General features: G+C 45.3%; 4 protein-coding genes across 6 annotated transcripts in view; 2 read left to right on the forward strand and 2 right to left on the reverse strand.

The window, feature by feature from the left end:
• The first annotated feature begins 8,765 nt into the window (after positions 1 to 8,765).
• LOC129835577 (polyadenylate-binding protein-interacting protein 2B-like) lies at positions 8,766 to 18,396 on the forward strand. 2 transcript variants are annotated; one of them, XM_055901279.1, is made up of 4 exons: positions 8,766 to 8,997; positions 12,860 to 13,032; positions 14,517 to 14,693; positions 14,869 to 18,396. In XM_055901279.1, the coding sequence occupies exons 2-4, from the start codon at positions 12,871 to 12,873 to the stop codon at positions 14,923 to 14,925; spliced, it is 396 nt and encodes a 131-aa protein (XP_055757254.1). In that variant the 5' UTR covers positions 8,766 to 8,997; positions 12,860 to 12,870; the 3' UTR covers positions 14,926 to 18,396. The 2 variants fall into 2 exon arrangements, with proteins under 2 accessions (XP_055757254.1, XP_055757253.1); XM_055901278.1 differs by lacking the exon at positions 8,766 to 8,997 and adding an exon at positions 9,398 to 9,546.
• A 7,761-nt stretch (positions 18,397 to 26,157) lies between these two features.
• nagk (N-acetylglucosamine kinase) lies at positions 26,158 to 44,703 on the reverse strand. Of its 2 annotated transcripts, XM_055901273.1 has the most exons (10): positions 44,553 to 44,703; positions 44,174 to 44,258; positions 43,605 to 43,703; positions 32,198 to 32,339; positions 31,860 to 31,970; positions 31,561 to 31,673; positions 30,043 to 30,130; positions 29,802 to 29,899; positions 27,832 to 27,910; positions 26,158 to 26,750 (listed from the first exon to the last, which is right to left on the reverse strand). In XM_055901273.1, the coding sequence occupies exons 1-10, from the start codon at positions 44,579 to 44,581 to the stop codon at positions 26,542 to 26,544; spliced, it is 1,053 nt and encodes a 350-aa protein (XP_055757248.1). In that variant the 5' UTR covers positions 44,582 to 44,703; the 3' UTR covers positions 26,158 to 26,541. The 2 variants fall into 2 exon arrangements, with proteins under 2 accessions (XP_055757248.1, XP_055757249.1); XM_055901274.1 differs by lacking the exons at positions 44,174 to 44,258; positions 44,553 to 44,703 and adding an exon at positions 44,059 to 44,073.
• A 1,018-nt stretch (positions 44,704 to 45,721) lies between these two features.
• dok1b (docking protein 1b) lies at positions 45,722 to 69,684 on the forward strand. Its single transcript, XM_055901272.1, has 7 exons — positions 45,722 to 46,153; positions 54,296 to 54,421; positions 56,567 to 56,737; positions 57,991 to 58,084; positions 58,912 to 59,084; positions 67,061 to 67,502; positions 67,764 to 69,684. The coding sequence occupies exons 1-7, from the start codon at positions 46,097 to 46,099 to the stop codon at positions 68,687 to 68,689; spliced, it is 1,989 nt and encodes a 662-aa protein (XP_055757247.1). The 5' UTR covers positions 45,722 to 46,096; the 3' UTR covers positions 68,690 to 69,684.
• A 10,067-nt stretch (positions 69,685 to 79,751) lies between these two features.
• m1ap (meiosis 1 associated protein) overlaps positions 79,752 to 125,000 on the reverse strand; it is a 77,539-nt gene continuing 32,290 nt past the window's right edge. The window contains exons 6-13 of the mRNA XM_055901280.1: positions 97,723 to 97,908; positions 96,955 to 97,114; positions 91,805 to 91,864; positions 91,580 to 91,661; positions 88,824 to 89,027; positions 88,300 to 88,415; positions 85,725 to 85,803; positions 79,752 to 81,509 (exon numbers count right to left, since the gene is read on the reverse strand). Of these exons, the coding sequence (XP_055757255.1) occupies positions 81,330 to 81,509; positions 85,725 to 85,803; positions 88,300 to 88,415; positions 88,824 to 89,027; positions 91,580 to 91,661; positions 91,805 to 91,864; positions 96,955 to 97,114; positions 97,723 to 97,908 (1,067 nt within the window). The 3' untranslated portion in view covers positions 79,752 to 81,329. The remainder of the gene's footprint in view (positions 81,510 to 85,724; positions 85,804 to 88,299; positions 88,416 to 88,823; positions 89,028 to 91,579; positions 91,662 to 91,804; positions 91,865 to 96,954; positions 97,115 to 97,722; positions 97,909 to 125,000) is intronic.

Consider the following 125,000-nt stretch of genomic DNA (forward strand, 5'->3'; position numbering starts at 1 on the left):
GGGATCAGATTTCTTCCCAACAGGGACATGAAAGCATACATCACCCCCCTGCTCTCTACACACACGCACGCACGCACGCACACGCACACACACACAAACACACACACACACACACACACGCTCTCTCCACACATACTTTAAATACACACACACACACACACACACACACACACACACACACACACACACACACACACACACACACACACACACACACACACACACACACACACACACACACGCTCTCTCCACACATACTTTAAATACACACACACACACACACACACACACACACACACACACACACACACACACACACACACTCTCCAGGTCCTGTCATATTTTCAAATTAAATTAGCTGTGAGGGGAGTCTGGAGGTCATTAGGGTAGCATCCCAAATAGCACCCTATTCACCCTATACCTTACTTAGTGAACTACTTCTGACCAGGGACCATAGGGAATAGGTTGCCATTTGAGATGCAGCCTAGGTCTATATGGCAATCAAGGAGAGGGCCCCATATGGACCCGATTCTAGTTCTTAACCCTCCATCACTCTCCTTTTCTTTGCTCTTCTTGTTCTCTCACTCCGATTGGTAGCCTAGCATTCCATCTCTCTCTCTCTCCATCTCACTCTTTCCATCTTTCCATCTCTCTCTCTCCATCTCTCCATCTTTCCGTCTCTCTCTCTCTCCATCTCTATTTTCCATCTCTCTCTTTCTGGACCAATGAATGGCTTTGTTCCTCTACGTCTCTCTTTATGGACCAATGAATATATTTGTTCCTCTACCTCTCTCTTTATGGACCAATGAATGGCTTTCTCAGGACGACAGGTTGTGTGACTGAACCAGGCATGTTGGGAGTAGAACAAAACTATTTGGTTTATTTAAAGAATACGTATCCTTGTTGAGGGCAAGGAGGGCTTGTTACCTAAGAGCAGTGATTTAGTGGAACCCAAAAAATAAATAGGTAAACTGATTGCTGGTTGTGGTGAGTAAAGTATTTTCAATGCATTTTTCCACAAAAGGTGAGTAAACTGTCACGTAAAAGTAAAAAAGGTGTGTAAACTGTGTTTACCCTAACAACCCAGCCTAGCCCATCCAAGCCCCCTAACAACCCTTCACTACACCACTGGAGACAAGGACACACACCACCTGGGGAAGGGAGGACGGCTCATAGTAACGGCCGGAAGGGAGTGAATGGAATAGCATGGAAACCATGGAAACCATGTGTGTGATGTGTTTGATACCATTCCAGCCATTGCTATCTAGATTTTTTTATTTAAAAAAATAAATGTAACGTTTATTTAACTAGGCAAGTCAGTTAAGAACAAATTCTTATTTACAATGATGGCCTACCGGGGAACAGTGGGTTAACTGCCTTGTTCAGGGGCAGAAGGACAGATTTTTACCTTGTCAGCTCAGGGATTTGATCCAGCAACCTTTTGGTTACTGGACCAACGCACGAGGCTACCTGCCGCTACAATGTAGTCTGGGTACCAGTCGACAGGAGTGGCAAGGAGTGGAATATTAGCTAAAGAAGACTGGTATCCCTCCCTAATTAAGGTGCCACCAGCCACGTGGAACACACACACTCTTAGGTCCAGTCTTGGTCCAGATGTCCAACATTGTCCTTGTCCCCTCAGCGAGACAGGAAGTGATTAGTCAGGTGACAGGGAGGAACCCTGGGACATTCCTTGTGGACGCTTCATCGTTATCTCTGGAATTCTGGTATCCTGGACAGACACACCCTTCAACATCCCATCCCCCGTCTCCTTCCCCTCACACACACAGCCATGTTTCCATTACTTCTCAGGACTTTTTGGGAAGTAAAAATGTATTCCCATTCAAAATCCTATTTTCCCAAAACCCTAACTATAACCCTAACCTTAACCCCAAACCCTGAACATAACACTTAAACCTAAAATAGCATTTTTACTTTTCAGGACATGCAAAATATCCTGACTTTTGAGAACACATAAGTCCACACACAATAATTGCCCACTGTGCCCATTCAAATATTTGTCCAATTCTGTCTAGTGACCATGACAGCTCTTTGAAATTTCTGTTTACTGTGTGTGTAAGCGTGTTTTTTTGTTTTAGTGCTGTTGTGTTGTGAGTTCTGTTGTGTTTTGAGTGCTGTTGTGTTTTAGTGCTGTTGTGTTTTGAGTGCTGTTGTGTTTTAGTACTGTTGTGTTTTAGTGTTGTTGTGTTGTGAGTGCTGTTGTGTTTTAGTGCTGTTGTGTTGTGAGTTCTGTTGTGTTTTAGTGCTGTTGTGTTTTAGTGCTGTTGTGTTTTAGTGCTGTTGTGTTTTGAGTGCTGTTGTGTTTTAGTACTGTTGTGTTTTCAGTGCTGTTGTGTTTTGAGTGCTGTTGTGTTTTAGTACTGTTGTGTTTTAGTGCTGTTGTGTTGTGAGTTCTGTTGTGTTTTAGTGCTGTTGTGTTTTAGTGCTGTTGTGTTTTCAGTGCTGTTGTGTTTTGAGTGCTGTTGTGTTTTAGTACTGTTGTGTTTTCAGTGCTGTTGTGTTTTGAGTGCTGTTGTGTTTTAGTGCTGTTGTGTTTTAGTGCTGTTGTGTTTTAGTACTGTTGTGTTTTAGTGCTGTTGTGTTTTCAGTGCTGTTGTGTTTTAGTGTTGTTGTGTTGTGAGTGCTGTTGTGTTTTAGTGCTGTTGTGTTGTGAGTTCTGTTGTGTTTTAGTGCTGTTGTGTTTTCAGTGCTGTTGTGTTTTAGTGTTGTTGTGTTTTAGTGCTGTTGTGTTGTGAGTTCTGTTGTGTTTTTAGTGCTGTTGTGTTTTAGTGCTGTTGTGTTTTAGTGCTGTTGTGTTTTGAGTTCTGTTGTGTTTTCAGTGCTGTTGTGTTTTGAGTTCTGTTGTGTTTTAGTGCTGTTGTGTTTTGAGTTCTGTTGTGTTTTCAGTGCTGTTGTGTTTTGAGTGCTGGTGTGTTTTAGTACTGTTGTGTTTTGAGTTCTGTTGTGTTTTCAGTGCTGTTGTGTTTTGAGTTCTGTTGTGTTTTAGTACTGTTGTGTTTTGAGTTCTGTTGTGTTTTCAGTGCTGTTGTGTTTTGAGTGCTGGTGTGTTTATGAGTTTTTAATCATGTTTGTACAAATAGAAGGAGTGCTTTGACTCTCACTACCTGTGTGTGTATTAATGTGTGGCATCCTTTCCACATGTGTGTGTGTGTGTGTGTGTGTGTGTGTGTGTGTGTGTGTGTGTGTGTGTGTGTGTGTGTGTGTGTGTGTGTGTGTGTGTGTGTGTGTGTGTGTGTGTGTGTGTGTGTGTGTGTGTGTGTGTGTGCGTGCGTGCGTGCGTGTGTGTGTGTGTGTGTGTGTGTGTTGTATAAACAAGTGTGTGTGCCTTTCCTGTAGCTATGGGTCCCCACCCCAGGTAGTGTTGGTGAGAATGAAGCCCCCCCCCCGCCAACAAACCACTGCCCTCTAACAGAGAGAGAGAGAGAGAGAGAGAGAGAGAGAGAGAGAGAGAGAGAGAGAGAGAGAGAGAGAGAGAGAGAGAGAGAGAGAGAGAGAGAGAGAGAGAGAGAGAGAGAGAGAGAGAGAGAGAGAGAGAGAGAGAGAGAGAGAGAGAGAGAGAGAGAGAGAGAGAGAGAGAGAGAGAGAGAGAGAGTTTATGAGTAACAGACTGCAAGTGTTTTATGTGAGGTCAACAGAGTCTGTATAATCTCACACTCTTGGGAACATCTGGCGCTCTACAACTTTACTACTCATTTTAATGTCTCTCACACACACATCTCTCTCTCTCTCTCTCACACACATCTCATGCTCTCTCTCTGTCTCTCTCTCTCTCCCTCTCTGTCTCTCTCTCTCTCTCCCCTCTCTCCCTCTCTCTCTCTCTCCTCTCTCCCCTCTCTCTCTCTCATGCTCTCTCTCTCTCTCTCTCTCTTTCTCTCTCTCTCTCTCAATTCAAGGGGCTTTATTGGCATGAGAAACATATGTTTACATCTCCAAAGCAAGTGAAGTAGATAATAAACAAAAGTGAAATAAACAATACAAAATGAACAGTAAACATTACACAAGTTTCAAAGGAAGAGAGACATATCAAATGTCATATTGTGGCTATGTACAGTGTTAAAACAACGCGCAGATAGTTAAAGTACAAAAGGGAAAATAAAAACATAAATAAACATGGGTTGTATTTACAATTGTGTTTGTCCCTTTTCTTGTGGCAACAAGTCACAAATCTTGCTACCTGTGATGGCACACTGTGGTATTTCACCCAGTAGATAGGGGAGTTTATCAAATTTGGGTTTGTTTTCAAATTCTTTGTGGATCTGTGTAATCTGAGGGAAATATGTGTCTCTAATATGGTCACACATTTGGCAGGAGGTTAGGAAGCGCAGCTCAGTTTCCACCTCATTTTGTGGGCAGTGAGCACATAGCCTGTCTTCTCTTGAGAGCCAGGTCTGCCTACAGCGGCCTCTCTCAATAGCAAGGCCATGCTCACTGAGTCTATACATAGTCAATGCTATCCTTAAGTTTGGGTCAGTCACAGTGGTCAGGTATTCTGCCACTGTGTACTCTCTGTTTAGGGCCAAATAACATTTACGTTTTCTCAGTTTTTTGTTAATTCTTTCCAATGTGTCAAGTAATTATCTTTTTGTTTTCTCATGATTTGGTTGGGTTTAATTGTGTTGCTGTCCTGGGACTCTGTGGGGTCTGTTTGTGTTTGTGAACAGAGCCCCAGGACCAGCTTGCTTAGGGGACTCTTCTCCAGGTTAATTTCTCTGCAGGTGATGGCTTTGTTATGTAAGGTTTGGGAATCGCTTCCTTTTAGGTAGTTGTAGAATTTAACTGCACTTTTCTGGATTTTGATAATTAGCGGGTGTCGGCCTAATTCTGCTCTGTGTGCATTATTTGGTGTTGTACGTTGTACTCAGGGGATATTTTTTCAGAATTCTGCATGCAGAGTCTCAATTTGGTGTTTGTCCCATTTTGTGAATTTTTGGTTGTTGAACGGACCCCAGACCTCACAACCATAAAGGTCAATGGGTTCTATAACTGATTCAAGTATTTTTTAGACAGATCCTAATTGGGATGTAAAATTTTATGTTCCTTTTGATGACATAGAAGGCCCTTCTTGCCTTGTCTCTCAGCTCGTTCACAGCTTTGTGGAAGTTACCTGTGGCGCTGATGTTTAGGCCGAGGTATGTATAGTTTTTTGTGTGCTCGAGGGCAACGGTGTCTAGATGGAATTTGTATTTGTGGTTCTGGCAACTGGACCTTTTTTGGAACATCATTATTTTTGTCTTACTGAGATTTACTGTCAGGGCCCAGGTCTGGCAGAATCTGTGCAGAAGATCTAGGTGCTGCTGTAGGCCCTCCTTGGTTGGGGACAGAAATACCAGATCATTAGCAAACAGTACAAATGTACAAATTACCTCTAACCTGTACCTCCGCACACTGACTCGGTACCAACCCCCTGTATATAACCTCATTATTATTATGTTATTGTGTTACTTTTTTAATTTTTTTTACTTTAGTTCATTTAGCTAATATTTTCTTAACTCTTCTTTATATTTCACCTTTATTTAACCAGGTAAACCAGGTAGGAACAAGTTCTCATTTACAACTGCGACCTGGCCAAGATAAAGCAAAGCAGTGCGACACAAACAACAACACAGAGTTACACATGGAATAAACAAACGTACAGTCAATAACACAATAGAAAAAGTCTATATACAGTGTGTGCAAATGGCGTGAGGAGGTAAGGCAATAAATAGGCCATAGTAGCAAAGTAATTACAATATAGCAGAATAACACTGTAGTGATAGATGTGCAGATGATGATGTGCAAGTAGTGATACTGGTGTGTAAAAGAGCAAAAAAGTAAATAAAAACAATATGGGGATGAGGTAGTTGGTTGGATGGGCTATTTACAGATGGGCTGTGTACAGCTGCATCAATCGGTAAACTGCTCTGACAGCTGATGCTTAAAGTTAGTGAGGGGGATGTAAATCTCCAACTTCAGCGATTTTTGCAATTTGTTCCAGTCATTGAATTGCACTGTTGGTTAAGGGGTTGTAAAGTAAGCATTTCACAGTAAGGTCTACACTTGATGTATTCGGTGCATGTGATAAAGTTTGATTTGATTTGACATTTAACTTCAGATTCTGGTAGGGTGAGGCCGGGTTCTGCTGACATTTCTAGTAACCTCACCAATTCGTTGATACATTTTATGCTGAAGAGGGTGGGGGTTAATCTGCATCCTTGTCTCACACCAAGGGCCTGTGCAACGAAACGTGTGTGTTTTTGCCGATTTTAGCCGCACACTTGTTGTTTGTGTACATGGATTTTATACTGTTGTATGTTTTTCCCCCAACACCACTTTCCATCAATTTGTATAGCAGACCCTCATGCCAAATTGAGTAAAAATGAAATCAAGAAAGCATGAGAAGACTTTACCTTTGTTTTGTTTTGTTTGTTAATTAGGGTGTGCAGGGTGAATATGTAGTCTGTCGTACAGTCATTTGGTTAAAAGCCAATTTGACATTTGCTCAGTACATTGTTTTCACTGAGGGAATGTACGAGTCTGCTGTTAATGATAATGCAGAGGATTTTCCCAAGGTTGCTGTTGATGCATATCCCACGGTAGTTATTGGTGTCAAATTTGCATCCACATTTGTGGACTGAGGTGATCAGTCCTTGGTTCCAAATATTTGGGAAGATGCCAGCGCTGAGGATGATGTTAAAGAGTTTAAGTATAGTCAATTGGAATTTGTAGTCTGTATATTTTATCATTTCATTTAGGATACCATGAACCCCACAGGCCTTCTGGGTTTGAGGGTTTGTATTCTGTCCTGTAGTTCGGGTCAATGTAATTGGAAAATCCAGTGGGTTCTGGTAGTCTTTAATAGCTGATTCTAAGATTTGTATTTGATCATGTATATGTTTTTGCTGTTTGTTCTCTATTATAGAGCCAAAAAGATTGGAGAAGTGGATTATCCATACATTTCTGTTTTGGATAGATAACTATTTGTGTTGTTGTTTGTTTAGTGTTTTCCAATTTACCCAGAAGTGTTTAGATTCTATGGATTCTTCAATTACATTGAGCTGATTTCTGACTTGCTGTTCTTCCTTTTTCCGTAGTGTATTTCTGTATTGTTTTAGTGATTCACCATAGTGAAGGTGAAGGTTTTCTGGGTCTCTATGTTTTTGGTTGGACAGGTTTCACAATGTATGTCTTAGGGTGTAGCATTTTTTCATCAAACCACTTGTCATTGTTGTTAATTTTCTTCGGTTGTCTGCTTGACATTTTGATAGGGAAGCTGAGAGGTCAAATATACTGCCAAGTTTACACCTTCAATATTACAGTGAAATGTTTTGTCCAGGAAGTTGTGTAAAAGGGATTGAATATGTTGTTGCCTAATAGTTTTTCGGTATGTTTCCACACTACTTTCCTTCCATCTATAGCATTTCTTAATATTATTCAGTTTATTTTGCTGTGATGCCTCATGATTGAGTACGGCTCTGTTCAGGTAGACTGTGATTTTGCTGTGATCTGATCGGGGTGTCAGTGGGCTGACTCTGAGAGACTCTGGATTGAGGTCAGTGATAAAGTAATCTACAGTACTACTGCCAAGAGATGAGCTATAGGTGTACCTACCATAGGAGTCCACTCAAAGCTTACCATTGACTATGTATAGACCCAGTGTGTTACAGAGCTGCAGGAGTTGTGACACATTTTGTTGGTTGTTTTGTCATAGTTGTGTCTAGGGGGGCATATTTGGGAGGGAATGCTGTCACCTTCAGGTAGGTGTTTGTCCCCCTGTGTGCTGAGTGTGTCAGGTTCTTGTCCAGTTGTGGCATTTAGGTTGCCACAGACTAGTACATGTCCCTGGGCCTGGAAATGATCGATTTCCCCCTCCAGTATGGAGAAGCTGTCTTTATTAAAGTATGGGGATTCTAGTGGGGGGGATATAGGTAGCACACAGGAGGACATTTTTCTCTTTTGTGGTAATTTCCTTTTGAATTTCTAACCAAATGTAAATTTTTCCTGTATTGATTAATTTAATAGAGTGGGTTAGGTCTGCTCTATACCAAATTAGTATACCCCCTGAGTCCCTTCCCTGTTTCACACCTGGTAGTTTGGTGGATGGGATTACCAGCTCTCTGTAACCTAGAGGGCAACCAGTGGGTCCCCATGTTTCTTGTAGGATGACAATGTCTGTATTTCTGATTTCTTTGGTGAAGTCTGGGTTCCCTGCTCTTTTAGGCCAAAGGCAGAGGACCCCAAAGCCTTGGATATTCCAGGATGAGATAGTGAAGGCTTTGTGTTCCATAAAGTGTTATCTCTCTCACAAACACCTCCCATGCTCTCAAAATATCTATTTGTGGCGCCCTCTGCTGACTGTTAAAGATAATGCATTTCAACCATTGCCATTAGCAGAATCTCAATAGTCTTGAATTGACTTTTTTCCTCTCCTCTCTTGGACAATCACATCTGAAAGGATTAGTAATGACCGTACTTGTTGATATGGTATTCGTCACAGTTTAGACCAGGACCATGAAATAATTAACTTGACACATATTATAAAGGCACCAGGAATACTATTAGGGAAAGGAAGAAATAATGTGTAGCCTGTCCAATGACTGTATATATGCCCTACTTTACTAGATTGCACTTTGTGTTTTTTACTCCGTCTGTGAATGAAAAGGGGGCTGTTTCTTGTTTTACTCGATACCAGTGATGTCAGTAAAAGGAGTTGACTGATTTCCGTTCCCACCAATAGTCGGTGTGTACAGTTGGACAATCGGTACCACGTGACCATTTTCCTGGCTCGCGGTTGTGGCACAAATCGTGATTTTCGAGGCTCTTTCTCTATGGATTATAACGGGGAAAAACGGACAAAGACGCATATTTACGAATCTTAAAAATTGGATGTGTTAAATTGTTTTGTTCTGGGTGTTCTTTCGGCAATTGAGGAGCCGCTTTCATATGAGCTGCCGTTTAGTTTTTACTACGGGGTTTGTTTACCACATTTCAACTTGGTTGGTGAGTAACGTTACCTATTTATAGGCTAGCGGCTATCGTAGGTTGCTAACAGCTGTGGCTGTGTTATCAATCTTAACTTGGCAAGCCCATATCGTTCGCTTTACTTGACTGTTGAATATCTAAACAAAGCTAACTAGTTAGCTAACGATAAAGGATGTAGGTAGTTGGCGAGTATCTCAAAACACTCGCACTTGTCTGTTAAGCATTATTTACTCTGCTACTAGCTAGCTATAAACTGTTTATCACCATTAAACGTTTAATAGTGTCCGCTATACCGTAATATTTATATTTAATGTTCAACATATACCTCCCGCTGACTTTGTCTCCCATACCACTCCACTAGTTTTAATGTTAGCCACGCAAGTGTGTGTTTTGGTGAGAGGCAGGGGAGGGCGCTTGTTGGCTGTTTGTTCAAGCCTAGACCACATGACCACCGTGTTCCTAATGTATTTAGCTAACTAACGTTAGCTAGCCTACGAGTGTGTTGGAAATACGTTTTTTTATTTTGTCTTTTTTTAAAAGAGGAAACACTAAAGCAGGGGATGCCAGGTATGACTTTAGAACACCCGTCATTTTTTTTACGTGGATTTCACAGCCAAATATTTGAAAACTGAATATTGCGTCTTGGCCCGATTCCGTGCGAAATGCCATGCACTGACCTAGCTAACAAATGCTAGCCTAGCTAGCTAATTGCGTCTCTGACGCATCAATCCAGATGGGAATGGAACTCAAACCTATTGTTAGCCTTGCGTTCTGCCATTCTAAGATCTGACATTGCGATTGTTACGTGTGTTTGTGGGGAATACGTTCTACTACCAGCTGTTTCAAAATATGTTCACCGTTAAACTTTGTTTTTGTGACCGTTAGCTAGCTAACTCCTTTAGCTAAGTGTTTCGTTATTGTTTTCCATGTAGGCCCATCCCATGATGGTGGTAGCATGTTGTACCTAGCATTGCCTAGTTAAGACCTCACAATTATTTTAACAGCTAGCGCGCTAATTTCATGTATATTTGTCGTTTTTGGTCATCACTTCATGTGCGGCCTGTTACAACCAACCTTGATGATGTTAGCCACCATTTGTTTTCGATTCTTAGCTAGGAAGGTGTTTTGCTAAGGTGTGAGACTGGTTTATTAGCCAGATAGCAATGGAAGGCAGGTTGATGTAGCATCGTTAGGTTTGTGGTGATGGATTTAACGATACCTATCGCCCCCCATAAGACGTGTCTTAGCAGAATTAAGTTAAGCTTTTAACGAGGCCGAAAATAACCAATGGTTAATAACTTGTTTACATTTCTCAGAGTATACATACACGAGCAAGCCCCTCCCTGCATGCAGCGTGGTTAATAAGTTACACAACAACACGTTGACCCAATACAAATAGCATCAGACTAGCTATATTTACCAGTGATGGCTAACCAGCTAGAAATACACAGTAGCTATTCCATACACAGGTGTGCTGCTTGGCATTGTTGATCGCTAAAGAAAACACGTGGCTTCATGTGAAGTTAGCAAATTGTCCTACACTGCAGTAGCAAGGACTGGCAATGTAGCTAGCAGTCCACGTTAGGGTTGCTGTGTCGAAGAGCAGCTAGCTATTGTAGCTTACTGCGTAACGTTCAGATATAGCTAGCTATAACATTCACACAGGCAGTGCAATCCTCTGCAATGTCACGCAGGTCTCTGACTAGCTGTATTACATAAGCACCGGTCCATGGCCGTACACGTTTTGTTGACATCAAATGTGGTGTTTTCCCCTCAAGTAGAGGCGTCGCTGCCTCATTCACAGTGTTTTATTTTGGTCTCCTCCCTCTGAATGACAGGGAATGAGTGTAACGTAGTAGAAGTGTGTGTATATATAATACAGGAAACGGTTCGATAAATTGCTTCTCAGCGTGGACTTTGTGGTGGTGGCTGATGGAAAGTCTAGTAGAAGCTCCATCAGCCACCAGAACTGTATTCTGACGACACTGGTCCAAATTCTTTAAAATATATATCCGTTGTATTTAATTGAGAAAGGAAAGGTAGCCATGTAGTCAGAAGTCAAAGGTCCGAGTCACTAACCAATGGACTACACAGGCCAGGCGTTGGTCCAATTTCCGGGTGCAGGTGTAGAAGCACGGTGGCTAGGAAAAACTCCCTAGAAAGGCCGAAACCTAGAGAGGAACCAGGCTATGAGGGGTGGCCAGTCCTCTTCTGGCTGTGCCGGGTGGAGATTATAACAGAACATGGCCAATTTACAATCCCCAATCCGATCATACCTCATACGATTCCTATTACCATCAATGGATGCAAAGTATAATGACGCTTTGCTTTTTTTCCTTTCTTTATTATAAGTGCTTATCTCAATGTTACATTCAGCCTTATTTAACTATAACTGAAATCAGTATGGAGCTTGAACCACTGTTCTACCATTCTAGACATGACTAAGGGATTGATATTAAGCCCTATTGCCAGACATGAGCAGTCAATCATCAGCCTGCTCTGTGGTTGCCCCATTGGGCAGGTGATTTTCTTCTGATGACAACCAAAATACAAATAGTTCAACTAGTCTGTTCTTTCTGGTTCTTCCCCGATGTGCAGGTGAAAATAGTTACTTGGGTAAGGGATCGTAATCATTAGGCAACCAAAACAATACTCCTGATTTACCCAGAGGGCGAGTGCCTTTTCAGACCTTAAAGGGAATATTGTATAATTAGGTTGCTTTAATAAAAATAATCATTGGTTTCATCCTTCCAACTAAAAGTCCCAATACGACATATCACTTTACATTTTGTATTTTGGGGCCTGTAAGCATTTCACTGTTAGTCTACACCTGTTTGTTTACCAAGCATGTGACGAATAAAATTAGATTTGATCTTCATTATCTACTAGCCATAAAACGTGGGCACTTTAGTACCTACTTCAAATTGCAATAATTAGAAGTGTAGTAGTGAAAAAAAATTGATAAGCTTTTGTGTTTTTAGATTGATTATATTCCTTCTACGTTATATTTGTGGAATATATATATATATATATCAGTGCCACCATTCCTTTTTTTATGTGTCAATCCCTGGCCTGGCTACTTCATTCCTCGATCTACCAGACAGTTTGTCTGATGTGCTTTAGTTAGTCAATGATCTATAGTTTGTACAGTCCTGGTGTCATTTAGGACCGTTCTAGAGATAACAGAAGGCCTGTGAATTATGTTATGGTGCTCTATTGTATGTGTTTGTTGCAGTATTCTACTATTTTTATGGATGCTGTTTGTCTACAATGTTGTTTTTGGAAACTCCTGCAGAACTCCCTCCCTGTGTTTCTCAGGCTGGTTGTCAATGTGATGTTTAATGAATTGGCCAATTTTTAGGTTTTAAAAGTGGAGGTAGACTGTAGGGCTCAGTGTTTCCTCCAGGAAAAATGTTAAGCAGTTGTGGGGGGGGGGGTGTTAGTGAGGGGGTTTGGGGGGGATTACCCCTCACCCTGATATATATATATATATATATATATACTAAAAAAAAGTAGAATGATTAGTTCTGGGGACTTTTTAAAAGGATGTTGTACTCAAATGAAATGGGGGGAAATTTGCCCAATAACATATTAGTACAATTATTTGTTTAAATTGTTTTAACAGATTGGACAATGCATATAGCCAAACATAAAAAAACTGCTTCCAAATGCTCTGTGACCACCAGCCAATGACATCTACAAGCATTTAGCTGGTGTTAATTTCCCACCCTGTGCGCAGCGACACAGCTAAATGACTGCAGTGGAAACACTGGTAGGGTTGTCACAATGCCAGTATTACTCAGAAATACCAAGGAAATCAAACAAGAAGCGTTGTGTGTGTGTGTGTAACCATGCTTCTTCATCTCTCCGGTCCCATCAGAGCCGTCGGAGATGAGTGGTCCCGAGGTAGTGAAGACGCCGGGGGGTGGGGCTCCGGGGAAGGAAGGCAAGGAGCCTGTAGCAAATGGGCATCCAGGAGAGGGCGATCAGGGAGGAGACGATCCCTTTGCTGAGTACATGTGGATGGAGAATGAGGATGTTTACAACAGACAGGTTGGTGTACACACACCCAGACAGTCCTAGATGTGTCTGTTTTATCAAGAGGAAACCCTTCAGAGGTGGAATCCAACCACACACCATTCTCTCTCTGTGTGTTGTGTAATGTTTTTTTTTTTGTGTAATGAGGATCTCATTACAGTAAGATGAGCCTTCATCCTTCGTCTATCCCGCTCTCTCCCTCCCTTTCTATACTGGGCACTGAGAACATTTCATTTCAGCCTGGCTCACTGATAAACTACTACTAGTGTCTGAAGAGGAGTTCCTGGAGCATTGTCTCACTCCATCCCTCTCCCTCCGTGTACACTACATGACCAAAAGTATGTGGACACTTGCTTGTTGAACATCTCTTTCCAAAAACATGAGCATTAATATAGAGTTGGTCCCCCCCCCCCCCTTTGCTGTTATAACAACCTCCACTCTTCTGGGAAGGTTTTCCACTAGATGTTGGCACATTGCTGTGGGGACTTGCTTCCATTCAGCCACAAGAGCATTAGTGCGGTCAGGCACTGATGTTGAGCAATTAGGGCTGGCTCGCAGTCGGCGTTCCAATTTCTCCAAAGGATCGATGGGGTTGAGGTCAGGGCTCTGCAGGTCAGTCAAGTTCTTCCACACCGATCTCGACAAAACCATTTCTGTATGGACATCACTTTGTGCACGGGGGCATTGTCATGCTGAAACAGGAAAGGGCCTTCCCCAAACTGTTGCCACAAAGTTGGAAGCACAGAATTGTCTAGAATGTCATTGTAGCGTTAAGATTTCCCTTCACTGGAACTAAGGGGCCCTAACCATGAAAAACAGGCCCAGACCATTATTCCTCCTCCACCAAACTTTACAGTTGGCACTATGCATTGGGGCAGGTAGCGTTCTCCTGGCATCCGCCAAACCCAGATTTGTTTGTCCGGACTGCCAGATGGTGAAGTGTGATCATCACTCCAGAGAACGCATTTCCACCTCTCCAGAGTCCAATGGAGGCGTGTTTTACACCACTCCAGCCGACGATTGGCATTGTGCATGGTGATCTTAGGCTTGTGTGTGGCTGCTCGGCCATGGAAAACCATTTCATGACGCTCCTGACGAACAGTTCTTGTGCTGACGTTGCTTCCAGAGGCAGTTTGGAACTCAGTAGTGAATGTTGCAACCGAGTACAGACGATTTTTCGGTGCTTCAGCACTCAGCGGTCCCGTTCTGTGAGCTTGTGTGGCCTACCACTTTGTGCCTTGAGCTGTTGTTGCTCCTAGACGTTTCCACTTCACAATAACGGCACTTACAGTTGACCTAGCAGGGCAGAAATTTGACCAACTGACTTGTCGGAAAGGTGGCATCCTATGACGGTGCCATGTTGAAAGTCACTGAGCTCTTCAATAAGGCCATTCTACTGCCGGTGTGTGTATGGAGATTGCATGGTAGTGTGCTCAATTTTTATACACCTGTCAGCAACGGTTGTGGCTGAAATAGCCGTGTCTCTCTCTCTCTGTCAGGTTGAAGAGGAGTTGTTGGAGCAGGAGTTCTTGGAGCGTTGTTTCCAGGAAATGTTGGATGAGGAGGACCAGGATTGGTTCATCCCGGCCAGGGACCTCCCCTCGGGGGTGGGTCAGATCCAGCAGCAGCTTAACGGCCTGTCAGTCAGCGACGGAGGAAACGCAGAGGAGATGGCGGTGAGGAGACACAGCGGAACACACGCACGCGCGTCAGAGAACACATCCACCAGATACAACAATAGGCCGCCATCTTGTAATGTGTGTGTGTGTGTAAAGTGAGTTTTGTACAATTTGAATGGTTCTCACTTTCTTTTTTCCTTTATTCCTGCCATCACCCCATCTCTCCCTGCAGAGGAAGAGCAACTTGAACCCCGATGCGAAGGAGTTCGTTCCAGGAGTGAAATACTAGGAGTCCCCCTCACCCCCAGGGAGCGCCCACGCGCACACACAAGCACGATCTCACACACCCTCGCAGAGACTCTGGCGGCCTCGACCGGAACACACACACACACACACAGAACAACACACACAGGTCCAGGGCGTGTAGATAGAAACCCATAGGAGGGTGGGGGGGACTTTTATTTAGATTTTCTGTTTGTTTGATGGTTAACTAAGGGACAGGGTGGGGGGTGTCAGTATGAATAAGTCCCTATAGAGGAAGCTGCTGCTCCATGTACACTGTAAAGGTAGTGTCTCAAATTGCACGCTATTCCCTATGTAGTGCACTACTTTTGACCAGGGCCCATGTGCTTGAGTCCATAGGGAACAGGGTACCTTTTCGGACGCACATCGAGACGTACATATACAGAGAAACTCTGAGATTTTCCGACCTTTTTCATGGTTGCCATGTTGGCACCTAAAAGCTCCATGATATTGCAACAGGCAAATCGCAAATGACACCCCGTTCCACCTTCATTGTGCACTACATAGGGAATAGGGTGCCATTTTGAGATTTGCATTTATACTTTTCATGGCTGCCATGTTTGTGCCGGAATGTTCCACAACATTACCATTCTAATTGGAATCCAACTAAGAATGTTCTTGTTGCTATAGAATGACCCTGTGCCAACATGGATGACAGACAGTTGTCCGTTCTAGAACTCTGTACATCTACGTACCTCTGGTTACAACATGACATCATAATGACTCTGTTCAATAGGTCGTTATCTATAAAACGTCACAATACGGTGCAGAGGTTTTGAATTTTCTGCTGAGGGGGCAAGGAGACTCCTAGATCCACTAAAACCGTTGACAACTGCGTGCCGTTTTTCAAGGGATTGTTAAATAAATGTTAACTATTTGGTTGTAATATCATCTCCTCTCGAAGCCCAGAGTCAAAAATACAAACGTCAGATTATTCCACATTTGTCTCTATCATCAGTTATAAAGTAACTGCATGCTTTCCATGATCAGTAAACATCAATTGCTCATGGGATTTCAGATACGAGGGTAGCCTCATGATAAATCTCAATATTGACCACCATTTGATTGGATATTTGAGTGGTAGAAAGGAGAGCTATACCTGACAAGTATGAGTGGTTTAGGTTAATTTCGCATCAGTTGTGGTCTCTGCCTGTCAAGCAGCAGAAGGGCGCATTTGCAGTTGTACTGTTAGCTGATAATGTTTACTTCGCTAGCTACTGGTAGAAACGTTGTACATTTGGCTAAACATATAGTGGTAAGTAGACCTAACGTACTTTTTTCTCTCCAACCAACGTAGGCATAGCTAGCAACGTTAGCTAACATTATCCCCTTTACAACATTGTTTCTAAGAATGTTTTGATCCCTATTGCTGCTGACAGACGTGATAGAGAATACATTGATTGATGTATCGCGTCAGTGGCTAGCTAACGGCAGATTGCGTCGGTGCGGCTAACGGCAGATTTCGTCGGTGCGGCTAGCTAACGGCAGATTGCGTCGGTGCGGCTAGCTAACGGCAGATTGCGTCGATGCGGCTAGCTAACGGCAGATTGCGTCGGTGCGGCTAGCTAACGGCAGATTGCGTCGGTGCGGCTAGCTAACGGCAGATTGCGTCGGTGCGGCTTGCTAACGGCAGATTGCGTCGGTGCGGCTAGCTAACGGCAGATTGCGTCGGTGCGGCTAGCTAACGGCAGATTGCGTCGGTGCGGCTAGCTAACGGCAGATTGCGTCGGTGCGGCTAGCTAACGGCAGATTGCGTCGGTGCGGCTAGCTAACGGCAGATTGCGTCGGTGCGGCTAGCTAACGGCAGATTGCGTCGGTGCGGCTAGCTAACGGCAGATTGCGTCGATGCGGCTAGCTAACGGCAGATTGCGTCGATGCGGCTAGCTAACGGCAGATTTCGTCGGTGCGGCTAGCTAACGGCAGATTGCGTCGGTGCGGCTAGCTAACGGCAGATTGCGTCGGTGCGGCTAGCTAACGGCAGATTGCGTCGGTGCGGCTAGCTAACGGCAGATTGCGTCGGTGCGGCTAGCTAACGGCAGATTGCGTCGGTGCGGCTAGCTAACGGCAGATTGCGTCGGTGCGGCTAGCTAACGGCAGATTGCGTCGGTGCGGCTAGCTAACGGCAGATTGCGTCGGTGCGGCTAGCTAACTTTCAGGGGATAAACTAAACTAGATGGCTATATCCAGATATTGTTTGATTTGCTTGTCCTCTAGTGGTGGTGACCGTAGTTCAATTTACCAAGATGAGGACTTGTTTATGTCAAGCTCTTTCCACAAGCCTAATCTCTGATGAAGCAAGCTAAATTATGTTGTCTGGAAGTCTATTTTGCTACATGCCAAATTAATAGGCTACTCTTACGTATCTAAAAATACATGATCAATTGATGTTTATTGATCATGAAAGGATGCAGTTACTTGCTGTATAACTCTTGACTGTGCTCTTCAAGAGTTGATAAACAATCCCTAAATTGGCACATGGTTTTGGCGGAGCTCGGGGTCTCCTTGCCCCCCCCTAGCAGCCGACTCGAACACTGCACTGTATTGTGACGTTTTTATTGATACCCACCTACAGACCTGCCTAAATGTCCTCTTATTACATCATAAACACTCTCTGTGTTTCTCATGGGCCTGGTTCCAAACCAGTTACTCCTCTCCCCTAACCCCTTGTGGGTGAAAAGATTGAGGTTCTATCCCCCATATCAGAAAGGTAGGGCTGTATGGGGAGCATTTGAGTTGTCACCCTTTTGATGGTTCTAAGTGAACAAGGGTGTAGGGGTTAGGGTATTTAGTGTTTGGAACAAGGCTGTTCTCTCTGGCTTGCATCTCAAATGGCACCCTGTTCCCCGTACAGTGTTCTACTTTTACCCAGAACCCTACGGGCTCAGGTCAAAAGTAGTGCACTAAATAAGGAATAGGGTTCAGTTTGGGATGCGACCTCTCAGTACTGAAAGAATGGAAGCATCATGTATAACTCTGTTGGTTCAATCGTGTTTATATAAACACCTGATCAGGCTCTGTTTTAAAATTTAAATCTCATTTTGTCTTTCGAGGAGCAAAGTTGTTTTGTCTCTCTTGGGTTGCCGTAGCCTGTGGTCAAAACGGGAATTGGAAATGAATTCCAAATGGCACCCATATTCCCTCATAGTGCCCTACTTTTGATCAGGGCCCATGGGGCTCCCAGTGGTAGTGCACTACATGGGCAATAGGGTGCCGTTTTGGGGTTCATACTAGTTTGTCTAGCTCAGTGTCTAGGGGAGGTTCTAATGAATGGGCGGGACTTGAGGTCAGGTTGACTAATCACAGGCCAAGTGCACGCTGGGTCAACCAATAAGAATTGTCCGCCGAGTGGATTTACATAAATCATTTTTTTTGTTGTGATTTGAGTTGGAAAGTCCTGACAACACAAAGTATGAATTTCAATAAAAAAAAAAAAGATTAATAAAGATGAAAAACTGCAGGTAAACGTCTGGTTGTCTTTTTCCACTTGTTTAGGAGTTATTTCTCAACTTTAGGAGGAAGGAAAGATTGTCATGTTAAAGTTGATGAGCACAAACAGAAAGGGAAAGTTTCTCTTGGAAGTCTTCCAGGGAGATTGGTTTATAACCGAGGCACTGCATGCTGCTCTGCCCTGAGGGAAGACTTTTCTGCTCTGCTCTACACCACCGCTAAGTACATGGCTCTACCTTCCCTCCATAACCTGCTCAAAGACAACGGCGATGGGTTTAGGTGCTATTCCAAAGGTGTAAGGAGAAATGTGTTGAGGAACAGCCATGGTTCTTTTGTATTGCATGTGTAACTTCTGGAAAGTAACGGAATTTCAAACAGACAAAGAGATGTTTTTCCTGACTGTTTATATAGTTAGGTTTGTTTCCTACATCAAATTAACTATATGAAGGTGAGGAGGATGAAGTCTGATGGTCAGTGGCTGGTATTCTGGACAGGTCCTGAGGAGGGACATGGGAGTCTGGTGGTCAGTGGCTAGTATTCTGGACAGGTCCTGAGGAGGGACATGGGAGTCTGGTGGTCCTGAGGGACATGGGAGTCTGGTGGTCAGTGGCTGGTATTCTGGACAGGTCCTGAGGTGGAACATGGGAGTCTGGTGAGGAGGATGAAACTGATGTGTTGCATCTGAAAATGGCACCTTATTCACTACATCGGGCACTACTGGTCCAAAGTAGTAGTTCACTATGTAGGGAATAGGTACCATTTGGGACCCAATCATGGTGTGTTAATGGGAATAGTATAATGATGTTGCTACTTCAGTGTTCAGCATAATGACTTGCAGTACAGCATGTGACCTTTTGTTGGCTTAAATATCACACACACTCGTACCATAGTTAGCCTCGTACACATCTTTCTTTTTTATTTAACTAGGCAAGTTAAGAACAAATTCTTATTTACAATGACGGCCTACCAAAAGGTCTCCTACCGGGACGGGGGCCTGGGATTAAAAATACAAAATAAATATAGGACAATGCACAACAAGAGAGACAACACTGCATAAAGAGAGACCTAAGACAATATAGCAAGGCAGCAACACATGACAACACAGCATGGTAGCAACATTATTGGACACAGACAACAGCACAAATGGCAAAAAGGTTGAGACAACACATCACACAAAGCAGCCACAACTGTCAGTAAGAGTGTCCATGACTGAGTCTTTGAATAAAGAGATTGATAAAACTGTCCAGTTTGAGTGTTTGTTGCAGCTCGTTCCAGTCACTAGCTGCAGCGAACTAAAAAGAGTGACCCAGGGATGTTTGCTTTGGGATCTTTAACAGAATGTGACTGGTAGACCGGGTGTTGTATGTGGAGGATGAGGGCTGCAGTTGATATCTCAGATAGGTGCCCCCCCCAAGAGGGTTTTATAAATAAGCATTAACCAGTGGGTCTTGTGATGGGTATACAGAGATGACCAGTTTACAGAGGAGTATAGAGTGATGTCATATAAGTAGCATTGGTGGCAAATCTAATGGCCGAATGGTAAAGAACATCTAGCCGCTCGAGAGCACCCTTACCTGCCGATCTAGAAATGATGTCTCCGTAATCTAGCATGGGTAGGACGATCAAGGTTAGTTTGGCAGCTGGGGTGAAAAAGGAGCGATTACGATAGAGGAAACCAAGTCTAAAAATAACTTTAGCCTGCAGCTTTGATATGTGCTGAGAGGACAGTGCACCATCTAGCCATACTCCCAAGTACTTGTATGAGGTGACTACCTCACGCTCTAAACCCTCAGAGGTAGTAATCACACCTTTGGGGAGAAGAGCATTCTTCTTACCAAACCACATGACCTTTGTTTTGGAGGTGTTCAGAACAAGGTTAAGGGTAGAGAAAGCTTGTTGGACACTAAGAAAGCTTTGTTGTAGAGCATTTAACACAAAATCCAGGGAGGGGCCAGCTGAGTATCAGACTGTATCATCTGCATATAAATGGATGAGAGAGCTTCCTACTGCCTGACACTATGTTGTTGATGTAAATTGAGAAGAACGTGGGGCCTAGGATCGAGACTTGGGGTACTCCCTTGCCGAGAGGCAGTGGCTGAGACAGCAGATTTTCTGACTTTACACATTGCACTCTTTGAGAGAGGTAGTTAGCAAACCAGCCCAAAGACCCCTCAGAGATCAGGGTCGTACACACACACACTCATACCATAGTTAGCCTCGTACACAGTATCCAGGTCCTACACACACACACAATAGTTAGCCTCGTACACAGTATCCAGGTCCCACACACACACACAATAGTTAGCCTCGTACACAGTATCCAGGTCCCACACACACACACAATAGTTAGCCTCGTACACAGTATCCAGGTCCCACACACACACAATAGTTAGCCTCGTACACAGTATCCAGGTCCTACACACACACACACAATAGTTAGCCTAGTACACAGTATCCAGGTCCTACACACACACAATAGTTAGCCTCGTAGACAGTATCCAGGTCCTACACACACACACACAATAGTTAGCCTCGTAGACAGTATCCAGGTCCTACACACACACACACAATAGTTAGCCTCGTAGACAGTATCCAGGTCCTACACACACACACACACACACACAATAGTTAGCCTCGTAGACAGTATCCAGGTCCTACACACACACAATAGTTAGCCTCGTACACAGTATCCAGGTCCTACACACACACACAATAGTTAGCCTCATACACAGTATCAGGGTCCTACACACACACACAATAGTTAGCCTCATACACAGTATCAGGGTCCTACACACACACAATAGTTAGCCTCGTACACAGTATCAGGGTCCTACACACACACACAATAGTTAGCCTCGTACACAGTATCCAGGTCCCACACACACACAATAGTTAGCCTCGTACACAGTATCCAGGTTCTACACACACACACACAATAGTTAGCCTCGTACAAAGTATCCAGGTCCTACACACACACAATAGTTAGCCTCGTACACAGTATCCAGGTCCTACACACACACACACACACACACACACAATAGTTAGCCTCGTACAAAGTATCCAGGTCCTACACACACACACACACACACACACAATAGTAAGCCTCGTAGACAGTATCCAGGTCCTACACACACACACACACAATAGTTAGCCTCGTAGACAGTATCCAGGTCCTACACACTCCCTATAGTATCTTATTTCTGTGACTGGTAGTCCTAGCAAAATAATGGACTGAAAGGAGCCCACCGTTACTCCATGTTCTGTTTAAAGGTGAATTGGCTCTGGAAGCCGTGTGGCTCAGTTAGCACTTGCAATGCTAAGGTTGTGGGAAAGAGAAAAAAAATGTCTGCACCTGCTACTTAAATGGCTCAATTGTAAATTAAGCCAAAATACTCCATCTCAACATGAATTGATTCTCCATTACGGTACGGTTCTGGAAACAGGAATCACACTGCCTCGACACAGTTGCAGCCGACCAGTCTTTTTCAATTGCAACACGTTTGTGGCGTCCATCTTCCGTTTTACACACCGGTTTTTGGGAGATGCAGAGTGCTAATTATCCCAGGTAGTCCAGTCATCAGCCGGTCTTCTGTAAACACGCGCTGTGACATGGAGTTATGGCCTTGTGGGAACTCTAACCCTATAAAATGTGTCTATCAATTTAACATTTTGTTTTTTTTGACAATTATTTCTCGATATGAAAGATAAAGTCCTTATGCGTTCAAAAACCGTACAGCAAGAGATGAGTGTTAATGTTCAGACCGAGCGTCGGGGCTCTTAACTAAACTCCACTCCCTCCCATACAGAAGACACCTTCCAATGACTCTTGGAAATGACATGGTACTGAGTCATGGTCAAGGGCTACAGTACTCCATGCAAGTCTCTCACTCTCTCAAAGTTTATTATAAACAGTATATGAATAAAACAGGTGTGTACAGCAGTAGTTTTTATATGGCAAGTCAGTTAAGAACATATTCTTTTTTACAATGTTGGGTCTAGGAACAGCGGGTTAACTGCCTTGTTCAGGAGCAGAACGACAGATTCTTACCTTTTCCGCTCAGGGATTCGATCCCAGCAACCTTTCGGTTACTGGCCCAACTCTCTAACCACTAGTCTATCTTCCCTTATGTAGAATGAGCCATGACTAGAATACAGTATATACATATGAAGTGGGCAAAACAGTATGTAAACACTATTAAAGTGACCAGTGTTCATTGACTATGTACATAGGGCAGCAGTCTCGAAGGTACCGGGTGGCAGCCGGATAGTAACATTGACTAAGGATGCTTTCACATTTTTCACAAACAGCATTCTTACATAGGTTTTCCTCTTGTCCAGATGGGATAAGGCATTGTGTAGTGCGATGGCGTTGCCTGTGTGGCGGGTATGTGAAATGCAGTGGGTTTAGGGTCTCAGGTAAGATGATAGGGTCCTTAACTAGCCTCTGAAAGCACTTCATGATGAGAGAAGTGAGTCCTACGGGGCGATGGTAACTGAACTAAATGACTTTAACTAGGGACCATATGTCTCACTCACACCCTGTGTTTTCACACTAGGAACCATGTAGTATATGGAGGGCTGGGTTCCTCTGAAGGCCCGGGTCAGAAAAGCAAACTTATCAGCATAATCTGTCACCCTGGGACAGGGGAATAAATATGATGGGAGAGAGTGATGGAGGGGAAGAAGGATGATGGGAGAGAGTGATGGAGGGGAAGAAGGATGATGGGAGAGAGTGATGTAGGGGAAGAAGGATGATGGGAGAGAGTGATGTAGGGGAAGAAGGATGATGGGAGAGAGTGATGTAGGGGAAGAAGGATGATGGGAGAGAGTGATGGAGGGGAAGAAGGATGACGGGAGAGAGTGATGGAGGGGAAGAAGGATGACGGGAGAGAGTGATGGAGGGGAAGAAAGATGACGGGAGAGAGTGATGGAGGGGAAGAAAGATGACGGGAGAGAGTGATGGAGGGGAATAAAGATGGGAGAGAGTGATGGAGGGGAAGAAAGGTGATGGGAGAGAGTGATGGAGGGGAAGAAAGGTGATGGGAGAGAGTGATGGAGGGGAAGAAAGATGATGGGAGAGTGATGGAGGGGAAGAAAAATGATGGGAGGGGAAGAAAGATGGGAGAGAGTGATGGAGGGGAGAAAGCTGATGGGAGAGAGTGATGGAGGGGAAGAAAGATGATGGGAGAGAGTGATGGAGGGGAAGAAAGATGATGGGAGAGAGTGATGGAGGGGAAGAAAGATGATGGGAGAGGGTGATGGAGAGGAAGAAAGCTGATGGGAGAGAGTGATGGAGGGGAAGAAAGATGATGGGAGAGAGTGATGGAGGGGAAGAAAGATGATGGGAGAGAGTGATGGAGGGGAAGAAAGATGATGGGAGAGAGTGATGGAGGGGAAGAAAGATGATGGGAGAGAGTGATGGAGGGGAAGAAAGATGGGGCAAAAGGATATATAGGTCAAATATTTTGTCTTGAGGATGTGTTGTCTATCTTAAAGCACAAATCTGAATACTTACACAAATCTGAAATGTAAAAAAGATGTGAAGACAAGTTCTAGTGGCTAGAATGAATCCCCAGCGCTGAAGATCCACTTTATAGCGCGAGTTAAATTTAAAGGTATTCTCCAATTGAGCCGACATACGCAGCATTTACTGTGTATGCAATCTCTGTGAACGTGGAAACATTTCCTTTAAAGTTCAATCGTACTATTGCGCAGATTAAGGGCAGCAGGTAGCCTAGCAGGTAACCGCCGAAAGGACGCTGGTTTGAATCCCCGAGCTGGCAAGGTGGAAAAATCTGACGTTCTTCCCTTGAGCAAGGCAGTTAAACCCCAACAACAATGGCAGCCACCCGTACCACTCTGATTCAGAGTTTTGGTTAAATGCGTTAGACACATTTCGGTTGAAAGCATATCCTTTCCCTCTTCCCTTAAATCTATGCCTGACTATAGATGGCCTCTTTGCAGGAATTATAGAGCAGCAGTGAGAGTGTTAGGCAAAAGGTGAGTAAGTAAGCCTCGTCCGAGCCAGAACAACAATATAGCCTTTTTTAAAATAGCCTTTTTCCTTGTGGGGACTAGTGAAATGTTTCTTGTTTAAAACATAGTCAAAACACACATACATGGGTCAAGTGTAAGGTGGACTTACGGTCTAGGTTGGTCTAGTTAATAGTGTCAGTTGTGTTAGATAATTTGGTCTAGGTTGGTCTAGTTAATAGTGTCAGTTGTGTTAGATAATTTGGTCTAGGTTGGTCTAGTTAATAGTGTCAGTTGTGTTAGATAATTTGGTCTAGGTTGGTCTAGTTAATAGTGTCAGTTGTGTTAGATAATTTGGTCTAGGTTGGTCAGTGGTCGCCCCCCAGTGGTCAGACTAAGATAAGACAGAAATATGAGAGGAGCCATCACATCTGTCCTTTCCTGTTTGAAAGTTATGCTGGTAGAGCAGAGATGCAAAACACAATTCGTACAGCAGAGAGGTTGTCTTTGAGTCACCAGTATAGACACATCCATTAAAGTATTGTCAGGTCTGGTACAGGTCTGGTGTACTTACATCTATGACTGGTGGTGGTGTGTGTGTACCTACCACAGGAGGCTGGTGGCACCTTAATTAGGGGAGGACAGGCTCATGGTAATGGCTGGAGCGGAATGAGTGGAATTCATATCAAAGACATCAAACACATGGTTTCCATGTGTTGCTAAACATCAACCCAGTCTTTGGCATATGACACGGACTACAAGGAGTGGAATGTCAGTGAAGTAGGCGGGTACCCAGGTGACTAAAGCGCTACACGTCAACTAAAGCCGACCCAACCGCCTAATGCAACGGTCGTTTAAAGAATCAGCCTTGTGTGTAGCCTCAGTTGGTCACCATAGTTACTTTTTAAGTCCCCAACATGTAGAATCAGCCATGGACCAGCATTGGGCTGAGTTGGGGAAAACTACCCACCGCATCAAGTTAGTTAGCTGATGTTGTTGGATAGATTTGTAGAAGTCTTACCACTCACACAGACACTTTCTCTCACACACACACACACACTTCAAAGCTCATCCCACTCACCTTGGGTGGGGTGATGAGTGCGGGGCGTGGAAGTTTGCGGCGCACCTGTAGAGGCTCAATTAAGACAGTCCTGTAGGTCTGAAGAGGCCCTTGGGGGTCCGGGATTAAAACTGTTTCTCTCTCAATGTCTTCCTCTTTCATTCTGTCGCTCATAGACAGTGGAGACAAAATAGACTTTCTTACATGACACATCAGGGCTCAATGTCATTCCTTTCAACAGTATATATAAGAGTACAGGCAAATCTGTCGTATGTGAACAGCACAATAGCTGAACCATTGACTTGAACTAGTTTGGTGGTATTGAATTAGGTAGGTCTACCTCACAAAAACAAACTGATTTTACCTTACCTTCTGGCTTGTCATAATACTCATCTGGTTTTTACATTCTATCTATCACTTTACCAGAGTGAGAAAGCAGCCAGTGTGTGGACACAGCTGATGTGAACTTCTACAGGGGAATGTTCCTTTACACTCTCTGGATTAGAAACGGAATGTTAGAACTATGATGTCACACTGGTTAGAACTTGCTCTCTGCTGTGTCCTTTGGAGTAGAATGTTGTGACTCATAGAATGTCATATCACAACAATCCATAACCACGATGTCACAATGGCTGGGCTGTTCTGACCAATCCAAGCCATGGTTATGTAGCTTGCAGCAGCCTTGTGTCAGCAAGTGAGAGAAGAAGAATCGGTAAAAATAACAAGACAGCGACCGAATGCTTTCACAAATGTTTACTACAAAACAGATTACAAAATGTTGTGTATATTTCATAATTGCATTACAGTTATTGGGAAAACAAATACCTCAGAGACTATATTCTCTTATTATGATTAAACATACAAATCTTTCCTGCTGATATATTAGATTTACAGTACAATGATGGACAGATGCAGTGTGCTTGATAGCTAAAGATCACCCTCTTGTGGAGCGTTATTAGAAGTACAAGAAATCAGAGCTAAACAAATCAAGGCCATATTATTGGTCAAATAAATCCCAAGCACTTAATTATTGGTTCAATCCCAAACGTTGCCCTACTTATAGCTGCGTCCTGATTGGTCAAGCTTGTGAGGCTTCGTTTGAATTGGTTCAGAGGCGATTCCTCATTGACTGCTTTGAAAGGAGTGTTTGTAGAAGACTTGTGTGTTGTCGGCGTAGTTGAGTGTTACCGTGGCGCCCACGCTCTTCGCGCCGAGAACCGCGCCGCCTAGCGCCGACCCTGATGACTGCCTCAGGGTCAGCAGGTTGTAACCGTAGAAACGACCCTTGAAGGCAGGCGTGGACTCCAACTCCGCCAGGACCTTTGTGAAACCTGCCGACGAGACGGTTAGAGCTTAGCTGAACCCAATTATTTATATATACACTAGATGGCTGACAGGGGGCGCTGTTTGGAAGCCATTGCTCCTCCATCTTGGTACTCCCCCACATTTAAAACAAATATTTTAGAAGCTATAGAAATGCATGTATTAATGTCTACATTTGTTTTAGCCACATTTGTTCTATTAAACACTTTAATGCATAATGTTAAATTATATTATGTGAGCTAAACAAATTAAAAAACACACTACATGACCAAAAGTATGTGGACGCCTGCTCGTCAAAAATCTCATTCCAAAATCATGGGCATTAATATAGTGTTGGTTCCCCCTTTGCTGCTATAACAGCCTCCACTCTTCTGGGAAGGCTTTCCACTAGATGTTGGCACATTGCTGCGGGGACTTGCTTCCATTCAGCCACAAGAGCATTATTGAGGTTGGGCACTGATGTTGGGCGATTAGGCCTGGCTCATTGTCATGCTGAAGTAGGAAAGGGCCTTCCCTAAACTGTTGCCACGAAGTTGGAACCACAGAATGATCTAGAATGTCACTGTATGCTGTAGTGTTAAGATTTCCCTTCAATGGAACTAAGGGGCCCGAACCATGAAAAACAGCCCCAGACCATTATTCCTCCTCCACCAAACTTTACAGTTGGCACTATGCATTGGGGCAGGTAGCGTTCTCCTGGCATCCGCCAAACCCAGATTAGTCAGTCGGACTGCCAGATGGTTAAGTGTGATTCATCACTTCAGAGAACGCGTTTCCACTGCTCCAGAGTCCAATGGAGGCGCGCTTTACACCACTCCAGCCGACGCTTGGCATTGTGCACGGTGATCTTAGTGTCATTTTGACATCCAAGTGTGGACTGTTGGCTTGAAAAAGCAAATCTTTATGTTGACCTGGGAAATCCTTAGCCTGGTCCCAGATCTTTTTGTGCCATCATCCCATTCCAAACATGTTTAACAAGGAGTGGGATGTTAGCACAAACAGACTAGTACCCAGGCTAGGAAATCCTGCCATAAGAGGACATTTTGACAACAGACTGGACTGATCCAACAACAGTCAGTTTTAACCCACCTGGCTTCAGCAGGTCCCAGCTCTTCCACACGGATCCAACACACAAGATGGGTAGACACTGTTCACCTGTCAACAGAGGCTGATGTAGAGAGACAGACAGAGAGAGAGAGAGGGAGACAGAGAGAGACAGAGATATAAGGGGGATACAATATCAGTGTAATCTGTTGAACCAACTTATATACACGACATCATATAAAAGGATGAAAGTACAGTGCATTTTGAAAGTATTAAGACCCCTTGACCTTTTCCCACATTTTGTTACGTTAAAGCCTTATTCTAAAATGGATGAGGAAAAAAATCATTCAATCTACACACATTACCCCATAATGACATCACAATACCCCATAATGACATCACAATACCCCATAATGACATCACATTACCCCATTATGACATCACAATACCCCATAATGACATCACAATACCCCATAATGACAAATCGAACAGAGGTTTGTAGAAATGTTTGCACATTTATTAAAAATAAACTGAAACCTTATTCAGACCCTTTGCTATGAGACTTGGAATTGATCTCAGGTGCTTCCTGTTTCCATTGATCATCCTTGAGATGTTTCTACAACTTGATTGGAGTCTACCTGTGGTAAATTCAATTGATTGGACATGATTTGGAAAGGTACACACCTGTCTATATAAGGTCCCACAGTTGGCAGAGGATGTCAGAGCAAAAACCAAGCCATGAGGTCGAAGGAATTGTACGTAGAGCTCCGAGTCAGGACTGTGTTGAGGCACAGATCTGGGGAAGGGTAGCAAAAACTTTCTGCACCATTGAAGGTCCCCAAGAACACAGTGGCCTCCATCATTCTTAAATGGAAGAAGTTTGGAATCACCAAGACTCTTCCTAGAGCTGGCTTCCTGGCCAAACTGAGCAATCGGGGGAGAAGGGCCTTGGTCAGGGAGGTGACCAAGAACCCGATGGTCACTCTGACAGAACTCTAGAGTTCCTTTGTGGAGATGGGAGAACCTTCCAGAAGGACCATCTCTGCAGCACTCCAACAATCCAACAAGCACTCCAACAATCAACCATCTCTGCAGCACTCCAACAATCAGGCCTTCATGGTAGAGTTGTCAGACGGAAGCCACTCCTCAATAAAAGACAGCCACAGCCCGCTTGGAGTTTGTCAAAAAAGCACCTAAAGACTCTCAGACCATGAGAAAAAAGATTCTCTGGATTTAACTTTGGCCTGAATGCCAAGCGTCATGTCTGGAGGAAACCTGGCACCATCCCTACGATGAAGCATGGTGGTGGCAGTATCATGCTGTGGGGATGTTTCTCAGCAGCAGGGACTGGGAGACTAGTCTGAATTGAGGCAAAGATGAACGGAGCAAAGTACAGAGAGATCCTTGATGAAAACCTGCTCCAGAGTGCTCAGGACCTCAGACTGGGGTGAAGGTTCACCTTCCAACAGCACAACGACCCTAAGCACACAGCCAAGACAACACAGGAGTGGATTCAGGACAACTCTCTGAATGTCCTTGAGCGGCCCTGCCAGAGCCCGGACTTGAGCCTGATTGAACAGCTCTGGAGAGACCTGAAAATAGCCGTGCAGCTATGAAAACAGCTCCCCATCCAACCTGACAGAGCTTGAGAAGATCTGCAGAGAAGAATGGGAGAAACCCCCCAAATACAGGTGTGCCAAGCTTGTAGCGTCATACCCAAGAAGACTTGAGGCTGTAATCGCTGCCAAAGGTGCTTCAACAAAGTAAAGGGTCTGAATACTTATGAAATTGTGATTTCAGTTTTTATTTATTTGCCCCCAAAAATCCTAAAATCTGTTTTTGCTTTGTCATTGTAGGGTATTGTGATGTCATTGTAGGGTATTGTGATGTCATTGTAGGGTATTGTGTGTAGATTGATGGAAAACAACATGTAATCCATTTTAGAATAAGGCTGTAACATAATGTGTAAAAAGTCAAATTTTGCACTGTATGTGGGTAAAATGTGTGTGTCTCACCTGTTGTGCTTTAGGTAGTACAGCCACTATGTGTTGGGCCAGGATCCTGCCTGCCAGGGTGAACAGATACTGACATAGAGCATCACCAGCTTTAGCCCCTGTAACTCACAATAACACACATTTATAGATCAATACAAAATATGTAATATGGTATCTGAGGTTGGTTAAAACCATGCACCACATGAGTTCAGTCCAAACACACTTATGCTGTTGGGAGAGTGAAAGTAGGAGGAAAACTAACCTTCAGCTAATTTCTGGCAGAGTCCAGCAAATTGAGACTTCTGGAAGTTTCTATAGAGATGAGGGAGCATCCCCATCAAGTCTGATACCTGGAAGAACAGAGAGAGGGGGGGGGGGGGAGGGGAGGGGAGAGAGAGGGGGTAAAATATGTAAAATATGTTGTTTACTTGATGAATTAAAAGTGGCAAGACATTTACACCTGATTAAATCAGGAAGGCTGGTCTGAATGACTTGGCACTTTTAATTCATCGGGGAAACGCATAAAGGCATTTATGGGGTAGTGTTTATAACGTCACCTCATCAGCATAACGTCATGTCTTTCTTCCTCCTTCACTATTAGCAAGGGGAATGTCCTCCACCTATTAACTTCAGTCTATGAGCAAGGCACACCAAGGCAATTCCACCCCGCTTGCTGATTAACCTATGGGCTCACTGGGTGCAATAATCACTTTCCTTCCTTTCAACCAATGGGTATAAATCTACATTGTGTTTCCCACTTGCTGTTTTGCAGCAGCAGACTTCCAACGACCTTCCACCTCCAAACGACCTTCCACCACCAAACGACCTTCCACCTCCACACGACCTTCCACCTCCACACGACCTTCCACCTCCACACGACCTTCCACCTCCACACGACCTTCCACCTCCACCACCACACGACCTTCCACCTCCACCACCACACGACCTTCCACCTCCACCACCACACGACCTTCCACCTCCACCACCACACGACCTTCCACCTCCACACGACCTTCCACCTCCACACGACCTTCCACCTCCACACGACCTTCCACCACCACACGACCTTCCACCACCACACGACCTTCCACCTCCACCACCACACGACCTTCCACCTCCACCACCACACGACCTTCCACCTCCACCACCACACGACCTTCCACCTCCACCACCACACGACCTTCCACCTCCACCACCACACGACCTTCCACCTCCACCACCACACGACCTTCCACCTCCACCACCACACGACCTTCCACCTCCACCACCACACGACCTTCCACCTCCACCACCAAACGACCTTCCACCTCCACCACCACACGACCTTCCACCTCCACCACCACACGACCTTCCACCTCCACCACCACACGACCTTCCACCTCCACCACCAAACGACCTTCCACCTCCATCACCAAACGACCTTCCACTCCCCCACCAAACGACCTTCCACCTCCCCACCAAACGACCTTCCACCTCCCCACCAAACGACCTTCCACCTCCCCACCACACGACCTTCCACCTCCCCACCACACGACCTTCCACCTCCCCACCACACGACCTTCCACCTCCCCACCACACGACCTTCCACCTCCCCACCAAACAACCTTCCACCTCCCCATCAAACAACCTTCCACCTCCCCACCAAACAACCTTCCACCTCCAAACGAAACCCATCATCAGAACCTCGTTTAGGGCAACGGATTGCATTCTGTCTCGGTTGTCATTCAGTTAAGCCTGTACTCGATTTAATTTCCTGTTGTACTTTCGGTTGACCTCTCACCTGGAAGTAGTCCTCAATGACCTTCTTGACGTGAGCGACATCATAAGGGGGCTTGGCCAGGTTGTCTTTGGCATCGAACACCGTCTTCACTGCCAGGTGGGAGATCCAGAACGCTGATGGAGAGAGGAAAGGGGGGGGAGAGAGGGGGAGAAGAGTGGGGAGAGGGAAGGGGGGGGGGGAGAAAGAGAGAAACAGTAGGATGAAAAAAGGAATGACTGGAGGAAAAGAGAGGTGATCATAAGAGAAGACAAGTTTATCGGACTTCTTCTGTTTATGTTGATTGTTGTCGTCATGGCTACCTGATCCCTCGTCCCCCATCATATGACCCCAGCCTCCACAGCCGACCTGGCTTCCATCTGGGTTCACCAGCTTACAGTTAGAACCAGTCCCACTGATTAACACTATACCTCCTATATAGAGTGTGAGAGGGGCAGAGAGAGATGGAGGGATGAGTGAAGTCATACTACACAGTTGTATGATGACAGTGAACATTCCTTTCAACAATTAAGTTGAAGGACACAAAACGCAGATTAACGATCCATTTCTGATACTGGCTATTGATCATATTAAATCATTCTTTAAAATCCTAACTTATCACTTTCAATAAAAAGTTACGTTAAAAAGACGGTTCCGTTACCCCGGTCGCTGGCTGTTGCCATGGCGCCGATGGCATCGGTGGTGATGTAATAATTGATGCTGAGTTTAGGAAACCTCTTCTTCATCTCCTGGATGATCTTATCAATAGCATCCTTCTGTTCCCCTCCGCTTAGAGACATTCCCTGGGACAGCGAGATATTACAAGTTATCATAATAGTTAGCCTACTTAGTAAAAAGGGGCAATTACACGCTAACGGATTTGCGCTGGGACTCAGATTCTTCACTTAAAATGTATGCCAAACAAAAACCATTGATTTCAAATTTTAACAAACCATATAACTCTATGGACAAGGACTACTTTAAACAATTTACACCGAATATTTTACAAAAACACATTTACTGAAAGAACAGTGTAGATGCAAAGTTCGGTAACACAATTTTGGTAAAATCTCCCTCAGTTTTTTTAATGTGAAAACCATCTGAATAAAGGTTCCCAGACGTCTGCAGAAAGAATGTGGTGTCAGCGATGACATCACACCTTGAGTTTTGAAAAAATCTCTTTAGAACTACAATAAAGTGGATTTACTTCCTGTAACGGAATGACATCATGGGTCCCTGATCTGTACTACACAGTAATACATCATTATGGATATTAATGTCATTCTCTTCATGGTGATGTATCCTAAATAGGTACACAAAAGGTAGAAATATCCAATATCTTCCTTTCCATATTTGGGTATTATTCTACACACTGGCTATTATTTTAATGAGCTCTGCCCCCAAACAAAACCAAATTTGGTTGGACCAGACTGGACCAAATCTGAACCAATCATAGATGTCTGTTTCACAAGTTTGGACATAACAGTAGAGTAGAGCAGAGCTCAGTAGAGTACAGTAGAGTACAGTACAGCAGAGCTCAGTAGAGTACAGTAGAGTACAGTATAGCAGAGCTCAGTAGAGTACAGCAGAGCTCAGTAGAGTACAGTAGAGTAGAGTACAGCAGAGCTCAGTAGAGTACAGCAGAGCTCAGTAGAGTACAGCAGAGCTCAGTAGAGTACAGTACAGCAGAGCTCAGTAGAGTATAGTAGAGTACAGTACAGCAGAGCTCAGTAGAGTATAGTATAGCAGAGCTCAGTAGAGTACAGTAGAGTACAGTACAGCAGAGCTCAGTAGAGTATAGTAGAGTACAGTAGAGTACAGCAGAGCTCAGTAGAGTACAGTAGAGTACAGTACAGCAGAGCTCAGTAGAGGATAGTAGAGTACAGTACAGCAGAGCTCAGTAGAGTATAGTAGAGTACAGTACAGTACAGCAGAGCTCAGTAGAGTATAGTATAGCAGAGCTCAGTAGAGTACAGCAGAGCTCAGTAGAGTATAGCAGAGCTCAGTAGAGTACAGTACAGCAGAGCTCAGTAGAGTACAGTAGAGTACAGTACAGCTCGGTAGAGTATAGTAGAGTACAGTACAGCAGAGCTCAGTAGAGTATAGTAGAGTACAGTACAGCAGAGCTCAGTAGAGTATAGTAGAGTACAGTTCAGCAGAGCTCAGTAGAGTATAGTAGAGTACAGTACAGCAGAGCTCAGTAGAGTACAGCAGAGCTCAGTAGAGTACAGTACAGCAGAGCTCAGTAGAGTATAGTAGAGTACAGTTCAGCAGAGCTCAGTAGAGTATAGTAGAGTACAGTACAGCAGAGCTCAGTAGAGTACAGCAGAGCTCAGTAGAGTACAGTACAGCAGAGCTCAGTAGAGTATAGTAGAGTACAGTAGAGTAGAGTACAGCAGAGCTCAGTAGAGTACAGTAGAGTACAGTACAGCAGAGCTCAGTAGAGTATAGCAGAGCTCAGTAGAGTATAGTACAGTAGAGCTCAGTAGAGTATAGTAGAGTACAGTAGAGTACAGTAGAGCTCGGTAGAGTACAGCAGAGCTCAGTAGAGTACAGCAGAGCTCAGTAGAGTAGAGTACAGCAGAGCTCAGTAGAGTAGAGTACAGCAGAGCTCAGTAGAGTACAGTACAGCAGAGCTCAGTAGAGTAGAGTACAGCAGAGCTCAGTAGAGTAGAGTACAGCAGAGCTCAGTAGAGTACAGTACAGCAGAGCTCAGTAGAGTAGAGTATAGCAGAGCTCAGTAGAGTACAGCAGAGCTCAGTAGAGTATAGCAGAGTACAGTAGAGTATAGTATAGCAGAGCTCAGTAGAGTACAGTAGAGTACAGTACAGCAGAGCTCAGTAGAGTAGAGTACAGCAGAGCTCAGTAGAGTAGAGTATAGCAGAGCTCAGTAGAGTAGAGCAGAGCTCGTAGAGCAGAGCTCAGTAGAGTACAGCAGAGCTCAGTAGAGTACAGCAGAGCTCAGTACAGCAGAGCTCAGTAGAGTAGAGTACAGCAGAGCTCAGTAGAGTAGAGCAGAGCTCAGTAGAGTAGAGCAGAGCTCAGTAAAGTACAGCAGAGCTCAGTAGAGTACAGCAGAGCTCAGTAGAGTAGAGTATAGCAGAGCTCAGTAGAGTACAGCAGAGCTCAGTAGAGTACAGCAGAGCTCAGTAGAGTAGAGCAGAGCTCAGTAAAGTACAGCAGAGCTCAGTAAAGTACAGCAGAGCTCAGTAGAGTATAGTACAGCAGAGCTCAGTAGAGTAGAGTACTCAATTTTAGTGCCCTACTGAACTATAATCTACTATTCTACTCTACTGTACTGTCCTCTACTCTACTGTACACTACTGTACTGTCCTCTACTCTACTGTACACTACTGTACTGTCCTCTACTGTACACTACTGTACTGTCCTCTACTGTACACTACTGTACTGTCCTCTACTGTACACTACTGTACTGTCCTCTACTGTACACTACTGTACACTACTGTACTGTCCTCTACTGTACACTACTGTACTGTCCTCTACTCTAATGTACACTACTGTACTGTCCTCAACTCTACTGTACTCTACTGTACTGTCCTCTACTCTACTGTACTCTACTGTACTGTCCTCTACTGTACTGTCCTCTACTCTACTGTCCTCTACTCTACTGTCCTCTACTCTACTGTCCTCTACTCTACTGTCCTCTACTCTACTGTCCTCTACTCTACTGTCCTCTACTGTACTGTCTACTGTACTGTCCTCTACTGTACTGTCTACTGTACTGTCCTCTACTCTACTGTCCTCTACTCTACTGTCCTCTACTGTCCTCTACTGTACACTACTGTCCTCTACTGTACACTACTGTCCTCTACTGTACACTACTGTCCTCTACTGTACACTACTGTACACTACTGTCCTCTCCTCTACTGTACACTACTGTCCTCTCCTCTACTGTACACTACTGTCCTCTCCTCTACTGTCCACTACTGTCCTCTCCTCTACTGTCCACTACTGTCCTCTCCTCTACTGTCCACTACTGTCCTCTACTCTACTGTCCACTACTGTCCTCTACTCTACTGTCCACTACTGTACTGTCCTCTACTCTACTGTCCACTACTGTACTGTCCTCTACTCTACTGTCCACTACTGTACTGTCCTCTACTCTACTGTCCACTACTGTACTGTCCTCTACTCTACTGTCCACTACTGTACTGTCCTCTACTCTACTGTCCACTACTGTACTGTCCTCTACTGTCCACTACTGTACTGTCCTCTACTGTCCACTACTGTACTGTCCTCTACTGTCCACTACTGTACTGTCCTCTACTGTCCACTACTGTACTGTCCTCTACTGTCCACTACTGTACTGTCCTCTACTGTCCACTACTGTACTGTCCTCTACTGTCCACTACTGTACTGTCCTCTACTGTCCACTACTGTACTGTCCTCTACTGTCCACTACTGTACTGTCCTCTACTGTCCACTACTGTACTGTCCTCTACTGTCCACTACTGTACTGTCCTCTACTGTCCACTACTGTACTGTCCTCTACTGTCCACTACTGTACTGTCCTCTACTGTCCACTACTGTACTGTCCTCTACTGTCCACTACTGTACTGTCCTCTACTCTACTGTCCACTACTGTACTGTCCTCTACTCTACTGTCCACTACTGTACTGTCCACTACTGTACTGTCCACTACTGTACTGTCCACTACTGTACTGTCCACTACTGTACTGTCCACTACTGTACTGTCCTCTACTTTACTGTCCACTACTGTACTGTCCTCTACTTTACTGTCCTCTACTGTACTGTCCTCTACTGTACTGTCCTCTACTCTACTGTCCACTACTGTACTGTCCTCTACTCTACTGTCCACTACTGTACTGTCCTCTACTCTACTGTCCACTACTGTACTGTCCTCTACTGTCCACTACTGTACTGTCCTCTACTGTCCACTACTGTACTGTCCTCTACTGTCCACTACTGTACTGTCCTCTACTGTCCACTACTGTACTGTCCTCTACAGTACACTACTGTACTGTCCTCTACAGTACACTACTGTCCTGTCCTCTACTGTACACTACTGTCCTGTCCTCTACTGTACACTACTGTCCTGTCCTCTACTGTACACTACTGTCCTGTCCTCTACTGTACACTACTGTCCTGTCCTCTACTGTACACTACTGTCCTGTCCTCTACTGTACACTACTGTCCTGTCCTCTACTGTACACTACTGTCCTGTCCTCTACTGTACACTACTGTCCTCTCCTCTACTGTACACTACTGTCCTCTCCTCTACTGTACACTACTGTACTGTCCTCTACTCTACTGTACTGTCCTCTACTCTACTGTACTGTCCTCTACTCTACTGTACTGTCCTCTACTCTACTGTACTGTCCTCTACTGTACTGTCCTCTACTGTCCTCTACTGTACTGTCCTCTACTGTACTCTACTGTACTGTCCTCTACTGTACTCTACTGTACTGTCCTCTACTGTACACTACTGTACTGTCCTCTACTCTACACTACTGTACTGTCCTCTACTCTACACTACTGTACTGTCCTCTACTCTCCACTACTGTACTGTCCTCTACTCTCCACTACTGTACTGTCCTCTACTCTCCACTACTGTACTGTCCTCTACTCTCCACTACTGTACTGTCCTCTACTCTCCACTACTGTACTGTCCTCTACTCTCCACTACTGTACTGTCCTCTACTCTCCACTACTGTACTGTCCTCTACTCTCCACTACTGTACTGTCCTCTACTCTCCACTACTGTACTGTCCTCTACTCTACACTACTGTACTGTCCTCTACTCTCCACTACTGTACTGTCCTCTACTCTCCACTACTGTACTGTCCTCTACTCTCCACTACTGTACTGTCCTCTACTCTCCACTACTGTACTGTCCTCTACTCTCCACTACTGTACTGTCCTCTACTCTCCACTACTGTACTGTCCTCTACTCTCCACTACTGTACTGTCCTCTACTCTCCACTACTGTACTGTCCTCTACTCTCCACTACTGTACTGTCCTCTACTCTCCACTACTGTACTGTCCTCTACTCTCCACTACTGTACTGTCCTCTACTGTCCACTACTGTACTGTCCTCTACTGTCCACTACTGTACTGTCCTCTACTGTCCACTACTGTACTGTCCTCTACTGTCCACTACTGTACTGTCCTCTACTGTCCACTACTGTACTGTCCTCTACTGTCCACTACTGTACTGTCCTCTACTGTCCACTACTGTACTGTCCTCTACTGTCCACTACTGTACTGTCCTCTACTGTCCACTACTGTACTGTCCTCTACTGTCCACTACTGTACTGTCCTCTACTGTCCACTACTGTACTGTCCTCTACTGTCCACTACTGTACTGTCCTCTACTGTCCACTACTGTACTGTCCTCTACTGTCCACTACTGTACTGTCCTCTACTGTCCACTACTGTACTGTCCTCTACTGTCCACTACTGTACTGTCCTCTACTGTCCACTACTGTACTGTCCTCTACTGTCCACTACTGTACTGTCCTCTACTGTCCACTACTGTACTGTCCTCTACTGTCCACTACTGTACTGTCCTCTACTCTACTGTCCACTACTGTACTGTCCTCTACTCTACTGTCCACTACTGTACTGTCCTCTACTGTCCACTACTGTACTGTCCTCTACTGTCCACTACTGTACTGTCCTCTACTGTCCACTACTGTACTGTCCTCTACTGTCCACTACTGTACTGTCCTCTACTGTCCACTACTGTACTGTCCTCTACTGTCCACTACTGTACTGTCCTCTACTGTCCACTACTGTACTGTCCTCTACTGTCCACTACTGTACTGTCCTCTACTGTCCACTACTGTACTGTCCTCTACTGTCCACTACTGTACTGTCCTCTACTGTCCACTACTGTACTGTCCTCTACTGTCCACTACTGTACTGTCCTCTACTCTACTGTCCACTACTGTACTGTCCTCTACTCTACTGTCCACTACTGTACTGTCCTCTGCTCTACTGTCCACTACTGTACTGTCCTCTACTCTACTGTCCACTACTCTACTGTCCACTACTGTACTGTCCTCTACTCTACTGTCCACTACTGTACTGTCCTCTACTCTACTGTCCACTACTGTACTGTCCACTACTGTACTGTCCTCTACTGTCCACTACTGTACTGTCCTCTACTGTCCACTACTGTACTGTCCTCTACTGTCCACTACTGTACTGTCCTCTACTGTCCACTACTGTACTGTCCTCTACTGTCCACTACTGTACTGTCCTCTACTGTCCACTACTGTACTGTCCTCTACTGTCCACTACTGTACTGTCCTCTACTGTCCACTACTGTACTGTCCTCTACTGTCCACTACTGTACTGTCCTCTACTGTCCACTACTGTACTGTCCTCTACTGTCCACTACTGTACTGTCCACTACTGTACTGTCCACTACTGTACTGTCCTCTACTCTACTGTCCTCTACTCTACTGTCCTCTACTCTACTGTCCTCTACTCTACTGTCCTCTACTCTACTGTCCTCTACTCTACTGTCCACTACTGTACTGTCCTCTACTCTACTGTCCACTACTGTACTGTCCTCTACTCTACTGTCCACTACTGTACTGTCCTCTACTCTACTGTCCACTACTGTACTGTCCTCTACTCTACTGTCCACTACTGTACTGTCCTCTACTTTACTGTCCACTACTGTACTGTCCACTACTGTACTGTCCACTACTGTACTGTCCACTACTGTACTGTCCTCTACTGTACTGTCCACTACTGTACTGTCCTCTACTTTACTGTCCTCTACTTTACTGTCCTCTACTTTACTGTCCTCTACTCTACTGTCCACTACTGTACTGTCCTCTACTCTACTGTCCACTACTGTACTGTCCTCTACTCTACTGTCCACTACTGTACTGTCCTCTACTGTCCACTACTGTACTGTCCTCTACTGTCCACTACTGTACTGTCCTCTACTGTCCACTACTGTACTGTCCTCTACTGTCCACTACTGTACTGTCCTCTACTGTCCACTACTGTACTGTCCTCTACTGTCCACTACTGTACTGTCCTCTACTGTACACTACTGTACTGTCCTCTACAGTACACTACTGTACTGTCCTCTACAGTACACTACTGTACTGTCCTCTACTGTACACTACTGTACTGTCCTCTACTGTACACTACTGTCCTGTCCTCTACTGTACACTACTGTCCTGTCCTCTACTGTACACTACTGTCCTGTCCTCTACTGTACACTACTGTCCTGTCCTCTACTGTACACTACTGTCCTGTCCTCTACTGTACACTACTGTCCTGTCCTCTACTGTACACTACTGTCCTGTCCTCTACTGTACACTACTGTCCTGTCCTCTACTGTACACTACTGTCCTGTCCTCTACTGTACACTACTGTCCTGTCCTCTACTGTACACTACTGTCCTCTCCTCTACTGTACACTACTGTACTGTCCTCTACTGTACACTACTGTCCTCTCCTCTACTGTACACTACTGTACTGTCCTCTACTGTACACTACTGTACTGTCCTCTACTGTACACTACTGTACTGTCCTCTACTCTACTGTACTGTCCTCTACTCTACTGTACTGTCCTCTACTGTACTCTACTGTACTGTCCTCTACTGTACACTACTGTACTGTCCTCTACTGTACACTACTGTACTGTCCTCTACTCTACTGTACTGTCCTCTACTCTACTGTACTGTCCTCTACTCTACTGTACTGTCCTCTACTCTACTGTACTGTCCTCTACTCTACTGTACTGTCCTCTACTCTACTGTACTGTCCTCTACTCTACTGTACTGTCCTCTACTCTACTGTACTGTCCTCTACTCTACTGTACTGTCCTCTACTCTACACTACTGTACTGTCCTCTACTCTACACTACTGTACTGTCCTCTACTCTACACTACTGTACTGTCCTCTACAGTACACTACTGTACTGTCCTCTACAGTACACTACTGTACTGTCCTCTACAGTACACTACTGTACTGTCCTCTACAGTACACTACTGTACTGTCCTCTACAGTACACTACTGTACTGTCCTCTACAGTACACTACTGTACTGTCCTCTACAGTACACTACTGTACTGTCCTCTACAGTACACTACTGTACTGTCCTCTACTTTACTGTACACTACTGTACTGTCCTCTACTTTACACTACTGTACTGTCCTCTACTTTACACTACTGTACTGTCCTCTACTGTACACTACTGTACTGTCCTCTACTCTACTGTACACTACTGTACTGTCCTCTACTCTACTGTACACTACTGTACTGTCCTCTACTCTACTGTACACTACTGTACTGTCCTCTACTCTACTGTACACTACTGTACTGTCCTCTACTCTACTGTACACTACTGTACTGTCCTCTACTGTACACTACTGTACTGTCCTCTACTGTACACTACTGTACTGTCCTCTACTTTACTGTACACTACTGTACTGTCCTCTACTTTACTGTACACTACTGTACTGTCCTCTACTTTACTGTACACTACTGTACTGTCCTCTACTTTACTGTACACTACTGTACTGTCCTCTACTTTACTGTACACTACTGTACTGTCCTCTACTTTACTGTACACTACTGTACTGTCCTCTACTTTACTGTACACTACTGTACTGTCCTCTACTTTACTGTACACTACTGTACTGTCCTCTACTTTACTGTACACTACTGTACTGTCCTCTACTTTACTGTACACTACTGTACTGTCCTCTACTTTACTGTACACTACTGTACTGTCCTCTACTCTACTGTACACTACTGTACTGTCCTCTACTCTACTGTACACTACTGTACTGTACACTACTGTACTGTACACTACTGTACTGTACACTACTGTACTGTCCTCTACTCTACTGTACACTACTGTACTGTCCTCTACTCTACTGTACACTACTGTACTGTCCTCTACTCTACTGTACACTACTGTACTGTCCTCTACTCTACTGTACACTACTGTACTGTCCTCTACTCTACTGTACACTACTGTACTGTCCTCTACTCTACTGTACACTACTGTACTGTACTCTACTTTACTGTACACTACTGTACTGTACTCTACTTTACTGTACACTACTGTACTCTACTCTACTGTACACTACTCTACTTTACTGTACACTACAGATTTGTTCCGATCTGGATGTCTATCTTTGGGAAAGAGAAAGTGAAAGGAAACCGTTGTCACCTGAACAGAAGAGAAACAGGTGACCTAACTGGGGTTTGTGACTACTATCATTTCACATTGTAGCCAATTCATTTGCAGAAATTCCATTACTGATTATTAGGACATTCAATTAACGATTTGGTAACAGAATTTAGTTTGAATCATTTAATAATTCATACACAAAATGTTTATCAGTAAAAACACTAACTAATTGGTAGGTCTACCTTTACTTGCTAACTGTTCCAAATGTCCGAACTGAATTTGGTAAAAGGTCTTTTATGTACTCTGCGCCATCGTCTTGGAACACCTTACAAAATAATTTTAAACTGGAAGAACTTGTCCCGATAGGCGTTTTTAAATCACTGATGAAGGATTTTGAGGCTGATTCCTTGACCTGTCAATGTTTTTAATTTGCTGTTTTTGATTTTGTGTCACGTTCCTGACCTATTTCTGTTAGTTTGTTGTATGTGTTAGTTGGTCAGGATGTGAGTTTGGGTGGGCATTCCATGTTTTCTGTTTCTATGTTGGTTTAAGGGTTGCCTGGTATGGCTCTTAATTAGAGGCAGGTGTTTGGCGTTTTCCTCTAATTGAGAGTCATATTTAGGTAGGTTGTTTCACAGTGTTCGGTGTGGGTGGTTGTCTCCTGTGTCAGTGTTTGTCGCACCATACGGGACTGTTCGGTTTGTTTTGTACATCGTCATTTTGTGTAGTCTATTTTCCCTGTTCGTGCGTTCTTCGTGTTTAATGTAAGTTCGTCGTCCAGATCTGTCTACTCCGTTTGTTGTTTTGTTAGGTTATAGTGAAGTTCGTGTTTTCGTCTTTTCTGTAAATAAATGTCAACTTCAGAAGCTGCGTTTTGGTTCAATCCATGCTCCTTCTCTTCGGATGAAGAGGAGGAGGACAACCGTTACATTTTGTTATACTCTTGTGAATTCTATGGTTTTTACTAGATTACTTGTAGTTTTTCATGTTGTCTGTCTGTAATTTTTGTAATGACTTGGTGCTGCCTATCTTGGCCAGGACGCTCTTGAATTTTTTTTTTTAAATCTCAATGAGCCCTTCCTGGTTAAATAAATAAAAATAAATAAACTTGTTACTTCTGTGAACTTTCATTATCCTCCCTCCCTTCTCATGAGGGAGAGAAATGAGAAAATGTCTTAAAAATATCTGGGTTTTTGGTAACGGAATTTCAAGGCACAAGGCAATGATTCTGAAAATGTTACAGAAGGGGAAATGATTCTGAAAATGTTACAGAAGGGGAAATGTTTCTTAAAGTTACAGAAGGCAGAAAAAAATGATCCAACAGTAAATATAGGTGTTGATATTAGATGTCGCGGGTCTTCAACAGTATTGTGTTTCCATGCATTTCTAATGCTTTTAATAGTTTTTCTGGTAAAAAAAAAAGATCCCTTTTCCATCTGCTTGACAAGAAATCAAAGCCTTTGATTTTTCCCAATTTTTAGGATGAAAAATGTATATATATAAATATATATTCCTTAATTTGTAAAACATATAGACTTTCATTTGGCCCCAATTTGACATGCTCCTATGAATTGTTCGTTGGTGCTCATGGGTCCTTTTTTTTTTTTAAATATTTTTTTTTTACATGGAATTGACCTTAAGACTTAGTAACTATTAGCCTACACAATACACAACCCAAGAACTACAATTAGCTACACAAAAAAAGGTGATTCTGTGTAGATGCGTCTCAAATTATAGACTCAATGCAAGTGCTCAGGAACGCCATTTTGAGTAGCTAACAGAGCTGGTAAATAGTATATCAAAATCTAATCAAATCTAATTTGATTGTCACATACACATATTTAGCAGATGTAGCGAAATGCTTGTATATTAGGCTTTAGATTAGATTTTTGCATTAAAATCATGAATTGAATCACCAGAGAGTGGAGAGGTGTGTCTGGTTCTAGCCCCGCTTCTATTTTGGCTTTCTGGACCATGTCGTTGATGGCCTCGATACACTTGTCAACACCCACCAACTGAAAGACAACACACACAGTCATCACTCATGAAACGTTTCATAATGTAGAAGAACCACGACTTTAATAGAAGCTTAACGTCCTCTTTCTTCACACGTCTATGCACAGATCTAAGACCAGCTTACCCTCTCTAAATCCTGATCTTAACCATTAGGAGGGAAAACACAAATCTGACTTCAGATCAGCACTTACAAGTGGTTGGACTGAAATAGATGCCGATTATGTTTTTTTAAATTTAGATGCCGGATAATATTTCTAAGACAATAATCTACAAGAGGTGCAGGAACTCATTTCCTGTACATTGGAATCTACTCGCTGTCATAATAAAAGTGTACTGGCAGTTCTGTGGTCTCATCCAGTGGTTGGTTGAGGGGCCTTCGACTGATCTGAGGTCAGCTTTACTTTAACCACCTAACGGTTAACATCAGGCTAGGGAATATGGTAAACTAATCCTAGATCTGTCATCTCACCCAGTGGTTGGTTGAGGGGCCGTCTGTCTCTGCAAGGATTTCCCCATTCTCAGAGACCAACACCGCCTTGGAGTGGGTCCCACCACTGTTACAGTAGAGGAGACAGACAGACAGGAGCGCACACACACAAACAAATTAAATGAATAGGAAGCTTTTCCTTAAGAATATTGATAGTGTTAACTGACTAAACTCCACTCCCCGGTGAAAGGAAGTTTCTGATGAATCGTTGGTGTAGAGTTTAGTCAGACAGGTTTATTTTCGATGTGACAATCAAACAACAGCACAGCCTTTGGCCCTAATCAGTTCTGCACTACATCTGTCTGATAACACGTTTTCATTCAAATTATTACCGGATAAAAACGGTTTATTAGAGACTCACCCTTCAACACCACCGAACACTGCAGCCATTACTTCTCTCTTTTCCTGTTACGATCATGTGACACGTCACTTCAGTTTCCGATCCAATCAGATCACATTATACAGTTTAGACTTCGACATTTTTTAAATAACTTTTATATAATCAGTTTTATTGTGGGAGGATCTTATGATGTCCATGCCTTGTAAATAATTACATTCAACGCCCAGCTTTACTCAGGAGCTATTCTAGTATCTACTCTGTGTCGCAGTATTTCCTAATAACCAGCAGGGGGCGGAATTACACAAGTTGAAATTGAATTGATACATGTTTCCCATGCCAATGAAGAATTGGGGGGGGGGGGGGGGCAACGGGTATTTTAGGCTTAGGGGTTAGGTTTAGAGTTTGAGAAAATAGGGTTTTGAATGGAAATCAATTTTAGGTTACCACAAGAATAGTACAAAATATGCTGTGTATTTGTGTGTGTGTGTGAGAGAAAGAGAGAGAGAGAGAGAGAGAGAGAGAGAGAGAGAGAGAGTTAGTTATAAAGATTGTGTGGCTGTTATTTTGAAGATAAAGATCTGGGGGCAAGGTGTGTTGAGTCAGCCAGAGAGGTCAAGGAGAGATATTATGTAACTTCACAAAGAATACAAACACACATAATTCCTGTGTGACATCTTGGCAAAAGGCACAAGCATTGTCTATATGTTGAGCAAACCTGGGCACAACCAAGTCAACACATGAAGGATCAATGCAGGCCTATTATTTGGATTCCAATTAATTATATAAATGGACTCTGAATTCAAATGCCTTATGCACAAAATGTTGCAATGCTATTTTTCTTTTGAAAGAATGCCCGGTATGAACTTGTCCTTTCCCTTTGTAATTATTCTGAAGAAGGCTATTGAACGTTGAAACGTCAATCTTTTAAATGTATCTAATAAAACGAACTATTTTTCATGGTGAGCGAGGATTGCGCCTTATCCTGTCCAATGACGTCTACACGTTTTTAGGTTGCACCTTTACTCACGTTGGTTGAGCACATTCTACTTATTTCCGAAATAATTAATTAACAAATAAACATAAGTCAAAGGTGTGTGTGTGTGTGGCATTGCGAGCTGTTGAATTATGCTGCTCTGCTGTTGTCCTCATACTGTCAGACTGAGTGCAAAACGAGGAGGTGGGAGGAGGAGAGAGAGGAGAAGAACAGAGAGGAGAGAGCGGTGCAGCGCACTCATCATGCACGCCAGAGACTGCGTGGACACACTGCACGCGGGGCACAAGGAGGAAGAGGGAGCGGCGGGTGGCGACAAGCGACGGACAATAACATAACCGTCAGGTTTTCAGGACGTTAGATAACAACTTTTTCAAGACCACCGGGTACCTTTTCTCCCGTTTCAAACATGTCTTAATTGTATTAAAATACTTTAAATGCCTCGGGACGTTGAGAAAAGCGCGTTGTTTGCGGAAGTAAGTAAAGTTGAGTTGAAGGAAGTTCAGACAGAGAAGGAAAAGTAACCGAAAAGTGGTGTCAAATTCGAGAGTATTCCTAGTTCTTCACTTTAGAGATGGATACCCACGTAAAAGAGGGACAACTTTACGTTCAACATCAGAAGTTTGGCAAGGTAAGACAATAAAATATCATACAACTACGCAATTCTAACTTGTCATAGCCCACTAAAACTGTTTTCAAGTTGAAGAGGAAAAATACAGAAAGCCCCTATCTGGTTAACCGTCGCGGACTGGACTTGGGACCGTTCTTCTACGTCATAGAGCACACATTGATCCAATTAAAGTAAGCTATTGTATCCAGTCAAGTTCAGACGCCGGGTCCGACCATCCCGCAAATCATTATAGCCTAATTTACATCCCATGTCAAAGATTTAGTTTTGATATCATGCAAAATCGTATTGCCGAACGAGTTCCACAACAAGGGGAAGTAGAGAAGGCACCAGTCTACCTCTCTATTGCAACTCAGCATCAATGTTTTGACATGATATTGCCCTATAGTCATCAACTAGTTTCAACTGTTGCTGACGGATAGGTCTAGGTTTAGAGCAGTCCAAACTTGAATGTATAGTAGCCTATACTGTCAGTGTTTTATTTAATCTGTTTGAGCTTCAATATTGGACTAGTTGTTTTTTCTCTGCACTGTCAGCTGCAACTTAGTAGGCCTATTACTGTGTGTGTGTGTAATGTGTATGCATGTGCGTTTTTATTAATTAAGAAGCCATAACACAATCTTATCAAGTATCACTATTACTAAGTATTTAATAAGAGTCAATAGAGGACCTTCATGTTATATCTTTCAGTCTGCATATAGCTACGTTCCCCTATAAGCCCCCGGGCCTGTATATAGCTATGTTCCCCTATAAGCCCCCGGGCCTGTATATAGCTACCTTGCCCTATAGCCCCCAGGCCTGTATATAGCTACCTTGCCCTATAGCCCGCAAGCCTGTATATGAACATTAATAGTAACACACCGTCATTGGTCTGTAAGAGGCCTCTTTTTACTTTTTCTTTCAATTCTCTCTCCCTCTCTCTCTCGCTCTCTTTTTCTCTGTTTCTCTCTCTCTCAATTCAATTCAAGGGACTTTATTGGCATGGGAAACATATGTTTACATTGCTAAAGCAAGTGAAATGGATAAACAAAAGTGAAATAAACAAGAAAAGTGAACAGTAAATATTACACTCACAAAGGTTCCAAAAGAATAAAGACATTTCAAATGTTTTATTATGTCTATATACAGTGTTGTAACGATTTGTAAATAGTCAAAGTGCAAAAGGGAAAATAAATGTATTTACAATGGTGTTTGTTCTTCACTGGTTGCCCTTTTCTTGTGGCAACAAGTCACAAATCTTGCTGCTGTGATGGCACACTGTGGTATTTCACCCAGTAGATATGGGAGTTTATCAAAATTGGATTTGTTTTCAAAATCTTTGTGGGTCTGTGTAGTCTGAGAGAAATATGTGTCTCTAATATGGTCATACATTTGGCAGGAGGTTAGGAAGTGCAGCTCAGTTTCCACCTCATTTTGTTGGCAGTGTGCACATAGCCTGTCTTCTCTTGAGAGCCAGGTCTGCCTACAGCGACCTTTTGCAATAGCAAGGCTATGCCCGCTGAGTCTGTACATAGTCAAAGCTTTCTCTGTATCTCTCTCTCTCCTGTTTCTCTCTCTTTCTGGTGGGCCCATCAGTGTACCATGGTCTATTATTATGTGTGGTTATGACTGACGGTGTCAGATGGCGTTAAATGGTGTCAGATGGCGGTAGACAGTGTCAGATGGCGGTAGACGGTGTCAGATGGTGTTAAATGGTGTTAGATGGTGGTAGACAGTGTCAGATGGTGGTAGATGTGTCAGATGGTGGTAGATGTGTCAGATGGCGGTAGACGGTGTCAGATGGTGTTAAATGGTGTCAGATGGTGGTAGACGTGTCAGACGGTGTTAAATGGTGTCAGATGGTGGTAGACGTTAAACAGGGAGGATTGTGTAAGCATCCGTTCTGTTGGTGAGAACACACACTTTGATACAACCACGTCTTGAGGTCGGAAAATGTGACACAACTGTGTACTACTAATAAGTCTGAAAGGTTTCATAAGTACATTTATAGCTGAGCACTGCTCAATTCACATTTTTAAATCATACAGATATGCATACTATAGATCTTAACTGTACCCTACTTCATTTGAATTATTATTGTGTTTTTGTCTTGTCAGCTAGGCATCTATGCATGTATGATTGTTGAAACTAATGCAGTCAGAGGAGGATGCTATGTTTTGACTTTCTGATAAGCAAGGAGGATGGGCTCATTGTAATGACTCAAATGGAATAAACGGAACGGTATCAAACAGGGCCTCCCGAGTGGCGCAGCGGTCTAAGGCACTGCGTCGAGGTGCTTGAGGCGTCACTTCGATCCCAGGCTGTGTCGCCGCCGGCTGTGACTGGGAATCACATGAGGCGGCGCACAATTGGCCCTGCCCCGTCCGGGTTCGGAGAGGGTTTGGCTGGCCGGGATGTCCTTGTCCCATCGCGCTATAGGGACTCCTTGTGGCGGGCCGGGCGCCTGCACGCTGACTTCGGTCGCCAGTTGTACGGAAAGCAGTTCGTACGGGAATATCACGAAATTGTGGAGAGAAAAAAAACAGATGAAACATGGAAACCAGATGTTTGACTCTGTTCCATTTGTACCTTTCTAGACATTACAATGAGCCCGTCCTCCAATAGTTCCTCCCATCAGCCTCCACACACACTGAGAGACAGGCAGCTGCTTGTCTGCACCCTGCAGCAGCAGACTCTAGACTGGGTGTGGTGGATGGATGGAGGATATCTTGTGTTATTAGGGGCCTGCAGGGTGTATAAATCAGAGAAGCTATTACAGTATAAATACAATAGAACTTTATTAATCCCTGAGGGGCTGACATTAATACAATACAATACAACTGTATTAATCCCAGAGGGGCTGACATTAATACAATACAATAGAACTTTATTAATCCCTGAGGGGCTGACATTAATACAATACAATACAACTTTATTAATCCCTGAGGGGCTGACATTAATACAATACAACTGTATTAATCCCAGAGGGGCTGACATTAATACAATACAACTGTATTAATCCCAGAGGGGCTGACATTAATACAATACAATAGAACTTTATTAATCCCTGAGGGGCTGACATTAATACAATACAATACAACTGTATTAATCCCAGAGGGGCTGACATTAATACAATACAATAGAACTTTATTAATCCCTGAGGGGCTGACATTAATACAATACAATACAACTTTATTAATCCCTGAGGGGCTGACATTAATACAATACAACTGTATTAATCCCAGAGGGGCTGACATTAATACAATACAACTTTATTAATCCCAGAGGGGCTGACAGGGTGCTTCAGACAGGACAAACAGACCGTATAAAAAGTAAGGTAAAAGTGTATGGTTCAATCTAAAGAAACAAAAATGCTAACTAAAAGTTGTTAATTAATGGCTAAACTATCTCTAGAATAGTCATTCTTGATGGTCCTGTTAACCAGGCGGATGGCCTTGGCCACAAACGAGGCCCTGCGCCTTTTGGGTGGAACACTTGAGACAGAACAGGTGGCGTCCAACGAGGAGCAGTTGGAACTGTGGGTTGAGGACATGCTGTCCCTGAGGATGTCATGGGCCTTTCCTCCTGGCCCTGCTGCTCAAAGAATGAAGCCAGAGAGACACCCGTAGGGGGATCTTAGATCAGGTGTTTATAATGGTCCTGAGGCAGTTCCTCTTCTTGACACTGTGAACCAGAAACATAGAGCGCTCTCGTTGAAAGAACTGTTAAAAAGTTAGGGATATTGATTTGTGGAATGAGTTCAGTTTCCCGAGGAAGTATTATCTCTGGTGGATTTTCTTTTTAAAAAGTGAGTTTGAGAAACGCTGGTGTAGAGGAATAAAAAGAGGGGTGACGGTACACACCCTTGTATGGTCCTAGTTCCCTAAGTAGTGGCCGTGGGTCAAAAGGTAGAGCACTAAGGAATAGTGTACCAGTTGAGTTGAAGCCGAGGTGAAACCCAGCCAGACAGGCTCCTGAGGTTACACTGTATTATTATTAGTAGTAGTAGTATTTATACACTGCTATGTTTGTGTACTTATTTTATATGCTGTGAAAATTGTCTGCACACACACACACACACACACACACCGGGCAGGTGTGTAACAGATGTACAGATGGAGAGGCCTAAAATAGTCTTCTGTGAAGAGTTGACAGAGTTACAATGACTCAGTGTCTGAACAGATAGATACCTCTCATTTTTTTTTTTTAATGCGCTGCAGTGGAAAGCAAGGCGATGCAGAGTAGAACGCGATGTTCTGCTATGTTCTCTAACACTGATGAGTGTGTAGACCTACTCCCTGTTAATCTCTCCTAGTGACCCTAGCGCGCGTGTGTTAGTCTAACAGCGTTCTCAGTCTATTCATCTGGTCAGACAACACTGTACTGGACTATAACCATGACACCCTCCACACTATAAAATGTGATCGATTGCTGGGCTTTCTGCACGGGAGAGAAGTGAGCTGTTAAAGTTGGGTTGTTATGTTAAAGGTAAATGTGTCTTTTTTTTATTTGGAGAAATGCAGCTGCAGAAAGCGGAAAACACACACATGATTTCACAGGTTTGAGGAAGTCCATGTCCTCTCTCTCTCGCTAGCTATCAGTTCATTTGCATAATTTCCATTCAGTATTAGTGGTTGATGCTCGTACCGTTGCCTTATTTGGTGCTGCTGGCTCGTTCCTTTAGTATCGTCATGTCAACACAACATACCAGGATACTGCATGCAGAGACACCAGATTATACCTAAAGATTACCTACAGATTATACCTAAAGATTACCTACATATTATACCTAAAGATTACCTACAGATTATACAGTAGGCTGTATGCACAAATGCTATATAATACAGGTATTACATTCTAATTTACGTTTTCATTTTTATACAGTTACAGTGATCTGATCTCACGTGTGTGTGTGTGCGTGCAAGAAGGGATACACAGCTGCAAATAGCAGGCAGGAGGAGGCAGAGGCTCCTGGGTAATTATCCCACACACTTCCTGTCCCCTGGTTTCTGTCTCAGCAGCAGTTATATTGACATTTTAGTCATTTAGCAGACACTCTACCCAGAGCCACTTGCAGGAGCATTCGGAAAGTATTCAAACCTTTCGCTATGAGACTCAAAATTGAGCTCCGGTGCTTCCTGTTTCCATTGATCATCCTTAAGATGTTTCTACAAATTGATTGGAGTCCACTTGTGGTAAAATCAATTGATTGGACATGATTTGGAAAGGCACACACCTGTCTATATAAGGTCCCACAGTTGACAGTGCATGTCAGAACAAAAACCAAGCCATGAGGTCGAAGGACTTGTCCGTAGAGCTCCGAGACAGGATTGTGTCGAGGCACAGATCTGGGGGAAGGGTACCAAAACATGTCTGCAGAATTGAAGGTCCCCAAGAACACAGTTCCTCCATCATTCTTAAATAGAAGAAGTTTAGAACGACTAAGACTCTTCCTTGAGCTGGCTGCCCGGCCAAACTGAGCAATCGAGGGAGAAGGGCCTTGTTCAGGGAGGTGACCAAGAACCCGATGGTCACTTTGACGGAACTCCAGAGTTCCTCTGTGGAGATTGGAGAACCTTCCAGAAGGACAACCATCTCTACAGCACTCCACCAATCAAGCCTTTATGGTAGAGTGGCCAGACGGAAGCCACTCCTCAGTAAAAGGCACATGATAGCCTGCTTCGAGTTTGCCAAAAGGAACCTAAAAACTCTCAAACCATGAGAAACAAGATTCTCTGGTCTGATGAAACCAAGATTGAACTCTGGCCTGAATGTCAAGCGTCACGTCTGGAGGACACTTGGCACCATCCCTACGGTGAAGCATGGTGGTGGCAGTGTCATGCTGTGGGGATGTTTTACAGTGGCAGGGGCTGTGAGACTAGTCAGGATAGAGGGAAAGATGAACGGAGCAAAGTACAGACAGATCCTTGATGAAAACTTGCTACAGAGTGCTCAGGACCATTGTCCTTCCAACAGGACAATGACCCTAAGCACATAACCAAGACAACGCAGGAGTGGCTTCGGAACAAGTCTCAGAATGTCCTTGAGTGGCCCAACCAGAGCCCGGACTTGAACCCGATCGAACATCTCTGGAGAGACCTGAAAATAGCTGTGCAGCGACGCTCCCCATCCAACCTGACAGAGCTTGAGAGGATCTGCAGAGAAGAATGGGAGAAACTCCCCAAATACAGGTGTGCTAAGTTTGTAATGTCATACCCAAGAAGACTTGAGGCTGTAATCGCTGCTAAAGGTGCTTCAACAAAGTACTGAGTAAAGGGTCTGAATACTTATGTAAATGTGATATTTCAGTTTTTATTTGTAATGAATTTGCTAAAAATCCAAACGTGTTTTTGCCTTGTCATTATGGGGTACTGCGATGTCATTATGGGGTACTGCGATGTCATTATGGGGTACTGCGATGTCATTATGGGGTACTGCGATGTCATTATGGGGTACTGCGATGTCATTATGGGGTACTGCGATGTCATTATGGGGTACTGCGATGTCATTATGGGGTACTGCGATGTCATTATGGGGTACTGCGATGTCATTATGGGGTACTGCGATGTCATTATGGGGTACTGCGATGTCATTATGGGGTACTGCGATGTCATTATGGGGTACTGTGATGTCATTATGGGGTACTGCGATGTCATTATGGGGTACTGTGTGTAGATTGATTAAATTGTTATTCTAAAATGGATAAGGAAAAAAAATAAGGCTTTAACGTAACAAAATGTGGGAAAAGTCAAGGGGTCTTAATACTTTCAGAATGCACTGTACTTTACTGCATTCATCTTAAGATTGTTATGTGAGACAACACTGTGTGAGTGTGTGTGTCTATGTGTGAGTGTGTGTGTCTGTCTACTCTCCATCACTGATGTCATTTAGGCCCGAACATATTCACTTTGACCCCTCTCTCCCCCCTCTATCTCTCTTTCTCTCTCCTCTTCCTCCCTCTCTCCTCTTCCTTCCTTCTTCCCTCTCTCCCTCTCTGTATTCCTCTCTCTCTCTCTCCTCTTCCCCCCTCTCTCTCCTTCTGTCTTCCCCCCTCTCTCTTCTACCTCTCTATCTCTCCTCCCTCTCTCTCCCCCCTCTCTCTCCTTCTCTGTCTTCCCCCCTCTCTCTCTCCTTCTCTCTCTTCCCCCTCTCTCTATCTCTTCCCCCTCTCTGTCAGCCTTATGCCTTAGAGTTGACGTGTAATTTGCATGGCGTGAGCAGCGACATTTGAACATGTAAAGAGCTTGAGTCTGTCTATAGAAAGGTCATGCCTCTGTCACACCGTTCTCTCACATATCCATTCCTGTTTGTTAAGAGTGTAAACATTAGCTCAATATTTTGTAAATAAAGCAATGAGGTTATGACATAGGGCCACCTAATTTGTTTACACTCAGAACGTAAACACACACACGCACTCCTAGTTAGTCACCTCCTGTGTTTACTGAAGTTACACTGTGTGTCTCTGAACAGGAAGGGACTCCATGATGTTAGCTGGTACTTCCTCTTGTTATAGATAGCCCAATTGGAGGTTCCATTCTCTGAATAGGTCTTTAACCACCTGTTTTGAGAGACTGTACATATTCTTTATCCCTTTACACTTGCGTGTATAAGGTAGTAGTTGTGGAATTGTTAGGTTAGATTACTTGTTGGTTATTTCTGCATTGTCGGAACTAGAAGCACAAGCATTTCGCTACACTCGCATTAACATCTGCTAACCATGTGTATGTGACAAATAACATTTGATTTGATTTAACCACCTGTTTGAGAGACTGTGTGTGTATGTATGACTGATTACACTTTCTCTTAGGGACTTGAGTACAGTCCTCTAAACGTTCCTACTTACTGTATACCACTTCCTGTATATCACTAAAGCCTTTGCAGATTTCCCCTATTTCCCTCAAGGGTTGTTCTGTGTTCCCATATAGTGTTCTGTGTTCTCATATAGTGTTCTGTGTTCTCATATAGATCACTACTGTCCTAGTGATCTAGATAGAATTAACTATAGTAATATTATTTACTGAAGAATACATTCATTTGGTTAGTACTGACTGTGGTTACCAAACAGTCTTATTCTGCTAAAAGCTGTTTCCATTTTAGTAGTTGGATTGAATAACTGATCATTTGTAACATTAGTCTTTTCCCCTCTCCTCTCTCTCCCTCCATCAGAAATGGAAGAAGAACTGGTTTGTCCTCTATCCAGCCAGTCAAAATGGCATTGCTCGCTTAGAGTTTTTCGACTGCTCAGGGGGCGGGGCCAGCGACAAACCCAACACCAAGAAACTAGACAAGAAGGTAGGTTCAAATCCCTGATTGGACAGAGGGTTGTAGGTTCAAATCCCTGATTGGACGTAGGGCTGGGCGACATATCGAATTCATTCGATTAATTTAAATGAATGTTTTTTCTGGACATAATGAAGAGATGCACGTCTCCATCCCAACAATGAGAGTCATTGTTCCAAAGGCAGGAAGGAAGGCAACACGTTTAGGTCCAATATAAGCCCATAGAAACACACAGGTCATATTTTGGACAGATTTAGGTGAGAGGTTTGCTTCGCCTCTTCCTCTATGGTTTACACACACACCAAGCCCCTCCCCCTGCCTCTCACACCAAGACCCTCCCCCTGCCTCTCACACCAAGCCCCTCCCCCTGCCTCTCACACCAAGCCCCTCGCCCTGCCTCTCACGCCAAGCCCCTCGCCCTGCCTCTCACGCCAAGCCCCTCCCCCTGCCTCTCACGCCAAGCCCCTCCCCCTGCCTCTCACGCCAAGCCCCTCCCCCTGCCTCTCACGCCAAGCCCCTCCCCCACCTCTCACGCCAAGCCCCTCCCCCCGCCTCTCACGCCAAGCCCCTCCCCCTGCCTCTCATGCCAAGCCCCTCCCCCCGCCTCTCACGCCAAGCCCCTCCCCCTGCCTCTCACGCCAAGCCCCTCCCCCCGCCTCTCACGCCAAGCCCCTCCCCCCGCCTCTCACGCCAAGCCCCTCCCCCCGCCTCTCACGCCAAGCCCCTCCCCCCGCCTCTCACGCCAAGCCCCTCCCCCCGCCTCTCACGCCAAGCCCCTCCCCCCGCCTCTCACGCCAAGCCCCTCCCCCTGCCCCTCCCCCTGCCTCTCACGCCAAGCCCCTCCCCCTGCCTACCCTTGCCTCTCACGCCAAGCCCCTCCCCCTGCCTCTCACTCCAAGCCCCTCCCCCTGCCTCTCATGCCAACAAAGTTGAGAGATCACATCAACTCGCTATTTGCATTCGAGGTTTGGTCAAACAGAATGGGTCATATGGACACCAAAACACATGAAGACATTATACTGTGATAGAGGAGAAGATAACTATTCTAACAATACTCTTTTTATGTCTCAACTACTCCAATTGCGCACAGAACAGACACGGGTCGACAGACACGGGTCGACAGACACGGGTCGACAGACACGGGTCGACAGACACGGGTCGACAGGCACGGGTCGACAGACACTAGTAAAACGAGAGTATCAGTGAACATTGATTCCGGGAAAATGAATGCTCAGTTTGTAGTGAGAGGCGTTTGACCACGTACCGTTAGCAGCATTTTAGTCAAACGCTGTTGTACTAGCTGTCTAGTCTGTGTTTTATACATGTGAAATAAGCATAAAACACAATTTATATAACTTGTTCTCATTCTGAGAAATAAGGTAGTCCACTTGATTTCAACATGTGAACAAAGTGGACAGGCTAACATGCTGTTCAGACAGTTGGAGACGGACAGAAGGCTGTGTTTATAACAATTAAACTGTTCAACCTCGTTAGCTAGAAAATAGATCCAAGTTGGCTACACTTGACATGTAAACATTAGCTACTCACGAGCACGTGGGCTTGTGCTTGACAGATTGTTTAAGACAACTGTGTTCATTTTCTATAATGGCTGCTACCAGAAGTTGGTCATTATTAGTGAATGTGCATTTGGCATGTTTCTGATTACATCTGTAATAAAAAGGGAATTTTTATATATATAAAAAAAAGCCAGGTCAGTGATTATTGCAAAAAAATACACACAAAAAAACAGGTTCAACTATTTTGATAAATTAATTATGCTTGTGGAAGGCTTATACTTAGTTTAGGTATAACTTCACAAGCCCTGAATTCATAAGATTATTGCTGACTGTTTGAAATGCAGTGTATTGGACCTTTAATTATACAGTGTTTATTTATATATATGTCGTGAATCGCCCATAAGTTCTAAAAACTGTAGATGTGATTTTTAGGCCATATCTCCCAGCCCTAGTTGGATGGAGGGTTGTCGGTTCAAATCCCCGGATCGATGGGAAAATGTGGCAGGGGGGAGGGGCTTGAGGGGTTGGGTTGAAAGTTCAAAAATAAGAATGAATTTTTCTGTCCCAAAGACAATATATGAATAATAATCTATCTCTCTCTCCCCTCCACTGCTCTGTCCCTCTCTCTCCTTCTTCTCAGGTTATCCGTCTATCAGATTGTATCTCTATCCTCCCTGCCCTCACAGAAGCCTGTCCCAAAGACAATATGTCCGCCTTTTGTGTGGAGACCAACGACAAGACTCATGTGCTCGCTGCAGAGAAAAGCGTCAGCACAGAGTGGGTGGAGAAGATGTGTGAGATTGCCTTTGGGGTATGGAGTGAAGAAACACGTCTCTCTCTCTCTCTCTCATTATTTCTCTCTCTCTCTCCCTCTGTTTCTGTCTGTTTGAATGTCTCTCTCTCTTTTTTATTTTTTTATCCTATTTTATCAAAAATATTTAAAAAATCCAACAGACACGGGTGCTCCTGTGCTATGTGGGTTTTCAGTACCAGATACTGAGGTCACTTCCTTAGGCCTTCTAGCCTTTTAGCTTTTTGGCCGTTTAGCCTTCTAGCCTGTTAGCCTTCTAGCCTGTTAGCCTGTTAGCCTTTTAACCTTCTAGCCTTTTAGCCGTCTAGCCTGTTAGCCTTCTAGCCTGTTAGCCTTCTAGCCTGTTAGCCTTCTAGCCTGTTAGCCTTCTAGCCTGTTAGCCTTCTAGCCTGTTAGCCTTCTAGCCTGTTAGCCTTCTAGCCTGTTAGCCTTCTAGCCTGTTAGCCTTCTAGCCTGTTAGCCTTCTAGCCTGTTAGCCTTCTAGCCTGTTAGCCTGTTAGCCTGTTAGCCTGTTAGCCTTCTAGCCTGTTAGCCTTCTAGCCTGTTAGCCTTCTAGCCTGTTAGCCTTCTAGCCGTTTAGCCTTTTAGCCTGTTAGCCTGTTAGCCTGTTAGCCTGTTAGCCTGTTAGCCTGTTAGCCTGTTAGCCTTCTAGCCTGTTAGCCTTCTAGCCTGTTAGCCATTTAGCCTTTTAGCCATTTAGCCTTTTAGCATTGTAACGTTCCCACCCAACCTTTGAGTACAGGGTGTAGGCTGGATATCAGTTAGAGATGTTCACTGAGAAGGAGAAAACGGAAGATACTCTTCAGACAACGTGGGAGTTTAGATTCATTCAGTGTTTCTCTCTCCATCTCTCTCTCTCCCTCTCTCCCTTTCTCTCTCTCTCGCCATCTCTCGCTCTCTCTCTCCCTCTCTCTTTCTCTCTCTCCCTTTCTCCCTTTCTCTCTCTCCCTCTCTCTCTCTCTCCTCTCTCTCTCTCTCTCTCTCTCTCTCTCTCTCTCTCTCTCTCTCTCTCTCTCTCTCTCTCTCTCTCTCTCTCTCTCTCTCTCTCTCTCCCTTTCTCTCTCTCTCCCTCTGTCTCTCTCTCTCTCTCTCTCTCCCTCCCTCTGTAAGGTTGTAAAATGTGTGGAAAAGTATGATTCTTATGTGAGTCTGAATTATAGCAATAACTGAATCAATTCATCATTTCTCTATCCCACCTCTCTCTCCACCCTCACTCTCGCCTCTCTCCCCTGCACTCTTTATTTCTCTCTCAGGGGGTTAGTGGTAGCAGCAGTAGCGTGTCTGACTCTAACGGAAAGACTAATCTACAGATGGCTGAGAATCTCATCTATTCCAGCCGAGAAGAGGGTAAATACACCCCCACACACACACACACACACACACACAACACAGTGCATTGAGCCTGTAAAAAACACTTCTGAAAACAGTGGTTATGGACTAATCATTTCTTAGCAAAGTTCATATCAACAAGACTCTGTGGAGACAAGGCGTCCATTTTGTCAGGATTAGCTTTCTTAATCAAATCACCTCAGTGTCCCAAGTTGTCAACACAGCCCCTCCCTTCCACAGACAGTGGACAGTGAGAGTCTGTCTGTTGACATGTATTTATATGGAGAAGCTGGGGGAAGGTACAGAATTTCAAGGTTTTATTATTAATTAGACTGTCTTGTAAACGTTCCCAGCTAAAAGCTGAATTGCAGTATAAAGACAAAAACGAAAAAGAAGAAAATATGGAGAATGAAGTCTTAAAGTTCTGTTGAGAGGGAAAAGCAGGGTTGTACAGCGTTCATCGCTATGGTGATGCAACAACTGTCATTTTCTGTTAAAGGCTGACTGACAAACGAAAAGGCCAAGGGTTAAAAAAAGATTTTAAACCACAAGACCTGCAGTTTTATTTGAATCTAGAATTGTTTCATTCTACTTCCCTTTACATTTAACTTCCCTTTACATTTAAATTGCTAAACAGATTGTGAAAATAGTATGGAAGGCAAGTCATCTGTACGACACTCCTGCTTTCTCAGTCTGTGTTCTTTGTAGACTAGTCCCTGGCATTGGGTTCATCACTGTCTCTAGAGGAAAGTGGAGACTACTGGAGAAAACATTCTCTCTCTCTCTCAAATGAAGGTTTGATTTATGGTTTTGTCCCTTACCCCTCCCTCTCTCCCCCTCTACAGTGAATGAGTTCTGGGTAAGTGTGCAGAGGACCGAAGCCTCAGAGCGTTGTGGTCTGTTGGGAACCTACTGGCTGAAGGCCGACAATGACAGTCTCATATTGAAGGAGTCCAAGAGCAAGAGCAGTCTACTGATCTGGCCCTACAAACTACTGAGGAGATATGGACGTGACAAGGTGGGTTTATATATAAACACACACACCAGCTTTTTCCTTTAGGAAAATGTGGCGCCCGACAACGTGACCGGGAAGATTTTAATTTCCCGGTCATTTGAGAAATGTACCAGACCCATATAGATTGGGTGAGTAAACCATTCGAGCAGTCCAACCACGGTGCTCAGAATGACAGAAATCACATGTGGATTATGGTAATTAATATTAACAGAACATACAACTCCTGTAATGAAGCAGCCAATAAAACGTAATTTTCAAACATTTGCCAAAATACAATTTGTGAGAAATCACCATTCTAAATGGCATATGAGGAAGTATTTTCATAGGCAGGGCGTGACAAAAGGCCCAGCTGATTATTGAGTTGCTGCTGTCAGTGAAAAACATCTAACAGATAATGTGTCTTGAGTATCATTCAAAATGTTGAGACAAGAAGAAGAAGAGGAGGAGTCTGTGGTGAAGATAATGTGTCTTGAGTATCATTTAAAATGTTGAGACAAGAAGAAGAAGAGGAGGAGTCTGTGGTGAAGATAATGTGTCTTGAGTATCATTTAAAATGTTGAGACAAGAAGAAGAAGAGGAGGAGTCTGTGGTGAAGATAATGTGTCTTGAGTATCATTTAAAATGTTGAGACAAGAAGAAGAGGAGGAGGAGTCTGGTGAAGATAATGTGTCTTGAGTATCATTTAAAATGTTGAGACAAGAAGAAGAAGAGGAGGAGTCTGTGGTGAAGATAATGTGTCTTGAGTATCATTTAAAATGTTGAGACAAGAAGAAGAGGAGGAGGAGTCTGGTGAAGATAATGTGTCTTGAGTATCATTTAAAATGTTGAGACAAGAAGAGGAGTCTGTGGTGAAGATAGCCTATAGCCGTGTCTCTCCAGAATCCACTCCGCTGTCTCCTGCTAATTTTTGAACATTCACTGTTTCATTTCATAACCATCATTTAGGAGTTTGTATTTGTATTTTGCCGGGATGTAAACCGCTGAGGGCCCAAAAAGGTGACACTTTTTTGTTGTTGCACTGAAACATGTAATAAATCCCTGCTCGGAGGAAATATAGGTTTTAACTAATTAAACAACAAGAGATGATGATCTACATGATCAGTCTCTGTGTGTAAAATAAAAAGTGGTTCATGTGAACCCAACTCACAGCTCAAAAATGTATAGAAAGCAATCCAATGTTATTTGTTGGCTAGACTTTACTGCAAATGACACTCAGGCCTCGCGAAAAAAACAATACACTAATATTACAGTTAGCCATGACATCCTTTTAATAGAACACTTGTTACCATGACAGCCTTTTAATAGAACACTTGTTACCATGACAACCTTTTAATAGAACACTTGTTACCATGACAGCCTTTTAATAGAACACTTGTTACCATGACAGTCTTTTAATAGAACACTTGTTACCATGACAGCCTTTTAATAGAACACTTGTTACCATGACATCCTTTCAATAGAACACTTGTTACCATGACAGCCTTTTAATAGAACACTTGTTACCATGACAGCCTTTTAATAGAACACTTGTTACCATGGCAGCCTTTTAATAGAACACTTGTTACCATGACAGCCTTTTAATAGAACACTTGTTACCATGACAGCCTTTTAATAGAACACTTGTTACCATGACAGCCTTTTAATAGAACACTTGTTACCATAACAGCCTTTTAATAGAACACTTGTTACCGCCACACACATCTAAATATTGCACTTGGGGGGGAAAAACATCTTAAAGTAGAAATAGAATGAAACAAACATGCATTCTATTTTTGCTCTATCACAGTGGCCTCTATAGTAGACATCGATCAAGTGCGCAAGGCTACGTTTCTGCAAAAATAACGTTCACTGAATTTTTTTTTTTAATAATTCCCCCTCACTCAACAGTGTTACTGTGAAGTTCAACACAACAAAAGCAACATTACTACATTGTACAATTTCTGCCTGCTGTGGACATATGCTCTACAATGTGTCAGCAGAGCAGGATAACCTTTGTTGGCATAAATTATCTCGTTCAGGCAGAGAGTACACCTGGCATACCCCTTTTTATCCACTGTATTGAAAGAGGGAAAGTGTATGACGTTCCTTTCACCTCTATAGTGGCATCCAGCTTAAGCCAGGCCCAGCTCCAACTCCACCTTGATCCCTGAATTCACTTGTTTAACAAGCAACACCTCATTTTCACCTAATTCTCTCATTCTGAAAATTAACCACATACTGTAGAGGGAAACAGATAGTAGTTAGTTCGTTAGCTAGTTAATTAGTTAACATTTCACACAGATGGCCAGGGTCCAGTAAGCAACTAACGCGTTATAACTTGAGGAACGGCAAGGAGTCGTACACCAGCTAATACTATAGCGAATTGGTTAGGTTACTAACGTTAGCTCATCTGATGTTGTAACGTTAGCTAGCTAACATTTGATGTTATAACGTTAGCTAGCTAACGTTACCTGTCAGACTTAATTAGCCAGCTAATTTTCACACCATAAAGTCAATTATTTGATCAGTTAAGTTGGCTAATGTTACTCAACATTTCTCTGGCTAGCTAACGGAAAATTCGATCCAGCTAGCAAGATACAATACTTGTGCCACCACACTTTCTCCCTCACCTCAAACTAAAAAATATATATATTGTAATGAAACAGGCAGGGAGCAGGTCTCGAACCCTCGACCTTCTAGCCCGAGGTCCAGCGCGCTATCGAATGTGCCGCAAAAGCATGCTCAAGCGGCAGAGTCGATTTCCGCGCTTATAAACCCAGGGTCGTTACAATATATATTTTCTCATCGGATCTACACGAATCACGTAGGTCACCTATTTTGGATTCAAAACAGCGAATTTCACCAAAAGGTGACTAGTTTGCATCCCTGATTTAGTTTAGAGTCCTCTGTGAGCAATGAGCATGGGTCTGGTTTCTCTTGTTAATGTTGAGGGAGCCCGCACGCCTGAGCAAGCATAGAAGAAGCCTGCCTGGCCTGCTGCGCTCAAATAGGAAAGTTTGAATTCTGATTTTCTTAGTCACCATGACCACCACTAATAAGCCGAGCTTCTCAGTCATCTTTCTACACCTTTTTTTTTTTGCGAATGATAGCCTAATAGTTTCTCACAGTAGGCCTATTTGAAAAGAATCGGGAACCAACTATCAGAACCACACAGGAGGAAGAGCTGAACAGTTTGTCCCATGCTTCACCTATAGCCAATGGACTGTGTGATATAATACTGACATGGAGGTAATAGGCATTATAAACCTGGGAAAAAAGACAAACACGATTTTAAGAATATTAACTGCAATTTTTAAAGGAACCGGTTGACTTTGTCTTTTAGCTAGCTAGGTCTTTTTAATTTGTCTAAATTTGCACACAATCTCCCAAAGCCTCGGTGTGAAAAAGCTAAATATCATGGTCAGATGATCCCATATATCCAATAGAAAAGTCAAAATACCTTTTCCCTTGCGCAAAAACAGCTGTCTGACCCGATACAATGGTGCACTTCACTAGCGATAGCTCAAGTCAAGACAGATAGAAAGGGAGGCAGACAGGCGGAGTAGATAGATTACTGTGATTTGAAATAACTGGAATTTGTATCGGTAGACTATTTTCTACTGTTTTTATTGGTTGGTTTATCAATATTTACTTAGTTGACAATGGACGTTATAGTTCAACAGCTGCATTGGCCATCTCTGAGTTCCATGAGCTCATTTAGGCTATTTAGCCGCCAATGATTACGGTTTAGGCTATGATTACGGTTTAGGCTATGGTTTAGGCTATGATTACAGTTTATCAATGTGTCCATATGGCAAAAGCTGGTGTTCTCACATTAGTTGAATTTTTTAAAACTTTTTATCATTTTAATTACGATTTTTATGATTAACAATATGACAATTATTTTGAGAAATGAAAAATTTATTATTGAAACTGTTCCACGAAAATGTGCATATGAAAATTATAACTGGCATGCAGACTGGTAGAAATGGTAGGATAAATTGTAGGCTATGCTTCCGAAAACATGAAACTCACGCGCTGTCTATTAAGTCTTTTATAGAATAATTACCTCCCCATTTCGATGCTGGGATTTTCATGCAAGGTATGACATGCCTCATAATATTGTAATGAAATGGGCAGGGAGCAGCCCTCGAACCCTCGACCTTCTAGCCCGAAGTCCAGCGCGGTATCGACTGTGCCCCAAAAGCATGCTCAAGCTGCAGAGTCGATTTCCGCGCTTATAAACCCAGGGTCGTTACAATATGAAGTAAAACATTCAGGGTTCAAACATTTAACAATTAAACATATATACAGCCTCCAGCTCATATTGTAAAGTGGTGGGTGACAAGCTGACAGCCTGCCTAACATCGTTTTTTTTGTTCTCCCGGTCAATTTGGCCGGCAACAATTTTATTTATCTACTTTTCTTCTTTTTTTTACCAGCTAAAAGCCTGCAATTATTGGCTAACGGAACCTCTGACACACAGGTGCATGGATGCCGAACACACGCGCACCCTCGGCCATGCATCCGAAACGCGTCGGTTTTTAAACAACTCAAATATACTATAGTGTAGCTTAGTAGCGCTTCCCTTCCTCCTCCTTCTACACGCGCACCCTCATTTTAACATTATGTCATAAAAAGCACACGTTCATCTTCATAAAAAAACATGTTTTCCTGTCTTAAGAGGTACATTTCTTTTTACTATAGTCAAGTGCTAAATAAAGTAACAGGGTTGATCGTAAGAGGGTTGACGATTTCCTCTTAAATAAGCCTTAAATCTCCTTTTTGAGGGGGAATGGAAGTTTGTTGTGTGCAACAGGAAGTTGCAATTGAATGCAAGCTTCACAATTTTTTTTTGTCATTGTCAATTCATTTCTAGCTTCTCTGTCTATGCATAACAGGTTTGACGTGTTTTTCTCGACCCGATCAGTTTTCCACCTCAAAACACCAGAGCAGGACCAGCTCACCTGCTTTTACTCTATGATTTGAATATTAGATGTTCAATGGTTTATTTTTTTTAAAGGAGTAGTTTCACCATATTAAAACGAGAGGTCAGTTCATGTAACAGGGTTGACCTGAAAATTAGTTACAGATGTAAATTTAATCACTAATTAAATAAAATAAATAATAATATTCGGAACTGACTTTTGTCAAAGCAACAAAATAATTAGGGCTTTACAATGATGGTGAAAACGTGGAACATTTTTGGGATTAAAGTAAGGGATTAACATTATCCTTAGAAGTGACACAGGGTTCCTGAATTCTGGCACTTTAGCAAGTCTATATTCATATAAGAATCAGATTGATTTAACGTAAAGGAAACCCAAAAGTAAATGAGGGATACAAAGTAAAAAATTTAAAAAAAAGTATTTTATCAATGCAAGATATTTAAGCTTGCTAAGATGTAATTTTTTTGCAGTGAAACATGACAGTGTCGCCATCGTTTATACACATATTTATTTTTTGTTGAATGTTGAAATAAACATGTTTTCAACCCCCAAATCGCACACTCAAACTGTAAATATATTGTAAATGTTTTAATGTATTGTATTATCAATTGGGGAAAGAAAGTACGACATTAATTTGTCTTTTATATATATATATATATATAAATATTTATATATACACATGAAGTCCATAATACAACACATTTTGGAAGGTGGTGACCAACGATGGACACCGAATTGACAAAAGTCATCCACTGGAACGCGCCCAGAGAGTGGGGTGGGTAAGGTTATTAATATGACCACTACCTGGGGTTATTACTATTACCACTACCTGGGGTTATTACTATTACCACTACCTATTACTATTACCACTACCTGGGGTTATTACTATTACCACTACCTGGGGTTATTACTATTACCACTACCTGAGGTTATTACTATTACCACTACCTGGGGTTATTAATATGACCACTACCTGGGGTTATTACTATTACCACTACCTGGGGTTATTACTATTACCACTACCTGAGGTTATTACTATTACCACTACCTGGGGTTATTACTATTACCACTACCTGGGGTTATTACTATTACCACTACCTGGGGTTATTACTATTACCACTACCTGGGGTTATTACTATTACCACTACCTGGGGTTATTACTATTACCACTACCTGAGGTTATTACTATTACCACTACCTGGGGTTATTACTATTACCACTACCTGGGGTTATTAATATTACCACTACCTGGGGTTATTAATATTACCACTACCTGGGGTTATTAATATTACCACTACCTGGGGATATTAATATTACCACTACCTGGGGTTATTACTATTACCACTACCTGGGGATATTAATATTACCACTACCTATTACTATTACCACTACCTGAGGTTATTACTATTACCACTACCTGAGGTTATTAATATGACCACTACCTGACGTTATTAATATGACCACTACCTGACGTTATTACTATGACCACTACCTGGGGTTATTAATATTACCACTGCCTGAGGTTATTAATATTACCACTGCCTGGGGTTATTAATATTACCACTACCTGGGGTTATTAATATTACCACTACCTGGGGTTATTAATATTACCACTACCTGGGGTTATTAATATTACCACTACCTGGGGATATTAATATTACCACTACCTGAGGTTATTAATATTACCACTACCTGAGGTTATTACTATTACCACTACCTGGGGTTATTACTATTACCACTACCTGAGGTTATTACTATTACCACTACCTGGGGTTATTACTATTACCACTACCTGGGGTTATTACTAGTACCACTACCTGGGGTTATTACTAGTACCACTACCTGGGGTTATTACTATTACCACTACCTGGGGTTATTACTATTACCACTACCTGGGGTTATTACTATTACCACTACCTGGGGTTATTACTATTACCACTACCTGAGGTTATTACTATTACCACTACCTATTACTATTACCACTACCTGGGGTTATTACTATTACCACTACCTATTACTATTACCACTACCTGGGGTTATTAATATTACCACTACCTGGGGTTATTAATATTACCACTGCCTGAGGTTATTACTATTACCACTACAACAACCACCCGAGCCACTGCCTGTTCACCCCGCTATCGTCCAGAAGGCGAGGTCAGTACAGGTGCATCAAAGCTGGGACTGAAAGAGACAGAAGATGTTTTTCAATCTCAAGGCCATCAGACTGTTAAATAGCCATCACTAGCTGGCTACCACCCGGTTACTCAACCCTGCACCTTAGAGGCTGCATTGACATGGAATCACTGGTCACTTTAATAATGGAACACTAGTTACTTAATAATGGAACACTAGTTACTTAATAATGGAACACTAGTTACTTAATAATGGAACACTAGTTACTTAATAATGGAACACTAGTTACTTAATAATGGAACACTAGTTACTTAATAATGGAACACTAGTTACTTAATAATGTTAAAAATGTTTACATACTGTTTTACACATTTCATATGTAAATATTGTATTCTATTCTACTGTATTTTAGTCAATGCCACTCCGACAATGCTCGTCCTAATATTTATATATTTCTTAATTTCATTATTTTACTTTTAGATTTGTGTAAATTGTTGTAAATTGTTAGATACTACTGCACAGTTGGAGCTAGGAACACACGCATTTCGACTACACCTGCAATGACATCTGCTAAACATGTTTATTTGACCTGTGGGTTTTACTACATAACCATGATGATGACTTGCTTTCTTTTCAGTCAGTGGCTTTAGAGATGCTTTTTAGGAGATGGGTGTTGTTGTCAGCTGCTGTTTTGTTTATATTGCCTGATGTCTTGTCTTATGAATCATATCACTTTCAAAATACATTTTCACAGACTAGAGACAATAACACTGAGTCATTATACATGTATCTTCAAAATAAGAGTCAGAATAAAATTAACGCTTGTTTGTCCCTCTCTCCAGGGGATGCTATCTGACCTCTAGAATGTAGATTGTTGTATAACGTTGTTTGTTTCTTTGTTTGTTTTGTTTTCAGGTGATGTTTTCGTTCGAGGCTGGGCGGCGCTGCGACTCTGGTCCGGGGAACTTCAACTTCGAGACCAAACAGGGTAACGAGATCTTCCTCATCGTGGAGCAGGCCATCCAATCACAGAAAGCCCTGGCCGAGGAGTGCCACCTCAGCTACCATTTGAGCAGCCTGGAATCCGACCCCGGCCCTGCCCTCATTCAGCAACGCAGCGCCGTGGCAACGGGATGTGGCCTGGTAGTCGACGGCAACACCAGTACCCGGGATCTGGATGGGGATTCCAGTTCCGGAGGGAGTAAGCCCGGATCAGCCGATGGAGTGTTCGGGAGGAGGGAGGGAGATGGAGGGAAGAGCCAAAATCAGAACCATAAAGGGAGGAGTTTACCAGAGCCACCGCCGTTGGTGATAGGAATGGGGGGGACACCCCCGCGCTCACCAATACCTCGAGGAGGTTAGTCTCACCATGTTTAGTGTACTTTTAGAATCATTCTTATTTTAATGTGACTGGGGGTTTTGAAAAGTGCCTAAAATGAGATGTATTATTGTAAGTAGGAGGAAGTTGTGATCATTGTATTTGGATTGTAAACGTTTGATGTTTTTGCTCTCTTTGTTTTAAGTACTTTGCTTGTTGTCTTTTTTCGTGACTGTGTGTCCATGCTGATGATTGACAAAGCAATTTTAATATTGATTAATAGAATATTTGTTGTCTTAGGTAAAGGAGTAGGAGCGACCTCGTCTCAAGAGGAACAGGGGAGTGTGTACTCTGAACCCGCTGACTCTGTCCGTCTCTCCTCTCTCTCCGCCGGCGACTGTCTCTACTCTGACCCTGTTGATACTATCAAGACACAGACCCCCAACTCCCTAAACCTTCCAATCCCCACCCCCCGACTCCGACCCCTCGGCGACGAGGGAGGGGTCGCCGGGATTGGGGGTCGTAACCACGGCAACAACCAGCTCGATCCCCTCTATTCTGACCTCTATGATCAAATCAGTTTGGATCTGATACAGAAGATGAGTGTTATGGGGCTGGAGGAAGGAGGAGGAGGGAGAGGAGGAGGGGGGAACATGCGTTCTCTCGGGGGTCAGGCGGAAGGAGCATCGTCATCGTCACTCACCGACGCCGAACACATCTATGATGAACCAGAGGGGCGAGCAGGAGGTGGTGTTTTGGGAAAAGACAGCCTTCCTCCTCAGCCCCACGAGGGGCTCTACAACCTGCCTACAGACAACTACACAGTCCCCTCCTATGGAAAACAACCACAGCCTCCACTCGTCATCAGAGGACCAGGGGGCTCCAAGTGGCCACCCAAACCTGCTACCACCCCCAAGCCAAAAAAGGCTGCTCTTCCTCGGAAGGATCCCGTGCCTCTGCCCCCGGGGAAGGCTGGGCCTGGAGGTCCAACTAACCTGAACAATAATAACAGTAGCGGAGGTTTTGGAATTGGAGGAGGGGCCTGGGGTGTAGTTGGGGGAGGGGGAGACAGGGCCAGGGGTGTAGGTGGGGAAGGAGGAGGGGAAGGTAGGCACACAGAGCTGTACAGTAAAGTGTCGAGACACAAGCTCCCTCCCAATCCCTGGTACCCCCACACCGGCCTGCGATCCCCTGATATCATCTATGACAATCTGGGAGACATTTAAGCCCCTAAACAGGACTGGATGGTTGTATTCATGAGGCGCCAAATGAAAGAAAACATACTGAAACAGTGAGGACAACCTGGACTTGTCCAATAAGAAACTCCATTTTGAACACGACCCAGGAGATTAAAAAGTGGTGGCTTGATCTCGATTTTCTCCTGTTGCATCTTGGGACATGTAGTTCAGGGAAGACATACCATGGTGGCAAGCAAAGCTCACCAAGAGGACATGGGATGTGTGTGTGGAATGTTTGGTCAAACACAAGTTAACCAACAGAAACCTCTATGTGGCTAAGCAGACAGACACAGTGTGTGTCCCAAAGAGCACTCTATTCCCTAATATAGTGTACTACTTTTGACCAGGGCCCTATAGACCCTGGTTAAAAAGAGTGTACTCCATAGAGAATAGGACGCACATTTGGGACGCACACCCAGAAGTGGGAAATACTTATGTGGCTTGCAGCAAGTTGAGTGTTCTGCGTGTCAGCGGGAGACGTGTGTGTGTGTGCGGCTGTGTCAATGTTAACTATGCACTTACTGGAAAGACTATAACATGTTTCTGCTTTGTAAATTGATATATGATGCTAATCACTCATCATAATCTGTTAACTTCCAAACAGACATTTTAGAGCAAAAACTGTGATTTGTTATTTTATTTTCATCATCACGTCTAAACTATGGAGACTCAACTGTTGGAGATCGAGAACTTATAAAATGGGGACTTGCAGAATTGGGACCTCAATGCACACAACATGTGATTGTTTTGTTTGTGTCCCAAGTGGCACTATGTTCCCTATTTGGTGCACTACTTTTGACTAGAGTCCTATGGGTCCTGGTCAAAAGTAGTACACTTCATAGGGCACCCTTTGTTCATTTTGTTTGTCGTTGTACCGATCTCCAGCTACTAAACATGTAATGCAGGTGTGTGTGTCAAAAACAGCTGTGCTGTGTTGTAAATATGATAAAAATTCTATTAATAAAAATCAGAGAAAAAAAATATACCTATATTTATTGTTTTCCATCTAAAGCAAAATTCATTCCAACTACAGTGTCACAGATTGAACAGTCGTTGGCTGCTGAATTGAGAAATCTATTGGTCAAAATAAACTCAAAACAGCTGTGTGTGTGTGTGTGTGTGTGTACTATCCCTATAGAATAGTCAGATAAAACTCAAGGGGAATATTTTTTATTTCTTTGACAGATGTGACCTTTTGGATTGGACCAGAGTGTGTTTTGTAACGAGTTGAACCAGAGTTTAATGAGTAAGACAGAAGTTTTTATGTCTGCTCCCTCGTTTCGAAACTACAGGTTAAACTGCGAGTGGTGTGGTGTGTGTATGTGGGTCTGTATAGGTTGAAAGAGAGAGGAGGGCAAAGTGATGGACAGACCAGGGATTCAGAAAGATAGAGGTGGATCTAAAAAAACGTCATCCCAAGGTAAAGGAGCTGGAGGGAAAGAGGGAAGAGAAAGACAGGAAAGTTTGAGAGAGAAAATGGTGAGACAATAAAAAATAAAAAAAGAAGTTAGAGAAAGTGTTTGTGTGAGGTGACGAGTGAGGAAAAGGGAGAACGAGAAGGTATGTGGAAGAAAGAGGAGAAAGAAAGGGTGACAGAGGGAAGAGAGAGACAGACAGGAAAAGGCCTAGAAACAGTGCGTATAACAGCCAACCAGACACTATGTTAATTTAGCCAGCATTCTTTCATCCACGTCAATTTAGTTTGTTTTTTTAAAGTATTTTTTATTTTTTTATCCTTTTTTTTCCCTTTCTCTCATTTTTTTTCTCTTCTGAGGTCTTGGTTAAGATTCACGGCATGCTAGTGCTGGTGTCCCTGGAACGTTGCTAACAACAACCAGACAACAGAACGTCACGGTGAAAAGAAAGAAAGGAATCTTTCAGGTCAATTTCATGGCCTCGGTAGCAGCCGGTCGTTGGGAAAACAACAAAACAAAATGGGGATTCTAGAAGATGTCATAATGCTATCGCTGAGTGCATGAACACTCAAGCCACCTCTTCTCTCTCTCTGTCTCTCTCTTCTCTCTCTCTCTGTTTCTCTCACACCTTTAACCTTATTTTTAAATAGATCATTCACACATTAAATGTATTGTCTGACTTTGTGTTATTGTGTGTGGGGACTGTGCTATATTTCAGCCTTGATTTGGTCAGTTTATTCAGTGAGGAAGTGCCTAAATGATTCTCTCCTTCATGTTTCTCTCCTCCCGTGCTTTCCCTTTGACCTTTTAGACAGCTGTTATGGTTAGTGCTATCCGGGGTTCCTTGGGACGACCCTAAACATTAACCAATGGGGGGGGCGTTCCAAGGATCGCACCCGTGCCATAACTTAATTTAACCTAGTGAGTGTCTGACGGTGTGTGTGACTCTCTCTGTGTCTGACTGTGTGTGTCTGACTGTGTGTGTGTGTGTGTTACAGCATGGATGCCTGATAACATCCGGCCCATCACCCAGCAGGTATTTTCTATTAGCCTCTGTGTCCCGTGTGTGTGTGTCTCGCTGTGTGTTTACAACGGTCCTGTCTCGCCGTGTGTTTACAACTGTCCTGTCTCCCACGCGTCTACCATCAAGGCACTCAAGAAGCTGAGTCACTCAGATCTCTTCAATCTGTATGCATGAGTCACAATATGCTTATTTCTTACATTATTAACACAGGAAATGTTTTGTGTTTTTACACACAGCCGGAAATAACTTTTGGTTATCAGAGCGGCGGTAACTCACCAGCATTACCAGCTATATGACCAGGAATACGACTTTCCCCGATTTGGATCCTTTGTTCGTACCCCCCTTGGGAATTGAACTTATTCCAGAGGCTGATCCAAAAGTATTCGGCGTGGACTTCTAGTCCGACTCAGGAGGCGCGCACACCACCCACCGCATCCGAGTATATTACTCGCTAATAAAGTTGATGAGCTCAGGGTGAGGATCTCCTTCCAGAGAGACATCAGGGATTGTAACATACTCTGTTTAACGGAAACATGGCTCTCGGGATATACTGTCTGAGTCCGTACAGCCAGTTGGGTTCTCAGTTCATCGCGCGGACAGGAATAAATATCTCTTCGGGAAGAAGAGCGGGGGTGTATGTTTCATGATTAACGACTCATGGTGTAATTATGATAACGTACAGGAACTCAAGTCCTTTTGCTCATCCGACCTAGAATACCACACAATCAAATTCCGACCCTGCCGGGGAGGCAGGTAGCCTAGTGCTTAGAGCGTTGGACTAGTAACCGAAAGGTTGCAAGATCGAATCCGTGAGCTGACAAGGTAAAAATCTGTCGTTCTTCCCCTGAACAGGCAGTTAACCCACTGTTCCTAGGCCATCATTGAAAATTAGAATTTGTTCTTAACTGACTTGCCTAGTTAAATAAAGGTAAAAAATATAAATATTTTTTCCCCCCCTCCGTAAGGCAATCAAACAAGCAAAACCTCAGTACAGGGACAAAGTGGAGTCGCAATTCAATGGCTCAGACATGAGACATATGTGCCAGGGTCTACAGGAAATCACGGATTACAAAGAGAACACCAGCAAAGTCACGGACACTGATGTTTTGCTTCTGGACAAGCTAAACACCCTTTTCAACCGCTTTGAGGATAACACAGTGCCACCAACGTGGCCCGCTATCAAGGACTGTGGGCTTTCCTTCTCCGTGGCTGATGTATGACATTTAAGCGTGTTAACCCTCGCAAGGCTGCTGGCCCAGACGGCATCCCTAGCCGCATCCTCAGAGCATGTGCAGACTAGCTGGCTGGTGTGTTAACGGACATATTCAATCTCTCACTATCCCAGTCTTCTGTCCCCACATGCTTCAAGATGGCCACCATTGATCCTGTGCCCAAGAAGGCAAAGGTAACTGAACTAAATGACTATCGGCCCGTAGCACTCACTTCTGTCATCATGAAGTGCTTCGAGAGACTAGTCAAGGATCATATCACCTCCACCTTACATGTCACGCTAGACCCACTTAAATTTGCTTACTTAGATCAACAGACCATGCAATCGCCATCACTCTGCACACTAACCTATCCCATCTGGACAAGAGGAATACCTATGTAAGAATGCTGTTCATTGACTATAGCTCAGCATTCAACACCACAATAACCTCCAAGCTCATTAAGCTCGGGGCCCTGGGTCGGAACCCCACCCTGTGCAACTGGGTTCTGGACTTCCTGACGGGCTGACCCCAGGTGGTGAAGTTAGGAAACAACACCTCCACTTTGCTGATTCTCAACACAGGGGCCCCACAAGGGTGCGTGCTCAGCCCTCTCCTGATTACAGTAGTAGGCCTGATTACCAACAATGACGAGACAGCCTACAGGGAGGAGGTGAGGGCCCTGGGAGTGTGGTGCCAGGAAAATAACCTCTCACCCAACGTCAACAAAACAAAGAAGCTGATCGTGGACTTCAGGAAAGAGCAGAGGGAGCACCCCCCTATCCACAGTGGAGAAGGGGGACCGCAGTGGAAACGGTATAAGCTTCAAGTTCCTCAGCATACACATCACTGACAAACTGAAATGGTCCACCCACACAGAGAATGTGGTGAATTGTAACGGCGGTCCTCCTCCTCTTTAACCGAAAAGGAGGAGTAGTGAGGGAACCAAAATGCAGCGGAGTTTGAAGACATAATTTATTAAAGAATAACACGAAAACACGAACTTGACTAATAACTAACAAAACAACAAACGGTGTAGACAGACCTGGACGACGGACTCACATAACACGAATAACGCACAAACAGGGAAAATAGCCTACACATAAAATGACGATGAACAAACAAACCGAAACAGTCCCGTATGGTGCGACAAACACTGACACAGGAGACAACCACCCACAACGAACACTGTGAAACAACTTACCTAAATACGACTCTTAATTAGAGGAACGCCAAACACCTGCCTCTAATTAAGAGCCATACCAGGCAACCCATAAACCAACATAGAAACAGACAACATAGAATGCCCACCCAAACTCACGTCCTGACCAACTAACACATACAACAAACTAACAGAAATAGGTCAGGTACGTGACATAACCCCCCCCATAAGGTGCGAACTCCGGGCGCACCAGCACAAAGTCTAGGGGAGGGTCTGGGTGGGCATCTGACCACGGTGGTGGCTCAGGCTCCGGGCGAGGTCCCCACCCCACCATAGTCAATCCCAGCTTCCATTTCCCCCTATGAATGCCCACCCTCATCTTACCCCCACTAAATCCTTTTGGTAACATCGACACCAGGGGCAGCACCGGGACAGAGGGATAGCTCAGGACAGAGGGATAGCTCAGGACAGAGGGATAGCTCAGGATAGTAAGGTAACTCAGGATAGAGAGGTAACTCAGGATAGAGGGGCAACTCCGGACTGAAAGGCAGCTCCGGACAGAGAGACAGCTCTGGACTGAGGGGCAGTTCTGAATAAATAGCCGCTCTGGGCTAAGGGACAGCTCATGACTGGCTGACGGCTCTGGACGCTCATGGCTGGCTGACGGCTCTGGACGCTCATGGCTGGCTGGCGGCTCTGGACGCTCATGGCTGGCTGACGGCTCTGGACGCTCATGGCTGGCTGACGGCTCTGGACGCTCATGGCTGGCTGACGGCTCTGGACGCTCATGGCTGGCTGACGGCTCTGGACGCTCATGGCTGGCTGACGGCTCTGGACGCTCATGGCTCGCTGACGGCTCTGGCAGATCCTGTCTGGTTGGCGGCTCTGGCAGATCCTGTCTGGTTGGCGGCTCTGGCAGATCCTGTCTGGTTGGCGGCTCTGGCAGATCCTGTCTGACGACTGGCTCTAGCGGCTCCTGACTGACTATCGGCTCTGACGGCTCGGGACAGACGGGCGGCTCTAATGGCTCGGGACAGACGGATGGCTCAGACGGCGCTGGGGAGACGGATGGCTCAGACGGCGCTGGGGAGACGGATGGCTCAGACGGCGCTGGAGAGACGGATGGCTCAGATGGCGCTGCGGAGACGGATGGCTCAGACTGCTCCTGTCTGGCGGAAGGCTCTGGCTGCTCCTGTCTGGCGGAAGGCTCTGTAGGCTCATGGCAGACGGGCAGCTTTGCAGGCTCATGGCAGACAGGCAGTTCATGCGCCGTTGGGCAGACGGCAGACTCTGGCCGGCTGAGACGCACTGTAGGCTTGGTGCGTGGTGCCGGAACTGGAGGCACCTGACTGAGGACACGCACTTCAAGCCTAGTGCGGGGAGCAGGGACAGGGCACACTGACCTCTCGAAGCGCACTATATGCCTGGTGCGTGGTACCGGACTGAGGGCACGCACCTCAGGACGAGTACGGGGAGAAGGAACAGTGTGTACAGGGCTCTGGAGACGCACAGGTGGCTTAGTGCGTGGTGCCGGAACTGGAGGCACCGGGCTGGAGACACGCACCATAGAGAGAGTGCGTGGAGGAGGAACAGGGCTCTGGAAACGCACTGGAAGCCTGGTGCGTAGTGTAGGCACTGGTGGTACTGGGCTGGGGCGGGGAGGTAGTGCCGGAAATACCGGACCATTAAGGCGTACTGGCTCCCTTGAGCGAGCCTGCCCAACCTTACCTGGTTGAATGCTCCCCGTCGCCCGACCAGTGCGGGGAGGTGGAATAACCCGCACTGGGCTATGTAGGCGAACCGGGGACACCATGCGTAAGGCTGGTGCCATGTAAGCCGGCCCGAGGAGACGCACTGGAGACCAGACACGTTGAGCCGGCCTCATGACACCTGGCTCAATGCCCAATCTAGCCCTACCAGTGCGGGGAGGTGGAATAACCCGCACTGGGCTATGCACTCTGGGCTATGCACTCGTACAGGAGACACCGTGCGCTCTACTGCGTAACACGGCGCCTGCCCGTACTCCCGCTCTCCACGGTAAGCCTGGGAAGTGGGCGCAGGTCTCCTACCTGCCCTTGGCCCACTACCTCTTAGCCCCCCCAAGAAATTTTTGGGTGGTACTCACGGGCTTTTCGGGCTTCCGTGCTAGACACGTCCCCTCATAACTCCGGTTCCCTTCTCCGGTTGCCTCTGCTCTCCTCAGTGCCTCCAGCTATTCCCATGGGAGGCGATCCCTACCAGCCAGGATCTCCTCCCATGTGTAGCAACCTTTCCCGTCCAATACATCGTCCCAAGTCCATTCCTCCTTCTTTTTCTGTCCCTTACTCCGTTTACACCGATGCTTGGTTCTGGAGATTTGGTGGGTGGTTCTGTAACGGCGGTCCTCCTCCTCTTTAACCGAAAAGGAGGAGTAGTGAGGGAACCAAAATGCAGCGGAGTTTGAAGACATAATTTATTAAAGAATAACACGAAAACACGAACTTGACTAATAACTAACAAAACAACAAACGGTGTAGACAGACCTGGATGACGGACTCACATAACACGAATAACGCACAAACAGGGAAAATAGCCTACACATAAAATGACGATGAACAAACAAACCGAAACAGTCCCATATGGTGCGACAAACACTGACACAGGAGACAACCACCCACAACGAACACTGTGAAACAACTTACCTAAATATGACTCTTAATTAGAGGAACGCCAAACACCTGCCTCTAATTAAGAGCCATACCAGGCAACCCATCAACCAACATAGAAACAGACAACATAGAATGCCCACCCAAACTCACGTCCTGACCAACTAACACATACAACAAACTAACAGAAATAGGTCAGGTACGTGACATGAAAAAGGCGCAACAGTGCCTCTTCAACCTCAGGAGACCGCAGGGCTCTCCAGAGGGTGGTGCGGGCCTGCCCAACGCATCACTGGGGCCAAACTACCTGCCCTCCAGGACACATACAGCACACGATGTCACAGGAAGGCCAAAAAGATAATTAAGGACGACAACCACCCGAGCCACTGCCTGTTCACCCCGCTATCATCCAGAAGGCGAGGTCAGTACAGGTGCATCAAAGCTGGGACCGAGACAGAAGCTGTTTTTCAGTCTCAAGGCCATCAGACTGTTAAATAGCCATCACTAGCACCTTAGAGGCTGCTGCACTATATACATAGACTTGAAATCACTGGCCACTTTAATAATGGAACACTAGTCACTTTAATAATGTTTACATATTTTGCATTACTCATCTCATATGTCTATACTGTATTCTATACGATCTACTGTATTTTAGTCTATGCCGCTCTGACATTGCTCATCTAAATATTGATATAGTCTTAATTACATTCCTTTACTTTAGATTTGTGTGTATTGTTGTGAAATTGTTACATATAACTTGTTAGATATTACTGCCCTGTTGGAGCAAGAAACACAAGCATTTCGCTACACAATAACATCTGTTAAACATGTGTACGTATAACATCTGTTAAACATGAGTATGTGACCAATAGAACTTGATTTGGTCAGAAGTAAAAGAGGAACTTAAGGGTGCCATTTGGAAACACCCTCGTTTGAAGAAATTTTAGTGTGTCTCTTTATTTTCCTTCATCTCTCTTTATTGGAAGATTTACTTGGACCTCCTCGCCTGTGTAGACTTTAGTTACACTCAGCTTGACATTCCCCTCCCAGAAGCAGATTCATAGATTTTGTAATTCGCTACATTGTTAAACTACTTCTATCTCTGTGGTTGACTCAGGGTAGTAGCATCACGTTGACTTCCTGTGTCTGTGCGTTTCATTTCCTTGTCCTCTCCTCTAACTCTGCACCGCAGCAGAAAAAAATATGCCCCATGCTCAGCTTTTTCCTTCGATTGTCCTCTCTCTGACACACACACACACAACTGAAACGGTTATGAAAAGAGGAAGTCCAGTATGAAGGGCACACCAGCCCTCTGAACTAACATTAACCCGCGTCCTTCTCCAAACACATTGGAGGAGAAGGTGAGGGACCTCTGGCTTTCTCATACAGTAGGTTTTGAGAAGGCGATGAGGAGAGAGGACGCCAGAAGTATGCAATTGAGATCTTCCCCCTTGTGTTTTAGTTTGTGTGTGTGATGCGTATGTTTTGGGTGTGTCACTATTTGGCTACAGGGACTTCTAATCAGTGATAACTGCTGATCACAACTGAAACTAGCAGGTTCCACAGGATATATACTGAACAAAAATAGAAACGCAACTTGTTTTATTTTAATATATTTTGATCTGTACAGTTAAAGTATTATCACATACAGTCCCCCTGATAGGTTCAGTGAAATGTGTTGCTTTACAGGGTCAGCCATAGTAGTACGGCGCCCCATGGAGCAAATGAGGGTTAAGTGCCAACTAACACAACAGAGGACCACAACACAACGTGAACATTTTGTGAACATTTAAAAAACAACACTGATTACATTCAACTACATTCACAGCCAGTCAAACAGAACTTCTATCAAAGTTTCAATATGGGGAGTTGTGGTTTATATCAGAGAGTAGTTGAAATGAGAGGCAGGTTTCCAAACCAAAGCTCTGTGATGTCACAAGTGGGTGAAATTTATGTTTTTTTTTGACAAAGATAAACAATAAAATATACAAGTCAGGCAAGAACACACAAAAAACACCTGAACTTGGTCAGTGACTGAAATGTATCTCTCAGTGGGCGGAGGGATTCTGTTCTGTGACATCACAATGCCATGACCTCGCCCGGACACTGTGAGTGGGTGGAATGGTGGAAGCCTTTTAAACGATTGGCTGTCTTGTGTGACATCACCCGTCACATCATCATTCCTTTTCACCCACTGTGAGTGGGTGGAATGGCGGGAGCCTGTTTAACGATTGGCTGTCTTGTGTGACATCACCCGGACACTGTGAGTGGGTGGAATGGCGGGAGCCTGTTTAACGATTGGCTGACAGTTTCAAGTCTTGTTCCAAGTCTTGTGTGACATCACAACGCCGTGATGCCACAGTGTCATGCTCTTCAGGGTTGTAGAGTTCAGTGGGTGGGTGGGCGGAATGGCGGGAGACTGTTTAACCACTCAAGTGTGTGTGTGTGTGTGTGTGTGTGTATGTGACTGTGTGTAATTATGAGTGTGTGACCGAACTCCTTGAATGGGCATATTATTGAATGACATCGTCACACAACCTCAGTTCTAGCCTCAACCCCGCTCTGACCTGTTCCCCCAGTACCCCCTCCATCACTTCCCCCCACCCCGATCCAGCTTCCTTTACCCCCTCCGTCACCCCCCTGATCCAGCTTCCTTTTCCCCTAGATTACAGCCATTGGCTGCGTCTCAAACTGCACCCTATTCCCTATATAGTGCAGTACTTGTGACTAGGACTGACAGGGCTGGCCCATAGGGCTCTGGTCAGATGTAGTACACTAAGCAGAGAATAGGGTGCCCTTTGGAACGCAGGCCTTCTGAGACTGAAGAGAGAGACCCCCTTTGTTTCTTACAGTACACAGCAGGCGTTTGACTACTGGGGTAGGACTGAGTGAGAAGAGTGTGTGTCTAAACAGACAGTGCCTGCGTTTACACATCGAAACTGTTTTAATCAGTCTTTATTTTTTTTCTGGTCTTTAATTGGTTGCTTTTTACGCCGCCTCGGCACTCTGGACACGGCAGCGAGGGAAACGAAATCTAACTAATTAGGTATTGTGAGAAGATTTTTAATAGGGGTGTTAAATCCATGAAACAACTATAGCTCTAACCATACTGTTGGAAGAATGTGTGTTTCTGTGTGTGTGGTTGCAGGGTTACTGTAGGAAGAGTGTGTGTGTGTGTGTGTGGTTGCATGGTTACTGTAGGAAGAGTGTGTGTGTGTGTGTGTGTGTGTGGTTGCATGGTTACTGTAGGAAGAGTGTGTGTGTGTGTGTGTGTGGTTGCAGGGTTACTGTAGGAAGTGTGTGTGTGTGGTTGCAGGGTTACTGTAGGAAGTGTGTGTGTGTGTGTGTGTGTGTGTGTGTGTGTGTGTGTGTGTGTGTGTGTGTGTGTGTGTGTGTGTGTGGTTGCAGGGTTTGTTTAAACGGTGTTTCTCTTTTTAATGCTGACTGAGCTTCTTTTGAGGCCTCACGGACTCACTGTTCGAATGACTTTACCATATGAACAGTTGGAAGCTTGTCCATCTTGTTTGCAAACTTTCGATGTGGCTTAGAATTGCAGTCCCTCAGGGTAAGGGTTGAACTGACTTGTTCCTCGAGTACGGCAACTTGCGTGTTTGCCAGGTCTCTTCCTTAAGAGGTAAGTAGAAGTTGCTTGGAGCTCGAGGGAGTAGGGTGAAGTTGCCCCTAGATGCTGATCTTGGGTCAATGTTACATTTCCCCCACTAATGGTTATGGTTAGGATTGGCGCAAGGCGAAGATGATCCTAGATCTGTACCTAGGGGAAACTTGCTTCAGTCGTATGTTAAAGTGCCTTGAGTATAACATTGGGGCGGCCTACTTGCATGTTGAGCTTATCGGTTGAGTTCAGTCTCTCACAGCATCGGTCTGTGTCTAGAGGAAACGTCACCCTGGAGCGAGGTGGAATAACAGTCTCACAGGATCGGTCTGTGTCTAGGGGAAACTTCACCCTGGAGCGAGGTGGAATAACAGTCTCACAGGATCGGTCTGTGTCTAGGGGAAACTTCACCCTGGAGCGAGGTGGAATAACAGTCTCACAGGATCGGTCTGTGTCTAGGGGAAACTTCACCCTGGAGCGAGGTGGAATAACAGTCTCACAGGATCGTCAGTAGATGGTCAGTTTAGAACGCCGAAGAGGGATGAATTCATTGAAGTGCTTTGGTTGATAGTGGTGTGTTAACCGTGTTGTGGTGGGTTAACCGTGTTGTGGTGGGTTAACCGTGTTGTGGTGGGTTAACCGTGTTGTGGTTGGTTATTAGTGTTGCGGTGGGTTATTAGTGTTGCGGTGGGTTATTAGTGTTGCGGTGGGTTATTAGTGTTGTGGTGGGTTAACCGTGTTGTGGTGGGTTAACCGTGTTGTGGTGGGTTAACAGTGTTGTGGTGGGTTAACCGTGTTGTGGTGGGTTATTATTGTTGTGGTGGGTTAACCGTGTTGTGGTGGGTTATTAGTGTTGTGGTGGGTTATTAGTGTTGTGGTGGGTTAACCGTGTAGTGGTGGGTTATTAGTGTTGTGGTGGGTTATTAGTGTTGTGGTGGGTTAACCGTGTTGTGGTGGGTTATTAGTGTTGTGGTGGGTTAACCGTGTTGTGGTGGGTTATTAGTGTTGTGGTGGGTTATTAGTGTTGTGGTGGGTTATTAGTGTTGTGGTGGGTTAACCGTGTTGTGGTGGGTTAACCGTGTTGTGGTGGGTTATTAGTGTTGTGGTGGGTTATTAGTGTTGTGGTGGGTTAACCGTGTTGTGGTGGGTTAACCGTGTTGTGGTGGGTTATTAGTGTTGTGGTGGGTTATTAGTGTTGTGGTGGGTTATTAGTGTTGTGGTGGGTTATTAGTGTTGTGGTGGGTTAACCGTGTTGTGGTGGGTTATTAGTGTTGTGGTGGGTTATTAGTGTTGTGGTGGGTTATTAGTGTTGTGGTGGGTTATTAGTGTTGTGGTGGGTTATTAGTGTTGTTGAGCTGTGGTGTGTTATTTTTTCCTGTTTAATTGATTCATTGAACTATCATCTTTTGAGATGTTTGTTCTCAGGGCTCCATTGTAAATGAGACCCTGGTCTCAAGTGGGATCCCGTGAATAACTAAAAAGTCAAGTAAAAAATAACAAAATGAATCTATCAGTACCCAGGGGAAACTTCACTCTGGGGCGAGGTGCAATAATAGTGTCACAGCATCATCAGTAGATCGTCGCCGTAGGAACAGAGGGGTGTGGCGGTGGCCCGGGGGTCCGGGGTCATGGTGAGGGTTGGGCGAGACATCTTAGAGGGAGGAGGGGCAGAGGGGAGGGGCGCCACGGTGGCCCTGACTCTACTGTTACCCCCCTGGAACTGACGAGCCTGCTGCTGCTGCTGAGGGGGATGGAGGGAGGAGACAGAGAGGGAGGAGTAAGTTCCTGTGTATTGTGTGGCAGAGAGAACAAATACAGTTGTAAATACAACCCATATTTATGTTTATTTATTTTCCCTTTTATACCTTAACTATTTGCACATAATATGACATTTGTAATGTCTTTATTCTTTGGATGTACATTTTTATTGTTTACTTCACTTTTGTATATTATCTAAACTTAGCAAAAAAAGAAACAAAGAAACAAAGATAATTCGTAAAAAATCCAAGTAACTTCACAGATCTTCATTGTAAAGGGTTTTAACACTGTTTCCCATGCTTGTTCAATGAACCATAAACAATAATGAACATGCGCCTGTGGAATGGTCGTTAAGACATTAACAACTTACAGACGGTAGGCAATTAAGGTCACAGTTATGAAAACTTAGGACACTAAAGAGGCCGTTCTACTGACTCTGAAAAACCCAAAAAGTAAGATGCTCATCTGCGTGAATGTGCCTTAGGCATGCTGCAAGGAGGCATTAGGACTGCAGATGTGGCCAGGGCAATAAATTGCAATGTCCGTACTGTGAGACGCCTAAGACAGCGCTACAGGACGGACAGATGATCATCCTCGCAGTGGCAGACCACGTGTAGCAACACCTGCACAGGATCGGTACATCCGAACATCACACCTGCGGGACAGGTACAGGATGGCAACAACAACTGCCCGAGTTACACCAGGAAGCCCTCCATCAGTGCTCAGACTGTCCGCAATAAGCTGAGAGAGGCTGGACTGAGGGCTTATAGGCCTGTTGTAAGGCAGGTCCTCACCAGACATCACCGGCAACAACGTCGCCTATGGGCACAAACCCACCGTCGCTGGACCAGACAGGACTGGCAAAAAGTGCTCTTCACTGACGAGTCGCGGTTTTGTCTCACCAGGGGTGATGATCGGATTCGCGTTTATCGTCGAAGGAATGAGTGTTACACTGAGGCCTGTACTCTGGAGCGGGATCGATTTGGAGGTGGCGGGTCCGTCATGATTTGCAGGCGGTGTGTCACAGCATCATCGGACTGAGGTTGTTGTCATTGCAGGTAATCTCAACGCTGTGCGTTACAGGGGAGACATCCTCCTCCCTCATGTGGTAACCTTCCTGCAGGCTCATCCTGACATGACCCTCCAGCATGACAATGCCACCAGCCATACTGCTCGTTCTGTGAGTGATTTCCGGCAAGACAGGAATGTCAGTGTTCTGCCATCGCCAGCGAAGAGCCCGGATCTCAATCCCATTGAGCACGTCTGGGACCTGTTGGATCGGAGGGTGAGGGCTAGGGCCACTCCCCCCCAAAAAATGTCCAGGAACTTGCAGGTGCCTTGGTGGAAGAGTGGGGTAACATCTCACAGCAAGAACTGACAAATCTGGTGCAGTCCATGAGGAGGAGATGCACTGCAGTACTTAATGCAGCTGGTGGCCACTCCATTCCATTTCTGTTAGTCACATTGAATTTTTTCAAATTCTTTGTGGAACTTGTTCAGTTTATGTCTCAGTAGTTGAATCTTATTATGTTCATACAAATATTTACACATGTTAAGTTTTCTGAAAATAAACACAGTTGACAGTGAGAGGACGTTTATTTTTCCCCCTGACTTTAGTTCACTTTCTTTGGCAATGTTAACATGTGTTTCCCATGCCAATAAAGCCAGAGAGAGGGAGATGAAGGGACAAAGATAAAGTCACTGTGTATTTCACATTACAAAGCGTTTAGTTATTTTGCTAGAAAGGGAGTGGAAAGAGAAAGCGACAAAGAGAAAGACAGAAATAGATGAGAGAGGTGAGATACAGTTAAGGGGGAGGAGAGATAGAGAGAGAGGCAGACCTGGCTGTCAAGAAACGACAGGCTATGTGCACACTGCCCACAAAATGAGTTGGAAACGGAGTTGCACTTCCTAACCTCCTGCCCAATGTATGACCATATTAGAGACACGTATTTCCCTCAGATTACACAGATCCACAAAGAATTTGAAAACAAATTCAATTTTGATAAACCATATATCTACTGGGTGAAATACCACAGTGTGCCACCACAGCAGCAATATGTGTGACCTGTTGCCACAAGAAAAGGGGAACCAGTGAAGAACACCAATGTAAACACAACCCATATTAATGTTTATTTTCCCTTTTGCACTTTAACTATTTGCACATCGTTACAACACTGTATATAGACATAATATGACATTTGAAATGTCTCTATTCTTTTGGAACTTTTGTGAGTAATATTTACTGTTAACTTTTTCTTGTTTATTTCACTTTTGTTAATCATCTATTTCACTTGCTTTGGCAATGTAAATATATGTTTCCCATGTCAATGAAGCCCTTTGAATTGAGAGAGGTCAGGGGGAGAGAGAGAATCACTGTTACATTTCATGATCTATTTGCATTGCAGGAGACCTTATCAGAGATGACCCATAAAGCTAACAAACACACACACACACACACACACACACACACACACACACACACACACACACACACACACACACACACCCAAATTACCTGATCAGGAAATATTATGGGCTGTAGTAATAGCTGATAGCGACATGTTTGGCATGATAATGAGTGACTAGGAGTCCATAGCACCAACAGACTGGCACTCAGGCTGAAAGAATACCCAAGAACTTGACTAAAAAGGAGAAGTCTATCAGTTGTGAGGTAATCATTGGAAGACACAGAGAAGTCTCCAGGGTAACGGGCCGGGTGACAGTTCCAGTTCCACTCTCTCTCGTCTCTCTGACTCAGATTGAGACAGGGCGATTCGATTCGCTCAATCACTCCTCTAATACAATGAAATCACCCTGGAGACAGTGTGTGTGTGTGTGTGTGACTGTGTATGAGTGACTGTATGTTTGAGTGCGTGCGTGCGTGTGCACGTGTGAGAAACTTTTGATAAATATGGCTCTGAAGTCAAGAAGTAAAATACTGCCATCTAGTGCAGACTTTCATAAGTAGAATTATCATCTATATAATACAACATCTATATAATCTATATCATAATACAACATCTATATAATCTATATCATAATACAACATCTATATAATCTATATCATAATACAACATCTATATAATCTATATCATAATACAACATCTATATAATCTATATCATCTATATAATCTATATCATAATACAACATCTATATAATCTATATCATAATACAACATCTATATAATCTATATCATAATACAACATCTATATCATAATACAACATCTATATAATCTATATCATCTATATAATCTATATCATAATACAACATCTATATAATCTATATCATAATACAACATCTATATAATCTATATCATAATACAACATCTATATAATCTATATCATCTATATAATCTATATCATAATACAACATCTATATAATCTATATCATAATACAACATCTATATAATCTATATCATAATACAACATCTATATCATAATACAACATCTATATAATCTATATCATCTATATAATCTATATCATAATACAACATCTATATAATCTATATCATAATACAACATCTATATAATCTATATCATAATACAACATCTATATAATCTATATCATCTATATAATCTATATCATAATACAACATCTATATAATCTATATCATAATACAACATCTATATAATCTATATCATCTATATAATCTATATCATAATACAACATCTATATAATCTATATCATAATACAACATCTATATAATCTATATCATAATACAACATCTATATAATCTATATCATCTATATAATCTATATCATAATACAACATCTATATAATCTATATCATAATACAACATCTATATAATCTATATCATAATACAACATCTATATAATCTATATCATAATACAACATCTATATTTCCTTATATGAACTGTAACTCAGTAAAATCTTTGAAAAATCATTACATGTTTCGTTTATATTTTTTGCTGTTGAGTATATCTTGTGTGAATGTTAGTTCACTACAATCAAGTTGAAACAGAACAAACAGCTCAAGTAAATAAAGGTGAAATTAAATAAATTAAAAAGTATAAGCATGAACTTTGACCCCAGTCATAAATGTCCATAGGTTAAACTAATCATTCACCAGGAACGCATCATAAACAGAGAAATATATGGTTCTGTCGTCATAGAAAAGGAGAAACAGAGGTAAGGATTGTTAGCAGTAGACTGAACAGGGACAAACAAACCTGTCTTGGCTGTCGAGCGGGTGTAGTTGACGGGCCCACTGCTGGCCGTGGTTGGTCCCTGCGGGGAGTCTGTTGGGGTCTGTAGGGGAAATGACAGATCAACTGTTGTATTGTAGTAAGTACCATGACCACGGTAAAGTCATTTGTCATTCGTCAGGTACAACCATCATCCTTCTCCTCATCCTCATCTATCAGGTACAACCATCACCCTTCTCCTCATCCTCATCCATCAGGTACAACCATCACCCTTCTCCTCATCTATCAGGTACAACCATCACCCTTCTCCTCATCCTCATCTATCAGGTACAACCATCATCCTTCTCCTCATCCTCATCTATCAGGTACAACCATCACCCTTCTCCTCATCTATCAGGTACAACCATCACCCTTCTCCTCATCCTCATCTATCAGGTACAACCATCACCCTTCTCCTCATCTATCAGGTACAACCATCATCCTTCTCCTCATCCATCAGGTACAACCATCATCCTTCTCCTCATCTATCAGGTACAACCATCATCCTTCTCCTCATCCTCATCTATCAGGTACAACCATCACCCTTCTCCTCATCCTCATCTATCAGGTACAACCATCATCCTCCGCCTCATCCTCATCCATCAGGTACAACCATCACCCTTCTCCTCATCCTCATCTATCAGGTACAACCATCATCCTTCTCCTCATCCTCATCTATCAGGTACAACCATCATCCTCCGCCTCATCCTCATCTATCAGGTACAACCATCATCCTTCTCCTCATCCTCATCTATCAGGTACAACCATCATCCTTCTCCTCATCCTCATCTATCAGGTACAACCATCATCCTTCTCCTCATCCTCATCTATCAGGTACAACCATCATCCTTCTCCTCATCCTCATCTATCAGGTACAACCATCATCCTTCTCCTCATCCTCATCCATCAGGTACAACCATCATCCTTCTCCTCATCCTCATCCATCAGGTACAACCATCACCCTTCTCCTCATCCTCATCCATCAGGTACAACCATCATCCTTCTCCTCATCCTCATCCATCAGGTACAACCATCATCCTTCTCCTCATCCTCATCTATCAGGTACAACCATCATCCTTCTCCTCATCCTCATCTATCAGGTACAACCATCATCCTTCTCCTCATCCTCATCTATCAGGTACAACCATCATCCTCCGCCTCATCCTCATCTATCAGGTACAACCATCATCCTTCTCCTCATCCTCATCCATCAGGTACAACCATCACCCTTCTCCTCATCCTCATCTATCAGGTACAACCATCATCCTTCTCCTCATCCTCATCTATCAGGTACAACCATCATCCTTCTCCTCATCCTCATCCATCAGGTACAACCATCATCCTTCTCCTCATCCTCATCTATCAGGTACACCTGTATGGATATGAGGGTGGTGACAGTAGGTACCTGTATGGATATGAGGGTGGTGCCAGCAGTCACCTGTATGGATATGAGGGTGGTGACAGTAGGTACCTGTATGAATATGAGGGTGGTGACAGTAGTCACCTGTATGGATATGAGGGTGGTGACAGTAGGTACCTGTATGGATATGAGGGTGGTGACAGTAGGTACCTGTATGAATATGAGGGTGGTGACAGTAGGTACCTGTATGGATATGAGGGTGGTGACAGTAGGTACCTGTATGAATATGAGGGTGGTGACAGTAGTCACCTGTATGGATATGAGGGTGGTGACAGTAGGTACCTGTATGGATATGAGGGTGGTGACAGTAGGTACCTGTATGGATATGAGGGTGGTGACAGTAGGTACCTGTATGGATATGAGGGTGGTGACAGTAGGTACCTGTATGGATATGAGGGTGGTGACAGCAGTCACCTGTATGGATATGAGGGTGGTGACAGTAGTCACCTGTATGGATATGAGGGTGGTGACAGTAGTCACCTGTATGGATATGAGGGTGGTGACAGTAGTCACCTGTATGGATATGAGGGTGGTGACAGCAGTCACCTGTATGGATATGAGGGTGGTGACAGTAGGTACCTGTATGAATATGAGGGTGGTTACAGTAGGTACCTGTATGGATATGAGGGTGGTGATAGCAGTCACCCGTATGAATATGAGGGTGGTGACAGTAGGTACCTGTATGGATATGAGGGTGGTGACAGTAGGTACCTGTATGGATATGAGGGTGGTGACAGCAGTCACCTGTATGGATATGAGGGTGGTGACAGTAGGTACCTGTATGAATATGAGGGTGGTGACAGTAGGTACCTGTATGGATATGAGGGTGGTGACAGCAGTCACCTGTATGGATATGAGGGTGGTGGAAGAAGGTACCTGTATGGATATGAGGGTGGTGACAGTAGGTACCTGTATGGATATGAGGGTGGTGACAGTAGGTACCTGTATGGATATGAGGGTGGTGGAAGAAGGTACCTGTATGGATATGAGGGTGGTGACAGTAGGTACCTGTATGGATATGAGGGTGGTGGAAGAAGGTACCTGTATGGATATGAGGGTGGTGACAGTAGGTACCTGTATGGATATGAGGGTGGTGACAGCAGTCACCTATATGGATATGAGGGTGGTGACAGTAGGTACCTGTATGGATATGAGGGTGGTGACAGCAGTCCCCTGCTCCTCAGGTGCTGGTAGAGGTTACTCCTCAGAGAGAGAGGGTTGAAGAGAGACTCTTCTTCTAGCTGACTCACACAACTCTGACGGGAGAGAGAGAGCGAGAGAGAGAGAGCGAGAGAGAGAGAGCGAGAGAAAGAGAGCGAGAGAGAGCGAGAGAGAGCGAGAGAGAGAGAGAGAGAGAGAGAGAGAGAGAGAGAGAGAGAGAGAGAGAGAGAGAGAGAGTGAGAGAGAGATATTTGTAATGTCTTTATTCTTTTGGAACTTCTGTGAGTCTAATGTTTACTGTTAATTTTTATTTTTTATTTCACTTTTGTTTATTATCTATTTCACTTGCTTTGGCAATGTATGTTTCCCATGACAATAAAGACCTTCAATTGAATTGAATTTGAGAGAGAGAAAGAGAGGAGAGACATACAGAGAGCGAGAGAGAGAGAGTGTGTATGTATATTTAGTCATAGTAAATCATGTGATTTATCTACAGTCTGTACCTGTATGGTGGTGAGTGCATCAGGTGGGGGGTCCTGATTTGAGACAGGCAGTTGGCAGGGCAGCAGCAGCTCTCTGTTTGCCACAGGTTTGAGGAGGAGGGAGAGAGAGGCAGAGGGCTGAAGGAGGTAGTGGCAACACACACCAGAACCAATAGAACTGGAACCAATAGGCTCTGAACGCACCAGTAGGAACCAGTCACGAGCCTGGAAAGAGAGAGGGAGCATTGAGGAGGAGGGAGAGAGAGAGAGAGAGCAGAACAGACCACCCCAGACCATGACCATGGCCTCGACATCACAGCAGGACAGACAAATGAAGAACCCCAAGCCCAGGGGATCCCAACCTCTCTGAGCACCCCACCTGTTAGCCCTCCAGACAACCCCCCCCTGACAACCCCCCCTGTCAGCCACCCTGATAGCCCTCCAGACAACCCCCCCCCTGTCAGCCACCCTGATAGCCCTCCTGACAACCCCCCCTGATAGCCCTCCAGACAACCCCCCCCCCCAGACAACCCCCCCTGTCAGCCACCCTGATAGCCCCCCTGACAACCCCCCCTGACAGCCTCCTGACAACCCCCCCTGTCAGCCACCCTGATAGCCCTCCAGACAACCCCCCCTGTCAGCCACCCTGATAGCCCTCCAGACAACCCCCCCCCCCCTGACAACCCTCCCTGTCAGCCACCCTGACAGCCTCCTGACAGCCACCCTGATAGCCCCCTTGACAACCCCCCCTGTCAGCCACCCTGATACCCCCCCCCCCTGATAGCCCTCCAGACAACCCCCCCCCCCCCCCCTGATAGCCCTCCTGACAACAGAGATTGTACTCCATATGGACTCAAATGGGAAATATATACAAGACAATAAACTTTATCCCAAACACACAGTGTCTAAACTCTGGTGTCCAAACACCCAGCGTGCCCTAGACCTTCTGTCTGAGGACCAACTAGGGTCACCCAGCCACATAATAATACACACAGGCACAAACGACCTGAGAGCACAGCAGGAAAGGGTGGCCACAGCACTCAAAGGAGTGATTGAAAAAAGTTCTTTCACTTTCCCCAACGCACAAGTGGTTATCTCCACCCTGCTACCAGGAAAATACTTCCACGCTGCTACCATACAGCGGGTAAACGCAAGTATTTCCAGTGACTGTGCCTCAAAACCAAATGTCTACCTGGCCCACCACTCCACCCTGGACTTGAACAGCCTTTACGACCAGGTCCACCTCTACAAGGCAGCAGTGCCCACCTTCACCCGGACCCTGAAGGACATCGCCCTCAACCACAGACCCAACACCTCACACAGGAGCAACAGACATCACTGTTACATTTGGCTAGAAATGAATAAGGAAATGATCTCAACAGAGATAAATGTCCTCCTGTGTGCTACATATATCCGTCAGTAGAATCCCGATACTTTAATGAAGACAGCTTCTCCATCCTGGAGGGGGAAATCAATCATTTCCAGGCCCAGGGACATGTACTAGTCTGTGGCGACCTAAATGCCAGAACCGGACAAGAACCCTCTGAACCCCCTGACACCCTCAGCACACAGGGGACAAACACCTACCTGGAGGTGACAACATTGAGAGAATGCCAAGAGTGTGCAAAGCTGTCACCAAGGCAAACTGTCATCAAGGCAAAGGACGGCTACTTTGAATAATATAAAATATATTTTAATTTGTTTAACACTTGCTTGGTTACTACATGATTCCATATGTGTTATTTCATAGTTGTAATGTTTTCACTATTATTCTACAATGTAGAAAACAGTAAAAATAAAGAAAAGCCCTGGAATAAGTAGGTGTCTAAACTTTCGACTGGTGCTGTAACTTCCACAAAGCTGTGAACAATCTGAGAGACAAGGCAAGAAGGGCCTTCTACGTCATCAAAAAGAACATTACATTTGACATAGCAATTCGTTTCTGGCTAAAAATACTTGAATCAGTTATAGACCCATTTCCCTTTATGGTTGTGAGGTCTGGCGTCCGGTCACCAACCAAGAATTCACTAAATGTGACAAACACAAAATTGACTATGTACAGACTCAGCGGGCATAGCCTTGCTATTAAGAAAGGCCACCGTAGGCAGACATGGCTCTCAAGAGAAGACAGGCTATGTGCACACTGCCCACAAAATGAGGTGGAAACTGAGCTGCACTTCCTAACCTCCTGCCAAATGTATGACCATATTAGAGAGACATATTTCCCTCAAATTACACAGATCCACAAAGAATTCGAAAACAAATCCAATTTTGATAAACTCCCATATCTACTGGGTGAAATACCACAGTGTGCCATCACAGCAGCAAGATTTGTGACCTGTTGCCACAAGAAAAGGGCAACCAGTGAAGAACAAACACTATTGTAAATACAACCCATATTTATGTTTATTTATTTTCCCTTTTGTACTTTAACTATTTACACATAATATGAACTTTTGTTAGTGTAATGTTTGAGGAGGAGGGAGAGGGAGGCTGACAGCTGTAGTGGCAACAACACCAGAACCAATAGAATTCTGATTGGCACCAACAGGAACCAGTCAGGAGCCTGAAAACACACAAACACACACACACTCGCTCCATCTCTCTCTCTCTCCCTCTCTCTCTCTCTCTCTCTCTATATATATATATATATCTCTCTGTCTCTCATCATCCCTCGTTAACTTTCCCTCCCTCCCTCCCTCCCTCCCTCCCTCCCTCCCTCCCTCCCTCCCTCCCTCCCTCCCTCCCTCCCTCCCTCCCTCCCTCCCCCTACTGACCCGGAGTGTGTGACAGAGAGCATGGAAGAGGTGATGGTTTCTCTCCATCTCATCCCAGTCCATTTGCCAACAGGTGGTAGGCCTGAGGATCATATTAAACTTTATTTAAGTGCATTTCAATTACTGTAAAATGAAAAGACGCCGACAATAAGTAAAAGAAGATTAAACAAAAAGAAATCATTTTATTATAAATCATAAAAACTCAGTGGTGTCTGTGCATCTCACCTGATGATGAGGGGCAGGCCGTACAACACACTCTCACACACACCGTCTGAACGCAGCGTCCTGCAAAACACACACATCAATACAGTAGACACGCCGTCTGCAACACACACACATCAATACAGTAGACACGCCGTCTGCAACACACACACATTAATACAGTAGACACACCGTCTGCAACACACACACACACACATTAATACAGTAGACACACCGTCTGCAACACACATTAATACAGTAGACACACCGTCTGCAACACACACACACATTAATACAGTAGACACACCGTCTGCAACACACACACATTAATACAGTAGACACACCGTCTGCAACACACATTAATACAGTAGACACACCGTCTGCAACACACACACACACACATTAATACAGTAGACACACCGTCTGCAACACACACACATTAATACAGTAGACACACCGTCTGCAACACACATTAATACAGTAGACACACCATCTGCAACACACACACACACATTAATACAGTAGACACACCGTCTGCAACACACACGCACATTAATACAGTAGACACACCGTCTGCAACACACACGCACATTAATACAGTAGACACACCATCTGCAACACACACACACACATTAATACAGTAGACACACCGTCTGCAACACACACACATTAATACAGTAGACACACCGTCTGCAACACACATTAATACAGTAGACACACCGTCTGCAACACACATTAATACAGTAGACACACCGTCTGCAACACACACACATTAATACAGTAGACACACCGTCTGCAACACACATTAATACAGTAGACACACCGTCTGCAACACACACACATTAATACAGTAGACACACCGTCTGCAACACACACACACATTAATACAGTAGACACACCGTCTGCAACACACATTAATACAGTAGACACACCGTCTGCAACACACACACATTAATACAGTAGACACACCGTCTGCAACACACACACATTAATACAGTAGACACACCGTCTGCAACACACATTAATACAGTAGACACACCGTCTGCAACACACACACATTAATACAGTAGACACACCGTCTAAAACACACATTAATACAGTAGACACACCGTCTGCAACACACACACATTAATACAGTAGACACACCGTCTGCAACACACACACATTAATACAGTAGACACACCGTCTGCAACACACACACATTAATACAGTAGACACACCGTCTGCAACACACACACACATTAATACAGTAGACACACCGTCTGCAACACACACACATTAATACAGTAGACACACCGTCTGCAACACACACACATTAATACAGTAGACACACCGTCTGCAACACACATTAATACAGTAGACACACCGTCTGCAACACACACACACACACATTAATACAGTAGACACACCGTCTGCAACACACACACATTAATACAGTAGACACACCGTCTGCAACACACACACATTAATACAGTAGACACACCGTCTGCAACACACACACACATTAATACAGTAGACACACCGTCCGCAACACACACACACATTAATACAGTAGACACACCGTCCGCAACACACACACACATTAATACAGTAGACACACCGTCTGCAACACACACACACATTAATACAGTAGACACACCGTCCGCAACACACACACACATTAATACAGTAGACACACCGTCCGCAACACACACACATTAATACAGTAGACACACCGTCTGCAACACACATTAATACAGTAGACACACCGTCCGCAACACACACACATTAATACAGTAGACACACCGTCTGCAACACACACACATTAATACAGTAGACACACCGTCTGCAACACACACACATTAATACAGTAGACACACCGTCTGCAACACACATTAATACAGTAGACACACCGTCTGCAACACACACACACACACATTAATACAGTAGACACACCGTCTGCAACACACACACATTAATACAGTAGACACACCGTCTGCAACACACATTAATACAGTAGACACACCATCTGCAACACACACACACACATTAATACAGTAGACACACCGTCTGCAACACACACGCACATTAATACAGTAGACACACCATCTGCAACACACACACACACATTAATACAGTAGACACACCGTCTGCAACACACACACATTAATACAGTAGACACACCGTCTGCAACACACATTAATACAGTAGACACACCGTCTGCAACACACATTAATACAGTAGACACACCGTCTGCAACACACACACATTAATACAGTAGACACACCGTCTGCAACACACATTAATACAGTAGACACACCGTCTGCAACACACACACATTAATACAGTAGACACACCGTCTGCAACACACACACACATTAATACAGTAGACACACCGTCTGCAACACACATTAATACAGTAGACACACCGTCTGCAACACACACACATTAATACAGTAGACACACCGTCTGCAACACACACACATTAATACAGTAGACACACCGTCTGCAACACACATTAATACAGTAGACACACCGTCTGCAACACACACACATTAATACAGTAGACACACCGTCTAAAACACACATTAATACAGTAGACACACCGTCTGCAACACACACACATTAATACAGTAGACACACCGTCTGCAACACACACACATTAATACAGTAGACACACCGTCTGCAACACACATTAATACAGTAGACACACCGTCTGCAACACACACACACACACATTAATACAGTAGACACACCGTCTGCAACACACACACATTAATACAGTAGACACACCGTCTGCAACACACACACATTAATACAGTAGACACACCGTCTGCAACACACACACACATTAATACAGTAGACACACCGTCCGCAACACACACACACATTAATACAGTAGACACACCGTCCGCAACACACACACACATTAATACAGTAGACACACCGTCTGCAACACACACACACATTAATACAGTAGACACACCGTCCGCAACACACACACACATTAATACAGTAGACACACCGTCCGCAACACACACACATTAATACAGTAGACACACCGTCTGCAACACACATTAATACAGTAGACACACCGTCCGCAACACACACACATTAATACAGTAGACACACCGTCTGCAACACACACACATTAATACAGTAGACACACCGTCTGCAACACACACACATTAATACAGTAGACACACCGTCTGCAACACACATTAATACAGTAGACACACCATCTGCAACACACACACACACATTAATACAGTAGACACACCGTCTGCAACACACACGCACATTAATACAGTAGACACACCGTCTGCAACACACACACACACACATTAATACAGTAGACACACTGTCTGCAACACACACACATTAATACAGTAGACACACCGTCTGCAACACACACACATTAATACAGTAGACACACCGTCCGCAACACACACACACATTAATACAGTAGACACACCGTCTGCAACACACACACACACATTAATACAGTAGACACACCGTCTGCAACACACACACATTAATACAGTAGACATACCGTCTGCAACACACACACATTAATACAGTAGACACACCGTCTGCAACACACATTAATACAGTAGACACACCGTCTGCAACACACATTAATACAGTAGACACACCGTCTGCAACACACACACATTAATACAGTAGACACACCGTCTGCAACACACATTAATACAGTAGACACACCGTCTGCAACACACACACATTAATACAGTAGACACACCGTCTGCAACACACATTAATACAGTAGACACACCGTCTGCAACACACATTAATACAGTAGACACACCGTCTGCAACACACATTAATACAGTAGACACACCGTCTGCAACACACACACAATAATACAGTAGACACACCGTCTGCAACACACACACATTAATACAGTAGACACACCGTCTGCAACACACACACATTAATACAGTAGACACACCGTCTGCAACACACACACATTAATACAGTAGACACACCGTCTGCACGCCACATCCTGCAACACAGTGTGTGACTGTGTGTGTGTGTGAGACTTTGTAAAATAATTACGTCAGGCATTTAGGTAAACAGGTCTCTGTGTGTTTCAACAACAACCTTTCATGAAACCACCTGTGATGCATTCAGGTTCTGTTCACAATAGTCCCACTGTTTATGTGTCAATGTGTTGTCTGTGGTTCAGTGTGTATTACAGACATGTGTGTGTGTGTGTGTGTGTGTGTGTGTGTGTGTGTGTGTGTGTGTGTGTGTGTGTGTGTGTGTGTGTGTGGGGGGGGGGGTGTGTGTCAGTGTGTGTTACAGACGTGTGTGTGTCTGTGGTTCAGTGTGTGTCACAGACATGTGTGTGTGTGTGTGTGTTACAGATGTGTATGTGTGTGTTACAGACATGTGTATGTGTGTGTGTGTGTGTGTGTGTGTGTGTGTGTGTGTGTGGGTGTCAGTGTGTGTTACAGACGTGTGTGTGTGTGTGTGTGTGTGTGTGTGTGTGTGTGTCAGTGTGTGTTACAGACATGTGTGTGTGTGTGTCAGTGTGTGTTATAGACATGTGTGTGTGTGTGTGTGTGTGTGTGTGTGTGTGTGTGTGTGTGTGTGTGTGTGTGTGTGTGTGTGTTCTATGTGAGCAATGAGTATCGTTCCTTATAGATCCAAACATTTCAAAGCCACTCTACAATTGAGGCTAAATTTAAATTATTTAATTACATTCGCATAGCTATAAGCATTACGTTTCAAAATGCGTAAAAGTGTGTGTGTGCATGAGTGTGTGAGTGTGTGTGTGGCGTGTGTGTGTGCGTGTGTGTGTGTCTCACAGCCCTAGGCCATGTATCCATGTCTGGTTATGAATGAGTCCATTCTTTGTAGTTCTGGAATGCCCAGGCCGACCAATCACATCAAAGTCTGCTTTGTTCTGAAGACACAGTGAGATGTGTTCATCGCTATGTTTTAATGGGGCAGAAATGGACACTTTAACATGTCTGTGTGTGTCATGATTTTAGGCTGCAACGCTCTCTCTCTGTCTCTCTCTTTCCCTCTCGCTCTGTCTCTCTCCCTCTCTCTGTCTCTCCCTCTCGCTCTGTCCGTCTCTCTCTGTCTCTCTCTGTCCGTCTCGCCCTCTCTCTCTCTCTCTCTCTCTCTCTCTCTCTCTCACACTCTCTCTCTCTCACTCTTACTTGATAACTCTGAGTCTCTGAGGCGGAGGGCTCTGATTGGCTAAGCCCTTGCCTGACACCAGGAAGTCCTTGGTGCTCTCCGTCTTGACCCCAAGGTCAGGGGTCAGAGGTAAGAGGGCGGGGCTTAGGAGACGCTCCTGCATGTCACACTTCACACACACTGCAGACAGGGACAGAGAGAGTGAGAGAAAGAGAGAGAGGGCAAGAAAGCGAAAGAGAGAGCGGGGAGAAAGTGATATAAAAGGGGGGAGAGAGAGAGGGGGGAGAAAGAGAAAGAGAGAGAGAAGGGGGGAGAAAGAGAGAGAGATAGAGAGGGGGTGAAAGAGAGAGAGAGGGGGAGAGAGGGGGAGAAAGAGAGAGAGAGGTATGAGTGATGGGGAGAAAATGGAGAAAAAGAGGGGATAGAGACAGAATAAGATATGGGTAGACTACCTGTCCAGGTGGTAACAACAGGTGGAGTTGAGACAGACAGACAGACAGACAGACAGACAGACAGACAGACAGACTACTACCTGGACTAGCTCTCTGTCCATGACTAGGTGTAGTAGTCCCTCCCTGTAGTCCAGGTAGTAACAACAGGTGGAGTTGAGACAGACAGACAGACAGACAGACAGACAGACAGACAGACAGACTACTACCTGGACTAGCTCTCTGTCCATGACTAGGTGTAGTAGTCCCTCCCTGTAGTCCAGGTGGTAACAACAGGTGGAGTTGAGACAGACAGACAGACAGACAGACAGACAGACAGACAGACAGACAGACTACTACCTGGACTAGCTCTCTGTCCATGACTAGGTGTAGTAGTCCCTCCCTGTAGTCCAGGTGGTAACAACAGGTGGAGTTGTTCCTTCTTCCCGCCCTGGTCATGAAGCCACGCCTTCAACACCGTCTCCATGGCAACCACGCTGTTCTCTACATGCTGTAGGTCAATCTCTGTACCTAACATCAGATTGGCTGGGGGAGGGAGGGAGGGAGAGGGAAATATGGAGACGGGGGGGAGAGAAAGAGAGAGAGAGGGAGGGATGAATAGAGCAATAAATAGAGAACAGTATGTATCTCCTGCAGGTCGTTTTCAGGGCTCTGTTTAAAGCAGATTTAGCACTTGCATCGCCTAACAACTAGAGGGCAGTAAAGCCCAGCTTTTGCAGCCCAAACAGGGATTTTGAGAAAACCAGGGAATTTATTGAAAGTTCCAGGAATTTCGCAACCCGAGCCGGATCACATGAGTTGAGTTAACCAACAGAGCATGAGTTGAGTTAACCAACAGAGCATGAGTTGAGTTAGCCAACAGAGCATGAGTTGAGTTAACCAACAGAGCATGAGATGAGTTAACCAACAGAGCATGAGATGAGTTAACCAACAGAGCATGAGATGAGTTAACCAACAGAGCATGAGATGAGTTAACCAACAGAGCATGAGTTGAGTTAACCAACAGAGCATGAGTTGAGTTAACCAACAGAGCATGAGTTGAGTTAGCCAACAGAGCATGAGTTGAGTTAACCAACAGAGCATGAGTTGAGTTAACCAACAGAGCATGAGATGAGTTAACCAACAGAGCATTGAGTTAACCAACAGAGCATGAGTTGAGTTAACCAACAGAGCATGAGATGAGTTAACCAACAGAGCATGAGTTGAGTTAACCAACAGAGCATGAGTTGAGTTAACCAACAGAGCATGAGTTGAGTTAGCCAACAGAGCATGAATTGAGTTAGCCAACAGAGCATGAGATGAGTTAACCAACAGAGCATGAGATGAGTTAACCAACAGAGCATGAGATGAGTTAACCAACAGAGCATGAGATGAGTTAACCAACAGAGCATGAGTTGAGTTAACCAACAGAGCATGAGATGAGTTAACCAACAAAGCATGAGTTGAGTTAACCAACAGAGCATGAGATGAGTTAACCAACAGAGCATGAGTTGAGTTAACCAACAGAGCATGAGATGAGTTAACCAACAGAGCATGAGATGAGTTAACCAACAGAGCATGAGTTGAGTTAACCAACAGAGCATGAGTTGAGTTAACCAACAGAGCATGAGTTGAGTTAACCAACAGAGCATGAGTTGAGGTAACCAACAGAGCATGAGTTGAGTTAACCAACAGAGCATGAGTTGAGTTAACCAACAGAGCATGAGATGAGTTAACCAACAGAGCATGAGTTGAGTTAGCCAACAGAGCATGAGTTGAGTTAGCCAACAGAGCATGAGTTGAGGTAACCAACAGAGCATGAGATGAGTTAACCAACAGAGGGTTCAGAGATCATCACGGAGATGATCATACAGGATATAGTGTACTATAGAGAATGGCCAACAGACATAGACTGAAGAGTCTCCAAAAGACTGACTTACATTACGGCCAATATACCACGACTTAAGCACGACACAACGCGGAGTGCCTGGATACAGCTCTTAGCCGGGGTATATTGGCCATATACCGCAAACCTCCCGAGGTGCCTTATTGATATTATAAACTTGTTACCAACGTAATTAGAGCAGTAAAAATACATGTTCTGTCATACCCGTGGTATACGGTCTGATATAGCACGGCTGTCTGCCAATCAGCATTGAGGGCTCGAACCACCCAGTTTCTAATAGCCATTTAGTACTAGGCAGTGTCTTCCATCCTCTCAAACAGCACTCTATTCCCTACATATAGAGTATCAGTCTCAAACAGCACTCTATGTCCTCTGTAGTGCACTACTTTCAGCCAGAGGAGTACAGCACTATGTAGGGAATAGTGTGCTGTTTGAGAGGATGGAAGACACTGCCTAGTACTAAATGGCTATTAGAAACTGTATAGAACCACCCAGGTTATAAGAGCCATTTAGTTCCATCCCTACATAGTGCTGTACTCCTCTGGCTGAAAGCAGTGCACTACATAGGACAAACGGTGCAGTTTGAGACTGATACTCTGTAGAGAGCAAATACCCAGGTGCAGAGTAAGTTCTCCCGTCCCTTTTCTCTCGTTCAGTTCTCCATTCTGGTTTCTCTTTTCCTCTCTCTGCCCCCCCCCCCCTTCTCGCTCTCTTCCATGTATTCTCTACAGAGAGCCATTCAATATTTAGGTGTGTGTGTGTGTTAGGGACTGTTACGACACTGATTGATGGGCTTCCATAATGTATCTGCACTCAGTGCTCTCCACACGCACGCACGCACGCACGCACGCACGCACGCACACACACACACACACACACACACACACACACACACACACACACACACACGCAGCTCCTTACTCAGGGCAACAGGAAAGTATGGGCTAGAGATGGGAATCATACGAGAAATCTCTATGCGCGTTTCTGGCCCAAAAGAAGTGCACTATGTCATTGACTAATGTGACTCTCCCTACCCGATCGACAAGTCTAATAGCCTTCTGAAACGTCTGTGTGTGTCTCTTCTAATGTTAGTCTACAAGAGCCCTGTGAGAGCCCTAATGTATTGAATAGGGTATACTGGTGGAATCTTAAATGGCACCCTATAGTAGTGCACTATAGTAGTGCACAAAAATAGGGAACATGGTGCCAGATCTGGGACACAAGCAAGGTGCCATAAATAGGGAACATGGTGCCAGATCTGGGACACAAGCAAGGCGCCATAAATAGGGAACATGGTGCCAGATTTGGGACACAAGCAGGGTGCCATAAATAGGGAACATGGTGCCAGATTTGGGACACAAGCAAGGTGCCATAAATAGGGAACATGGTGCCAGATTTGGGACACAAGCAAGGTGCCATTTGAGATGCAAGCCTATGTCGTTGACCCCCTCCCTACCGATTCACACACGTCGGATATCCCATCTAGTGCTCGTCTCGTCAGGATCGACTGTGACAGAGGTGCTGACTGGAGGACACACATACTATATTCTATGTACATACACACCGATTCCTGCACTAGCAGGGTCTATAGGGCTGTGGTCAAAATAAGTGTCCTGTATAGAAGGGAAGGGCGCCAGCTGGGATGCATGACAGGAATCTGATTTGTCTCTGTTTGCTCGTTAGGGGTTAAAGGGGTTGTGCCCAGATTGCTGAATAAGCACTACCGCAAATAAATAGATATCTGTGAAAAAGGGCTGCATAAATGTATCGACAACTGATTGATTGATGATTGATAAGCAACATCTTTATTGAACCACAACGAAGCAATAACAACAGGAGGTTCCCAATACTGCCTGTCATCACTTCTGTTTATGTACTAGGCCTAATCAATACAGTTAAAGATCAATATGCATGATCTAGAATTAGTACACCTGTGTGTGTGTGTGGTGTGTGTGTGTGTGTGTGTGTGTGTGTGTGTGTGTGTGTGTGTGTGTGTGTGTGTGTGTGTGAGATGGCAAGTGTAGAGGATGTAGAGAGGATGTAGAGAGGATGTAGAGAGGATGAAGAGAGGATGTAGAGAGGATGAAGAGAGGATGAAGAGGATGAAGAGAGGATGAAGAGAGGATGTAGAGAGGATGAAGAGGATGTAGAGAGGATGAAGAGAGGATGTAGAGAGGATGTAGAGAGGATGAAGAGAGGATGAAGAGAGGATGAAGAGAGGATGAAGAGAGGATGAAGAGAGGATGTAGAGAGGATGAAGAGAGGATGAAGAGGGGATGTAGAGAGGATGAAGAGAGGATGTAGAGAGGATGAAGAGAGGATGAAGAGAGGATGAAGAGAGGATAAAGAGAGGATGAAGAGAGGATGTAGAGAGGATGTAGGGGATGAAGAGGATGAAGAGAGGATGAAGAGGATGTAGAGAGGATGAAGAGAGGATGAAGAGAGGATGAAGAGAGGATGAAGAGAGGATGAAGAGGGGATGTAGAGAGGATGTAGAGAGGATGTAGAGAGGATGTAGAGAGGATGTAGAGAGGATGAAGAGGGGATGAAGAGGGGATGTAGAGAGGATGAAGAGAGGATGAAGAGAGGATGTAGAGAGGATGAAGAGAGGATGTAGAGAGGATGTAGAGAGGATGAAGAGAGGATGAAGAGGGGATGAAGAGGGGATGAAGAGAGGATGAAGAGAGGATGAAGAGAGGATGTAGAGAGGATGTAGAGAGGATGTAGAGAGGATGTAGAGAGGATGAAGAGAGGATGAAGAGGGGATGTAGAGAGGATGAAGAGAGGATGAAGAGAGGATGTAGAGAGGATGAAGAGAGGATGAAGAGGGGATGTAGAGAGGATGAAGAGAGGATGTAGAGAGGATGAAGAGAGGATGAAGAGAGGATGAAGAGAGGATAAAGAGAGGATGAAGAGAGGATGTAGAGAGGATGTAGGGGATGAAGAGGATGAAGAGAGGATGAAGAGGATGTAGAGAGGATGAAGAGAGGATGAAGAGAGGATGAAGAGAGGATGAAGAGGGGATGTAGAGAGGATGAAGAGAGGATGAAGAGAGGATGTAGAGAGGATGAAGAGAGGATGAAGAGGATGTAGAGAGGATGTAGGGGATGAAGAGGATGAAGAGAGGATGAAGAGGATGTAGAGAGGATGTAGAGAGGATGTAGAGAGGATGTAGAGAGGATGAAGAGAGGATGAAGAGAGGATGTAGAGAGGATGTAGAGAGGATGAAGAGAGGATGTAGAGAGGATGTAGAGAGGATGAAGAGAGGATGAAGAGAGGATGAAGAGAGGATAAAGAGAGGATGTAGAGAGGATGTAGAGAGGATGTAGGGGATGAAGAGGATGAAGAGAGGATGAAGAGGATGTAGAGAGGATGAAGAGAGGATGAAGAGAGGATGAAGAGAGGATGAAGAGGGGATGTAGAGAGGATGTAGAGAGGATGTAGAGAGGATGTAGAGAGGATGTAGAGAGGATGAAGAGGGGATGAAGAGGGGATGTAGAGAGGATGAAGAGAGGATGAAGAGAGGATGTAGAGAGGATGAAGAGAGGATGTAGAGAGGATGTAGAGAGGATGAAGAGAGGATGAAGAGGGGATGAAGAGGGGATGAAGAGAGGATGAAGAGAGGATGAAGAGAGGATGTAGAGAGGATGTAGAGAGGATGTAGAGAGGATGTAGAGAGGATGAAGAGAGGATGAAGAGGGGATGTAGAGAGGATGAAGAGAGGATGAAGAGAGGATGTAGAGAGGATGAAGAGAGGATGAAGAGGGGATGTAGAGAGGATGAAGAGAGGATGTAGAGAGGATGAAGAGAGGATGAAGAGAGGATGAAGAGAGGATAAAGAGAGGATGAAGAGAGGATGTAGAGAGGATGTAGGGGATGAAGAGGATGAAGAGAGGATGAAGAGGATGTAGAGAGGATGAAGAGAGGATGAAGAGAGGATGAAGAGAGGATGAAGAGGGGATGTAGAGAGGATGAAGAGAGGATGAAGAGAGGATGTAGAGAGGATGAAGAGAGGATGAAGAGGATGTAGAGAGGATGTAGGGGATGAAGAGGATGAAGAGAGGATGAAGAGGATGTAGAGAGGATGTAGAGAGGATGTAGAGAGGATGTAGAGAGGATGAAGAGAGGATGAAGAGAGGATGTAGAGAGGATGTAGAGAGGATGAAGAGAGGATGTAGAGAGGATGTAGAGAGGATGAAGAGAGGATGAAGAGAGGATGAAGAGAGGATAAAGAGAGGATGTAGAGAGGATGTAGAGAGGATGTAGGGGATGAAGAGGATGAAGAGAGGATGAAGAGGATGTAGAGAGGATGAAGAGAGGATGAAGAGAGGATGAAGAGAGGATGAAGAGGGGATGTAGAGAGGATGTAGAGAGGATGAAGAGAGGATGTAGAGCGGATGAAGAGAGGATGAAGAGAGGATGTAGAGGGGATGTAGAGAGGATGTAGAGAGGATGTAGAGGATGAAGAGAGGATGTAGAGAGGATGAAGAGAGGATGTAGAGGGGATGAAGAGGGGATGAAGAGGATGAAGAGAGGATGAAGAGAGGATGTAGAGAGGATGTAGAGAGGATGAAGAGAGGATGAAGAGAGGATGAAGAGAGGATGAAGAGAGGATAAAGAGAGGATGTAGAGAGGATGTAGAGAGGATGTAGGGGATGAAGAGGATGAAGAGAGGATGAAGAGGATGTAGAGAGGATGAAGAGAGGATGAAGAGAGGATGAAGAGAGGATGAAGAGGGGATGTAGAGAGGATGTAGAGAGGATGAAGAGAGGATGTAGAGAGGATGAAGAGAGGATGAAGAGAGGATGTAGAGGGGATGTAGAGAGGATGTAGAGAGGATGTAGAGGATGAAGAGAGGATGTAGAGAGGATGAAGAGAGGATGTAGAGGGGATGAAGAGGGGATGAAGAGGATGAAGAGAGGATGTAGGGAGGATGTAGAGAGGATGAAGAGAGGATGTAGAGAGGATGTAGAGAGGATGAAGAGGGGATGTAGAGAGGATGTAGAGAGGATGAAGAGAGGATGAAGAGGGGATGAAGAGGATGAAGAGAGGATGAAGAGAGGATGTAGAGAGGATGAAGAGAGGATGAAGAGAGGATGTAGAGAGGATGAAGAGAGGATGTAGAGAGGATGTAGAGAGGATGAAGAGGGGATGAAGAGAGGATGAAGAGAGGATGTAGAGAGGATGTAGAGAGGATGTAGAGAGGATGAAGAGAGGATGAAGAGAGGATGTAGAGAGGATGAAGAGGATGTAGAGGATGAAGAGAGGATGTAGAGAGGATGTAGAGAAGTCAACAAAACTATGAAATAACATTTATGGAATCATGTAGTAACCAAAAAGTATTATTATTCTATTCTATGTAGAAAATAGTAAAAATAAAGAAAAACCCTTGAATGAGTAGGTGTGTCCAAACTTTTGACTGGTACTGTACATATAGGTTGTATTTACAATGGTGTTTGTTTTTCACTGTTTGCCCTTTTCTTGTGGCAACAGGTCACAAATCTCGCTGCTGTGATGGCACACTGGTATTTCACCCAATAGATATGGGAGTTGATCAAAATTGGGTTTGTTTTCTAATTCTTTATGGATCTGTGTAATCTGAGGGAAATATGTGTCTCTAATATGGTCATACATTTGGCAGGAGGTTAGGAAGTGCAGCTCAGTTTCCACCTTATTTTGTGGGCAGTGTGCACATAGCCTGTCTTCTCTTGAGAGCCATGTCTGCCTTCGGCGGCCTTTCTAAATAGCATCTCTCTCTCTCTCTCTCTCTCTCTCTCTCTCTCTCTCTCTCTCTCTCTCTCCCTCCCTCCCTCCCTCCCTCTCTTCCGCTCTATCTCTCTCCCTCTATCAGTCCTTTCCTCTCTATTTCGCGTTAGAGAACTTTAAGTGCTCGTCCACCACAACATCCTCCCATCTCCGTCCGGATAGGAGGAAGAACAACTCTCAGCCTGCTTTTATGACATGCAAAAGCTTCCTCTACCAAACAGAATGTGTCTGTTGTGTGTGTGTGTAGACTCAACTGTCTAACAGCAAGCACGCTAAAACAACACATACTAAAAACTGTAGACTTTTCAACCTTTTGAAAATGTGATCGATGAACAGCACTCAACACTGGTCCGGTTGAAGTTGCTCAACAAGAATGAGAGGTGTGTGTGTGTGTGTGTGAGCGTGTGTCCATGCATGTCATAAAAGCAGGGAGGGGGTAATCTTCTCTGAAAGATGAATAGATCATTGATCGTTTGTAAGAAGAAACCTTTGAGTCGTCTCACTGAGAGATTCACCACATGAGTCAGGGAAGAGAACATCCCAGTCATCAGAGTGAATTGTGCCTCGGGGCTGATAGCACAAAGACTCATGAAGAGAGTGTGACTGGATAATAACACTTAACTGGAAAATGGCTGCCGTTTAACAAAGGGTCAAGATGAAGAGTTATTTAGTTAATTCTGTTGGAGACAGAGAGAGGAGGGGAGGGGTGGAGCAAAGAGAGTAGTGTTGTCACGATACCAACATTTTACAAACGATAGAATACCGGTATCATACAATATCACGATACCAACATTTTACAAACGATAGAATACCGGTATCATACAATATCACAGTACCAACATTTTACAAACGATAGAATACCGGTATCATACAATATCACGATACCAACATTTTACAAACGATAGAATACCGGTATCATACAATATCACGATACCAACATTTTACAAACGATAGAATACCGGTATCATACAATATCACGATACCAACATTTTTACAAACGATAGAATACCGGTATCATACAATATCACGATACCAACATTTTACAAACGATAGAATAACGGTATCATACAATATCACGGTACCAACATTTTACAAACGATAGAATACCAGTATCATACAATATCATGATACCAAGTAGTATCGCAATACCACGGTGGGAGGAAAAACAAATCGGTGGCCTAGCATCCTGTTCGCCCCGGACGCTGGTTCACGTTTTCCAAAAACCTTCCACGTTCACGTTTTCAAAACCTGTCACTGAAATTCACACTTCTACTCAATACAACACATTGAATTTAACTTCACATTGTTCAGTGTACAGTATAATAGAATACAGTATAGTATAATAGAATAGAATACTGAATAAAATAGCTTATATCGCTAATATTTGAAAAAGTCTACTTTGACTGGAGGAATGGGAGGAAGGAATAAACATAATGATCTGTATGAAGCAGGTGAGCGAGGGCTGCTAGGGGATGCTGAGAGAAGCAGGTGAATGAGGGCTGGTAGGGGATGCTGAGAGAAGCAGGTGAGCGAGGGCTGCTAGGGGATGCTGAGAGAAGCAGGTGAGCGAGGGCTGGTAGGGGATGCTGAGAGAAGCTGGTGAACGAGGGCTGGTAGGGGATGCTGAGAGAAGCTGGTGAACGAGGGCTGCTAGGGGATGCTGAGAGAAGCTGGTGAACGAGGGCTGGTAGGGGATGCTGAAAGAAGCTGGTGAACGAGGGCTGCTAGGGGATGCTGAGAGAAGCTGGTGAACGAGGGCTGGTAGGGGATGCTGAAAGAAGCTGGTGAACGAGGGCTGGTAGGGGATGCTGAGAGAAGCAGGTGAGCGGGAGCTGGTAGGGGATGCTGAGAGAAGCAGGTGAGTGAGGGCTGGTAGAGGATGCTGAGAGAAGCAGGTGAGTGAGAGCTGGTAGGGGCTGCTGAGGGAAGCAGGTGAGTGAGGGCTGCTAGGATATGCTGAGAGAAGCAGGGGAGTAAGGGCTGCTAGGGGATGCTGAGAGAAGCAAGTGAGTGAGGGCTGCTAGGAGATGCTGAGAGAAGCAGGGGAGTGAGGGCTGCTAGGGGATGCTGAGAGAAGCAGGGGAGTGAGGGCTGCTAGGAGATGCTGAGAGAAGCAGGGGAGTGAGGGCTGCTAGGGGATGCTGAGAGAAGCAGGGGAGTGAGGGCTGCTAGGGGACACTGAAGAGAAGCAGGGGAGTGAGGGCTGCTAGGAGATGCTGAGAGAAGCAGGGGAGTGAGGGCTGCTAGGGGATGCTGAGAGAAGCAGGGGAGTGAGGGCTGCTAGGGGATACTGAGAGAAGCAGGGGAGTGAGGGCTGCTAGGGGATGCTGAGAGAAGCAGGGGAGTGAGGGCTGCTAGGAGATGCGGCTGGCTGATTACAGCTGCCACACATGATATGAATGTGAAGTGGATGTCATTGGACCGGCTCATACAACAGACAAATGGCTGTTGCTTAAATTCAACTGAATTTATAATGAAAAATGGACTTTATAAACATTTGATAAAAGGGCGCCAGCAGGTTCTTTAGATCGGTAGAGCTGAAAAAGTCGGTAGTATCATATGAAATGGTGTAGAAGGGAGAGGGAGAGGGAGAGGGAGGGAGCGGGAGAGGGAGAGATTCCAATTGGCTATACTTAAACTCTTTAACATCATCCTTGGCTCTGGCATCTTCCCCAATATTTGGAACCAAGGACTGATCACCCCAATCCACAAAAGTGGAGACAAATTTGACCCCAATAAGTACCATAGGATATGTATCAACAGCAACCTTGGGAAATCCTCTGCATTATCATTAACAGCAGACATTTCCTCAGTGAAAACAATGTACTGAGCAAATGTCAAATTGTCTTTCTTCGAAATTACCGTACAACAGACCACATATTCCGCTTACACAACCTAATTGACAAACAAACAAACCAAAACAAAGGCAAAGTCTTCTCATGCTTTGTTGATTTCAAAAAAGAGTTTTACTCAATTTGGCATGAGGGTCTGCCATATAAATTGATGGAAAGTGATGTTGGGGGCAAAACATAAAACATTATAAAATCCATGTACACAAACAACAAGTGTGCGGTTAAAATTGGCAAAAACACACCAATTTCTTCCCACAGGGCCGTGGGGTGATACAGGGATGCTGCGTAAGCCCCACCCTCTTCAACATATATATCAACTAATTGGCGAGGGCACTAGAACAGTCTGCAGCACCCGGCCTCACCCTACTAGAATCTGACGTTAAATGTCTGTTTGCTGATGATCTGGTGCTTCTGTCCCCAACCAAGGAGGGCCTACAGCAGCACCTAGATCTTCTACACAGATTCTGCCAGACCTGGGCCCTGACAGTAAATCTCAGTAAGACAAAAATAATGGTGTTCCAAAAAAGGTCCAGTTGCCAGGACCACAAATACTAATTTAATCTAGACACCGTTGCCCTAGAGCACACAAAAAACTATACATACCTCGGCCTAAAGGAGTGAGTTAAATGGACAGACAAAAAAGAGAGGAGAAAGGGTGGACAGAGTGAGATAAATGGATGGAACAAGAGAGAAAAAGAGAGAGGAGGGAGAAAATGAGAGAGAGAGAGAGAGAGACAGGAGAGAGGGAGAGAAAGATAGAGACAGGAGAGAGGGAGAGAAAGAGAGAGAAGAGAGAGACAGGAGAGGGAGAGAAAGATAGAGAGAGACAGGAACAAGAAGGAGAGAAAGAGAGAGACAGGAGAGAGAGAGAGAAAGGAGGGCGAGAAAGATAGAGAGGAGGGAGAGAAAGAGAGAGATACAGGAGAGAGGGAGAGAAAGATAGAGAGACAGGAGCAAGAGAGATAGAAGAGAGACAGGAGGGAGAGAAAGATAGAGAGAGGAGGGAGAGAAAGAGATAGATACAGGAGAGAGGGAGAGAAAGAGAAAGAGAGAAGAGAGAGAGACAGGAGAGAGGGAGAGAAAGATGGGGAGAGACAGGGGAGAAAGAGAGACAGGAGAGAAAGAGAGACAGGAGAGAGGGAGAGAAAGAGAGAGAGAAGAGAGACAGGAGAGGGAGAGAACGATAGAGAGAGACAGGAGAGAGAGACAGGAGAGAAAGAGACAGGAGAGAGAGGGAGAGAAAGAAGAGAGAGAGAGAGAGACACAGGAGGGAGAGAAAGATAGAGAGAGAGACAGGAGAGAGAGGGAGAGAAAGAGAGAGAGAAGAGAGACAGGAGGGAGAGAAAGAAAGATAGAGAGAGAGACAGGAGAGAGAGAGACAGGAGAGAAAGAGACAGGAGAGAGAGGGAGAGAAAGAGAGAGAGAGAGAGAGAGGGAGAGAAAGAGAGAGAAAGAGAGGTGCGGCAGGAACAAATGAACATTGCTTTGTCTGTCAGTACTGTGAAATGTTAATACAGTTTCCATATCACACTGTGTGGAGTGATAGTCACCTGACCTGTGTGTGTGTGACAGTCACCTGCCCTGTCTGTCTGGTTCCATCTGGTTCCACATCTGTTGCCGTACGTCATACACTGTGAGAGGCGTGTGTGTGTGTGTGTGTGTGTGTGTGTGTGTGTGTGTGTGTGTGTGTGTGTGTGTGTGTGTGTGTGTGTGTGTGTGTGTGTGTGTGGTGTTTCCTATTATTCTACACATACTGAGCCTGGTGGAAAATGATCAACAAAAAAAAAGGAGAGGAAGAGAGTCTGGTTCCACACCTCTCCCTCCTCTCTCTCTCATATCTGTTTCCCATGACAATAAAGGTAGAGAGGTAGAGAGAGAGGGAGAGGGAGAGAGAGAGGTAGAGAGAGAGAGAGAGAGAGAGGGAGAGAGAGACGTAGATAGAGGGAGAGGTAGAGAGAGGGAGAGGTAGAGAGAGGGAGAGGTAGAGAGAGAGAGGTAGAGAGGTAGAGAGAGGTAGAGAGAAAGGGAAGTAGAGAGAGAGGGAGGGAGAGAGGTAGAGAGGGAGAGGTAGAGAGAGAGGGAGGTAGAGAGAGAAAGAGGTAGAGAGGTAGAGAGAAAGGCAAGTAGAGAGAGAGAGAGGGAGAGAGGTAGAGAGGGAGAGGTAGAGAGAGAGAGGGAGAGGTAGAGAGAGAGGTAGAGAGAGATAGAGGTAGAGAGAGGGAGAGGTAGAGAGAGAGGGAGGTAGAGAGAGGTAGAGAGAGAGGGAGGGAGAGAGATAGAGAGGGAGAGGTAGAGAGAGAGAGAGAGGTAGAGAGAGAGGGAGGGAGAGAGGTAGAGAGAGGGAGAGGTAGAGAGAGAGAGGGAGAGGTAGAGAGAGAGAGAGAGGTAGAGAGAGGGAGAGGTAGAGAGAGGGAGAGGTAGAGAGAGAGGGAGGTAGAGAGAGAGAGGTAGAGAGAAAGGGAAGTAGAGAGAGAGGGAGGGAGAGAGAGAGAGGTAGAGAGAGAGAGGTAGAGAGAGAGAGGTAGAGAGAGAGAGAGGTAGAGAGAGAGAGATAGGTAGAGAGGTAGAGAGAGGGAGAGAGAAGTAGAGAGAGGGAGAGAAGTAGAGAGAGAGGGAGGGAGAGAGGTAGAGGTAGAGAGAGAGAGGTAGAGAGAGAGAGAGAGATAGGTAGAGAGAGGGAGAGAGAAGTAGAGAGAGAGGGAGAGAAGTAGAGAGAGAGGGAGGGAGAGAGGTAGAGAGGTAGAGAGAGAGAGAGAGATAGGTAGAGAGGTAGAGAGAGAGGGAGAGAAGTAGAGAGAGAGAGGGAGATAAGTAGAGAGAGGTAGAGAGAGACGGGAGAGAGATGGGAAGAAATAAAAATAATAATAATAATTTGGTGGGTGTTTGTATTAACACGTGTGATTTAGAAATGTGTATTGTTGTTGTTGCATATACCAACTCTCCCCGAGACGCCCTCTGAGAGACTGCCATTATCAACAGCGATCCTGGAGCAATTATAAGTGCCTTGCTCAAGGGCACATCGGTCGTTCTTTCACCTTGTCGGCTCGGGGATTCGAACTAGCAACCTTTCGGTTACTGGCCCAACGCTCTCGGAAGGGACCCCACCCCAGAAAGAAAGAAAGGGATCTTCTGTTGACAGGCTGGTCTGAGGGAGGACAGAGAATAAGAAATATGGAGAAGAGGAGAGGAGTGTTTATCTAAACTAGAAGCTGACAGAAAGGGGTTGGTGTGTGTGTGTGTGTGTGTGTGTGTGTGTGTGTGTGTGTGTGTGTGTGTGTGTGTGTGTGTGTGTGTGTGTGTGTGTGTGTGTGTGTGGTGTGTATGTGTGTGTGTGTGTGTGTGTGTGTGTGTGTGTGTGTGTGTCCCAGGAGGATTAAAGAAAAGCCAGGATGAAAACAGAAGGGATTACTAGCATGTGTAGGGAATAGGGCCCTGGTATATAGTAGTGGACTGTGTAGGGAATAGGGCCCTGGTATATAGTAGTGGACTGTGTAGGGAATAGGGCCCTGGTATATAGTAGTGGACTGTGTAGGGAATAGGACCCTGGTATATATTAGTGGACTGTGTAGGGAATAGGGCCCTGGTATATAGTAGTGGACTGTGTAGGGAATAGGGCCCTGGTATATAGTAGTGGACTGTGTAGGGAATCGGGCCCTGGTATATAGTAGTGGACTGTGTAGGGAATAGGGCCCTGGTATATAGTAGTGGACTGTGTAGGAATAGGGCCCTGGTATATAGTAGTGGACTGTGTAGGGAATAGGGCCCTGGTATATAGTAGTGGACTGTGTAGGGAATAGGGCCCTGGTATATAGTAGTGGAAGGGAATAAGGCCCTGGTATATAGTAGTGGACTGTGTAGGGAATAGGGCCCTGGTATATAGTAGTGGACTGTGTAGGGAATAGGGCCCTGGTATATAGTAGTGGACTGTGTAGGGTATAGGGCCCTGGTATATAGTAGTGGACTGTGTAGGGAATAGGGCCCTGGTATATAGTAGTGGACTGTGTAGGGAATAGGGCCCTGGTATATAGTAGTGGACTGTGTAGGGAATCGGGCCCTGGTATATAGTAGTGGACTGTGTAGGGAATAGGGCCCTGGTATATAGTAGTGGACTGTGTAGGGAATAGGGCCCTGGTATATAGTAGTGGACTGTGTAGGGAATAGGGCCCTGGTATATAGTAGTGGACTGTGTAGGGAATAGGGCCCTGGTATATAGTAGTGGACTGTGTAGGGAATCGGGCCCTGGTATATAGTAGTGGACTGTGTAGGGAATAGGGCCCTGGTATATAGTAGTGGACTGTGTAGGAATAGGGCCCTGGTATATAGTAGTGGACTGTGTAGGGAATAGGGCCCTGGTATATAGTAGTGGACTGTGTAGGGAATAGGGCCCTGGTATATAGTAGTGGAAGGGAATAAGGCCCTGGTATATAGTAGTGGACTGTGTAGGGAATAGGGCCCTGGTATATAGTAGTGGACTGTGTAGGGAATAGGGCCCTGGTATATAGTAGTGGACTGTGTAGGGTATAGGGCCCTGGTATATAGTAGTGGACTGTGTAGGGAATAGGGCCCTGGTATATAGTAGTGGACTGTGTAGGGAATAGGGCCCTGGTATATAGTAGTGGACTGTGTAGGGAATAGGGCCCTGGTATATAGTAGTGGACTGTGTAGGGAATAGGGCCTTGGTATATAGTAGTGGACTGTGTAGGGAAATAGGGCTCTGGTATATAGTAGTGGACTGTGTAGGGAATAGGGCCCTGGTATATAGTAGTGGACTGTGTAGGAATAGGGCCCTGGTATATAGTAGTGGACTGTGTAGGGAATAGGGCCCTGGTATATAGTAGTGGACTGTGTAGGGAATAGGGCCCTGGTATATAGTAGTGGACTGTGTAGGAATAGGGCCCTGGTATATAGTAGTGGACTGTGTAGGGAATCGGGCCCTGGTATATAGTAGTGCACTCTGTAGGGAATAGGGCCCTGGTATATAGTAGTGGACTGTGTAGGGAATAGGGCCCTGGTATATAGTAGTGCACTCTGTAGGGAATAGGGCCCTGGTATATAGTAGTGGACTGTGTAGGGAATAGGGCCCTGGTATATAGTAGTGGACTGTGTAGGGAATAGGGCCCTGGTATATAGTAGTGGACTGTGTAGGGAATAGGGCCCTGGTATATAGTAGTGGACTGTGTAGGGAATAGGGCCCTGGTATATAGTAGTGCACTCTGTAGGAAATAGGGCCCTGGTATATAGTAGTGGACTGTGTAGGGAATAGGGCCCTGGTATATAGTAGTGGACTGTGTAGGGAATAGGGGGCCATTTGGTACACTGACGATTTCTGACAGCGCTGAGAAATGCTGAGCTGAATATAATTTTCGACGGTACTGCAGTAAACGGGGCTCAGGGAAGGGATGCACTTTCTGCCTGTCACGGTCGTGTGGCGCATTGACGGACCAAAATGCAGCATTTGGAAAATAAGCCATCTTCTTTTAATTAAACGAACGAAGATGAACATGAAACGAAAAAACACTATTACAAACAAACAAAACAACAAACGACCGTGAAGCTAAATAACGTCGTGCACATACAACAGGCTACAAACGTTCTGACATAGACAACGCTAGACATCTGAACTCAACACAAACCCATATACTACACCCCATAACCCCTTTACCATAGAAACACCCAAAACCAACAAAACATAAACATTCCCCATGTCACACCCTGACCTAACTAAAATAATAAAGAAAACAAAGAATACTAAGGCCAGGGCGTGACATAACCCCCCCCTTAAGGTGCGAACTCCGGGCGCACCATTACACAGTCTAGGGGAGGGTCTGGGTGGGCTTCCATCCACGGTGGCGGCTCCGGCTCAGGTTGTGGTCCCCACGTCACCACAGTCCCTAACCACCTCCTAGGCTTCCTCCAAATGACCCCCCTCCACATTAACCCCATTGCATTAAGGGGCAGCTCCGGACTGAGGAATGGCAGCTCCGGACTAAGGGCCAGTACCCGGGTAAGGGGCAGTACCAGGGTCAGGGGCAGTACCAGGGTAAGGGGCAGCACCAGGGTAAGGGGCAGCACCAGGGTAAGGGGCAGCACCAGGGTAAGGGGCAGCTCCGGACTGAGGAATGGCAGCTCCGGACTGAGGAATGGCAGCTCCGGACTGAGGGACTGCAGCTCCGGACTGAGGGACTGCAGCTCCGGACTGAGGGACGGCCCATGGCTGGCTGACAGATCTGGCTGCTCATGGCTGGCTGACGGATCTGGCTGCTCATGGCTGGCTGACGGATCTGGCTGCTCATGGCTGGCTGACGGATCTGGTTGCTCATGGCTGGCTGACGGATCTGGCTGCTCATGGCTGGCTGACGGATCTGGCTGCTCATGGCTAGCTGACGGATCTGGCTGCTCATGGCTAGCTGACGGATCTGGCTGCTCATGGCTAGCTGACGGATCTGGCTGCTCATGGCTAGCTGACGGATCTGGCTGCTCATGGCTAGCTGACGGATCTGGCTGCTCATGGCTAGCTGACGGATCTGGCTGCTCATGGCTGGCTGACGGATCTGGCTGCTCATGGCTGGCTGACGGATCTGGCTGCTCATGGCTGGCTGACGGATCTGGCTGCTCATGACTGGCTGACTGATCTGGCTGCTCATGGCTGGTTGGCGGCTCTGGCAGATCCTGTCTGGTTGGCGGCTCTGGCAGATCCTGTCTGGTTGGCGGCTCTGGCAGATCCTGTCTGGTTGGCGGCTCTGGCAGATCCTGTCTGGTTGGCGGCTCTGGCAGATCCTGTCTGGTTGGCGGCTCTGGCAGATCCTGTCTGGTTGGCGGCTCTGGCAGATCCTGTCTGGTTGGCGGCTCTGGCAGATCCTGTCTGGTTGGCGGCTCTGGCAGATCCTGTCTGACGGACGGCTCTAGCGGCTCCTGTCTGACAGACGGCTCTAGCGGCTCCTGTCTGGCGGACGGCTCAGTGGGCTCATGGCAGACGGGCGGCTTTGCAGGCTCATGGCAGACGGGCGGCTTTGCAGGCTCATTGCAGACGGATGGCTCAGATGGCGCTGGGGAGACGGATGGCTCAGATGGCGCTGGGGAGACGGATGGCTCAGATGGCGCTGGGGAGACGGGCAGTTCAGTCATCGCTGTGCAGACGGCAGACTCCTGCCGGCTGAGGCGCACTGTAGGCCTGGTGCGTGGTGCCGGGACTGGTGGCACCGGGCTGGGGACACGCATCTCAGGGCTAGTGCGGGGAGCAGCAACAGGACGCACAGGACTCTGGGGACACACAGGAGGCTTGGTGCGTGGTTTAGACACTGGTGGTAAAGGGCTGGAGACACGCACCATATAGCTAGTGCGTGGAGGAGGCACTGGTGGTACTGGGTTGGGGCGGGGAGGTGGCGCCGGAAATACCGGACCGTGCAGGCGTACTGGCTCCCTTGAACGCCGAGCCTGCCCAACCTTACCTGGTTGTATGCTCCCCGTCGCCTGACCAGTGCGGGGAGGTGGAATAACCCGCACCGGCCTATGTAGGCGAACCGGGGACACCATGCGTAAGGCTGGTGCCATGTACGCCGGCCCGAGGAGACGCACTGGTGACCAGATGCGTTGGGCCGGCTTCATGACATACGGCTCAACGCTCAGTCTAGCCCGGCCGATACGTGGAGCTGAAATGTACCGAACCGGGCTATGCACGCGTACAGGAGACACCGTGCGCTCTACTGCGTAACACGGTGTCTGCCCGTACTCTCGCTCTCCACGGTAAGTACAGGGAGTAGGCGCAGGTTTCCTACCTGACTTCGCCACACTCCCTTTAAGGCCCCCCCCAAGAAATTTTTGGGTTGTACTCACGGGTTTCCAGCCTTGTCTCCGTGCTGCCTCCTCATATCGCCTCCTCTCGGCTTTAGCTGCCTCCAGCTCTTCACGAGGAAGGCGATATTCTCCCGGTTGAGCCCACGGCCCCTTACCATCCAGTATCTCCTCCCATGTCCATGAATCCTGTGTAGGTAGGTCCTGTTGCCGCTTTCCATGCCGCTTGGTCCTATAATGGTGAGTAATTCTGTCACGGTCGTGTGGCGCATTGACGGACCAAAATGCAGCATTTGGAAAATAAGCCATCTTCTTTTAATTAAATGAACGAAGATGAACATGAAACGAAAAAACACTATTACAAACAAACAAAACAACAAACGACCGTGAAGCTAAATAACGTCGTGCACATACAACAGGCTACAAACGTTCTGACATAGACAACGCTAGACATCTGAACTCAACACAAACCCATATACTACACCCCATAACCCCTTTACCATAGAAACACCCAAAACCAACAAAACATAAACATTCCCCATGTCACACCCTGACCTAACTAAAATAATAAAGAAAACAAAGAATACTAAGGCCAGGGCGTGACACTGCCTGTCAAGGAGACAGGAGACGGATTTCATGTTCAACAAAAGGATTTACAGATGGTTTGAAGATCTATAAAAAAAAACATTTAAAAACAAATAAATTAAAAACAAGAGGGTGTATTACATATATACTTTATATATATATACTTTCATTATTATGATCGTTCCATATTATCAGTCAAAATCTAAATGAAAACATTTAATAAAAATCAGTTTAACCTAATGTTTATTATATTTAGAGAACGTTTGAACTTTGAAGAGTGGGTGTCATGCATTGGCGGCGAAAAAAACTGACATAGCTGCCCTAAATTTCATGCAACTTGCATCACCGAGATTTAGCATTTCAAGCTGGACAATAAATTCAAAGTTGACACTTCTTGTTTGCTTGTCTTGATTTTAGGCAGTGGGAGGAAGAAAAGGCCTGAAACTTTTCCAGTGTATTTCGGGAACAGTTTCATCAAAGTCTCTCCAACAGTTCTAAGAGTGTGAATTAGTTATGGTAGGAGCAGTGGGAGGGAGAGGGAGCGAGAGAGAGATGAGAGAGAGGGAGCGAGAGATCGAGACACGAGGGGGAGAGGTTATGAGAGAGATGGTGTTGTTTACTCCTCTCTATAGAGACAGAGATGGTGTTGTTTGCATTTTGGAACCAGGTGTCTTTTAGACTACTCTCTCTCTAGGTCTCTCTCTCTCGCTCTCGTCCCTCCCTGTAAAACTTTCTTTCGGAACTTCTCTACCACCATCCATCTCTTTTAATCCTTTTCTCTTTCTCTCTTCCACTTTCTTGTTGCCATAACACTATCTATCCATCTAATATCGTAAATCGAACATTGAGTACCCACTCTTTTGAGACACTGTTAAACACTCACTGTGAACTTAGTTTTTGCTGACAACCAAAAGCACTTTACCTCAGTTCCAAACTAGTGATAAGAAACATATTTATGAGACTGATAACTTCTCCCAAGTCAGATAAGACTTCAGATAAGACTTCAGATAAGACTTGTCTTTGTCTCCGAGGATAATAAAGTCACTTAGCTTTGATTTATTTCACTGCAAAATTAAAAGTTGGTTGTTTTGAGTGTGTGTGTGTGTGTGTGTGTGTGTGTGTGTGTGTGTGTGTGTGTGTGTGTGTGTGTGTGTGGTGATGAGGAAGTCCTATGGAGACGCTGTCTGGGCCTCTGATTTGTCATTCGACCCCTGATCCTTGACCTCTAACCTCTCTACGTCAATGGACAGACGCAGAGTCTGACTGTTATAAATATGTTTATGAGTACTGCATGCCCCTACGCTCTTAGAAAAAAAGGAGCCATCTCACGTGGAGGAGACCGTGGAGGAGACGGGGGAGGAGACAGTGGAGGAAAAAGTGGAGGAGACAATGGAGGAGACAGTGGAGGAGACAGCGGAGGAGACCGTGGAGGAGACAGTGGAGGAGACAGTGGAGGAGACAGTGGAGGAGACGGGGGAGGAGACCGTGGAAGAGACAGTGGAGGAGACAGTGGAGGAGACGGTGGAGGAGACGGTGGAGGAGACGGGGGAGGAGACGGGGGAGGAGACCGTGGAGGAGACAGTGGAGGAGACCGTGGAGGAGACGGTGGAGGAGACGGTGGAGGAGACGGTGGAGGAGACGGGGGAGGAGACGGGGGAGGAGACGGTGGAGGAGACCGTGGAGGAGACGGGGGAGGAGACCGTGGAGGAGAAAGTGGAGGAGACAGTGGAGGAGACCGTGGAGGAGACAGTGGAGGAGACCGTGGAGGAGACGGGGGAGGAGACGGAGGAGGAGACGGGGGAGGCGACGGGGGAGGAGACGGTGGAGACGGTGGAGAAGACGGTGGAGGAGACTGTGGAGGAGACGGGGGAGGAGACGGGGGAGGAGGCGGGAGAGGAGACGGGAGAGGAGACGGGGGAGGAGACGGGGGAGGAGACGGGGGAGGAGACCGTGGAGGAGAAAGTGGAGGAGACAGTGGAGGAGACCGTGGAGGAGACAGTGGAGGAGACCGTGGAGGAGACGGGGGAGGAGACGGAGGAGGAGACGGAGGAGGAGACGGGGGAGGCGACGGGGGAGGCGACGGTGGAGACGGTGGAGAAGACGGTGGAGGAGACAGTGGAGGAGACGGGGGAGGAGACGGGGGAGGAGACAGTGGAGGAGACAGTGGAGGAGACGGGGGAGGAGACGGGGGAGGAGACGGGGGAGGAGACGGGAGAGGAGACGGGAGAGGAGACGGGGGAGGAGACGGGGGAGGAGACGGGGGAGGAGACAGTGGAGGAGACAGTGGAGGAGCCAGTGGAGGAGCCAGTGGAGGAGACGGGAGAGGAGACGGGGGAGGAGACGGTGGAGGAGCCGGTGGAGGAGCCGGTGGAGGAGCCGGTGGAGGAGACGGTGGAGGAGACGGTGGAGGAGACGGTGGAGGAGACAATGGAGGAGACAGTGGAGGAGACCGTGGAGGAGACAATGGAGGAGACAGTGGAGGAGACAGTGGAGGAGACAGTGGAGGAGACGGGGGAGGAGACGGTGGAGGAGACGGTGGAGGAGACGGTGGAGGAGACAGTGGAGGAGAAAGTGGAGGAGACAGTGGAGGAGACAGTGGAGGAGACAGTGGAGGAGACAATGGAGGAGACGGTGGAGGAGACGGTGGAGGAGACAATGGAGGAGACAATGGAGGAGAAAGTGGAGGAGACAGTGGAGGAGACAGTGGAGGAGACTGTGGAGGAGACGGTGGAGGAGACGGTGGAGGAGACGGTGGAGGAGACAGTGGAGGAGACAGTGGAGGAGACAGTGGAGGAGACCGTGGAGGAGACCGTGGAGGAGACGGGGGAGGAGACGGGGGAGGAGACCGTGGAGGAGACGGGGGAGGAGACGGTGGAGGAGACGGTGGAGGAGACCGTGGAGGAGACCGTGGAGGAGACCGTGGAGGAGACGGGGGAGGAGACGGGGGAGGAGACGGTGGAGGAGACGGTGGAGGAGACGGTGGAGGAGACAGTGGAGGAGACAGTGGAGGAGACCGTGGAGGAGACCGTGGAGGAGACGGTGGAGGAGACGGTGGAGGAGACGGTGGAGGAGACAATGGAGGAGACAGTGGAGGAGACAGTGGAGGAGACAGTGGAGGAGACAATGGAGGAGACCGTGGAGGAGACGGTGGAGAAGTGCAACTTTTAATTTATTTAGCACTGTATCAAAATATCATTATAGACGGTATTGTAAAAATCCATAACGGTATGTGGATCCATACCGGTATACCTTAAAATAAGGAAATCTATAAATCACTTCTTACAGCTGATCTAAGGACAGTTTTGGTCATGGGGTTCATATTGGTTTAGCACAGGTCAGCTAGGGACAGCTGAACTGAGATAATTTGTTGAGAAAAATCTCTGGCACACCTTGGATGACCTAATAAATTAAGCACAGACGGAAAGGGGGAGAGAGAGAGGGAAAGAGAGAGAGAGAGTAGAGAGAGGAGAGAGAGAGGGAAAGAGAGAGAGTGAGTAGAGAGAGAGGAGAGAGGGAAAGAGAGAGAGAGAGGGAAAGAGAGAGAGAGTAGAGAGAGACAGGGAAAGAGAGAGAGAGAGAGAGAGGGAAAGAGAGAGAGAGAGAGTAGAAAGAGAGAGAGAGAGAGAGAGAGACAAACAGAGAGAGTGCCAGGTGTTCCCGTAGCTCGTAGGGAGACAGTCAGACAGGAGCTATCCATCACTCTGTGTGTGTGTGTGTGTGTGTGTCCTCTCGTCGCCAAAGAACTACTCTCAGACTACTCTCTCTCGGACTCTCAGTTATAAAACAAACTGAACAGACTCCAGACTTGTGTTTAGAAACAGAGGAATCTATATGTATCCCTTAGTGTCTGTCTAGCTTGTCTGGAATCCTTAGTGATGTGTATGAGTGTGTGCAAATTTACGGTAGGGAGTTAGTAAGATTTATTGATGGAGTTTGGCTGGAAACACACACACACACACACACACACACACACACACACACACACACACACACACACACACACACACACACACACACACACACACACACACACACACACACACACACACACACACACACACACACACATTTCCGACACAGACATGCAGACACACACCAGCCATTAGCACAACTGAGAATTTAGGGTTTTACTAATTTGAAGAGCAGATTGGCTGCCAGCTTGTTGTACGCCTGCCGGGCCTCTGATTGCTGGTATGTGTGCGTGTGCATGTGTTGCAGTGTGTGTGTGTGTGTGTGTGTGTGTGTGTGTGTGTGTGTGTGTGTGTCACTCAACTCTCCCCTTGCCACCCAATGAAATATTACCAGTCATCCGTCCTTTTCACATCCCCATGTTACCCCCGGCAACTACCTCCAAGCAGCCGGTCTCCTTGACAACCCCACTCAGGCGATAGAGGAGAGAGGGCCGAGAGAAAAGCCACAGGCGTCAGTCTACTCAACCCCCTACCAGCCACCCTGCCCTAAATCTACCTACAAATAACATAAAAGAAAACGGCTATTACCATCACCTCCTGCCGTGAGATACTGGAGAAGAATGGAGACGGGTTATCTGTGTTTCTACTGATCAACAAGGGGAGGGAGGGAGGGAGGGGGGGAGAGAAAGAGAGAGAGAGAGAGAGAGCGAGAGAGGGAGAGACAAGTGAGAGAGACAAGTGAGAGACAGGAAAGAGAGAGACAAGAGAGAGAAAGAGAGACGAGAGACAAGTGAGAGAGAGAGACGAGAGAGAGACAAGAGAGGGACAAGAGAGACGAGAGAGAGACAAGAGAGAGACAAGAGAGAGACACGTGAGAGAGAGAGACAAGAGAGAGACAAGTGAGAGAAAAGAGAGAGACAAGAGAGAGACAAGAGAGAGACAAGTGAGAGAGAGAGAGACGAGAGAGACAAGTGAGAGAGAGACGAGAGAGAGACGAGAGAGACAAGTGAGAGACACGTGAGAGAGAGAGACGAGAGAGAGACAAGTGAGAGAGAGAGACAAGAAAGAGACACGTGAGAGAGAGAGACGAGAGAGACAAGTGAGAGAGAGACAAGAGAGAGACACGTGAGAGAGAGCGAGACGAGAGAGACAAGTGAAAGAGAGAGAGACAAGAGAGAGAGACAAGAGAGAGACACGTGAGAAAGAGAGACAAGTGAGAGAGAGAGAGAAACAAGAGAGAGACACGTGAGAGAGAAAGACGAGAGAGACAAGTGAGAGAGAGAGACAAGAGAGAGACACGTGAGAGAGAGCGAGACGAGAGAGACAAGTGAAAGAGAGAGAGACAGAGAGACAAGAGAGAGACAAGTGAGAGAGAGACAAGAGAAAGAGGGAAGAGAGAGACAAGAGAATGAGAGAAGAGAGAGACGAGAGAGAGAGAGAGACAAGACAGAAACAAGTGAGAGATGAGAGAGAGATGAGAGAGATGAGGGAGAGGCCCCCCCCCCCCCAAAAAAAACAGCCGTCAGTCTGTCCTCACCACTACCTACCAGTCTTCCCCCCTACCTACCAGTCTGCCCCCACCACCACTACCTACCAGTCTTCCCCCCTACCTACCAGTCTGCCCCCACCACCACTATCTACCAGTCTTCCCCCCTACCTACCAGTCTGCCCCCACCACCACTACCTACCAGTCTTCCCCCCTACCTACCAGTCTTCACCACTACCTACCAGTCTCCCCCCTACCTACCAGTCTGTCCCCACCACTACTTACCAGTCTTCCCCACTACCTACCAGTCTGCCCCCACCACTACTTACCAGTCTATCCCCCTACCTACCAGTCTACCCCCACCACTACCTACCAGTCTTCCCCCCTACCTACCAGTCTGCCCCCACCCCTACTTACCAGTCTTCCCCCCTACCTACCAGTCTGCCCTCACCACTACTTACCAGTCTACCCCCCTACCTACCAGTCTACCCCCACCACTACTTACCAGTCTTCCACCCTACCTACCAGTCTACCCCCACTACTACCTACCAGTCTTCCCCCCTACCTACCAGTCTGTCCCCACCCCTACTTACCAGTCTTCCCCCCTACCTACCAGTCTGCCCCCACTACTACCTACCAGTCTTCCCCCCTACCTACCAGTCTGTCCCCACCCCTACTTACCAGTCTTCCCCCCTACCTACCAGTCTGCCCCCACTACTACCTACCAGTCTTCCCCCTACCTACCAGTCTGCACCCACCACTACTTACCAGTCTTCCCCCCTACCTACCAGTCTGCCCCACCACTACTTACCAGTCTTCCCCCCTACCTACCAGTCTGTCCCCACCACTACCTACCAGTCTTCCCCCCTACCTACCAGTCTGCCCCTACCACTACCTACCAGTCTTCCCCCCTACCTACCAGTCTTCCCCCCTACCTACCAGTCTGCCCCCACCACTACCTACCAGTCTTCCCCCCTACCTACCAGTCTGTCCCCACCCCTACTTACCAGTCTTCCCCCCTACCTACCAGTCTGCCCCCACTACTACCTACCAGTCTTCCCCCTACCTACCAGTCTGCACCCACCACTACTTACCAGTCTTCCCCCCTACCTACCAGTCTGCCCCACCACTACTTACCAATCTTCCCCCCTACCTACCAGTCTGTCCCCACCACTACCTACCAGTCTTCCCCCCTACCTACCAGTCTGCCCCTACCACTACCTACCAGTCTTCCCCCCTACCTACCAGTCTTCCCCCCTACCTACCAGTCTGCCCCCACCACTACCTACCAGTCTTCCCCCCTACCTACCAGTCTGCCCCCACCACTACCTACCAGTCTTCCCCCCTACCTACCAGTCTGTCCCCACCACTACCTACCAGTCTGTCCCCACCACTACCTACCAGTCTTCACCACTACCTACCAGTCTTCACCCCTACCTACCAGTCTTCACCACTACCTACCAGTCTTCACCCCTACCTACCAGTCTGCCCCCACCACTACCTACCAGTCTGTCCCCACCACTACCTACCAGTCTGCCTGAATCTACCTACAAAAAGAAGACCTGACTAAAACGGCTCTGATGTTTCCCTGATGGCGTCTCAATCTTTACATCTGTGGCTCCATAATGTTGTACAGTGAATTCAGAAAGAATTCAGACCCCGTTGTCTTTTTCCACATTTTGTTACAGCCTTATTTTAAAATCGATTAAATAGTTTTTTAAATAGTTAAATAGTTTCCCCCTTCATCAATCTACACACACCCCATAATGACAAAGTAAAAGCAGATTTTTAGGCATAAAACCCCCCAGAAATATCACATTTACTTAAGTATTCAGACCCTTTACTCAGTACTTTGTTGAAGCACCTTTGGCAGTGATTACAGCCTGGAGTCTTCTTGGGTATGATGCTACAAGTTTGGCACACCTGTATTTGGGGAGTTTCTCCCATTCTTCTCTGCAGATCCTCTCAAGCTCTGTCAGGTTGGATGGGGAGCGTCGCTGCACAGCTATTTTCAGGTCTCTCCACAGATGTTCGATCGGGTTCAAGTCTGGGCTCTGGCTGGGCCACTCAAGGACATTCAGAGACTTGTCCCGAAGCCACTCCTGCGTTGTCTTGGCTGTGTGCTGAGGGTCGTTGTCGTGTTGGAAGGTGAACCTTCGCCCCAGTCTGAGGTCCTGAGCGCTCTGGAGCAGGTTTTCATCAAGGATCTCTCTGTATTTTGCTCCATTTATCTTTCTCTCAATCCTGAATAGTCTCCCAGTCCCTGCCGCTGAAAAAAACATCCCCACAGCATGATGCTGTCACCAACATGCTTCACCGTAGGGATAGTGCCAGTTTTCCTCAAGACTCTGTCAGCGCTCTTGGTGGTTCCTAAATTCTTCCATTTAAGAATGATGGAGGCCACTGTGTTCTTGGGGACCTTCAATGCTGCAGACATTTTTTGGTACCCTTCCCCCAGATCTGTGCCTCGACACAATCCTATCTCAGAGCTCTAAGGACAATTCCTTTTACCTCATGGCTTGGTTTTTGCTCTGACATGCACTGTCAACTGTGGGCCCTTATATAGACAGGTGTGTGCCTTTCCAAATCATGTTCACTCAATTGAATTTAACACAAGTAGACTCCAATCAAGTTGTAGAAACATCTCTAGGATGATCAATGGAAACAGGATGCACCCGAGCTCAATTTCGAGTGTCATCGCAAAGGGTCTGAATACTTATGTAAATAAGGTACGTCAGCTTTGATTTTTATGAATTTGCTAAAATTCCAAAACACCTGTTTTCGCTTCATCATTATGGGGTATTGTGATCTCGTTATGTGGTATTGTGATGTCATTATGGGGTATTGTGATGTCATTATGGGGTATTGTGTGCGTAGATTGATGAGGAAACACATTTATTTAATCAATTTTAGAATAAGGCTGCAACGTAACAAAATGTGGAAAAAGTCAAGGGGTCTGAATACTTTCTGAATGCACTGTACTGTTGATAGCAATGGAGTCAGATGATCCTTTCTATTCAATTTTATACACAATTTTGTTTTTATTCCACAGCTTAACTTTTTGTGATGAGTCTCAAAGGAAGGAGCACATCTCCGGCCTTCAGGTAATCCCTCCCTCTGTCAGGGATTCATCTCCTCCGGCCTTCAGGTAATCCCTCCCTCTGTCAGGGATTCATCTCCTCCGGCCTTCAGGTAATCCCTCCCTCTGTCAGGGATTCATCTCCTCCGGCCTTCAGGTAATCCCTCCCTGTGTCAGGTATTCATCTCCTCCGGCCTTCAGGTAATCCCTCCCTCTGTCAGGGATTCATTTCCTCTGGCCTTCAGGTAATCCCTCCCTGTGT

Source organism: Salvelinus fontinalis, chromosome 36 (assembly GCF_029448725.1).
Source record: "Salvelinus fontinalis isolate EN_2023a chromosome 36, ASM2944872v1, whole genome shotgun sequence".
In the NCBI taxonomy this organism is placed as follows: Eukaryota; Metazoa; Chordata; class Actinopteri; order Salmoniformes; family Salmonidae; genus Salvelinus; species Salvelinus fontinalis.

Excerpts from the sequence above, each read along its gene's own strand:
- LOC129835577 (XM_055901278.1), top strand. Across the intron at positions 13,033-14,516 it reads AGGATGTTTACAACAGACAG|GTTGAAGAGGAGTTGTTGGA; the intron begins GTTGGTGTACAC and ends TCTCTCTGTCAG. Across the intron at positions 14,694-14,868 it reads GAAACGCAGAGGAGATGGCG|AGGAAGAGCAACTTGAACCC; the intron begins GTGAGGAGACAC and ends CTCTCCCTGCAG.
- nagk (XM_055901273.1), bottom strand. The coding sequence starts at position 44,581 with ATGGCTGCAGTGTTCGGTGGTGTTGAAGG. Across the intron at positions 44,259-44,552 it reads GTGTTCGGTGGTGTTGAAGG|TGGTGGGACCCACTCCAAGG; the intron begins GTGAGTCTCTAA and ends CTACTGTAACAG. Across the intron at positions 29,900-30,042 it reads CTGCCAGAAATTAGCTGAAG|GGGCTAAAGCTGGTGATGCT; the intron begins GTTAGTTTTCCT and ends TGTGAGTTACAG.
- dok1b (XM_055901272.1), top strand. The coding sequence starts at position 46,097 with ATGGATACCCACGTAAAAGAGGGACAACTTTACGTTCAACATCAGAAG. Across the intron at positions 46,154-54,295 it reads AACATCAGAAGTTTGGCAAG|AAATGGAAGAAGAACTGGTT; the intron begins GTAAGACAATAA and ends TCCCTCCATCAG. Across the intron at positions 54,422-56,566 it reads CCAAGAAACTAGACAAGAAG|GTTATCCGTCTATCAGATTG; the intron begins GTAGGTTCAAAT and ends CCTTCTTCTCAG.